At 37.0% G+C, this 144,179-nt stretch overlaps 10 protein-coding genes and 1 non-coding gene across 20 annotated transcripts; 3 read left to right on the top strand and 8 right to left on the bottom strand.

Moving 5' to 3' along the window:
* Positions 1 to 578: 578 nt before the first annotated feature.
* LOC123876211 lies at positions 579 to 4,749 on the bottom strand. 3 transcript variants are annotated; one of them, XM_045922391.1, is made up of 4 exons: positions 4,731 to 4,749; positions 4,270 to 4,332; positions 3,543 to 3,713; positions 579 to 821 (listed from the first exon to the last, which is right to left on the bottom strand). In XM_045922391.1, exons 2-4 carry the CDS (start codon positions 4,328 to 4,330, stop codon positions 601 to 603), a joined length of 453 nt encoding a protein of 150 aa, XP_045778347.1. In that variant the 5' UTR covers positions 4,331 to 4,332; positions 4,731 to 4,749; the 3' UTR covers positions 579 to 600. The 3 variants fall into 3 exon arrangements, with proteins under 3 accessions (XP_045778347.1, XP_045778345.1, XP_045778346.1); XM_045922389.1 differs by lacking the exon at positions 4,731 to 4,749 and adding an exon at positions 4,421 to 4,676; XM_045922390.1 differs by lacking the exon at positions 4,731 to 4,749 and adding an exon at positions 4,416 to 4,676 and having other exon boundaries at positions 4,270 to 4,333.
* A 3,800-nt stretch (positions 4,750 to 8,549) lies between these two features.
* Positions 8,550 to 15,534, top strand: LOC123876210 (pickpocket protein 28-like). The gene is made up of 10 exons (XM_045922387.1): positions 8,550 to 8,688; positions 10,105 to 10,347; positions 11,116 to 11,236; positions 11,609 to 11,766; positions 11,993 to 12,218; positions 12,676 to 12,943; positions 13,230 to 13,295; positions 13,991 to 14,171; positions 14,904 to 14,995; positions 15,410 to 15,534. Exons 2-10 carry the CDS (start codon positions 10,187 to 10,189, stop codon positions 15,532 to 15,534), a joined length of 1,398 nt encoding a protein of 465 aa, XP_045778343.1. The 5' UTR covers positions 8,550 to 8,688; positions 10,105 to 10,186.
* A 448-nt stretch (positions 15,535 to 15,982) lies between these two features.
* On the top strand, positions 15,983 to 22,296 carry LOC123876209. Its single transcript, XM_045922386.1, has 7 exons — positions 15,983 to 16,292; positions 17,027 to 17,234; positions 17,883 to 18,085; positions 19,056 to 19,149; positions 19,339 to 19,467; positions 20,746 to 20,969; positions 21,873 to 22,296. Exons 1-7 carry the CDS (start codon positions 16,114 to 16,116, stop codon positions 22,123 to 22,125), a joined length of 1,290 nt encoding a protein of 429 aa, XP_045778342.1. The 5' UTR covers positions 15,983 to 16,113; the 3' UTR covers positions 22,126 to 22,296.
* A 2,453-nt stretch (positions 22,297 to 24,749) lies between these two features.
* On the bottom strand, positions 24,750 to 25,663 carry LOC123876078. The gene has a single exon (XM_045922213.1). The coding sequence runs from the start codon at positions 25,515 to 25,517 to the stop codon at positions 24,771 to 24,773; it is 747 nt and encodes a 248-aa protein (XP_045778169.1). The 5' UTR covers positions 25,518 to 25,663; the 3' UTR covers positions 24,750 to 24,770.
* A 672-nt stretch (positions 25,664 to 26,335) lies between these two features.
* LOC123876076 lies at positions 26,336 to 27,461 on the bottom strand. Its single transcript, XM_045922212.1, has one exon. It carries the CDS (start codon positions 27,243 to 27,245, stop codon positions 26,481 to 26,483), a length of 765 nt encoding a protein of 254 aa, XP_045778168.1. The 5' UTR covers positions 27,246 to 27,461; the 3' UTR covers positions 26,336 to 26,480.
* A 217-nt stretch (positions 27,462 to 27,678) lies between these two features.
* Positions 27,679 to 39,319, top strand: LOC123876074 (tetratricopeptide repeat protein 5-like). 3 transcript variants are annotated; one of them, XR_006798251.1, is made up of 9 exons: positions 27,679 to 27,891; positions 28,175 to 28,307; positions 29,624 to 29,847; positions 30,906 to 31,205; positions 35,587 to 35,772; positions 36,203 to 36,378; positions 36,605 to 36,749; positions 37,205 to 39,203; positions 39,239 to 39,319. XR_006798251.1 is itself a non-coding variant. In XM_045922209.1 (8 exons), exons 1-8 carry the CDS (start codon positions 27,823 to 27,825, stop codon positions 37,322 to 37,324), a joined length of 1,353 nt encoding a protein of 450 aa, XP_045778165.1. In that variant the 5' UTR covers positions 27,679 to 27,822; the 3' UTR covers positions 37,325 to 39,319. The 3 variants fall into 3 exon arrangements, 2 of the variants coding, with proteins under 2 accessions (XP_045778165.1, XP_045778166.1); XM_045922209.1 differs by having other exon boundaries at positions 37,205 to 39,319; XM_045922210.1 differs by having other exon boundaries at positions 37,208 to 39,319.
* Positions 31,212 to 34,799, bottom strand: LOC123876079. Of its 2 annotated transcripts, none has more exons than XM_045922214.1 (4): positions 34,733 to 34,799; positions 34,427 to 34,640; positions 33,165 to 33,419; positions 31,212 to 32,665 (listed from the first exon to the last, which is right to left on the bottom strand). In XM_045922214.1, exons 2-4 carry the CDS (start codon positions 34,562 to 34,564, stop codon positions 32,486 to 32,488), a joined length of 573 nt encoding a protein of 190 aa, XP_045778170.1. In that variant the 5' UTR covers positions 34,565 to 34,640; positions 34,733 to 34,799; the 3' UTR covers positions 31,212 to 32,485. The 2 variants fall into 2 exon arrangements, with proteins under 2 accessions (XP_045778170.1, XP_045778171.1); XM_045922215.1 differs by having other exon boundaries at positions 34,724 to 34,789.
* An 813-nt stretch (positions 39,320 to 40,132) lies between the features above and the next one.
* LOC123876075 (torso-like protein) lies at positions 40,133 to 46,730 on the bottom strand. The gene is made up of 5 exons (XM_045922211.1): positions 46,444 to 46,730; positions 44,794 to 45,012; positions 43,898 to 44,192; positions 41,715 to 41,846; positions 40,133 to 41,198 (listed from the first exon to the last, which is right to left on the bottom strand). Exons 1-5 carry the CDS (start codon positions 46,551 to 46,553, stop codon positions 40,938 to 40,940), a joined length of 1,017 nt encoding a protein of 338 aa, XP_045778167.1. The 5' UTR covers positions 46,554 to 46,730; the 3' UTR covers positions 40,133 to 40,937.
* A 5,694-nt stretch (positions 46,731 to 52,424) lies between these two features.
* Positions 52,425 to 108,821, bottom strand: LOC123876072 (torso-like protein). Of its 3 annotated transcripts, none has more exons than XM_045922204.1 (7): positions 108,303 to 108,821; positions 61,177 to 61,295; positions 58,052 to 58,276; positions 57,405 to 57,527; positions 56,593 to 56,767; positions 53,747 to 53,881; positions 52,425 to 53,174 (listed from the first exon to the last, which is right to left on the bottom strand). In XM_045922204.1, the coding sequence occupies exons 2-7, from the start codon at positions 61,275 to 61,277 to the stop codon at positions 52,914 to 52,916; spliced, it is 1,020 nt and encodes a 339-aa protein (XP_045778160.1). In that variant the 5' UTR covers positions 61,278 to 61,295; positions 108,303 to 108,821; the 3' UTR covers positions 52,425 to 52,913. The 3 variants fall into 3 exon arrangements, with proteins under 3 accessions (XP_045778160.1, XP_045778157.1, XP_045778158.1); XM_045922201.1 differs by lacking the exon at positions 108,303 to 108,821 and adding an exon at positions 77,362 to 77,397; XM_045922202.1 differs by lacking the exons at positions 53,747 to 53,881; positions 108,303 to 108,821 and adding exons at positions 54,940 to 55,074; positions 77,362 to 77,397.
* Positions 61,961 to 62,032, bottom strand: Trnad-guc. The gene has a single exon. It is a non-coding gene; the product is annotated as a tRNA-Asp (tRNA).
* Positions 108,822 to 108,866: 45 nt separating the features above from the next.
* Positions 108,867 to 114,651, bottom strand: LOC123876070. 3 transcript variants are annotated; one of them, XM_045922199.1, is made up of 4 exons: positions 114,547 to 114,651; positions 113,487 to 113,530; positions 110,048 to 113,407; positions 108,867 to 109,101 (listed from the first exon to the last, which is right to left on the bottom strand). In XM_045922199.1, the coding sequence occupies exons 1-4, from the start codon at positions 114,559 to 114,561 to the stop codon at positions 109,098 to 109,100; spliced, it is 3,423 nt and encodes a 1,140-aa protein (XP_045778155.1). In that variant the 5' UTR covers positions 114,562 to 114,651; the 3' UTR covers positions 108,867 to 109,097. The 3 variants fall into 3 exon arrangements, with proteins under 3 accessions (XP_045778155.1, XP_045778156.1, XP_045778154.1); XM_045922200.1 differs by lacking the exon at positions 108,867 to 109,101 and having other exon boundaries at positions 109,944 to 112,592; positions 112,764 to 113,407; XM_045922198.1 differs by lacking the exon at positions 108,867 to 109,101 and having other exon boundaries at positions 109,944 to 113,407.
* Between the last annotated feature and the right edge of the window lie 29,528 nt (positions 114,652 to 144,179).

Genomic DNA, 144,179 nt, shown 5'->3' on the forward strand with positions numbered 1-144,179 from the left:
CCAATCAGTTTGAAAAACTAAGCTGGCATTCTATTAATAGTATTGCAAAAGAGTATTTAAGAAAAGTGATCTTTCAACAAGTGTAAATTAAAAGTTTATAACACCCCCCACAAGTGAAGGTTACAGTAACTAGAATAGAGCTGATATAACTTTCCAACGGCTGAACAGATTTTCTTGGATTATAGCTAAGAACACTCTCGATCAAGCGACCTTTCAAATAAAAAAAAACTAAATTAAAATCGGTTCATTAGTTCAGGAGCTACGATGCCACAGACAGACACACAGACAGGTACACAGATACACACGTCAAACTTATAATTGCAACCCTCTTTTTGGGTCGGGGGTTAAAAAATAAGTCAACGAAACAACTATAATTAAAAACTTAGTTCCCGATCCACTATTTTCTAACTTCTACTTATTTTTAGGGTTCAGTACATACCTCAAAAGGAAAAAGGAACCTTTATAGGATCACGTCTGTCATTGTCTGTCTGTCTGTCCGTCTGCCGTGTGTCGGTATTTCGTAAAGATCTTTCTAGCATGTCAACAAATGATAGGTTAAATAAAACAGCAGAACATGAACTATTTAAGTACTATATTCTACTATATTCCACTCCACAAATAAGTGACAGCAGCGAAGACTACGAACAGCACGGTCGCAGCAACAGGGTCCGCCGCCTGCGCGCTGTTGCAGAGGTCGTTGAAGCATTGGCAGTACGTGCCGAGGTGGTCGCTATTGTCATCCTTATAGCACTCCCTCTCGTGGGGCATCCAGCCGCAACCGCGGGTCACTCGCAACTCCGACTCCCTGGTTGGATGGAAAACTAGAAAGAGAAATTTATTTATCATCATCATGATTAATCCATCGCTGAACTACTGAGCACGGGCAGAGTAAATTAGAGTGAGGAAACTCTGAGGTTTGATCCTGAAATCGACATCTGTCAAATAAAACCTGGTCAAGTGCGAGTCGGACTCGCATACGAAGGGTTCCGTACTGTACTAGCGTAGGTACAAGATATTTTAATATTTTTATGTGCAACACAGCAAGTTAATGACAACAGCGCCATCTATATGTGATTTAGTAAATTATTTTTTTCGTGAACACATTTTTTTGTGCCCAGTGGTAAAACGAGACCTCAACAATCTTACAGAGGAGATATCTCTTGCGCTCATGGCTCTCGATGAAGAGCGTTGGGAAGACACAGTCGATCGAGCATCCGAGAATGAGACATCGCTGTATCACCTCTGTAAAAAACTAACCGGACGTGACACTCCAATATATCCATTGTTGGACCAAACGGGTAAGAGAAGATACTCCGTCAAAGACCGGGCTGAAATACTGGCAGAGTACATGGAAAAACAGTTTACCCCAAACCCACCGAACGAGACTGACACCGAAATCATCTGGCACCACACGAATGTTCAAGCTCAAGTAGAGGATTTCCTATCGAGCCAGACTCCACCACTGAAGGGAAACGAATTCATCTCCCCTTCAGAGTTACGGAAAGCGGTCTTGCATTTACCCAGACGTAAGGCACCAGGTCCCGATAGGATTCCGAACATCGCGTTGCAATATCTGCCTAGAAGGGGTTTGGTAGCGCTCACCAGACTCTTCAATGGGATTCTACGCACCGGCCACTTCCCTGAGGCATGGAAGAGAGGAAAGGTCATCGTTCTTCCCAAACCAGGCAAGGACCGCCGCCTAGCTGCTAGTTATCGGCCCATCACGTTATTATCGCACATCGCCAAGCTGTTTGAACGACTGCTGCTACGTAGACTCGAGCCTCACCTGCCCCTGCGTGAGGAGCAGTATGGATTCCGTAGCAGCCACTCAACAACGCTGCAGCTGGCAAGAGTGACCAACTACTTGGCCAACCAACTTAATAACCAGCACTGCACCGTCGGGGTCTTCCTTGATATCGAGAAGGCCTTTGACAGAGTGTGGCATGCTGGACTGTTGGCCAAGGTAATCAACTCCTCGACGCCGCCCGCGATTGTGCGAGTGCTGGCGTCATTTCTCAACGGAAGAACCTTCCATGTCTCCATAGAGGGCGTGGACTCCCAACCACGTCCTATAAGAGCTGGAGTCCCCCAAGGTAGCTGTTTGTCGCCGCGGCTATACGCGGCCTACACAGATGACATTCCCACCCTCCGTGACCATCTGCGTGAGAGTGAAGAGGACGTACTGTTGGCCCTTTATGCGGTTGATAGTGCATTCTTCGCATCGTCCTACCATCAGATCGTTGCCACCAACAAAATGCAACGCCTGCTGGACCTGCTACCGGAGTGGCTAGACAAGTGGAGGATGGCTGTCAACGTTGGGAAGACGGCCGCTCTACTGACTGGTGGCTCAAGGCCGCTACGCAAGCTGAAACTTCGAGAACAGGACATAGAGTGGAAGACCTCAGTGCGGTACTTGGGATGCCACATCGACCGAAAACTGCACATGGCCCCCACAGTTGATCACGTCGTATGCCAGGCAGCGGCGGCCCGGTCGATGCTTCACTCACTATTCAGTTCGAAGCTTACCACTAAAACCAAACTAAGAGTCTACGGAGCCTACGTCCGTTCCCGCTTGACGTACGCGGCCCCAGCCTGGTATGCCCTCTGCCCCGCATACCAGAAGAAGAGACTCCAGGTCCAGCAGAACAGATGCCTGCGCCTGATCGTAGGAGCTCCGAGGTACGTCCGTAATGACGTAATTCACAGGGACACCCGGACACCGACCGTGGAGGAGTACGTCCACCATCTCGCAACCGCTATGTTCGCTCGCGCGGATACAAGTGCATGCCAACACCTCCACGGAATAGCCCCACTACAAACAAGACCACCGGGCGGGCGTCCACTGCCCCGTGAGCTTCTACGTCCCGTATCAATGGTGCCTCCCAACGTAGGCATCGGTGGCGACGAAGACGAAGACGCATCGGACACGACACCCCAACCACCGGACACGATAACCCACCCACCGGATATGGCACTACCAGGAGAGAGAGCCGATAGGGAGAATCCAGATGCCTCAAGGCCGACGTCGAATTCAGGCGCGACCTCAGCCCTTTAGAAAGGGCTGAAATTAACAATCCAGGTAGCTAAAAGGAACCTGTGAGGATACGCCCGGGCAAGGAGGCTCGGCCTCGAGGCCCGTACCCCGATAAACGGTAGTTTGTCGAGAAGACACCATTTTTTTGTGATGTAACCACAAATTCTTTTTTCGAATTTATTCCTTTACTTGTGCTATAAGACCCACCTTCCTACCACGTGATTCTACAATAGATCAACGGGTACCCTAGGTATAGGTTTTCTTGACAGACACGACAGACGGACGGACAGACAGACAGACAACAAAGTGATCCTATAAGAGTTCCGTTTTTCCATTTTGAGGTATGGAACCCTAGGGTTGACGTGAAATACATGGATGTTGGAAGTAATAATTCTCATTACCCCGTGAAATTAAAGACACTTAGTCGTTTCATAGCCTACCTAGCGTCAAATGTAGGTAACATTTGATGCCGGCTAACTTTTATTTGGATAAATAAAAGCAACCTTACCAGTTTGCACGATCTTCCTGCAGAAGAAGTTGACGGCGACTGAGCTGGGGATGGCTCTGTCGCACTCGATGACGGGAATAATGCGCGAGCGCAGCTCTTCTTCATACATGTTGATGTCGAGACAAGCGGTGTTGTTTGCGCTGTTGCAGTAATAACATCGGATGCCTTCAGCTGAAAAATCAAGTTCAAAGACGAAAGTCAAAGCCTTACCTGTTCAAAACGCTCGTTCCCACAAGTGCAACTGATCAATCATTGAACTAGTGAGACTTTTTCTCGATAGTTCAACTGCGTCTAAAGTTTTTAAACAGTTGAATTACTGGAACTAAATAGTTGTGCGGGGAATTTAAAGAAACCGATTAAATAAATCCAAATAGGTATTAGATATATTACCATGGTACCATTGTACACTTTTTGATAGTCAATTGTATATAAGATATATAATAATTGATATACCTACTTGTAATAATCAATTACGTATACTTAGAAGAACCTACGCTGAAGCTACGAGGGTTCAAAACGCGCCCTGGTTTGAGAAGAGCCCATAACAAACTCAGTTTAAAAAATTCATGTTGACCGACTTGTTGCTCGCATGATATGCAAGACCAATATATACCATACCACCCCTGGCTTATATCCTATTGATATACCTATTTTGAGAATCATCTGACTAATTTTAGTACTTAACAGGTACAGGATACAAGATAAGATAAAAAAATACAATACTTACATTTATAAACTAATGATAATAATAGGATCGCTACAGAAAAACTAGCTCTTAACGCCAGCATATCTGAAATTAAATTATCAAGAGATAAAAAATAATACCTATTTTAATCAAAAATTTTACGAGAATGTAGAAGAAATGAAATAAAAATTACCTTGCTTGTTTATTTTAAGATTGTTAACGCTAAGGATTCGTTACGTTGTAACTTGTAATATGTTTAACTAATTACGCAAGATATTACTTAAAACTACTAAGTAATAATATTTGTTGACCAACAAATCACAACAAACTAGAATGATAATGATAACGTAAATATCCTCATTAATAAAATAGATAAGAAGATACTACAAAAATTAATTTTCTTAAGTGATACTTGAAAAATAATAGCTAAAGTACCGTGAACACAGAACAATTTGTTGTAACTGGCTGGTAAATAGATTAGTTCCGATGGTGTGGTCAGTAACTTACGTATAGTGCGATCGAAGGGTCTTGATACTTGAATTCTTTTTTCTTGATTATCAAGACAATAATAATATTGACTTACTCGGGGGGATGTGAAATGTGAATTAGTTCTCATTTCAAATCAGCAAAAAAAAATTTCAAAAGAAAAATAAAACCCACTTCAAAAACCAAAAACACTAAAAAGTAGAAAATAATTTTTGTTTAGCTACACATGTAATGTACCTAGGTATGAAGTCGAGCGAGCATATTAAAACAAAATTAGAAATCCAAGAGTGAAGCTCGCCCGACTTCATACCTAGGTACATTACATGTGTAGCTAAACAAAAATTATTTTCTACTTTTTAGTGTTTTTGGTTTTTGAAGTCGGTTTTATTTTTCTTTTGAAAATTTTTTATTTCACAATTTTTAGTGGCCCCACTGTACTATAATATGCTATGCCCAGTTAAAACCCTACTGTTTACTAAGCTATTACAGTGATCGCGAGCAATTTGCTCTTATCCATTGAGGAGTTCTGTTCTCCATCTCCGAAGATATTCATCAGATCTTCACCAAATTTATATGGGACCACCTGCACAGTATACCCTTTCAAACAAAAAAAAAAATTCCAAATCGGTCCAGGGGTCTTTGAGTAATCGGGGAACATACATAAAAAATAAAAAAAATAAAAAAATAAAAAAAAAAGATCCCGATGAATTGAGAACCTCCTCCTTTTTTGGAAGTCGGTTAAAAAGAACTTACTTTGCTGTTTAAAGTTTCATTAAACCAAGCTATTGACTTCAATAGTAGAAGCTGCCACTTATGCTTTTCTTGTCCTGCGCGCAAATAAAACATCTGACTGATGCTAGAGGTCAATGAACGTTCCGTAAATAGGTTGCTCGAAGTCCATGCCGCGTCGTAGGTGGGGCATTGACCCGAGTTTTGCACGCTATACAATACGGGTTTGAAAAATACTAAATCACTAAAACTACAAGATAAGGTAAATGGTTATTGGCATTGGATTGTGTTACGGTAGTACAATTATAATGCTTTTTAGCGTTCTGGTTACGCCCTGAAATAGCATAAAACGCCTACTGTTATCAAAATTGGTACGTAATTTACGTAAAATGATAACTATTTCATTAAACCAAAGTATCTTATATCACCATAAACATTATAGTTAGCTATATTATAGACCTTATCATTGCGCCAGTGACCCGAAAGTACACAGACAACTAATAAGAACTCGTATCTCAACAGATTACTGTATTACATTATTTTGTTGTTTGTAGTATACATAATATATTTCAATGTAGATATATAGGAAACTTCATTGCACATAAAACATGAAATAATCGAGACAAAACAAGGAAACCAAAAACTAAAAACAATTGTATGCAAAGGCGGTCTTATTGCTTAGATACGTAGTTAGATAGGCGTAGGTATCTAGAGCAAAATCAATTCATAAGATACTATATATAATATAATATAATGCTTCCTCTCATTAAAAATGTCAAAATATGTATTAAATATACAGGAATCGTCCATTTAGGTACAGTTTTATTATAAGCATAGATCAAGGGGCAGCGAGAGCTTAGCAAAAGGGACAGTTTCATGCTAATTCAATTAACATAGACATAAAGTGCATAAAATTAATCCTTTATTCCTGTAATTTGATCTTGGTCTTAAGTTATAGGGCTTCAGGACAATACGAAATCTAACGAGTTTTGATACTTAACGCTAGAAAACTTTATAATTTTGTCAGTGATGACATATGGATTCGAAACATTTTCGCTAAGTACCTATAAACCTCATAGAAAAGCTCCGAGTAAGGCCTCATTTTTTTAACGTCCGTTAAAAAAGCGATCAAATAGAACAAATGCATTCCCAAGTATCTGTTCAACGTTAACGCTTTTTTAACGCGCACTTTGTATTTTCAGCACAACGCCGGGTTTTAACGCAACGCTTTTTTAACGCTCGTGCGAATTAGGGCTAATAATAAGCTCTAATAAGCTTTTCTAACGGACGTTAAAAAAGCTCTCGTGCGAATGAGGCCTTACTCAGTGGGCGATGGAGAGAGATCAAACAAGTCACAGGGAGCCGCTGGATTGAGGCGGCGCAAGACCTCGGCGTGTGGAAGTACCTACAAGAGATCTTTGTCCAGCTGTCGACATCCATCGATTGATAATGATGTTGATGAAATTACGTTAAAAGCTTTATTACGAGTAACTGAAGACAAGTAATTATAGCACTTTAACGGTTAATCGAGTTCTTGTTAATGTGTATAAAAATCGGCCAAGCGCGACTCAGGCGCCCACCGAGGGTTCAGTAGGTATCATACTATCTTGGTAACTTTCCGGCTCTAAAGCGGAATTTACATTACGAAATTACTGGCACGAAATTAGTTTCAGGACATTAATTTATTTATCAAATTGCGCGTGTAGGTATACATCTAATTTCGTGATGTAGGTAAATTCTGCTTTATTCGTGTAAGAGATTCCCTGAAAATAATTTAATTGGATTTCTAACTAAATATTTGGTTTAGGGTTACAATTATTATCCTAATTCCAGGTCTGATACAGACGGAAAGACGGACAGACAATATATGGACAGCAGAGTGATTTAAATAGGGTTCCGATTTTTTTCTCTATAACGTTCAAAGGAGTTGAATGACCTCATTCCACCTTCATTTTTCTATAATCGCACCGCACGCCACCATAAGCAATTTCATCCTCATCACCTGGGTGTCTGGTCCACTTCGACCGCCCATCACATTTTTTTTCCAAGTAAACTCCTTCTGCCGGTGTTCCCACTAGATTTCAACATGGGGTTATTCAAGGGGTTGTTCGAGGGGGTGCTGCAAATGTTCATAAGGTTACAAAAAAAACAAGCATTCTACATTTAGGAAGGATTCCGCAAATCCTACATTTCACGCGGGCGATGCTGAGGACAAAAGCTTGTCTATCTACAATAACATTAAGTGCATTCGACATACCTATTTGTATTTGCATTTAAAGGCATTATAGAGGAATCAAGTAATATACTGCCAATTAAACCAAGTGTTCTTTAGTACTGTTCTTCTGTTAGTACTAAAGAGTTAAGTGCTAATGCTACAATTGGTAGATACGTGTAACTACATTTTTATACAAAACAAAAATATTTAAAAAAGAATTGCGTGTAGAAACTTATGAACATAAATTATTTTTCCAAAAATTATTTTTTTTAAATAATCGTGTTATGCATACTTCCCACGGTGCGTGATTCTCGGATTATCACGCACGGTCAACCACGCACCACACACAAAGCTCGGACGACGACGACGTGTCTGCGCTACAACGAACGACACTCTTCCATGGGGCTGGTCTGCGTCCGTCCGCAATGTCACGCACCGTGGGAAGCCGGTATAAAAATTGAAATAAGTTCAAATAAAAAAAGTTCCTGTAATTGTAAGAGGTTTCAGACAAGTCCCAACTAATTTTAAAAGCCTCGATAGCTCAACGGACTGAATTCCGAAAGGTCGGCGGTTCAAACCCCACCCGTTGCACTATTGTCGTACCCACTCCTGGCACAAGCTTTACGCTTAATTGGAGAGGAAAGGGGAGTATTAGTCACGATTACCTGGACTAATATTCTTTTTTTTTAAATATTATTAAAGACCTGTTAACCCGATTTTAAAAATGCATGCCCTAAAATCGAGAAAACACAATTTTATTACCTGTTGATCAAAATGCCCAAAGTGTTTACAAAAATGAAGAGGTCTAACACAAAGTTCAGAAAGGACCTTACTCGCATATCGAGCAGCCAATATGTCGGACCCTACTACATAAAGGACTTCAAATATATTAGTCCCGAAGTTCTGGTGAATAAGAAAAATGTGAACAAGTTGGCCAAGAGCGAGGGTTGCGGCTTCGTCAAATTGTGGTTACGTGAAGTGTTGAAGGGATTCAAACAATTCCTTTACGAAGGTTCTCTCCATGGAGTGAAGTAAGTTGAAGATCGGACAAACAAAACGAGTCGTTCTGTTGGTGTTTATTCGTGAAGCGCTCCAAAGGGGCGCCGCCGTGCGTATGTCGGCGGGCGCCGGCACAGACGAAGTGCATACTTATACATATAGTTTCCCTAACTTGTAAATAACTACAAACTTGACATTGGCTAATCAGTGTAAAGCCAGACGAGAGAGAGAAAAAAAAAACTTCTGTAAAACCACGTTGGTCATGTATTACCGTCGCGCTTCCTGTACGCCAAAATCTTTACATTTTACAAGTTACAGCCGTGCGTGAAAGGACGTGCCAGAGAATTTGCCATTCGGTGACATAATGTATTGTAAAGCTTGAATGAGGACGTGTGGGCAAGTTGGAAGATGTTATGTCGAATACTAGGAAATCGTACTAGCAAAGTCTGTGAACCGATGATTAACGTAACCATTGCTGTATTTTGTTAGTGCGATCAGCTGAGAATTTCAATACTTACTTGTTGGTTTACAAATGTTGGACGTGGGCGTATTATGCGTAGGAGACGGTATTTAATGATTGTATGGTTCGGTTCACCTATAGATTCTTCATTTAACAAGTGTAAATTAAAAATGTATAACACCCCCGACAAGTGAAGGTTACATTAACTAGAAAAGAGCTGATAACTTTCAAACGGCTGAATCGATTTTCTTGAATTATAGCTAAGAACACTCTCAATCAAGCCACCTTTCAAACAAAACAAAACTAAGTTAAAATCGGTTCATTAGTTTAGGAGCTACGATGCCACAGACAGATAACTACACAGATACACACGTCAAACTTATAATACCCATATTTTTGGATGGGGGTTGAAAATTAATAGGAGGAAAAGTACTTAGTAAGTCTACTAGATAGTGTTGAAGCCAAATATTCCTCGTAACTTAACTATGTCCTAACAGGAATGCATAACTTAGCTACAGGCGCTTTCATTCAATATTGAATGAAAGTATAGCTAACCTGTACAATAAATTGTAAATGAATCTATGTTTAGCTTGGTGACCTCATCACGATCAACCCATCGCCAGCTCACTACTGAGCACAGATCTCGTTCCAGAATGAGAAGGGTTTAGGTCGTAAGTCTGCCAGGCTGGCTCATCTATGAAATTTTAAATAACTTTTATTCCATTGCAACCATTTACCTACCGAGCATGTTTTGAGGTCTTCAATCGTACAATTTTAATAAGATTTTCGAATGTAAGCCCTAATTCGCACGAGCGTTAAAAAGCGTTGAATTAAAACCCGGCGTTGAGCTGAAAATACAAAGTGCGCGTTAAAAAAGCGTTGACGTGTGAACAGATACTTGGGAATGCATTTGTTCTATGAACGCTTTTTAACGGACGTTAAAAAAGCTCTCGTGCGAATGAGGCCTTACTAACGTTTTTAATTTCAGGTACATCTTCGAGCCTACCTTCAGCCATAAAGAACGTGTCACATGGATCGTCATCGTGGTCCTCAGCATCAGCATCTGTGCCATGAACATCATCCAGCTGGTCCTCAAGTGGACGTCCACGCCGTTCGTCAACGTCATCGACTCCTTGCCAACTCCAATTTGGGCTGTTCCTTTCCCGAGCGTTGTGTTATGCCCACATTTACATGTGAAAAAGTCAATTGCTAATGTATCTGAGTTGAAAGGGTGAGGTTTGAGAAATTCGCCTTCTTTGAAGCTTTAATTTTTTTTATTTAGGGTATTATTTTTAACCCCCGACCCAAAAAGAGGGGTGTTATAAGTTTGACGTGTGTATTTGTCTGTGGCATCGTAGCTCTTAAACTAATGAACCGATTTTAATTTAGTTTTTTTTTTTTTGTTTGAAAGGTGGCTTTGATCGAGAGTGTTCTTAGCTGTAATCCAAGAAAATCGGTGCAGCCGTTTGAAAGTTATCAGCTTTTTTCTAGTTAGTGTAACCTTCACTTGTCGGGGGTGTTATAAATTTTTAATTTACACTTGTAATTATATTGATTGGCATGATTGCCAATTAAGTTGATTACATAATAATTAAATTGTACATATCTAGAATTAACTAAGTACCTACATCATTACGTCATAGAGTTCATAGACCATACTTTAGTTTTATGAATGCAACAGTCTGTCTGTGCGTTGTTATCTTTTCAAAGCCCATTATTTTAATCGATTTGTTCATACGAATTACGCTGGCTATACACGATCAAGTTTAGTGGTCCAGTTTATAGCTTGGACTTGAAGCGGCGTCCAGTAAACTTGACGGTGTCTATTTTTTTAAATTCTGTTTTTTAAATACAAGTTAGCACTTGACTGTAATCTCACCTGATGGTAAGTAATGATCGATGCAGTCTAAGATGAAAGCGGGCTAAATAGAAAAAAAAACTTTGACCTTGCTTTTTGAGAGATGAGCTTTTGAAACTGATTGTCCGATTCTTGTTTCAGTATAGAGCGATTTTTCGCATCGGCATTGTGTCCTGAAATGCATGAAGAAGACCAAATACTTGAAATTAAACAAAGGCTTACTTATAAGGAAAATGAAATGCTGCAAAAGTTTATTTTGAAGGTAGCATCATCACGCTATTTTTGAATGCTTGAATTTTGCCTTTAAAGTAATCATTGTCGGTTAGATATCCTTTGGACCCAAAAGATTCAAAGAAAATTTCGCTACAATCCTCACCAATGACAAAAGAGCGTAGATTTGACTTGCAGCTCGCTCCAGCAACGCGTAGGACTTGTATTCATGACATATATAGTATTGTAAATCGATCTTTGAAAAGAGAAACCGCCGAGTTTCTTGGCTCTTCTCGTAAAGACTTTTCGAACCAGTGGTACTTGTGAAAGATTTCTTGAATAAAATAACTTCCATTCTATTCTTCTTAGTTCTTACTAAAAAAAAAGTCGGAACCTTATTTCAGTGATTTTCATTTGTTTTCAGGGTTCGCCAACTTGCTCAGACTTGGTGAAAGTATGCCATTGGCGTTCAGAATACGAGACGGAGTGGTTCAGAAAAGACTGCTGCGAAAAGTTACTGAAACCCATCTTTACTGACTACGGGCTTTGTTATACCTTCAATAGTCTACCGTTGAATGGAATGTAAGTACCTATCTAATGAAAAGTTAATATTCCACTTGCCTCTCCAACTGTGCGTAAAGCTTGTTCTAGGAGTAGGTACGACAATAATGCAACGGGTGGGTTTGAACCGCCAACCTGTCGGTATTCAGTCCGCTCCTCAACTGCTGAACTATTGAGGCTCTTTTTATTTAGAATTACCTCAATATGACATTATTAATTAGATAATAATCTGTAACATTTTCTCCAGGACAAACGAAACAATAGAATGGCAGAAATCTTTCAACCCGTTCGCAAACACCATGTCTCTTGAATGGGACCTCGACAAAGGGTATCCGAAGAAGTTTCCACCGAAACCTGGGACCCTGCCTTTTAGGGTCATGGCGTCTGGAGAAGTAAACGGATTAGGGATCGAACTGTATTTGAATACAAGCGAACATCAGTATGATTGTGATGGGAACAACGTGGGATTCAATGTAAGGGTCTTCGGAACAATAACAATAGAGAGTATTTTTTTTCGAGGGGGAAATCTTCTTAAGATACCCACTCAGGTTTTGTGGGATTTCTACCCACTAAAACCCCCTCGGTGGCCCTCCTCCGCACATATTGAGGACCCATCCGCTCAACCGATTTGTATGAAAGGTACCGAGATAGCTTGCATCCCTGTAATTGACATAGGCAACTTTTTATCCCGGAAAATCAAACAGTTCCCACGGGATCTTTAAAAACCTAAATCCACGCGGACGAAGTCTCGGGCATCCTCTAGTTTTAAATAAAACTTCAGCAAACAGTCAGCCTTTTATTCAGTAGCCACAGAGAAAGAGAGCGGTATTTTAGAGTTGCCACTGAATAGATAGGTAGGTACAATTATTTACACAATGACATATCATAAAGAATAGTGATGCGTTCATACCAAATTTTTTTTCATTTCAGATTCTTATAAGTTCTCCAACCAATCACGTCTACACCAGCACGATTCTTCGCCTCCCCATGGACAGAATGACAACAGTGGAGGTTTCGCCAATAACCTACAAAACCGACAGTTCTCTAAGAGCTCTGTCACCAGACCAGAGGCAATGCTTCTTCCAGAACGAGAGGAAACTCCAGTATTACAAGTTCTACACTGACACCAACTGTAAGCTAGATTTGAGGATTCGGGAAACGATAAAGCAATGCAAATGCTCCTTGTACAATTGGCCGAGTGAGTTTATTAGCAGTTTATGGTAATAATGGTCAAAACTTTTACAATTGCTTTTGAATCGTCAAAAGACCGATTGGTCAAATGAGTTTCCCGTTTATTTTATGGTAATAGTAGTCAAGATATTTATTCAAATAAACTTTCACAAGTTCATTTGAATCATCAAAAGACCACTGGAAAAAAACTAGCAAGAAACTCATGGGTTGCTCTTTTCAAATGTTCAATAAACAATATCCACGCTTATATTTTTATGTGAGTGTCAGCCTTATATTTTTGTTTTCTATTCCAGGAAAGCATCTTTGGAGTCCAATATGTTCAACAAAATCAGATTTTCTATGCGTTTCACAAGTCAAGGGTAAGCAACTAAGCAGTGTAAATCACTGTAATTAATTTTTTTTTTTTTGATAAGTATCATTACCTGATTACTACCGACCTATATCTAACAAGCCGTTGACTGCCAAAAATATGTATGTAGTTTTTGAATCATGGCCAAAAAGTGGAAATTTTCAAAATTTAATATTTTCTAGAAAATACCTAATGCTACTTAAGACGAAGTTTATTTAAGTTTTAATTTGGTTCTACACTTTTTAGACACTTCAGTTTTTCTGAATTCCCATTTTGCAGTTAACGCCTTTTTAGGGTTCCGTATTTCCATAGAGAAAATATTCTTTATTTGTCTGTCTGTCCGTCAAGAGTCAAGACCTATCAAGGGAATCATGAATGAATCAATCGATGAAAGGTAGGTAAGAAGTAGGTAAAGGGAAATATCTGAAAACCGTAAATTTGTGGTTACACCACAATAAAATTAACAAACGTTATTATTATAATACTTTTTATTTATACCACAAGAAGAATATATTATATCACAAGAAGAATAACAGTAAAAGAACAAAAAAACACACACAGAAGGAGGATTCAAAAGGCAACCTTATCGCTTTCTTTTTATCAGGCAGCGTTATTACTGATACCATGGTACGGAACACTTCGTGTGCGATTCCGACTCGCACTTGACCGGGTTTTTAGATATAGGACGGCAGATTATATTCCCAGCCAGAGTAGGAGAACAGCTCATCTACGCGTACTACGCCGACAGCGAAGAGCAAAGGAAACCGCATGAAGACCCAACGTCCTGTTACCCCGCGTGCAACGACGTGCTCTACTCCACCCAGGTCTACTACTCCGACCTCATCAACGATGCTGTCGACGCCAAAACTGATTGGGGACCTCAGAAGTAAGCACCTACAACCTAACCCTAGGTTTTTTTATAACGAAGTTAGCCCTTGACTGCATTTTCATCTGGTGGTAAATAATGATGCAGTCTTAGATGATGAAAGCGGGCTAACTTGGAAGAGATATCGAAGTTTCACTAAACCCGTATTCCTGACCGATTTTTACGCGGCGTTTGAGTACCGTAAACCAAAAAGCCTCTTCCAGGTTAGGCCGCTTCTATCTTAGACAGCAGCATCACCAGGTGAGATTGCAATCAAGGGCTAACTTGTATCTGAATAAAATAAACTTTTATATGCCTTACAAAAACACAACCTTAACCTTAGGTAGATACTATTAAAATTTCTAGTTTCTAACCCAAGTGTGTTCCGTTTCGTCATCACACTAATATTATAAAGGAGAAAGTTTGTATGTGTGTGTGTATGTGTATGTGTGTGTGTGTTTGTATGTTTGTTACTCCTTCACGCTAAAACTACTGGACGGATTGGGCTGAAATTTAGAATGGAGATAGATTATACCCTGGATTAGCACATAGGCTACTTTTTATCCCGGAAAATCAAAGAGTTCCCACGGGAATTTTAAAAACCTACATCCACGCGAACGAAGTCGCGGGTATAAGCTAGTAGACCATATTCATCATTGTTTCCGTGAACCAGTGCGCTAATAAGTACTTATAATATCGAGTGTGATTTTCTTAAAATTTTACTAAGTAAAGTACATTTTATTACTGTTTCAGAGGAGAGCGGACACGCATCAACGTACATTTCTACAACGACATGTTTTTGGGACAACACCGTCATGCCCAATACGATGACTATTATTTTGCAGGTTGTAACATGGCTCTCATTAAATTATTTATTTTGCCACTAGTTTTTTAACCCCCGACCCAAAAAGAGGGGTTTTATAAGTTTGACGTGTGTATCTGTGTATCTGTCTGTGGCATCGTAGCTCCTAAACTAATGAACCGATTTTAATTTAGTTTTTTTTTGTTTGAAAGGTGGCTTGATCGAGAGTGTTCTTAGCTATAATCCAAGAAAATCGGTTCAGCCGTTTGAAAGTTATTAGCTCTTTTCTAGTTACTGTAACCTTCACTTGTCGGGGTTGTTATAAATTTTTAATTTACACTCGGAAACCTCTATGTGTTAAACCTGTGTTCTTGTTCATTGATTTTGACCCTTCTAAGAGTTAACGCGAATCTTCGTTAAGATGAAATTCTACATTCTTAAGAGATTTTTTTCCCAGGTGCAATCGGCGGTCTGCTCAGCCTATTTCTGGGATTCAGCATCATCAGTGTGGCAGAATTAGTGTACTTTGTTATATTAAAACCGATACACATAGCTTTTAAAGCTAATTATAACAGGAACTAATGTTTCCTTTTATTGAATAAAGATATAAAAGAGTATGTAATCACTACGTTATAAAGATATTGCGTGTCATACTTTCTTCTAATAAAATCATTTTCTCAAATTTTTCGTTTTCCTACCAACTTCAAAACTAACCTTTTTAACCCCCGACCCAAAAAGAGGGGTCTTGTAAGTTTGACGTGTGTCTGTATATCTGTGTATCTGTCTGTGGCATCGTAGCTCCTAAACTAATGAACCGATTTTAATTTGGTTTTTTTTTGTTTGAAAGATGGCTTGATCGAGAGTGTTCTTAGCTATAATCCAAGAAAATCGGTTCAGCCGTTTGAAAGTTATCAGCTCTTTTCTAGCTACTATAACCTTCACTTGTCGGGGGTGTTATAAATTTTAAATTTACACTTCTTGAAATACATAGATACCTATTTGGTACCATTTTGGTACTTATTTTCTGGATTGACGTAACATTGACACTTATAAACTTACAACTACGATGTCACATCGGATATAACCGAAAATATTTTTATAAGAACACGTTAAAGTTCTACTTTTAAGGAATTAGTTTCAAAATATCAAAATACCCTCAATATGTTCTGCGAAGACGTTTGCCTCGGGTCCACGAATGGTTTAGAAAAACTGAGGGTTCTAAGCGATACGCTCAATGCTAAGGCAGTGGACAAAGTCAATGGGAGCCAAGAGTTGGTTATGCTTACTGATTTCGCCCGGGAATCTAACGAGTATCAGTTCCAAAAAATTATGCAGGATAGGTAATTTTTTTGGCCATTACCTAGGTACATACGATTGTGGCTGAAAAGTCCTTTTTTACGGCTTTGGATTCTTTGAACACTTAAGTTCTAATCATCATCATGATCAACCCATCAGCGACCCACTACTGATCATGGGTATCTTCTCAAAACGAGAAGGGGTTAGACCATAGTTTGCCAAACTTGACCAGTAGGTACGGATTGGCAGACTTCACACATCTTTTATGGAGAACTCTCAGGCATGCAAGTTTCCTCACGATGTTTTCCTTCACCGTTAAAGCAAGTGATATTTAATTGCTTAAAACACAGATAACTCCGAAAAGTTAGAGGTGCGTGCCCGGGATCGAACCCCAAACCTTCCGAATAGAACCTAACCACTAGGCTACTACCCCTTTTCTTGTAAATAATTAATTAAATAATAATTAATTAGGTACCTATCCTCTACTTTCCAAACATTTAATTTGCATTTATCATTTACGACCATGCTTGCATTTTCAACTGTGGAATCAACTCCCATCGGCGGTGTTCCCACTAGCTTACAATATGGGGTTATTCAAGGGGCGGACCAACAAATTCCTGAAAGGCCGACAACGCATCGGCGGTTCCTCTGCTGCTGCAAATGTTCATGGGCAGCGGTGATCACTTAACATCAGGTGACCCGCCTGCTCGTTTGCTCACTATTTCTATTTTAAAAAAACGAACAAACACTCTATAAGGACTCCTTATCACAATTTTAGAATATCAGATGTAGCATCCTGGCATTGGGTGCTAGAAGACCTATCGAAACGTCTGGATGAATCGATTAATGCATTGAAATACGAACATAATGCTCTGAGGGTAGTCGTGAAAAGAGTGCAGGAGGAAATGGACTGCCACTCCAGAGAAGGCTCTCGACCGGGAGCGTTATGTCCTTTGACTGATGTGGTTGAAGAAGCAGTTATAGAGGTGACAATTAAAATTAGGTCTCCAGAAGTTTTATTAAGGACCACAGGAACTAGGAACTCTTTGCGGAATAAAAAAATCGATAACTTAAAATTTAAAAAATCCCCGACACAAAAACCTCTATAAGAAAACTAAAAAGAGCTGATAACTTTCAAACGGCTGAACCGATTTTCTTCGATTAATAGCTAGGAACACTCTCGATCAAGCCACTTTTCAAACAAAAAAAAAATAAATTAAAATCGGTCCATTCGTTTGTAATACTACCAATGTTTCGTGTAATTACTACCAATTAATTATATAGCAACCAGATGATGCCCGCGACTCCGTGCGCGTGGATTTAGGTTTATTTAAAAATCCCGTGGGAACTCATTGCTTTTCCGGAATAAAAAGTTGCCGAAGTTAATTTCCGGGTCGTAAGCTACCTCTGTATCATATAAATCGGTTTAACGGGTAGATTCTTAAGAGTCCCGTAGGAATCTTTGATTTTCACGGATAAAAAGTAGCCTATGTCTGTCCCCGGGATGTAAGCTAACTCTGTACCCATCAAAATCGGTTCAGCGGTTGAGCCGTGAAAACGTAGCAGACAGACAGACAGACACACTTTCGCATTTATAATATTAGTAGCTATGGATAAATAAACCTGTTCTTTAGGAATTTAAGTTTCTCCGTGACCAGAAAAAGAATTTCGAGAATCTTATCGATGAACTGGATAAGCAAACAGCGATGCTTGACAAGACGAAAAAGAAAATAGAAAACGATATTTTGAACAAGCAACAGGCTTTGTCCGTAGAGGAGATGTGTGCGACCAAAGATTACACGGATGCTATAGTTGGGGAGTGGAAGAGGAGGAAAAAGTAATGTGTTTAGAGTGACGGATTAAGACTACTTGATGCCCTAAGCAATCCATGCCTGTGGGCCCCCCTATCCGTATGTCAACTAGAATCGGTCTTTAATTAAACCTTTACCGCCTAAAAACTTTAGTTTTTTGTAAAATAAGATGGTGAGATGTGACGTACTTTAGAAGTGGAGTAGGTGCGACAACAATAAAAACCAAAGCATAATTATTTAATTATTGAAATGCGCCTTGCGGCTTTCGGGGGCATTCGAATTGTCGAATGCACAAGCGGGCAGCGAGTGGGCAAGCGGGAGTGGGGTTATGATTCTAGATCGGACTCTATGTCAACTTAAAACGCGCGAATTTTCAAATTAGTCCTAGAAAAGTTTCTACTCTCACGTCACCAAAAACCACACCAAAAAAAGTTTTTTGGTGTAGTTTTTGGTGACGTGAGAGTGAGACGTGAATGCCCTAAGGACAGATTTTTTTGTGCTTCTTCTGGTGCCCCCTCAGACGTGATGCCCTAGGCAATTGCTTAATTTGATTAAGGGTTAATCCGTCACTGTGTTTAGTATTACAATGCATGGCAATTGTTCATTTATCATTATGAGTTATTGCTTATTGGCAATTATTATCAATACTATAGTAGGTGATGATGTATGGCACTGAAACGTGGACACTGACAGTTGGCCTTGTCCACAAGTACAAAGTTACTCAGCGTGCTATGCTAGGAGAACCAAAGTGACCGACATAGCTCAACGAATTAGCTGAAGTGGCAGTGGGCAGGTCATGTCTGTCGCAGCACCGATGGCCGCTGGGGTTGACGTGTTCTGGAATGGAGACCGCGTAGTATCAGCAAGCGCACACTAACGATAAAAAAATTCCAGCTAAAACTTTTTCAAACTATGCAACATACATATACATGTTTTAAGAACTTTTTAATGCGCTATTTTCTGTATTTTGTATTTTTTTTTTGTTTGTTTATCCAGAGGTTCTCCTGTGGCGCGTTGGTCCAAACGATGTGCAGCGCTGAAAAGATCTGGTCTGAAAGCCCTTTATAATGCAATCATAACTCGACAACAGGTTTGTTGCAATACAAAATTACTTATTAACCTTTAACCTATGTCAAACCTTTAATATAATAGAGACAGGGAATATTCTTATCTTAGGCTGCATCATCACCTGCTAGCAGGTCTGATTGCAGCCAAGCGCTAGTCAAGCATTAGCAACATCAGATATTTCGCAAGTGTCAATTAAAATATTGCTTTAAAGGTTCGCGGTGCCAGAAAGCGCTTGTCGATTGCTGCTCAAGCGTACGCGGCAAAAGTCGATGCTGTGTTGAGAAGACGACTTCATACTAATAAATTGAAACTTCAAGACCTTAACTGGCAAAGAGAAGAGGTATTTTTAATTCAATACATAGGTACACTAAAAAATTTAGTGATTGTCAACAAAATACTAACAGCTTTAGACGCCCATTGATCTTCGTCGCTCGTAGGCGAAGATTCACCACTTTTGGTGATAGAGTCTTGATCGCCGCCGTAAGATCATACCTAATCATATTCTTTACTAGCTGTGCCCGCGACTTCGTTCGCGTGGAATAGTGACTATTCGGGCAGCATGTACGTTAAAAATGTTCGCCGTGATTCTTTGAATTGACAACTTTTTTATTTATGAACCGATTGACATGAAATAAACACTAAATGTTAAGTGAAGCTTACTACAATATATTAGTGAAAACCGTACCTAAATCGAATAAGCCGTTTCTGATATTAGCGTGCACAAACACACAGACAAACAGACAAAAAAAAATTAATTAGAATTTCGGGTTCGGCATCGATATAATAACAACCCCTGCTACTTTTTTTTTATATATTTCCATTGTACAGACACCACTTTTCTACAATTTTATTATATGTATAGATTTGCTGAGTACAGGTACAAATGGTGGTACAAAGAGTGTACAATGAGTCCAATGTATTCAACCATTTCTGCCATGCAAATATAATAATTACTAGCTGTGCCCGCGACTTCGTTCGCGTGGAATAGTGACTTTTCGCGCTTTATATAGACACGGACGCTCAGGCGCGAGGCGCCGTGATTCTTTAAATTGACATAACTTTTTTATTTATGAACCGATTGACATGAAATAAACACTAAATCCTAAGTGAAGCTTACTACAATATATTAGTGAAAACCGTATCTAAATCGAATAAGCCGTTTCTGAGATTAGCGTGCACAAACACACAGACAAACAGACAAACAGACAAAAAAAAAATTAATTACAATTTCGGGTTCGGCATCGATATAATAACAACCCCTGCTACTTTTTTTTTATATATTTCCATTGTACAGACACCACTTTTCTACAATTTTATTATATGTATAGATTAATATCGCCGGCTGATCGGTGTTTTACCCCCTTCATTATTTTACCACCGTACCACCACCCCCACGTCGTCGACATTCTTGAATCATTTTGCATCATTATTCCCTATAGGTACGCAAGGCTAGGGTTTGAAATACTCTTCCGAGATCAGTGTTCGCTACCGATAAATCCGGGTATCTTTAAAACAAGAGTGAATATGCACATTCTAGGCAAACGCGTCCCATCTTAAACCACATTATCACTTCCCATCAGGTGTGATCGTGGAAAAACTAATTCAATTTAAATTCAAGGCCGTACGAGACTACAATTCATTGCAAGAGGAGTTGTCGGTAGCTGAGAAGACAGTTGTAGAGACTATGGACCAAGAACGGGTAGTGGCTGCCAGGCTAGCCGATCGTACCCAAAGGCCAGATAGAGAATTGACGAAAGACGACGTGAACAGGAAACTAAGGGAAGAACAAAACCAACTACGAAAATTTTCTATGGAGCTGCGGAACAATATAGAAGAAATTACGTAAATTTCGGTTGAGATTTTAGTAGTTTTAGGCGGATTACCTAATCTTTCTAAAATTAATGAAAGACTTCATTTAATGAAAATATAAGGAACTCTCATAGGAATATGTTTGTCGATCAAGACCCGTCAAGGGAATCAAAACGTATAGGGTACTTCCCGTTGACCTAGAATCATGAAATTTGGCACTTAGTAATATCATAAGGCACAAGATCAAGGCCAAAATTTGTGGTTACGTCATCAAAAAATCTAGTACGATAGTACGTCGGAACCCTTCGTGTGCTAATCCTACGCGCACTTGACCGGGTTTTTAGGGTTTCGTACCTCAAAAAGAAAAACGGAACCCTTATAGGATCACTTTGTTGTCTGTCAGTCCGTCCGTCATGTCTGTCAAGAAAACCTTTAGGGTACTTCCCGTAGACCTAGAATCATGAAATTTGACAAGTAGGTAGGTCTTTTAGCACAAGTAAAGGAATAAATCCGAAAACCGTGAATTTGTGGTTACATAATTAAAAAATAATTAAAATGTGTTTCAATTTTCAAAGTAAGATAACTATACCAAGTGGGTATCATATGAAAGTGCTTTACCTGTATATTCTAAAACAGATTTTTATTTATTTTTATGCACAATAATTAAAAATTAAAAATTACCCGAGTACGGAACCCTCGGTGCGTGAGTCTGACTCGCACTTGGTCGGTTTTTCTTTATGAATTGAGATCCTGCAGGCGGTTATTTAAACTGTTTTTATCCCTGGCTAAAGATATTTATATTTCCGGCCGTTCATACTTCATTCCATTAACTTTTCTGTTTCGTAGCCATCTTCCTTGGAAAGAAGTGGTTAATTCGTTGAAGCCATCTCCACACATTGCAAGGATTTTTTAACGGGTTATTATTTCTTTTTTCAGCACTTTACAGAAACATATAAACGCAGCGATAGGGCGTATAGACTGTTTCGCCGAAGACCTAATACAAGTGATAGGTTTAGACGAAGAAAGGCTTCGTTGTAGACTCGGGGAGACGAGTCACAGTGGCAATTCAACAGCCCATAACACCAGTTCTACAACGCCTTCTAGAACTCATTCAACCCCTTCTAGACAGCTCACGGTAATCCAAGAAGAAAATGAAGATGATGATGACGATTATCCATTCGATTTTTAAAATGATTGTTTTTGAAATAGATTATTTGAATTGATTTTTTCGACAGATAATTAAATAATTTTATACCTGTAATGTAATTTGTCGAAAAATATTTTGGGATTATTTGATAGATACCTGCAAAATCTCATGATTCTAGGTCAAGGGGAAGTACCCTATAGGTTTTCTTGATAGACACGACGGACGGACGGACGGACAGACAGACAGTCAGACAGACAGACAGACAACAAAGTGTAGGTATATGAGTTTTTTATCCGTTTTTCCTTTTGAGTTAGGGAACCCTAAAAGACCATGAAATTCTTAAGGAATAACAACGTTGATCAGTCGATCTATTTCTAATCTGTCGATAAGTTACTTTTTGATGTTATTTCTCAAACATTGTACCTCTGGTACCTAGTACCTATATTTGACAAAAAAATACTGCTGACAAAAACATACCCACACATATAAAACATTGATTAATTATTATTAATCAATCTATCAATCTGTCTGTATATTATTTATATCCATCAGTATTATTATAATCAGCTGTAAGGCGTTCTGGTATGGCTTTTTTATGAAACTGGTAACTATAATAATTATAGAATATTGATAAAAATCTTATACAGAAGGTGTTCAGATTTAAGAGTTAAGTTTATTTTACTATTAGATTTTTAAATAAAATATGCATGTAACGATAAAACTTGACGATTTTTATTTATGAAATGAAATAATTTACTTTTGCAGTAACAATTTTCGCAGATTGAATAAAATTATTGACTGAGCCTGTTAAAAATTAATATTAATTATTATAAAGAGAAAATGTACAAGGTTTCACTTAATTTTAGTTATTTACTTTACAATGTTAATAGTAACATGCCAGATAATAGATAATGATATAAGGTAATAGAGATAGCAAATTCTTAACAGGCTAAATCAGAAATAGAAAGGCTTAAAACATACTTATTTAGACACTGTTTTCTCATAGCTAGCATATAGATTTTTTACCATAGGTACTTGCCTGAACGACTAGGTAATACTGGCAAATGCAGGAGGTCTTGCTATTAACACCACACATGCTGGGTCTGTCCAGGCTTTTTTTTTTTGGTTCAACCCTATTGGTCAGTTTAGATAAGTTAAACCCAGAGATAAATCAAATCATAGTATTTTCAAAGACCAGAATCACACTAAAAACGTGTCATGATGTAGCCTGTACATAAATATGTTTCCGCCTTAATTGGAATTACATACATTGTAACACATCCTTTGCTATTCAAATAATTTGTTTTGAATTTTAAACCCATCAAAATAATTTAAAATACTAGTAATAGAATGAGTACATATTATCATCATTATCAAAAATTAGAGATTTTTAATCTGTGTAATAGGCCAATTTCTTTTTAAATTTTATTTGAATTCTTAATTTTTATAATAGTCACATATTTATTATTATTATTAAATACTTAATATTATACAGTTATATAATATTGTTACTATGTAATATTTATTTATAAATTATATATAATATTTGTCCTGTTATGTAACAAATTGTATGGGTGTTTACTTAACATTATGTTATATTAAGCATAATAATATTATAATCATCATTGTAAGTAGGACTCTTTTTAATTATCAATTTCTAGTCTAAAAGACAAGGTATTCTAATGTGAGATTGTCTTTTTATGCATTTGCAAAACAGAAAATGTAGTAATATTATAAACGATAGATACAATTCTTGAATTTATGTTTATATGGCAACACTTTGATCAAATAAATTAATGAATTTGTGAAACATGTTAGATAAAAGTTAAAAGATGAGTTAGATAAAATTTGTTAAGTAAAAAGAAAATTTATTTTATTTATTAAAAGGAATTGAACACAAAATGGTGACTGCTCTGCTGCAGAAAGAAAAAGGAATGCTAATAAACATGAATAAATTAACTTAACAAGTTACAGTTTCAAATTCTCTAAATCAATATATTTAACAGATACAAATTAATAAATTAGGTTTAATAAATTTGTCCACACTATTTTATTATAAGTGATTAGCTGTTGAGCAGAAATAGGCTTATATGAATAACTAACTTTTAGAGAGACAAAAAAATTGACTTAAGTAACATCAATTATGTTACCATACCTATTTGTTTTTACATAGTTCTTTTGATTTTTATTAATGTTGGTATATATATTATAAGATCTAATTTTCATTGTATTAATAACTAGCTGAGGCCCACAACATCATTCCCATGGATTTAAGGTTTTAAAAATCCTGTGGGAAACCATCATTTCCGGGATAAAAAGTAGCCTATATGTTACTCCAGGGTATAATCTATCTACATTCCAAATTTTAGTCATCTAGTAGTTTTTGCATGAAAGAGTAACAAATATCCATCCATACATACATACAAGCTACCACGTTTATAATATTAAGGCTACATATTACTTTGTCCAAAACAAACAAAACAAGTTTACTAATTTACTTTTAGTTGCTAGTTTCATTACATATTAAATATTGTTGTAAAATTTACCTAAAACATAATTATATAATATTTCTGTAAGCAAGATAATCGCAAATATTTTATGGCTACTGAAAATAAATAGGGAGCTTACACAACAGCCAGCATGTAAACAATTGAAAAATTTTAATAAACTATTAAGCTTATGAGTTATTAACTAAATTGGTTGAGATGCGCTTCACTATTAACATGGTCTGCTATACTCTGTGCATTGCATAGTATTTCCATCTGACATTTGTTACAGAATGCGTTTTTTTCATGCTCATTTTTAAGGAAATCTTGAATAGATACTTCCTGGCCTTCAGTTAAGTCTTCTATGTCCATAAACCATTCGACATGCAGCGTATCATCATCAATATGTTCTAAGATTCTTTGCGCAGTGTTTTCTATGTACTGGTCGCAAACTTTACACCATACCTCATCATCATTTTCGACAGGAAATATTCCATTCAGAGGCTTGAGCTTCTCAGCAACATTGCTACGATGTAAGATGTCGTTTACATGCGCCTCTATATTTTGCAAGGTGCAAGCAACTTTGGCATCGCACACCTCGCAAAACACGTCTTCATTTTCACTGGCTAAGTAAGAATCGATATTTATAAACTCACCTTCTATCAGATCGTCTATAGCGGCTATCCAATTAGCGTGTTGATCACCTTCTACATGTGAAGCAACCGATTCTTCTCCAGAAAGATAAACGTTACAAGGCTTACAGTACAACTCGTCGTTGACGTAGCTCATCCCGTTCTCCGCCATCAAATCTATATTTTCCTTATGCTTCATCCCGTTAGTGTGCTCCTCAATGCATTTGTTGGCCTTTGGAATGTAAACCCCGCAGAACACGCAGCGTACCCGTGTTTTTGAGTTCGCAACGATACCGTATAACAAGCCTGTTTTCATTATTTGCTAATTTTTATTACAATAGAATTACCTTCTTTAAATTGAATACTATCTACTTGTAATTTCGTAATTTCTTGCAAAAGATTTTGAAGAATCTTGAAACTTCAATCAAAATTCGAAAATTGAAGTCTTTAGTTGTCTATGGAAATTGGAAAATGACACATGGTCAGTGTTGCCAAGGTCTTTGTCGAAAGTTCCATTTGTTCCAAGTTTGTGCACTGCATCCGATTCGATTGCATCTGATGAAAACCGTGTCGCAGTTGAACTTGTGAAAACCGGCAACATAAAAATCGGCCAAGTGCTAGTCAGACTCGCATACTAAAGGTTCCGTACCAGTTGGTAACACTAATTTTCATGTAACCCATTATGAAATGTTTATTATTTGTTGTTATAACGGCAATAGAAATACACATTCGAGAAAATTTCAACTGTCTACCTATTACGGTTCATGAGATACATCCTGATCACAGACAGGCAGACGGACGGGCAGCAGGTTAGTAATTTGTTACAATATGTAGCCTTGGTTCAGTTGGCACCCTTCGGGTACAGAACCCTAACAAAAGTTAGATTTTCGATTGGTACAGAAATAAAATGCAGCATTGATTACCTAAACACATCTTTATCAATATTCAAAAATTCAATTACTTGATAAAAAAATTATAAAATAATAGTAGGTAACTCACATACATCAACCACTAAGATAATACATAACTTTTTATAATTTTGTCAAATTTCCTTTATAAGAATTTCATAACAGCATCCACTGTTAAAAATAATCCATTTTATATAATATCCCTATTGATTATTTAAAATAAAAGTTAGTTATTTTCGTCGCATATAATATAACCAGTAACTTGTATAAAATCACCTCTATGCATAGTATGATTTTAAGTGGATAAGAAAGTTTCAGTCCAAAAAATTAAATACCAGAAATAGATATTTGGAAAAGTTTAGTCACATTTTCTAACTCCTGTGTCTTTTCCCTTTAATATGCCTTTCAAGATTATCAACATTACATGCTACACCAGTGTTACATTTGTTACATGTAGCCCTGTCCTCTGTAGGATTAGTTAGATATGCATCAATCATAATATTCTGTCCTTCGATCAGACGTAGAATTTTTGTTAACCTTATATTATGTTCTTTATTGTCATCCACATGTTCAAATATTGTTTCAATATAATTTTCAAAGTAAACCTGGCATATTTTGCACCACAAGTCATCATCGCTGCCTTCTACTGAGAAAATGCCATTAAAAGGTTGTACAGCCATTGCACGGGCTCTCCTATGTCTAAGTCCATTTATGTGTTCTCTAACATATTCCAAAGTAAATTCCATAGAGCTATCACATATTGTACAATGCACTTCTGTTCTTTTTTGTATGTTATGTGGTAATTCTAAAAACATTCCATCTTTCTCGATTAGTTTATTTATTAAACTCATTATGTCTTTATGCTTTTTACTTTGTATGTGAGCTTCTATATCAAGTACATTTTCCTTACAAAGTCTGCAAAGGGTGTGGTTTTCACGAATAATTACATTATTTTGTACCATCATTCTATGTTTATATATTATATCTTTATGATTTTTATCATCTACGTGAAGCTCAATAATTTTATCACTAAGCGGAAATAACTCTTTACAAAGATTACACATTTGCTTAAAATCTTGTTCATAATAAGCCATTATTACTTCCGAAACTTTAAAATCCTTAATTAATCTGTTCATAATTAGGTAAGGTTTCTAAAACGTTAATTTCCCACAGATCGTAGTGGTTATATTTTCTTTGCACATGGTTTTCACTGCTTTTTTAAAGTTTTCCTTTCAAATAGAATGTTCCGTTCATGTTTAATAGTAGGTAATAATAATTTATCAAGTAAATAAATATAAATATGTAAAAAAAAAAACAGCAAACAGCTGACGCGACTTGCCGTAGACCGTAGACTCGAGACTGTCTAGCACAGATAACTATTATATTATACTAGTCTAGCACCAAAGAGTATGTAATCACTACGTTCTAGCACTGTCTACTTATCTAGTGCAATACGAAATGCTCTACGATCTATAGAGGTACCATAATTCCTATCTCTATGATCTATACCTTATTAGTATATTATCTATGTACCTACCTATCATTGAACTTTGACATTGACAATGACAATTGACATATAGTCTAACAAAATGTTTTGTTTGGGAAATGGGAATTGTATCACATTTTTACAAAAAGAATTGGTACAATAATATGAGTAATTACTGAAAGATATAAGGTTCACCATCAATAATTGTACCCAAAGTTGAACTCACCATGTCTAGTAATACAGAAGATCATGTGGAATTATTAGAAAATGCGTCGGAAATCATGGACAATTTATCGGTATGTGCGCGAACACACTTTCCTATTTTAGCTCATATTTCGCTAAATTGTTTATATTTGTGTATTATTATCATGCAAAAAAATGCTTTTAAGCTGAAATTTTCTTAAAAACTAAGCTCTGTCTGCAATTTTAGCTGGGTGTACCATTTTACTATCCATTTAACTTACAGTCTGTATGATGGATCTTTTTACATCTTAGCATATAATATTATTTTATTTACTTAACATATTTCTAATAAGTTATTATTATTGGGTATCTATAAAAAAATTATATTTTTTACAGAAAGAGTTGCAAGAGCTGTACTCATACAGGGATCTGTTTTTCGAAAATCATCCATTAGAAATGGCATCTGAAAAGAATAAGTGTGTTGAACAAAAAAAAGAAGTATTAGTTCAAAAATTTGAAAGTTTTGATGGTAAGTTTAAAATAACAATTTGAATATGATGGTTATCTTGAATTACCGAGTTGCAATGAAATGAATTTATTTATTTCATAAGTAGGGCAGCTTGTGCTACTTATGATATGTCAATACTACTACCGGTTCGGAAAGCAGATTCTACAGAGAAGGGCTGGCAAGAAACTCAGCAGTTGCTCTTTGACTTTTAGTAAAACACATATAAAATATATTGCAATTCAAATTCAAAATGTTTTTATTCAATTAAACTTTTACAAGGGCTTTTGAATCGTCAAAATAATCTACCACTGGTTCAGCATGCCGTTCCAACTGAGAAGAACCAGCAAGAAACTCGGCAGTTGCTCTTTTCAAGTACATGTTCAATTTACAATAATATGTAATACTGTATTTAAAAAAAATAAAAAAAAATAAAATCGTTTTATTGCAGGTTAGGGACCCATATAAACAGTAAAAAATACAAAATATAATATAAAAATTAAAATAGTTTAAAATGAAATAGTTAGTCATTTTACGTTAGGGATCTGGTGTACCCGTAGCCAGTGTTTATAGAACACATTGTCAGGGGACGCCTGAGCGACGACTTTAAGCATCTTATTTTTAGAATTGCGGACTGTTTCCCAGAAACCCGCAATTCTATTTCGTATAATGGCGTAGTAGTCCGGGACTCCAGCGTCGGCGAACATGCCCGACGCACTACAATACCTTGGCATTTTTAATAAAATGCGAAGGGCATCATTATACTGTACCCTGAGGATGTTAAAAGATCTTTTGGTGTAATTGATCCATAGTTGTGAAGTATAAAAACTCATACAATAAGCTTTAAACAATGTAACTTTAACATCCTCAGAGCACCGAGCAAATCGGCGAGCGAGCATGTTGCACCGTATTGCCAGTGACCTTCGCTCTCGTTCTATATCAAAATCGTCGCTCAGGGATCCCGTTAACATGTGTCCGAGATACCTGAACTGTTGCACAACCTGAACTGGTGTTCCATCTAACAAAACTGGAGGTATCCTCTCCGGGCCTTTACCAGCTCTAAAAATCAACATTTCTGATTTGCGTACATTGTATTTTAATCCATGTCTCAAGGCGTAACCTTCGCAGATCGATACTAATTTACGGAGACCGTTTATTGAGGGGCTAAGCAGCACCATGTCATCGGCGTAACTTAAGTTGTTATTTGCCACATAATATGCCACAATGTACTTATTACGCTATTTTGTGGGCTGCTGAATGCCAAGCAGCCCGTTTTCCTTTAAATTATTTATTCACTCAAGTTATCCAAATATCCTGCAAAAGAATTGTTTAATTTCTAGTGGATGTCCAAATCCCATTTGCGTTGCGAGCACAATTCCTCTACATGAAGGGCAGATGCTACAACATTAGTCAGACTTACGACTCTCGAGCGACGCAGTGTCTCAGCAAAGCTGTCAAACTGAACCCGCACTTGGTTGACGCGTGGAATGAACTTGGAGAGTGTTATCTTAAGAATATGAATGTTAAGGAAGCTAAGGCCAGCTTTGAGGGAGCTCTTAAACACGTACGTATTTGGAGTCGCTTATTCCATTTATCCACCCAAAAACAGGCCACTAAAAATCATGTTCAAATTCCTTTTAGCCATCCCAGCGTTTAGCCATCCATTTAGCCAAGCCATCCCATCTAGTGTGGATAGATCAACATGTTTCCAAGCATACAACCTAGGGTGGATAACCAGAGTTAGCCTTTAAACTTAAATTACATAAAGTAAAGGCTTATAAATCTGGTTAAAGTGGGAAGAATTGTAAAGGAGTATTTATGGGATGCTAGATAATACCCCCGATTTTGCCTGCGTGGATTTAGTTTTCAAAAATCCCATGGAGAAACTGTGATTTTCCAGGACAAAACATAGCCACTCTCCAGGTCTTTAACTTTATTATTTATGCAGCAAATATCTGATTTTTGCTTCAGGGTGATTCAAGGATAAACCACTTTTACATATTTATGTTATTAAAAGTGATGTATATAATATCTACAACTGAAAAGGAAAAAGGCAGTTTCATGTAATTTTATTTATTTTATTTAGGAACAAGGCTCATCACTCATACTGCTAAACATTTTTGCTATAAATCTATCTAGTATAGCTATGTAATAGCTTAGCATATTCTTTTTTTTTTCTCTCGTCTGGCTTTACACTGATTAGTCAATGTCAAGTTTGTAGTTATTTACAAGTTAGGAAAACTATGTGTATAAGTATGGACTTCGTCTGTGCCGGCACCCGCCGACATACACGCGGCGCCCGTCTAGAGCGCTTCTCAGGCAGTTCCTTGGTCAGTTCTAACACCAATAAACACCAGCAGAACACAAAAACCGGCCACTTCCAACAAAAAAACACTCCAAAAAATCACAACATGCGCGCCAGCAAACGCCACTACAGACGAAGTCCTAGCATATTCTTAACAGTTAACATAGAAATAAAAGTGACCTTTGAAAATTATTTCAAAGGTCACTTTTATTTCTATCTGTTATTTTAACAGAACTATAACTTGGTTGTAAGATTTTAAGGTTTTTGTACAATACACAGTCATATGCCTTGTGTCACTATAAACACAGTTTTTTTAGGAGCGAAATCGCCTATCACTCCGCTGCCTATCCATCATTCTACGACAAGAGAGTGGTGAATTAAAACGCAATGAAATTACACCAGCCATTCTGAAAAGCGTAGACCTAGCCAAAGAAGCAGTAGCACAAGACATCAAAGATGGAATATCGTGGACGGTTTTGGGAAATGCTTACTTATGCCAGTATTTCATGATAGCTCAAGACCCAGCTACGTTGAAGTTGTGTATGAGTGCATACAAGCAGGCCTGGGCAGATCCTGTTGCAAAGGGACAGCCAGATTTGTACTATAACAAAGGGGTGGTAAGTTGAAATTATTATTTCTGAAATTCTGTGTGTTGAATAGTATTGGGTTTTCTTCACAACCTTTAAGATCTTTTCTTCACATCTATGGCAGACTTAACTAGAGTGAGGGAACTTTCGGTTTGATTCTGAATCGACAATATGTCTAATATTAGGCTATGGGTGATGTGAAATCAAAGAAGAGTAGGTGATTCATAGTCTCAGGGTATGTAGTACCTGCTAGTGACGTCGTGATCTGTGTCTATGTAGTGGAATGGGGCAGAGGCGCAGCGTCATTTTTAAGGTTCCATGCAAATGGTAAAAGACTTGTGAAGAAAAAAAGACATGTCAAAAAACAATTCTTCCCCTCTGAAGTTTGCAAAGCAGAAAATTTTAAACAATAATAAGAGTTGAAAGAGGTTTATGTAAAATTTCCAGGGAAAATAAGATGCAATCTTGAATTAGCACACTTTTTCAGAAATCAGCACCCTTCCAAACTTAGTGTTCCAAATAAAAGCCTCAGTGGGCAAGTCTGCCTCGCACTTGGCCATAACTCTTCACATTCTGAGAAGAGACTCGTTCTCAGTAGTGGACCGGTGAATCATGATAATGATGTATAATTGAAATATAATTTTGAGAAGCTGCAACAATTTTTCTCTATTTTCGCAGAAAGCACACTGACATATTTGCGGTAGAGAAAAAGTCAATGTGTACTACTCATTTTATGTAATTATATTATATTTTCTAATACAAAATTTTGACCAATAACATCTCTCACTTTTGCCATCAAACCCTCCAAAGTTCTAAGTGGTACTTGTAGCAATGTTGAAATTTTTGCATTTGCATCACCCGTCCTCTTCTTCACTAATAGTGCTGCCAACCCTAAACTTCCTCTTCGTATTTCTTTTATTTGGGGTACTTGTTCAAGTAAACTATTGAACTTCTCTTTCGTTATTCCCATGCAGTACTCGAAAACTCTGTCATCTATGTCTTGCAAGTTTTCAAAGTCCAAAGTTTGATTAGGCATATTCACAAATGAGAAAACATGCTCTATCTGTTCGATGGTAAATGTTTGCATACTGTTTTCAGAGTCAAATAAGGTCTCCCATGAATTGCTTTTTAAATGATGATCGCATAGTCTAGCCTGCTTTGGTAGATAATATTTGTGATGGCTAAGAACAATGGCACGCAATTTATCTGATATAAGATGTAATGAGGTACCACTACTGCATTTTGGAAAGACACAACTTTTGGTAGTATTGGGTGCTCGTCTATAGTTTGGCAAAGCTATTTTTTTTACATCAACCAGCTGGAGTAGATCCTGAAGTACTAGGCTCTGTTAGAGTAGCAGGCTCCTGTGGTGCAGGCTCTTGTGGTGCATCTTTTATAGAAAGCAGTGATTTGGCGAGACTGTTAATTCGCAAAACTTGTCTTCGTGTCCGTAACCAGCACGCGTGACATACGCGATCAGATTCTGTTATCTGAAATAAAGATAACACAAAACTCATGAAGTCAAGAAGTAAGCCTTTGTCTTTACAAGCTTCTATAGGGTTCCATACCGAGGGGTGCCAAACGGAACCCTATTACTAAGACTCCGTCCATCCATCTGTCTGTCTGTCAGCGAGCAATCTGGTGAACCGTAATAGGTAGAGTTGAAATTTTCACAGAATGTGTATTGCTATTGCCGCTATAAAACATCAAATGAAAATTAAAATAATTAAAAAGTCTTATTTCTTGTACGATGGTACAGAACCCTTCATCTCAATCTAAATCCTCCTTTAGAACCTCGATAGCTCAACGGTTGAGGAGCGGACTGGATTCCGAAAGGTCGGCAGTTCAAACCCTACCTGTTGCACTATTGTCATACCCACTCCTGGCACAAGCTTTACGCTTAATTGGAGGGGAAAGGGGAGTAGTAGTCATGATTAACATGGCTAATACATATTCTTTATAAAACAAATCTACAAAAAAATAACATACCTGTCGTGGAGCTAGTCTGTTTTGTATGATATCGTAAATAGCTTGATGCAGTTCAGAAGGATTGTCGCTCAATATTTTGTTACTTTGTCTCCGTAAGATGGAGATGCCGCATAGAGGACACACATTAGTATGGCCTCGGGGGCTAGGACCGGCTTGTTGACAGTCATCGTCAGTGACTTCTTGCTTGATAAAAACATTAACTTTAGCCATTGCAAGATCTTTGCAAGCTTCACAAACGACGTCATCTTGTGTAATCTGAAAACACAAAGTTAGGTAATAAAGTATATGATTTTTTTAGGGTTCCATACCTCAAAAGGAAAAACGGAACCCTTATAGGATCACTTTGTTGTCTGTCTGTCCGTCCGTCCTTCGTGTCTGTCAAGAAAACCTGTAGGGTACTTCCTGTTGACCTAGAATCATGAAAATTGGCAGGTAGGTAGATCTTATAGCACAAGTAAAGGAATAATTCACGGTTTTTCTGAAAACCGTGAATTTGTGGTTACATCACAGAAAAAAAATTAAAATGTGTTTTAATTTTCAAAGTAAGATAACTATACCAAGTGGGGTATCATATGAAAGGGCTTCACCTGTACATTCTAAAACAGATTTTTATTTATTTTTTAGCATAATAGTTTTTGATTTCTCATGCAAAATGTAGAAAAAATACCCAAGTACGGAACCCTCAGTGAGCGAGTCACGACTCGCACTTGGCCGGTTTTTTTTTTGTAAATATTACAATAAAACATAAAGCGAGCCTTGTCTAATTACTATACAAATCAATCCCGCGTGGAATAGAGTGAGTGTGGAATTGATGAGTCTGTGAGTGGATCAAAACTTTTTCTTTTACAAACTAAAGTATGTAATATGTCCACAAATTTTTAGGTTATTGTATAAGTTTAATTGCTTAAGCAGTATACAATAGGAAAGCTTTCAGGCGACTAGTATTTTGCTGATGATTATCACCATAGTTTGGTCAATTTACACCAAATCTTTATAAATTATTATAAACTTGTACTTAATTACTTATAAACTTTTTTTAAAACTTAGTTATAAACTTACCTTCTCACAGAATCAGTGATATGTCTTAACCTAATCATTAGGTTCTAATGAAAATCTTTACAGTAGCTTTTGAGATTAGGTTGTACAGAACTTGGAGGAATAAATATGTAGTTCCAAAACACGTGGATTAAAAAAAATATTGGCGAGTCGAAGGTCCTTTGCTTTACAATAGGTATAAAGTGATAGATCCAAAAGTCACTTACAATTTGAGGATACACCCATTCCGAGAGTAAAGAAGTAATTTTCTTATCAAGTTCCAAGGCAGGATACCGGCGCAGTTTGTTAATGCATAAATTACAGTTGATACACATAATTCGGTTGGATTTGGCGCGGTTTACCATCTTAGAGGTTGTCTTAGGTGTTGGCTAACTGCCTTTCAAACTAACTCCACGCAATGAGGCAAAATCAGAGAGAGTTCTAAAGTGAGAAAGCACAATTAATTATCTGAGTTCTAGTACTCCGAGTTATATGAAAAACAGAAGATCGCTAAAACAAAATACCACAATAACAAATAACACGAAGCGAAGCGTTCAAAAGCGCCTGTTAAACTGTAAACATGAGTTAAACTCAAAACCAAAACTGTCAAATGTCAGTATCACTTGTCATCGTCAAGAAGATTTGATAGTTCCGCTTTAGTGTTGCCAATAAATTTACTTCATTTATTACCATTGTACTCTACAGGTTTTTGTCTATAAATGGGAGAAAATATGTACGCTTTTTCTGGATTTAAATAACTTGAGAACTGTAGATAATAAATAGAATCTAGACTTACCTTTTATATAAGTATCATTTCTAGATGCTTAAGTTTAAAGTTAAATGAAATTACTTTTAAATAGTAAGAAAGAAATTAAAGAAAGCTAAACTTAAATAACGGATACGGCATTTCTACGTTTTTGCTCGTGTTAGGGGTTTACGCGCGTCACTACGCACGTGTCACGTATATGCAATTGGTGTGAATCGGCCTTTAACAAGGAAAGCTGGGCTTCACTTGCATAGTTCAGAGAGGAGGATCATTAGTTTAGTCATGGCAGATATTATAGATGAATATATTGGTTTTTCGGCCTCCTCACGGACGGATCCGGGTTCGATTCCCTGTAGGGGTTTGAAAATTTTATAATAATATCTGGTCTGTTCTGTTAGGAGGCTTCGGTCGTGGCTAGTTAGGTACCACCCTACTGGCAAAGCCGTGCCGCCAAGCGATTCAGCGTTCCGGTGCGATGCCGTGTAGAAACCAAATACCTCTTCCAGTTTAGCCCGCTTTCATACTTAGCCGCTTAGACTGCATCATCACTTACCACCAGGTAAGATTGCAGTAAAGTACTAACTTGTATCTGAATAAAAAAATATATATTGTTGTCAACAGGCCCTTAAGTATTCGGAATGCTACAGTGAGGCAATAGAGATGTTCTACCACGCGTGCCGCTTGGACCCCGGCTGGGCGCCGCCCAAACACGAGCGCTCAGAACTGACTCACTACTTAACTGAAGCTACCCGGCTGGTGCGCACGCGCGGGAAACTGAAGGCCAAACGACTCGCTACCATGGTTCAAGTTAGTTAATTCTTCGTGTCCATTCTATGACAAACTCATTTAAAACAAGCTAATTAAGGGTACCCATAACATTTTTTTGACGTTTAGTGATTCTTACTATCAGTATCTTACTTTATCGTCGTATCCATGCTAGCTGATGCCCACGATTTCGTTCGCGTGTATATAGGTTTTCAAAAATACCGTGACAACTCATTGATTTTCCGGGATAAAAAGTAGTCTATATGCTATATGTTAGTCCAGGCTATAATCTATCTCCATTCCAAATTTCAGCCAAATCCGTCTAGTAGTTTTGCGTGAAAGAGAAACTTTCGCGTTTATATTATTAGTAGGATTCCTTATTATTGATTACTTGATCTGATTTTTGAATCCTTATCTCTAAAACCGATTTAACCTTTAATACGTACTCTTTAATTTTTCTATGCTTTTATAGACCATAGACAAGAAAATGTTAGGCGAATACGCAACGGAGTCCTACAACCTCGGGCCGCGTAAGGACGTGCTGCTGGAGCACGTGCGGATCGACGCGCTGCGGGAGGGCAGTAATGACAACAAAGTCATCCTCGGGAGGGTCGTGGGTTCCATACACAACGAGAACGCTGTCCCTTTGTAAGTATTTATCTGTAATATCTGGAATAAAGATTGGGTATTCTTCTCATAATGTGCGTAAATTCTTGAGCCACGATGTTGTTCTTCGGCCAGGTGGTCTTTTGCCGGATTTTTCCCTTGAATTATGAGCTGAAATACACATGGTAGATGCTTTTGACGATTCAAATGTTCTTGGAAAACTTCAACGGAATAAAAATAATTTATTTATATAAAACTTTTATTGCAGTACGTTCGCGATAATAGACGAGAGCCTCGAGTGCGTGTGTGTGTCCGTGTACAACTGGGCGGATGGTCGCGGCACCATCATAGGGGACGTGGTTGCCGTTCCGGAACCGCTGCTCACGTCACACGCTATGGATAGCGAGCTGGCTGTGAGTTATCTTCATCTTAATGGGGAGTGCTCTGAAGAGCTGTTTGACCTCATTTCACCCTCCTCTTTCTACAACCGCACCGCACGCCACCGCAAGCAATTTCACCCTCACCACCTGGGTGGCTGGTGCACTTAAACCGCCCGTTGTGCCTGATTCTTTTTTCCACGCACATGCAAACCGTGGAATCAACTCCCATCCGCTGTGTTCCCTCTCGATTACTAAGTGGGGTTATTCAAGGGGCGGACCAACAAATTCCTGAAATGCCGGCAACGCATCGGCGGTACCTCTGATGCTGCAAATGTTCATGGGCGGCGGTAATCACTTGATACCAGCTGCATGTTAGCTTGCTATTTTATTTTATTTTTTAAAGTATTTTTTAATAAAACTATGTTATTAGACGAGACCATTAGAAGAGATAGAGGCGAAACTAAAGATCCAAATTTTTTTTGTTTCAGCAATTCGAGTTCAAATCGATCCGCGTGAACAACCCCCTGGTTCTGTTGATCAACGGTAAGCGCGTGAGCCGCAACCAGTTCGCGAGCACGCGCGTCACGAGCACGTACGAGATACACTGACGGGGCACCGCGAGGCGCTACAGTCGGTTTTACTAGACCGCCCGTGCGTACGGGGCCGAATCGACCCCATGCTATGTTGATCCAGTTTATTATTAGTCAAAGTCAAAGTCGAAGTCAAAATCATTCATTCAAAGTAGGTACTATTGTACCTACTCTTTTGGTGGTCGGAATTGTGTACGATATAGTGGTGATAATTAATTACGAACTTAAAACGACGACGAGGGTTCCACACGCGCCCAAGTCTGAGAAGATTTTCTTTATTCATGCTTGGTCCTACTCAGGCCGATATCTTAGCGCACCTTGTTTAGAATCAAGACAGAGTTAAAACGAGACAGACAATGTCTCTGCATAAGTCTCTTTTTAAATGTGTCTCAAATCTGAGCAAAGTTAACAAACGCTTTTTAGATATCAGCCTTGGTTTTATTCATTTCATATTTTGTCGAAAGGACCATCGCTACAAATGTAAGTTTACTAGACAATCAGTGCTAGTAGATTATTATTATAGATCGAATTGACTTCCTAGTATTTATCTTGTTAGTGGTTAGTTCAAATCGATCTGCGTGAACAACCTCCTCGTTCTGTTAATAAACAAATTTGGCTGAAATGTAAATAGTTTATACCCTGACTTACAATTAGGCTACATTTTGTCCCGGAAAATCAGAGTCTCCGCGGTATTAAAGACCTACATCCACGCGGATGAAGTCGAAGGTAAAAACTAGTAATTAATTAATCTACTTGATCGCTGCGACTGGAGACTATATGTGTACTTCAATCCTCTTCCGAAAAGTAACTAAGTCGTCGATTGCTGATGCTAAAAGCATCAGTCTGCTCTGTGCCCTTACTCGTAGATTTGTAATTTTGAATGTGTGTCAATTATGTATGTTATAAAAAGTTTTTTATATCAAATGAATTTGATAACTGTAAACTATCTTTTAGAGCTAAGTACCTAATCATAGTTATTATAGAAATATATGTGTAAAACTCTGTAAATCCTAACTCAGTCTTAATGACGCTAAAATTCGCACGTTAAATTTTATTAATTAATATTTATATTGACGTAATGTTAAATTTATTTTATGCGTAGATAGATATAAATAATTATAGGTATAAAACTAATTTTTACGATAGTGTTATTTTATTAGGTTAATAAATTGACAGTTTATTTCAATGGCACTAACGGTGCTTTACATATCTGCTATTGCTCCAGTGGAAACGGTGCGTGCGCCATGTCCAAAAGTTTATTTCAGAAGCTTAGGCGCAACGCACACCGGCAGAATCGGCGTCTTCCTTGATAACGTGGCGATCCCAGACGCTACGTCTATTTGCGCTGCCTATTTACTATAGGGACTGTTAACACGTGCCAGCACACTACAGCTTTGCTCGTAAGCAATAAGGCTGCCTTACATGCTTAGTTTTTCTTTCTTTATCTTTTTGGTCTATATTTTCCATTAGTAGTCAAGAAAAATTCGACAATACAAACATACAAACATACAAAATTTTATGAAAACATCCGGTTTATTAGTTTCACAATTCACACGATAAATTGCCATCTTAAAATCTTTCTATTGTAGCAGTTGTAGATGTGTGGAGCACAGTTTGTACAAATTGTCAATACCTACGCACTTAATGAATTATATTTAGGTCTGATAAAAAATTGTTGCATAAGTAAAAGACTGATACTGTGGTAATGCGGAATTGGTGCGGTTGTATGTAATGTGTGTACCCCTTATTTTTCTGTAGGTAAAGCCCAAACATAAACATTTTTCATATTACATTATGAAAAAGATGTAAAATAATTCCGTTTTAGTCAGATTCAGTACCAATGTCAAAGTACGTTCCTCAGACAGGCTTTTCGTGGCAATAACTGTAAACGATGCATGTTTGTATAATAATAATTCACACTTTTATAATAAGATCGATATCAAAGTAACACCTCAAATGAATGTGTCAATGATAATTAATTATTCTAATAAAAATAAAAATATTTTAAGTACACTTAATTAGTTTTATTGTACAAAAATACTGGATTTTACACGAGGTGATGTTTATTTAGTCACATTTATTTAGGCTACAATGTGACTGGGGCGCCAGCCAGGTAACCTCCCAGTGTGCCTGGATGCTGCTGGTCCCTTTTGGATGCGTCCGAGGGGAAGAGCAGTGTTCGGGCCGGTGCGCCCCGGTAACATGGCTAATAATTTCTCTTCGGAGATATTGTTGGCTATGGCTAATGACCTGGCAGGGGGGGAGGTTTCTCCGCGTGTCCCTCTGACTAGCAGAGGGCACAGTGGATGAAGCGGAGGATGGGACGCGGGCGACGTGCGCGTCCCAAGGTCGGGGGACGCACTTCGTTGGTGCGTCCCGGAGGTGCGTCGATGGGGACCGAGCAGGTCCCCGGTGGAGGGTCTGCCTTAGCAGACGTCGCTGGCTGGGTCGCGGTTGTTTGCTTCGGCCGTTCCCGTGACCCAGTCGCCAGGCGACGCGCAGTAGCGCCGCTGGGGTTTAGTGGGTATTCCGGTCGCCTCTCGGCCGGCGAGTCCCACATACCCTCCCTCCGGGGGGGATGCGTAAATGCATTCCCCAGCGTCAACAAAAAAAAAAAAAAAAAAAAGGCTACAATGTGACTAATTCTGTTGTATGCAATCTCTGAACTAAACTAAATTGACAGGTCAAAATCTAGTGCTATGCTTTTCTGCAGTGTGCATTATGAAAGGGACAGCAATACTAGATCTGTCATTTTAGTTTTGAATTAGCACTATTATCGGTGTTAACTTGGTTGTAGGTACAGAATCTCTAAATTAAACTAAAAAAATTATGACAGGTCTATAATAAAAGGTTAACAGAACTTTCTGAGAGTTCATACAATCTCTATGCAATCGAATTAGGAGCATTGTAAACTGTAAAAACAAAAAAAATTATTGCACTTGCTAATATTCTGTAAAATGATTGAACTACTTAAGCCTGAAACAACACTGCGACGGAAACTGAGCCTCGATAGCTCAACGGTTGAGGAGTGGACTGAATTCCGAAAGGTCGGCGGTTCAAACCCCACCTGTTGCACTATTGTCGTACCTTTATAGTCATTCATAGTGTATATAGTATATAGTCGTCCCACAAGCTTTACGCTTAATTGGAGGGAAAAGCGGAGTATTAATCATGATTAGCATGGTTAATATTCTTTTTTAAAAAACACCTCCGTAGGAGTTAGAACTTCCAACTGAATGCGCGCCTATACGGATAGGTTTTCGGATTTTTTCCTATACTTGTGCTATACGACATTGCTACCTGCCAAATTTCATGATTCTAAATCAACGGGATGTAAGTACCCAATAAGTTTCTGAAATGATGACCACAAATTCGCGGTTTTCAGATTTATTCCTGTACTTGTGCTATAAGACCTACCTGCCTGCCAAATTTCATGATTCTAGGTCAACTGGAAGTACCCTATAGGTTTCTTGACAGACAGACAGACAACAAAGAGATCCTATAAGGATTCCGTTTTTCCTTTTGAGGTACGGAACCCTAAAAATTACATAGCAGAGCAGCTTTAGAGTTGTCGCGTCGCAGGTTATTTGACTATGGCTTTAAAATAAATAAAAACAAGTTCTTTATCCGTCTATGCATTGACTTCCCATAATTTCATGTCATTTTCAACAATTTCGGCATATTTATCTCTTCTGTACCTGTCTCTGAATAGAGGTTTCAAAATTTTAAGACCTAGGCCCAATAGAGCTCCGTTGTCTAACATGTCGTTCAGTTTGAACGCTAGCTTGGCGTTGTAGTATAATCTAAGTAGGCTGGGTCGGGAGAATAGGTATTGGCTGTCGCGGAGGTTGTCTTTCGCCCATTCTTCTATTCTTTTGTTGCCGCTGGCCATCTGCAAATAATGCATGTATTTCTGTTAAAAAAATATTAGCGCCACACACGCGCAACTCACGCGCTACACAAGCGCCACACGTGCAACATTGGTACGCGCCACACACGCGCAACTCACGCACAACACACGCAACTGACGTGCCACATACGCTCAACACACGCTTATGCGTGTGTTGAGCGTGTGTGGCACGTGCGTAACTCACGTGCCACACGTGCGTAACTCACGTGCCACACACGCTCAACACACGCTTATGCGTGTGTTGAGCGTGTGTGGCACGTGAGTTACGCACGTGGCACATGCGCAACAAAACAAATCTTGCATGCTGCATGCAGTAGTTATCGCGTGATGCGCATACAGACAGACAGGCAAAAATTACAAAAAAAAAATTGTTTTGGGGTCTATATCGATAATAATGTTTCCTACGATTAAAATTTTCAAAATATATTTGATGTAGAGAAATCGTCCAGTTACAGTTTTTTTATTATAAGTTTAGATTACTTCATAGACTATACTAACTCGTATGTCTCCAACTTGCTTGAGAAAATACGAAGAGAAGTAGAATCTCAAGTTGTCAGTGCCGGAACTGCGTCGGCCACGCTTGACGTATGCCTTCAGCAGGCGGTAGCCTGACCTTTTGTACTTGAATACCTGGAACAACATGTAGGAACTGCTGAAAATGTTTTGGTAAAGTAACTTAGTGATGATGCAGTTTATACGCATAGACCCTCTGAGAGGAGACCCGAGTTCAGTAGTGGGTCAGGTATGGTTTGAGATGATGACAATGCTTGTTGTTCGTCGTAACACTCTTGTCAGAGCGGTCGTGGTCATCACGAAGCAACGTCTTTGAGGGCAGATGTTATATGCCTCACGAGCATTCGCCACTTCTCCTTGCTGGCCGACAGCCTGGTACAGTCGTGCAAGGGACCGCCCACAGCAGACTTAATTTTGTCGGTCCATCCCATGGGCGACCTTCCTCGCCCTCTGGTGCCCTCCACCTTGCACGACACGATGACAAAGCAGTTTAAGATTAAAGCGGAAACAGTATGGCAGTTTAATGAAACCCGGTTGGGTTTAATTAAACTGCCATACTGTTTCCGCTTTAATTATAATTAAAGTGGAAGTGGAGAGCTAAATCGCTTGCGGTAACTTTGCCCAGGTGGTTGATTAGCCACGGCGGAGACGATTTTTTAAGAAATTTTAAAATTAGCAAATAGCACCTGGTAGGTCTTAAAAATAATTTCAAAACATTAGACTCGTATTAGAGTGAAATGTTCAAATGTTTGTACCTAAGCTTACCCAACTCTAAGTTCAGTTGCAGTTCAGTTCAAATGCGTGGGCACCTTAATGCCAAATAACTTTATCAGAAGGATATTTTCGGCTGGCGCTTCGGCCTTGAGGTTCACTTTTGCTGAGTACATTTCAATTAATCTGTTTATTAAAGAATAGGAGCCACGCCAATCAAGGAAATTGAAAGTAATTGGCGGCAGCCTATTCATTAATAAATATATCTTCAAACTTTCAGCGGTCTCTGAGGTGGTCGATAATTAACGAGATGAAACGATTTAGGACCATCCATTAATTACGACAATCTTCGCGAGAGGAGTTTATAGGGAGGGAAGAGTCGTTTTGTTTAGGGCAGAGATAAATGTAGCATAATTTTGCACGCGGAAATTATATTGAAGGAGATGTGGGGTTTTGCGCGGTTCATTGTAGATACTAATTAATAAATAATTAACTAATTAATAATGGATACTCATTGCACGGCCAAAGAAACTTATGCTGATACGAGTAGGAGTATGAGAGCGTTGTCAATGCATAGATTTGTTCGCGGTAGAGCATGCGACGGAATCCATCACATCTTCCAACCAACTGCCAACCAACGCGAGCCGCGTTCTCGATGCCCGGCGTAGCTTGGTAGGGGGGCCATCCCACTTGATACAATAGCAAAAAAAATTCTGGAGACACCCACTTTTTTTGATGTAACATCCGTTAGGTTAGGTTTTTCGTATAAAATGTAGCCTATGTCACCCGAACCTTTACAACGAATCAATTCACACCTCATTTATCAAAATCGGCCCAGTAGTTTAGGCGCTATTGTGGAACACACAGAATCTGTATACAAACATACATACATACATAGACTGCTAAAATCATAACCCTTCCTTTTGGCTTTGCCGCAGTCGGGTACTTAGTAGGATACGCACATATCGAATTTCTGGTAAATTTAAATACAAAGGCGATCATCAGTCTTCCAGCGTCGTATGAGTTGTAGGAAAGTCCTTATTGAGTCAAATCATTAAAAAATAAAGGCACATTTTTATTCATGTTGTCCAATTATACCTGTGGATTATAGCTTATCATTAATTTAACTCGGGTCAGCTCTTTTGCACATAAAGAGATTACGCGTGATGTTTTCGCATTCCTTTGTTATTATAAACTTATTTTTATTACCTTTTTATTTATGCACTTAAATACAAAATGAAAAAGAAAAAAAAAACTAATAAAGCAATACCACTACTTTCAAACCAATTAAGGAAATTTGATTTTCCATAACCAATTCCACTAATACTCGGCTTTGGTATGTTGGTGGTGCGATAAGATCCGAAAAGAGGCCGGCATCAAAACGAAAATCCAAAGATATGCTGCCACCTATGAACCAACAGAGGATGCATTTTAGCTGATGATGACTAGATCCTTACCTGGTAAATAAAGTTTCCAGTCACATAAGAATCGATATAATGAGTCCCATAACTCTTCATAAACCTCCTTACAGCCGCTGTATCATTGACATCCAAACGGTTTATAGCCCTTTCCATGTATTCCTTTACCCTGATCTGTTTGGTATGGTCCATTTTGACCGTCCTATGGGTCTTGGATAGCTTGACTAGTACATAGCAGCAGTTGTCACTTGATGTGTCGAACTCTATCCCAAAGGTTCTCATGATTTCGTCGTATATCCAATCGCCTAAGAACGCTTTCCATGGTTGTTCTGTACTGAAAACAGGATAATTGGTTATGTATAATTTTGATTGACTTGATAACTTAGGTATAAAAGAGAGAGACAGCGCGTGCCACACCTTCGTTATTTTATAAAAGCTGAAAGTTTCTCTGCGTATTGTCTCCAACACTGGGAGGAACAATCAGCGACTATAAAGTTTGGATCATGGTGGCTTTGGGAGATAACAGGTGATAAAGGTGTAAAAAAATCTTACGTCAATGTAGACCTATAAAGTCTAAGTTTTTATATGGACTTCGTTTGTGTTGGCATTTGCTGGCGCGTGTGCTGTGCCTTTTTGGAGCACTTTTTGGAGTGTTTTTTTTTTTGTTAAAATAGTGGCCGGTTTTTGTACCTATGTGTACAAACTTGACCACTTGAGCGATGTTATTTTGTTCGTCATCTGTCACCTATCCTACTTATTCTATATCATGAGTAAGTACAACCATAAAATATCCTCAGATTAACGAATGCCTATAGGTTTCATAATCTTAGCATATATACCTACCAATGCACTGACACATCCCTGCCACTCTGTCCAGAGGCGCCTTATTTTATGTGTCACTCTCATGACGTATGTGGAAATTGGTGATTCCTTACCCTTCTATTTTGAAGTTCCCAAAATAACCAGCCAGCAAGTCCTCGAAGGTTTCACACAGCTGTATATTCAGTGCTACCATAGGATCCCCGGGCGATTCTATGCTGGTGACATTCTCGAAGACCCGGATATTCTTTTCCCGGAATGGTTCCACTATTTCTAGGCTGTCTTCTTCATAATCAGCTGACACCACTTGTGTCACTTGTGATAGATCACCGTAGCTATAATGTTAAAATTGATTTTAGGATTCCGTACCTTAAAAGGAAGAACGGAACCCTTATAGGTTCACTTTGTTGTCTGTCTGTCTGTCCGTCTGTCCGTCGTATCTGTCAAACCTGTAGGGTACCAACTTCACGTTGACCTAGAATCATGAAAGGCAGGTAGGTAGGTCTTATAGCATAAGTAAAGTAATAAACCCGAAAACCGTGAATTTGTAGAACATTAAAAAAACTGTCAACAAAACCTATCATATTGACACCTAAGATGGAAGTGGTTTCACCTAGAAGGGATACTGCATGACTGAAGTCTAAGGAGTAGGTTAATTTAGGTAGGCTACTTAATCGGATTCTATCGGGCATCGTTCCGGAACGATAAATCGCTTGGCGATGTGGCTTTGCCGATAGAGTGGCCGAAATCCTCCACAAGACCAAACCAGACCCATTCCAAATTGATAGAGCCAGGAATCGAACCCAGGACCTCCCATTTGTAAGACCTCAACTCTGCGTCAAGGAGGTCTTCTTCAAGATACATAAAGGCGACCATTTATAATAGCAGTTTGCAGCAACACGTAATTGGGTATTTCCATTTAAGCTGTTTTCATTAGGTTTTAGTTTATCTAGGTACCTACCTAAACTATCGCAAATAAATATTAATTATAGCTACTCATAATGTATACCTACAGTCATAATTCATAATGTTGTAGGTATATTATTCAAACTTTAAGGTTCCGTACCTCAAAAGGAAAAACGGAAGCCTTATAGGATCACTTTGTCTGTCTGTCTGTCCGTCTGACGTGTCTGTCAAGAAAACCTATAGGGTACTTCCCGTTGACCTAGAATCATGAAATTTGGCAGGCAACTAGGTCTTATAGCACAAGTAAGGAAAAAACAAAAACCGTGAATTTGTGGTTAGTTAGGTACATCAAAAAAAAATGAAAATGTGTTTCAATTTCTAAAATAAGATAACTATACCAAGTGGGTTAACATATGAAAAGGTTTTAACCTGTACATTCTAAAACAGATTTTTATTTATTTTTATGCATAATGGTTTTTGATTTATCGTGCAAAATGTCGGAAAAAATACCCGATGCAAAATGTCGGAAAAAATACCCGAAAGGGTTCCCTTTCGGGTATTTCCCTAGTTATTCCCTATTCGGTGCGCGAATCTGACTCGCCCTTGGCCGGTTTTTTAATGTTCAACATAAATAAGTATACATTTTCTAGCCATCCAGTTATTCCAGATCCTAGACCAGGCGGTCAAGAAATCAAAATTCTGCGTTCCACGTCCATTCTTCTTAACTCTTCTTAAGATCTTTGCTTAACTGATTGACTTTACACATGCATCCTTACAGTTGAATGGAACCAGATGGCTTATTAATTATATCACAAGTAACGAAAATTAATATAATTAGAACGATGTTAGATAAAACTTACTTCGCAAACACATCTATAGCATTCCCAATGCTCAAACTGTAACCTAGGTCTCCTTCCCCGCTCTCACATACACCACAACAGAAGAACAGAGTCAAAAATAATATAAACATGTTTCGAAACACTAAATAATGACTAGTTTAGATAGAACATTGTGATGTGATATGCTAGCCGCGTGGAGGCGGCGTTCAAACTGAGATTTTCACACATTTCGCTAATGCTGAAGAGCAAACACAGTGTGAACTTGACCCAAGAGATTAGTTACGTATACGAGATAAAGGCAAGCGCGTGCTGGCGTTTGTTTGTCATCATCATCATCAGGACCAACCCGTCGCCGCCTCACAACCATGGGCGGATCTTTATAAGGGCTTTTTCAATTCGTTTATTTATCAGACAACAAGATCCATTTTAGTGTTAGTAACAATATAATAATCACACTAATATTATAAAGGCGAAAGTTTGTATGTGTGTGTGTGTGTGTGTGTGTGTGTGTGTGTATGTTTGTTACTCCTTCACGCAAAAACTACTGGACGGATTTGGCTGAAATTTAGAATGGAGATAGATAATATCCTGGATTAGCACATAGGCTACTTTTTATCCCAGAAAATCAACGAATTCCCACGGGATTTCAAAAACCTGATTCCACGCGGGCGAAGTCGCGGGCATCGGCTAGTAACTTTTAATTACAATGTTAGTACCTAAACACTAAGTAGTTAGTAACAATACTTAATCACTATGTTAGTACTTAATAACTAAAAGGGATTTAGTCCTCTGCACGAGTTTCTTCATCAGAGGACCATCCATCTTATCACTAATCAATATAGGATGCTGTTGCTGCTTCCACGGACTCTGGACATGCTGGAGGCTGTTTTCTTGCGCCAGACGGCATCAAAGCCGTCAAGTCAGTCAGGTCAAGTAGTTTAAGAGCTACGGTGGAACATACAGAATCTGGATACACACATACATACATGCATACATACATAGACTGCTAAAATCATAACCCTTCCTCTTGGCTTTGCCGCAATCAGGTAAAAATTGATGACGGAAGAAGCGTAGCTTTGCAGTAAGATTGGGGAATTGGGGATAGTGCTATTTAACTTTATCTTGTTTAAAGTAATAGGTAAGTTTTATCTAATTGTATCAAATTGGGATTAAAATATACCTACCTATCACAGGCCCTATGCGGTCAGGATATTTTTAAAACAATTAATTTATCATTAATAGGTAGTTAACTTAGAATTTAGATTATATTATATACCTACTAGTCTATAATATTGTTTACGTGTCTATATTATAGCCCTGCCTTGTACCTACTAATCAAATTTTTTTATCTATAAAATTAGTTTGTCAATTTGTTGCTTTGCTACCATGTTAAAGATAGCGACACTCTATCTCATCTTCTTTCTAATAAAATAAATTATAATAAAAACGAATATTTAATTAGGTAGGTAAGTAGGTACCTAAAAGATCTGCTTATTTTAATTTTTAGGGTTCGGTACCTCAAAAGAAAAAAGAAACCCTTACAGGATCACCTCGTTGTCTGTCTGTCTGTCCGTTCGCGATGTCTGTCAAGAAAACCTATATAGGGTAATTCCCGTTGACCTAGAGTCATTATGAAATTTGACAGCTAGGTAGTTAGGGCTTATAGCATATGTAGAAGACAAAATCCGAAACCCATCCCAACCCAGTTGCATTAAAAAAAAATGTGTTCATAAAAAAAAAATAGTATTTTTAAATTTCAAAGTAAGATTACTATACCAAGTGGGGTATCATATGAAAGGGCTTTACCTGTAGATTCTAAAAAGACTTTCATTTATTTTTACGCATTATAGTTTTGATTTACCGTGCAAAATGTCAAAAAAAATAAGACTGTAGTACGAAACCCTCGGTGCGCGAGTCTGACTCGCACTTGGCCGATTTTATTTATTTAATTGTTTGTTAAAAATAAGTATGACCCTCCATTATTATGAAAAATATGTCAAAGCCTCGTCTAATCACGATTGTAAGTAGTAATGTTCCATTTAAACACAAAGCCAAACTACAAAAATCAAGGTCCATGGCGGTTAGATGATGCCACGTTTTGCGATAACCCCGCGAACTTTCGCGTGAATTTATTATAATTAAGTAGGTATTGTGACTTATTTTATGAAGCGCGCATACATTTTTAGGGTTCCGTACCTCAAGGGTCCCAACGGGACCCTATTACGAGCCTCCGCTGTCCGTCCGTCCGTCCGTCTGTCAGCAGGCTGTACCTCGTAAACCGTTATAGAAATAGGAGGTGAAATTTTCACAGAATGTAGGTATAGTGCTGCTATAACAACAAATAGTCCAAAATGGTCGCCTTCTAAGAAGTATTGAATATTTCTTGAACGATGGTACGGAACCCTGCGCCGCGCCGAACCGAGTCCGACACACACTTGACCGATTTTGTACTTCGCACTAAGTTTACCTCGCATTGTTGGTCTATTCCAATTTACCAACTCAACTTGATTCCAATTAGATTTTTGTAGTTATGAGTGTGGCGATATATAACGCCGCCCCTTTCGCTGTGGTGGTAGAATACTCTGTGTGAACCCAGCGAAAGGGGACTAGCTCTGTGGTCCGAGGTGAGGACCTAGGATTTGAGAGATAAACAAAATAGATATTACAGGAGTTTGTTTTAGATATAGCAATAAGAGTTACGAGGATTTAATAAAAGCGTAACTATATAAACTCTGGTGTTTCGCTGTGGTGATCCCGTGCCTCGTCCCGTTTGTCCAGCGGACTTACATGAGAAAGAAAGAAAACTTCTTTATTTGATCACTATTTAATTAGCCTTAAAACTAAATTTACTTTATAAGTAGTAAGTAATATATATCCTTATAAGTAACACTATACTATATAAAAGGTCATGTGTGACCAAACCTAGGTCTCTCAATCAGCATCATGCCACAGCGCTGGTTTTCAGTGAAAGCCTTGAATAGTGAAGAATAGTGAAGCAAGTATGAGTAAGTAGGTATGCCTTTTGCTAAGTAGGTAACAAATATTTTGGATAAAGTTGAACGACACACTATCGGCCATTAGGGTTTGCTCGTGATAAGCAGTGATTCAGGCAATGACCTCGTTTCATCACAAGCCCTGGCTAAAGAGACGGATGTTCCAGTAATTGGGGTAAGCTAACATTAGAGTTCATCTGAGGATTACCGAGAAAATTGTCAACTAAGAGAACTTGATCGGTTAACAGCTCGTTCACACAGGCTGCGTAAGCGTAGACGTAGCACGTAGGTACCATTGCGTTGTAATGTATGGAACTGTATGAGACATGACATACCGCTTGCGTGGCGTCAACCTTCGCGTAGACGTAATGCGTGCAGTTATGTCTATGGGTTCACGCGCGTCACTTCGCACGTGTCACGTGTACGTGCTGCATACGCAATTGGTATGAATCGGCCTTAATATCTATAATTAGGTAGCTAGTTACTTACTTACTATAAAAGAAATCTGTTTAGTTTTATGTACAGCTAGCTTATGCCCTCGACTTCGTCTGCGTAAACTACACAAATTTCAAACAGGGTTGAATTTTCGAAAAAACCTTTCTTAGCGAATGTCTACGTCATAGTAGCCTATCTGCAAGCCAAACAGCCCGATCCGTCCATAAGTTTGAACTGCGCGTCGATAGATCAGTCAGTCAGTTACTTTTTGCTTTTATATATTTGGATATACTAGATTGATACCCGCGACTTTGTCCGCGTAAGTTTTGGTATTTAACAGGGCTCTCTCCGTCACTCGTTTCATACAATCGTAGTTCCAATTTCATTTGAATATTAAGCAACCTAAGTCCATGAAATTTTGCAGACATATTCTAGAAACTAATATCTGTTTCTGTGGTGTTTAAGATTTTTCTAAAAATATGTAGTTTTAAAATTACAGGGGCTCAAATATTTGTATGAAATTTTTTAAGACCGTGTAACTTTGAAACCGAATATTTTAACAGAAATCTGGAAAACCACAGACATAGGTATTAGTTTCTAGAATATGTCTGCAAAATTTCATGGACTTTGGTTGCTTAATATTCAAATGAAATTGGAACTACGATTGTATGAAACGAGTGACGGAGAGAGCCCTCTTAAAAATCTCGTGAGAACTCTTTCCAGGACATAACGCAGCCTATGTCCTTCCCCAGGATGCAAGCTATCTCTGTACCAACTAGATCATGCCCACGACTTTCTTCGGTATAGATTCAGGTTTTTGAAAATCCCGTGGGAACTCTTTGATTTTCTTGGACAAAAATTAGATATCATCTGGCGGTAAGTGATGATGTAGTTATGAAGGTAGCGTGCTATCTTGGAAAATCTCTTGGCGACACGTCTGTGCTATTGTAGGCTATGGCGGTGGCTAGTTGCTACCCCATCGCCAAAGCCGTGCGGCCAGTCGATTTAGGGATACACTACAATGTTGTGTAGAAACCATTAAGAGGTAAGAATAAGTTTTATAAAACTGCCATAATCCTTCCAAGTTAGCCCGCTTCCGTCTGCAACATCACTTACCACCAGGTGAGTTCGCAATTAAGTGTTAACTTGTGATGAAATGAAAAAAACTTCCCATTGGCTGAGGAGCAATCACATATAAGTTGTAAGTACTAGTTCTATGGATGCAAAGATCCTTTTTCTTTAGTTAAAGTCGTGAAAGAAAATAAAACGAATCCATTCAGTCACAAATCGATTTTATTTCATAACTTAATTCCCATAATATTTACATAGTTTATCGATTGTGTATAAAATTATAAATGCATTCACACGTTTGTTCCCGCATTGTTATTTGTACAGTGTAATAAAAATATAATAGAAATTAAAGTAAAATTATTGCACATAAATTAAAATTCATGACAAAATCGGTGTACATTTTTTTAAAAAGTAATATGAACTATAGTGTTTGGTAATTTAACTCTTATAATATTATATTCAAATCTCACGGCGCGGTTTCAATTAAGGACCCATATAAAAAAAATTGCAACTTTTGGATAGTTTTTTGCAAATCTATAAGGTGAAATAACTTTATGAATTGATATTGAGGGTTTGGAGAGTTTGGCGACATCGAAATTAGGGTTTCAACTCCTCAATGGTACAAATTCATGAGGATGGAGTGTTATAAAGTTTTTTTTTAATTTGCCCACTTGCTTGCATGTAAGAATCAATAAATAAGTATAAATAGATGATAAAGTCCATTTTACTATTTGGGTTTTCAGAAAGAAAAATATTTCAAGAAGTATCTAACTATTTTTTTTTCTAAAAAAAATTTATAGTTTCGTAGATCTTCGTTAAAATTATTTTAATAATCAAATTGATTCCATACTTATTAATTGAGATACCTACTTATTGAAAAAATAGTCTAAAAATATTCTTATCCATTTGTTTTTTGTAGTAAATCTATTAATGCTATAAAATATATCACATTTATTTAATAGTTAGAAAAAAATATAAATACTTTACATAAAAATCTAAAACGACTGCTTCAATTTTTTTACATAAATTCGTCTTTTCTTCTTATTTTTTAACCCCCGACCAAAAAGAGGGGTGTTATAAGTTTGACGTGTGTATCTGTGTATCTGTGTGTCTGTGTATCTGTGTATCTGTGTATCTGTGTATCTGTGTATCTGTGTATCGGTGTATCTGTGTATCTGTCTGTGGCATCGTAGCGCCTAAACGAATGAACCGATTTTAATTTAGTTTTTTTTGTTTGAAAGGTGGCTTGATCGAGAGTGTTCTTAGCTATAATCTAAAAAAATTGGTTCAGCCGTTTAAGAGTTATCAGCTCTTTTCTAGTTTTCTTGTAGAAAAGAAGGTTAGATAACCGTTAGGTTCATAATATTATGTCAATAGGCAAATGTCAAGCTGTCAAGATGGACGTTGCCTAAATACATAATTATTTATTTGAAAATGATGTTTTGGAAAACTCAAATACTTTGGATCGTCGCGGGGGTGTTATAAATTTTTAATTTACACTTGTTTTGATTAGTACCTATCAATTCCTCAAAATAATTAATTTATTGGCATTCAATCACTCAATTCCAATGTGGATCAGATGGACGCAATCGAAAATCGATTTTTTGTGCAATTTTTTGCACCATTTTTTCTTCCAATCATTGTCTTTTACAAAATTCAATATCAATTGTTTAAATTAACTAAGCCTAGCATCACTCTAGTCACTTTTATGTCAAGTTCTAGGCTAATTGGCCTATAACACAGAATTCTAAAATAAGGTTATAGAAATATTATCTATTGTTTTATATTAATATCTGGACAGTGTGTTGTCGATGTTTAGTTTCATACATTAATCTTTCAAGAATACAACGTAAATCTATAAAAATAAATACGCAAAAACGTCTCTGCTTACAGTAATGTGCACTGATCTTCTGCTACACATAGCGTGGTGACAATTTCACGTTCCATTAACACTTCTATACTTATTTTGATTTCTGTGGTCTATAACCATTATCACATATTACTCTCCCATAACTTCAAATAATTGTCTATCACTTCCTCGAACCACTTTTTTTTCTTCGCGTCTTTGAATGCAGGCGATAATGTCTTTAATTCTAATTGTAATAAAGCTTCATTTCCTAGTAAAGAGTCTAAGTTTCTTAGTAGAGTCGGTTCCCCGTGTAGTTTCAGTAAACTTGGGTACGAGAATATGTAGTAATGTACCCTTAGGCGTTTCATCGCCCAACTCTCTACTGTTTTGTTACCACTGGCCACCTGAAAAATCAAAAAAATATAGATGAGTAGCTTGTCTTGAATTTATTTAATAAAGTACACACCCATTTTAATACCTAGCAAACTATCTCGCAGTCTTTGAATTTTGTATCTTTTATGCGAAAAACAATCTTTAAATTGTAATTTTTTTTTAAGTATTTCATTTCATCTTTCTAATTTATTTCCTTCTGCTTCATCTGAGACATCAATCATGCTTTAAAGATATACAGAAGAAACTGCACGTATTTATATTAAAGAAAAAAATTTGTACAGGATGAAATGTTCAAAGATTTCATGATAAATGAATTTTAGTAATACATGAGTAATAGAAGAAATCCATGGTAATAGAAGAAGGTATTTCATGAATTCGATAGCAATGACATGCCTGCATAATATCAAAATGTAATATATGTTTCAGTGGGGAGTAAAAACTAAACGGGTACGATTTGTATTCTTGTGCATCACCCTTTTGCTTTTGGTTTTTGAAAAAAAGTCAATAAAGAATTTTCCTTTAAAAAAATTGTTGTTTTTATGAGTTTTAAACCTTAATACAAGTGGCATAGGATTGTTTTTACCTTAATTTGTCCAATATGCTTGGCCTGCCAGGGTGAGAAGTACCCTTCCAACTCCTTAGCAGTGATATCCGCCACTCCCTTGCTTTTAAGCCTTTCTTTGATCATAGAGTATGCGGTTCTAGAGAACACAAACACCTGGAGTGAGAGCATAGACAAGATTCACGATTTTATTTTTTAGATGTTTGAAAATGGGATTTGTTTATTTTTTTTATTCATATTCTGTTAGGGCGTGCACGCACATTCTTGATGGTCATCGTTGGATCGGAGGTAAAACCTCTTTTCTATTTCTTAGTACGAAACTTTGACTTTTGTAAGGTAGGGAGTACCTTAGATAATTTTTTTAATTTTTTTTTTTTTTAATAATTCTTTTTTTACTAAATTGGTGTAAGTCATTTGGAAACTTATATAATGGTACCTACAGTGAAGGTGCTTTGAAATAATTTGAATGTACAAGATGCAAAAATGTTCATGTTCAAATGAAGTGAAGTCAATGATCGTGAAAAGAAATAGTAAAGAAGATTTGATGGAAAGCTTTTAGAAAAACAATTAGAGATTTTTGAACTCAAGGCTTATTTTATAGTTTGTAAATCTGCACACTGGAGATTTAAGATAAAATAAGCCTCTACTAAAATGGCCCCAGATTATTCTAAGTAAGTATGTAAACTACCTAGAATAATCATTCTAAGTGATCTTCGTTACAAACCTATTAATAGTAAGTTTAAAATATTGATTTCTGTAAAAGCTTTCATGAAAATACTAAGTACCTACCTAAATGCCACCTGTCTAGATGGAACTTGGTTAGGTACTAGCAGACTTGGTTCTGTTTGAATGTAATTTTTCAAAAAAATAGTACAACTTAGGTGATAAGTATATTTTTCCTACATAATATACATAATACCTACATAACTTTGTCTCGTTTAACTCTAAGTAAAGTCTGAGGAAAATCAACACCGGAATTCATAGTCAAGATACTTCTTTAGAGTACCTTGTACCTTGAGTAGAGTACCTACGTTTCAGACGACAGGTTGAATATGACACATGCCGTTTGAATCGTCCTCTAAAGAGGCCCTATCTTGACTATGAATTCCAGTGTAAGATCAACGAGGACTGTGAAATTCCTTTATAGCTATGGATCATTAAAAAACTCGAAAAAGCAAACAGAACCAATCCACCGATCCAGCAACGATCCAAACCTTGACCGCGCCAATATGCTCGGTGAACAGCGGCGAGAAGTAGTTGTTCATCTCCTGCGGCGGGATGTCGGCCACGCCGCGCGCCTTGACCCGCTCCTTCACGCGCGAGTACACGCCCCGCGAGAACACGAATACCTGGGTCACACTATGTGTCATGACTCACGACTCACAAGTCATGGCTCACGCATGAGTCACGACAAATGGTCTGCAAGCCGACTGCAAAGTTGTAGTTGTGATGCAGTTTTATTGCAGTTGATGTAACTGCGTCGCAACTGCTGACTCAATGAACGGTCCGCGTGTTGTCAACACACGCGACAACAACAATATTACGCGACAGGTTTAAATGGCAATCGGGGTATGAGGCGGAGGGACGCCCCGCACATCCGCACGTCACCCGCGCTATCCCGCACCGGGCGCGGGATACACGGGTGTGCGGGGCGTCCCCACCCCGATTGCCATATCGACCTGTCGCGACCTATAGTTCATGACGTTCTTATTACTAAGGCTGGCTTTACACGGGCAGCTTGAAGCAGTCAAGACTGACTGCTTTAAGCTGCGATTGCATAGTGAACTACAGTCTTCTATTTGCATACAGTTGTAATTAAAATCGACTGCTGCAGCAGTTATAAAATATGGCAGCTTCAAGCTGTTGGCAATGACTGGTCGAGCGGTCACTTATTTTGATCACTCGCTAACTGCGCTGCGCGTGTAAGGCCGGCCTAATATGCACACGAACTATACCTACAGCCGGCTTGTAGGCTTATTAGATTAATATTGGGGTGATCCATTCATTGTGTTTGTTATTAACTTATTACCTTATTACTTAGATGACTCAAGGCATAGATATAGTATTCAGCTGGTATTTAGTAACTTCAATATCGAGTAAACGTGACAAAGTTTTGTAAACTGTCGGCCATTTTGTAAACAATGTCACATTGGTTTTCGCGTTGTATCTCATGCGGTTCTATACAGGAGTGGTTTACAATACTTGGATAAATACTTTCCTAACAGTTAATTGATTTACAATTTGAAAAAAAAAAATAGCAGTATGGGCCTAAACCCAAGCCTAGTGTATCGGTCAGGGTTAAGGAAAACCCGCCAAACCCGTTGCACTATTGTCATACCAACTCCAAGGACAAGTTTTACGCTCTTTTGGACCTTTGGAGATTAGTCATGTTTAACGTGGCTAGTTCTTTAAAAAAAATCCTTGTACCTAATCCAAACACGGTGAGTTTATTTAAGCCAACATAACGTAAATAATTTTTTGCGGGATCAAATACAGAGAAAGACAAAATTTTACTAAGTATAGGTAGTTATATACCTACTACTCATGTGGTAACATAAATGTATTCCGTTTTCACTTGATAAGTGAAATGAAGACGGAAATGTTTTGCAAACTACCCGCGTGTATTGTAAACAAGGTCACGTTGATGTTAACAACCGTTTCTCGCGTGATTTTGCACGTTTTCCTTTTTATATGGTGTAGGTTGTGGTCATCATTTTTAGAGATCCGTATCTCAAAAAGAAAAATGGAACCCTTTACGGGATCACTTTGTTGTCTGTCTGTCTGTCCGTCCATCCGTCTGTCTGTCTGTCTGTCAGACTGTCCGTCTGTCCGTCTGTCGTGAGTATAAAATCCCTAACTACCCTCACCTGGTATAACGAGTTACCCGTGATGTACGATGCTATGTAGTGCGAGCCGTATTTGCGCACGAAGTCTGCTATGGATACTGTGTCTCCTAAAGTGGTCTCGTCTATCGCTTCGTATACTACGTCTTCTACTGCTATGTTTGTGGGTAGGTCTTTTAGTTTTGCAGTTTCTCGGAACCTGGAATTGTGAAACAAAATAATTTATATCAAGTAAATAACGACCAAAAGACCAAAAGGTCATTTAGATTGAAAACGCAATATTAAACAAATTGTTGGGTCTGTTTGTGGTTTCTTAACAATAACCTTAACTTTAAGAACCCTAATATTACTATTAAATAGGTATGGATTACCTGGAAGAGATCTAAGATAGGTTTGTTTTTAAATTATATTTTGTCATTTTTATATCCTTTAGTAGGTATGTAGAAAGTTTAGTAGGTATATAGTAAGAAAGTTGATACCTACTTATTAAATAAATAAATGCTTTTAATTTTTGTTTGCTTGTCTGTCGAGCTATATCTTCGGAAGATCTGAACCTATTTTAATAGGTTTTCGGAGCAAATAGATAAGTATACCATAATTATAGCTACTTCATATCATGGGAAAGCAAGAATTACGGGATTGACAAAACACGCAGTCAGAAGCACGAGCAAAGCTAGTGATAAATAATATAGTGCAATGTGAAGTTTTTGTGTAAATAAACTTCGTTCATTAAACCACATTCAAGATACACTATTGACTACACCTTTTGCTTCAAGAATGACATGGAAATTAGATGATTGATTCATCAGCTGAAAGTATTATAATAAATAACTTACCTAGATACCCTCACGAGAACATAGCAGTGGTCTCCATTGATAAAGGAGGAGTTGATGCCGAGGTTGCGGGCCATTATATCCGTGGGCCAGCCCGCCGTGAAAGCCCGCCATGGCCGCTCTAACCTGAAAAACAGGCAACATAGACATAAATTCAACATTAATACGAGATAACAAAGTCAATATCAAGGTAACGGAGATCGAGTTGACGAACATCGATGTCGAGTAAAATACTGTTGGTATAGCGAAGGTCGATGTCGACTGTTGAGTTGACGACGTTCGATATGGACTGTTGAGGAAACAGAGTTCGATATCGAATGTCGAGTTTACGAAGATCGACGTCGGATATCGAACTAACGAGGCCGACGTCGACTGTCAAGGTAACAAAGACCGATGTCGACTGTTGAGGTAACGAAGGACAATGTCGGCTGTCAAGGTAACTAAAGGCAATGTCGAGTTCACGCAGGTCGATGTCGACCTTCGTGAACTCGAATACTGACTAGACAAAGTGTGGTAAGTACATGAATTGAACTGAATCCTCGCTTTGGATCATTTCCTAGTCTCCCAAATTGCGGTTTTGGCGATGTGTTTTCCATAACACCTTCACTATCCTTAGGTCAACGGATGGTTAGAAAGAGTAAAGTGTCTACCTTTCAAAGCTAAAATCCCTAAAGTACGCCTGCAATAGCTGCTTCAAGTTATCGCAGAACTCCATATGAAAGTCTCCGTCGAACAGCGTCTTCGCCTGTCTCGGTTTGGGCGCCACGACGAATCGCTCCACGTCTCGGAAAACGCTGACAGTTGGCTCCCGGAACACCCAGCCGTCTGTGTCGTTGCGTGGCACCACACGCATGCATATGCTGAGGTAGCCATATCTGGAAAGCATAATATAAAAAATAAATCAGTTTGAATAGATGACTTTAAACTAATGAGTAACGTGGAGTTATAGAGAGTATGTGGAATCCAGTAGTAGAATCATGAAAACCAGCTACTGATGTTCTACTACTCTAGCTGTTCTACTTCGCTACATCAAGAATCTACTACCGCTTCAAACCTTAGTAAAAAGAACCACCACGGTCGAACGGTTTATATTTTACCCATTTATAATATGTTTGCGGAATCTTCACTATACCTACTTTAATAAGTATTCAGTAAACTTTCATTTAAAATCTACCAAACTTCATACATTTATCACGATTTAATTTTTTTTCTTCACCATAAAAACCGTCTACCAACGCGGTTTAAAAAAATTCTTAGTCAGTGCGAAAATGACCGATAAAATTCCAAAATAAAATTTTTGCCATATTGGTTTTTCAATCGTTTCCTCATATATTGCGCGAAACTTTGGTTAGGTATGTAATAAAAAAATGCGTAGTCCACAAGCTCACTGAATTATGTTAAAATATTTATTAATTGCAACTTGGACACTAATGAAATACGACTTTGTTATTGCTCCTGTACCATTCCAGGCAAACTTGAAATTGCACTGTTAGATAGGGTTGCCAGTTGCCAGTTTCCACAGTCCTACATTAGTTTTAAGTGAGCGAATGTGCAGTATGTCAAAAATGCCTAAGGCTGGTTTCCGGGAGATCCGTAAGGATCGCCCGTAGTACGGAAGACCCGTACGGGTAGCGCCCGCAGAGCTCTGAAACGAGTGTATGAGTTCTATACGTTGAACGGACTCTACCCGGAGAATGTCCCGTACGGAACAATCCGCGTCGCTATGAAACAATGTTCTAGCGCCTCACGTGTGTCTCCGCTCCGGGAGCCCGTACGGAAGACCCACACGGGTCAGCTGTGAAACCAGCTTTACTCCATCCTTTCCATCCACTTATCATCTTATATCCATCATCATCAACCGATAGCCATCCACTGCTGGATATAGGTCTCTTGTAGGTACTTCCAAACACCTGAACCCAGTGGCTCCCTATGACTCGTTGATGTCATTAGTCCATCTAGTGGGAGGTCTTCCAACGCTAGGTTTCCGGTGTGAGGTCGCCATTCCAACACCTTGGGACCCCAACATCCGGATCGTATGTATATTCAAACTATCTGACCTGTCTATTATGCGCTTCAGTTTCACAACCAACTGAGCTCGGCTAACAGAGAACACCCACACGACAATAAAAAAATACAGTATTATATTGTGGTCTACTTGAAAACGATTACAGAATAACAAAAAAAAATTGGGCTGTAATAAAAAAATGCTTGTGATTTATTCCAAATTGACAAGTTGGTAACCCTATTCGCACGTTTATTCTTACAAAGTGCAGTGTTCATGCATTCAGTTGGTCCTTGGTATGTAGTATGTACTGTAATACCAAACGAACATGGTAATACCGTAATTGCTATGAAATATGAATTATATTGCATTGTTTGAATTGCATGTGTTTGAAATATTATGGCAACCTTACACGGCGTTGTGCGTGTTTTTATCTAATGGCGCTAATTTTTTATTTATGTTTCATTAATTTAATTCAATAATGACACGTGTGACCTTAAGTTCTGCCTTTATAAGTCACTGTATATGGCGCTTTCTTCATTCAAACGCAGGAGAGTGATTACTACACCATTTGATATTGTACGCTCATAACTAAGTATTGTATCGATTAGTCTCGTCATTATTTAAGTTTATTGATGTACAAAATGCTATTTTAACACTATGACAACTTTGTGCGTAAATAGATTAGGAGAATGAAAATTCTAAAAAAGATTAACTTTAGACATAAGTAGTTTATTTATTCATTAGTTGAAATAAATTTACATTGCAGACATATATTTAGTACCTAGTTCTTTCTCAAAAATACTTTTCGCAAACGACTGTTCAACCTACCTGTACCTATCTATGCCTAACTCTATTCTATTTTAGCAAGTAGTGTAAGCAGGTAAATAAGAATCTACTGGTTATTTCCCAAGACAAAGGCCTATATAAATTCTCCGGTGATTTAAGTTTTAACGGTTCACAGCAAACGACACGAAAGACTTTATAGCGGCGGTAGTAGAGAATCGTCTTACGAATTCCAATCTCGTCTTCAAGTATTCATTGTGTTGCTCACAAACAAACTCACTGTATCTTTCACGTCAAAAGGTCATCATTGTACCTGCGCAGAAAGTGAATTATCGATGCACTCGCACCACCACCCTAATACACTAGTATTTCGACCTTCGTGGTAAGCATTAAAAGTTAAACAAAAAACTAAAACCCGACTTTACCCGCGGACTGCCGATAGATATCGCTCGCTGTATTTTATCACTACTATATTTATATTTATGAACGCAGAATTTTTCCTCTATCATTAATTGATTTCCCACTCGATAAAATAGCAAAAAAAATTTTGGAGGCCCCCACTTTTTTGGATCTTACATCCGTCGTGTCGATTCACCCGGACCATAATAACGAATCGATTGACACGTCATTCATCAAAATCGGCTCAGTAGTTTAGGCGCTACAGTGGAATACACATAAATACAAACTTACACACATACATTATGTATGTATGTAAGTTTGTTGTAATGTAAGATACATTGACTGCTAAAAGCATAAATCATTTTTTATTAACTATATAGATTAGCACTTGGCTACAATCAGACTTTCTAGTAAGTGATGATGCAGCCTAAGATGGAGCGCGCTTGCCTAGAAGTTGCCTATTCACTATTGACTTGAAGGTGCCCATATTTAAAAATGGGAGGGAAAATTGATGCCGGAAGGTTTTCCTTTTGGCTTTACGTATGAATGAATTAATGGTTGCCGTAGCGTGTAATGACAATAAGCTACCTCATGAATATGTTGATGGACTTGCCGACGCCGAGCTCGGAGTCGAGTGTGGCGGCGCGGCACAGTGCTACCGCCAGCAGAAGCACTGCCGCCCGCACCATCACACCGACGAGACACCACTGCAACAAAAGATAATAGATAGATAGATAGATAGAAACACTTTATTGCACACAAAAACACATGTAAAGGATAACAACACAGTAAGAAGAAAACAGAAAAAACAATTGTGTGCAAAGGCGGCCTTATTGCTTGGAGCAATCTCTACCAGGCAACCTTTAATACAAAAATAAATAACTTGTTTAATATAATATTTCATTATCATCAGCCTGTGGAGGTCCACTGTTGGACATAGGCCTTCCCTAAACAGCGCCACCACACCCGGTCCTCACTCCTCAGCCTTTCTCATCCAGCCACTTCCCGCCAACCGCTTTATATCGTCGGTCCATCGTGCTGGAGGGCGTCCCACACTACGCTTGCTTATACGCAAGTCTTCACTCAAGGACTTTCCGGCTCCAACAGCCATCGCCTCTACGACAGGCATGGCCTGCCCACTACCACTTCAGCTTGCTAATAGTTTAGGCTATGTTAGTGACCTTGGTTCTCCTGTGGATCTCCTCATTTCGGATCTTATCCCTCAGAGAAACTCCTAACATAGCGCTTCCATAGCTCGCTGAGCAACTTTCAATTTGTGAACAAGGCTATTCAAAAATTCAAATAATATTTAAAATAATTCAAAAAATATATTATTTAAAATAAACAAAAATAATAAAATAATTTAAAAAATCTCCCCGGCGGGGAATCGAACCCCGGTCTCCCGCGTGACAGGCGGGGATACTTACCACTATACTACCGAGGATGTGTCAACAGATGTGAATTATCTGAACGTTATACTTAAGAACTAAATTAGTTATTATTAGATTTATTGAAATCAAAATACATAAATGTATTGTAAAAAAAATTATGGAAAAAATACAAAACCCATCAAAATTGTAAATTATCTCATTTAGCACTAAGAAATACTTTCAGATAACCTGTAAAAAATAGGCTGCATTATTTTTCAAGCATTTAATTTTATCTTCCACAAAACCTTCGATCCTGTGATTTGAGTTTTGAACTAAACTGTATGTATTTCATAATTTTATCGAAGTTTAGTAGCGCTGACTCAGCCAGACGCCATTGCGACAGAAATGTAAAACCAACTTTCTGTAACGTAATAACAGATGGCGTTAGTGGTATTCAACACAAATTAAATACCTAATAAGTTGAATATACCAGGGTTGTTATTGTTAAGCTGGTTACTTTTTAGGGTTCCGTACCGGGTGCCAAAGGAGCCCTAAAGCCTTCGCTGCCCGTCCGTCCGTCCGTCCACCTGTCTGTCAAGCCACCATGCAAAATTTAAAAATTCAAAAGGGTTGTCTCTTATATTATAATACGGAATTTTGATTATTGTATTATAATAGGAAACGGAGAGACAAACTGACAAACTAAATTTAATTTAAAACTAAGTACCTAACTAGGTAGCTATTTATATTAATTAATAATTATAAAATTCAAGATACTTATAGGGCAGTAAATTTTAGATAGTGAAAATATTTATTAGTAGGGAATTAATTCTGAAAAAGTTTTATAGTAAGTAAGTATAATTTTAGCATAAGTTATTAAATCTCAACCTGGTAACCTAGTAGAGATCGCAAAGCGACAAGGCCACTAATTGTTTGTGGTGGGCTCTTCTCAGACTTGGGCGCGTTTTGAACCCTCGTAGCTTTAGTTTTGAGTTAAGTAATTAATTATCACCACTACTTATATACTTAGTACAAATTTAACAATTTCGACCATCAAAAGTAGTACAATTGTACCTACTTCGAATAAATGATTTTGACTTTGATTGTTGGTACACGCCTACTTCTATTTTGTGTTTTGTGTTTTTCCTTTTTTATATTGGTGTAAAATAAGGAATATTTCATTCATTCATAATCATTCATAAGTTAGCGTATTAGGCACCTACCTAAGATGCGCAATAATTAGTTATCGCGCGATCAGATGCAACAAAGCGAATTATCACTTGAACTAGCCAACCCTTGACCCGGTTCGCTAAATTGAGCCAATTGTATTCTACAAATTGCATTTGGCCGTAATTCATGAAGACGACACGCTACGTGAACACGAATGACAGTACTAATCTATTATACTTAGGTCTATGACACCTCTACCTACCATAAAACTAAAACTAACCTAACTAACTTATCTAACTTAAGTGGCAAGCGACGGGTCTGCCCGCGAAATTCAAATTTTATTTGGTTTTTCGCAATTTGTAAACTAATACGGCAAAGTTTGATACTAGTGGCGGGGCCGGGGTGGCGCTTCCAAAATCAATGTTTGACACAGTACGGATGTGCTTCAAAAATGGTGGCTCGTTACCAGTTTATTTAAATCCATACTAATATTATAAATGCGAAAGTGTGTCTGTCTGTCTGTCTTTCTGTTAGCTTTTCACGGCTCAACAGTTAAACCGATTTTGATGAAATTTGGTGGAAGGACCAGGCAAATTTTTATCCCGGAAAATATAAAGAGTTCCCACGTGATTCTTAAAGTCCTATCCGTTCAACCGATTTACATGAAATTTGGCACAGAGGTAGCTTGCATCCCGGAAATTGACATAGATAACTTTAATCCCGGAAAATCAAAGAGTTCCCACTGGGTTCAAAAAACCTAAATTCACGCGGACGAAGTTGCGGGCATCATCTAGTAAAGATATAAATTCGATTCCTTCCGTGACCGGTCAAGCTAATTACAATGGCAATCAAAGTAATTATTGTTGGAAACACTTGGCGCAGGTATTTTGGTAACGGATGGCTTGCATCAGGTCGAGTGCGGCTTCGACACTAGAGGCTTGAGGCTTGATTACACTTGAGATATTGAGATTAATTAGTACATTCAAATTATAAATTCGTTGGAAGTCCACGATTTGATGAAGAACACCGAGAAACTCATTTGTTTTTTGTTGAAAAACGTTTTTTTGTTGAACGTTATCTTCGTAAGGAGGCAAGTACCATGTTTAATTCAGATGGCACTCTTCAGCCTAGGTTACAAAATAGGTAATTAGTCACGTTTTATTTCTGTCTACTGTTGCACTAACACAGGCAGTTCCGCAATAGCGGCCAGAATTTAGACTGTGACACTAGGTATGAAGTCTGTAACATTTTGATAAAACTATAATCATAATAAAATTCGAAAATGCCATTATTATTAGTAAGTACAACTGAAAAAATAACTTAAATTTAGATTTTTAGGTACATAATTACTAATTAGGTATAATAATAAGTAATAACTGAAAAAATGAGTTTTTCGCCAATGAATATTTTTTTCAGTTCTAAATAAACTTTTTATCATTCATTGCAAAGTTCATTTATAATATAACTAGGATACAGTATGACTATTTATTCTCATTATAATATTGCTCTCCATAACTTTTTTCATACTTTTCAAATGAAAAAATATATAAGTTGCTAAGAGGCGCGCAAAGAATTTGAATATATTTGCTAACGGTACATCAAATCGGGAATACTCCTACTCGGTGCATTAGTTGAACGTCTAATTGAACCGTTTGTAAACACCAGTCTTACACGAGTTAAAAATAATTACCCGAATTAATCTACAAAATTGGATAAATTCATATCAAGTAGAAAGATACCAACCTACTAACTTACACACACACAAACACACACACACAGACACAGTTTATGCTGCGAAATATTACTGATACTTGTTTTAGTTAAAAAATCCGTAAGATACCTATACTAAGGTTTCAGCTAACTACAAGATCCTAAGTTATAAGGAACTAGCTGATGCCCGCGACTTCGTTCGCGTGGATGTAGGTTTTTCTAAAATTCCCGTGGGAACTCTTTGATTTTCCGGGATAAAAAGTAGCCTATGTGCTAATCCAGGGTATAATCTATCTCCATTCTAATTTCAGCCCAATCCGTCCAGTAGTTTTTGCGTGAAGGAGTAACAAACATACACACACACACACACACACACACACACACATACAAACTTTCTCCTTTATAATATTAGTGTGATACCTTTTAGACAAATTGGGTTAGTGGGAATAACCAAACCCAATCTTAAAGATAAAAGGTTATCACTTCGGTGTGACTGATTGCCATTTGATCTGTGAATCAGAACAAGTAGTAATGACATACCTACCGGCACCTACTAAGTACAATCCGGCTAATGATAAAGCTAAGTGCCTAGGTACCTACGTTGTTTGCAAATTATGCATAAGTTTGCTATGGTAATCGCCAATCGGAAACTATGAAGGTATGTGTAATATTATACAGGGTGTTTGGTGTATAATGACGACACGTACCCATGATACTTTGATCTGATAAATACAATTCTGAAGTAAAACGACGAAATAAAATTATAAAAATTTCCATACAAAATTTTAATTTTTTTTAATGTCCAAGTTTTCATGGCCCTAACTTGCCCTTACTCACTGGCCTTGGCCTATCTAAAGATGGCCAACGATCTCAGTGAGTTAGGGCACGTTAGGGTCATGAAAACTTTGACATTTTTTTTTTTAATTTTGTTTGAAAATTTTTATAATTTTATTTCGTCATTATACTTCAGCATTGTATTTACTAGATCAAAGTAGCAAGGGTATGTGTCGTCTTTATATACTAATTACCAAACACCCTGTATATGAAGTGCTCGTACCTATCTTGTCTACTTATATACTTAGAATAAAACGGTAGAATTTACATACCTATACGTACTACGTCTACTTACTTACTTACTTACTTATTACTTAAAATTAGTTTTACAAATATTGCGTGACTCCAAACTTTTTCTAGTACTTGATTATTTAGGTTTTTAAAACTGCTTCTTTCTTGGTTTTTTCTTGATTTTTAAAAGCTTTTGTTTCCTTTGGATTACAAAAAACCTAATTAAGATCCGAACCTTGCATGATCACCTACCGTCCTAAGAAATTTCCATCGAAATCGGTTCAGCCCGATAGTTTTAAAACTTATTATCGAATCGTAAATCACTTTATATGGTGCTTTATTGTTTTAGTTTTATCAACTATCTACTTAGTTAATTGATCTCCATTCTCCATAAATAGATTAGGTATTATATACATATATTCCTCATAAATAAATAAACTCATAAATCATTCAGTGTTACATTATAATACTAATTAAATATTAATATTATGCTGAGACCACATAATGGTAACAATAAGAAAATATAATAACCATTCAACGGACGGACAAATATAACACCCACGCATATTAATTAAGTAAAGGTCTGGCCCCACACACCGCGATGAAACCGCATGGCACAGGACGAATACCTACTCTAGAACTGACCTAAAAGATAAACAGATCGCAAAAACCTCGGAAAACAACGCGATTTGAACGGCGCTTTTGACCTTCTGGAGTTAGGTTTTCAGTCGAATCACGATTTCATTGCCAGTTCGTGGCAACAACAAGGTCCTATGGGCGTATAATAATGGTGCGCTTCTTACGCAAATCAGTGAGAAGCTACTTGTTTATTATTTAAGTCAGTTAAGGAAAAATAGATTATAGTTAGTAAGTTAGCCTTTAGTCTTTACATACAGCAATTTTTAGTTTCCTTGTGTTTTTCTTGTTCAGTGTGCAATAAAGTACATACATCCATCCATCGTCCATTCATCAACCTGCTTGCGTCTAAGGCTGGACATAGGCTTTTTGGAAAGCTCGTTAGGTACCACACAAGGTCTTTCGCCTTCCTCGTATTACTCCTACTTCCCATCACTTTACTGGCACATGGTCTCCATTCCAAAGCGCATCTGCTCCAACGGCCATCGGTTTTGCGACATACTTGGCATGCTCACTGTCACTTATACACACATTATGCCACACAGTGATATAGCGCTGTCTCGTTTTAAGAGAGTGTAAGCAATGTCAAAGTGCGCTTAAGAGTTTGTATCGAATTTGGTGGCACGGCAAGACGGCAAGACTATTTCCGCGAAGGCGAAAGTCGCCCGTGGAGATGGCGCCTAATGGTATATCGTGTCACTTACATGGTTCTGCGTCAAGCGAAGGATATCCGAGTTGTAATCGCGCGGTCGTTCGTTATTATGTATCCGAGCCCTTAATTCCCTGGAAGGTGCCTACTTACAGTACAAGATTATGATAAGCAAGATTCGATTACACATAAAAATACCATGCTACATGAGCATGTAGATATGGCTTGCAATATTGCATATCCAAACAGGTCATTCTAATAGTTAAATAACTTATTGATATTTCTTACAATATTATGTAAATACATACTAGTTAGCTGTAAATACTAGGTAAATATTGGATTGGAATCTGAAAAGTAATTGTAAGTAAATACTTAAAAACTCTACTCTAGAAAAACCGTTGAAATATTTTGCTATAAAAAAAACCGGTCAAGTGCGAGCCAGACTCGCACACCGAGGGTCCCGTACTACAGTTTTTCGACATTTCGCACGATGATCGGGCATAATTGACCCGCTTTGCAAACATGAAACAAAGTAGTTTTAAATCAGAGATAATATTGGAACCTGTATATTATAATCAATAGGTTTTTTTCATGGTACAAAAATTATTCGATTATTTTTTTTGGGATTCCCATGACCAGTCAGTGTAAATCAAAGCCGTATTTGAATACATATCTACTGTTAATTTCGCTTATATCCACCGCCTCCGCGGGTTTGGTTTCCATATTAAAGTGCTCGTTTACCTTTATCGCATATATCCATTTATCTACACATGTGGCATGTGATCAAGTTACTAAATTATGTTTTCAGGAAAAACAGCAAAGTTTTGCGATTATTTTAAATGTTCAGTCTATTCTAGCTATGTTGATTTACAATACTTACAATAGTTAGGCTTAGAAGTTATTAAGTTAATCGACTTTGACTTGTCGACATAGGTTATTAAATAAATATAATATTTATGCAATGATAGACATACCTAGTATGCTTTGCAGTAGGTATGCGGAAAACATTGTAATTTTTATGCATAACTAGCTGATGCCCGCGACTTCGTTCGCGTGGATGTAGGTTTTTTAAATTCCCGTGGGAACTCTTTGATTTTCCGGGATAAAAAGTAGCCTATGTGCTAATCCAGGGTATAATCTATATCCATTCTAAATTTCAGCCCAATCCGTCCAGTAGTTTTTGCGTGAAGGAGTAACAAACACACACACACACACACACACACACACACACACACACATACAAACTTTCTCCTTTATAATATTAGTGTGATAGTTATTTGTGATTATTTAAATATCCGTATAATATATTATCTGAATATATAAAAGGAAAAGGTGATTGACTGAATGATCTATCGACGCACAGCTTAAATCACTGAACGGAACAAGCTAAAAGGCATTATGACGCAGACATCCGCTAAAGGATTTTGGAAATTAAAAACCCCCTAAGAGGGTAAAATATCTGTGTAGTTTATGCGGATGAAGTCGCGGGCATAAGCTATTTTAGATATAAATTAAACTTACTTATGCCTGTCCGTAGAACAAAGTCGGTGTATATTTCCAAAATGTCAGCCACATCATGAGCTAAGCCCTTGGGTGACTGGTGAGATCTTTAAATAGGGATTGTATTCGAGGCACCATTGTAATTATATTAATCATGCAGTGCATAGGCCCATGATTATATACCTTCGAGAGGAATTCAAATGTCAAGCTACTTTTTGCATACCTAAGTATAGTGAAAACAATATTGCGATTAGTAATAAGTACTTAATATGTTGTCGTAATGTCATCACCATCATTTCAACTCATCACTGGCCCACTACTGAACACGGGTATGAGAATGGTTTAGACTTTAGGCCATAATAGGCTTCTTTAACTGTATTATATTTTTACCTATATATATTTATAGTTTAGGTATTGTTAAAGAGGATGTGGCACACATCCATACCTATACACAGACAGACAGATAGACGAACTGGAAAAGATTAGGGGTTTCCTACCACGGAACCCTAAAAGTCACACAAGAACAAATGTCTGGAAGAAATATTTGCTTACAAACTAGATGATGCCCGCGACTTCATCCGCGTGGATTAAGGTTTTTTAAAAATCCTGTGGGAACTGTGCTTTTCCGGGATAAAAATTGCCTAAGTCAATTTCTGGGACGCAAACTACCTCTGTACCAAATTTCATATAAGTAAATTGAATAAACGGATGAGCCTTTGAGAATCCCGTGGGAACTCTTTAATCTTCCGGGATAAAAAGTAGCCTATGCCCGTCCCCGCGAACCTCAAAATCGTTTCAACTGTTGGGCCGTGAAAAGGTAGCAGACAGGCAGACAGACATACTTCATTTATAATATTAGTATGGAAGTATGGTGTTTTTTTTTCTTAAAAGAATATTATTAGCCATGTTAAATGACTAATATTCCCCTTTCCTCTCCAACTAAGCGTCAGGCTTGTGCTAGGAGTAGGTACGACAATAGTGCAACGGGCGGGGGTTTGAACCGTCGACCTTTCGGTTTTCAGTCCACTCCTTTACCGGTTGAGCTATTGATTCTCTAAATAATACTAATATTAGTATGGAAGTATGGATTTAGAACCGATCTTTCCCATACAGACTCTACCTACCTAGTTGTCTGTTATTGTTATGTTTACTTGAATCATAACTGTAGTTAAAGGTCAATGGCCAGCTATGATAGTCGATATCCTGTATATCGTAGCCCTAATGCGGTGAGCTAGCTCAAACTCGTTATTCTAGGATTAGATACCTACTCGGTCCCTAGCGGATCAGTATCCTGTCTAATACAATTATATAGGTACGTACTTGAATTATATTATAATATTATAATTAAGTTTTGAATTTTTAGACTACAATTAATTTTGAAAATCCAGAAAAAAATATTTTAAGCATAGCTTTTAGTTATCTTAACTGTCGGCAGCATGTCGGCAGTCAACATTGACTGCCAATATCTTTTTCAATGAAGCTTTGAAACTCCAGAACTCCGGAGTTGGAAAGCGGAGTAACGAAATTCAACTCCGGAGCTGACAAAATAGTCCGAATTTCAAGCCTTAGTCCAGACTCAAACGTTAAAACCCCATCCAAGGTCAGACTCATCTTAAATAAATTTTTTTTAATGAAGTTGTTCTTGACACAACCTTGGCCACATAGAGAATTAATTATACTTAGTTATTAACTATAAGAATATAATTTATGGTTATATTGAATCATAAATATTATATACCTATGATGTATCGATTTCCCAAGGATATGGCTTATTTTTTCAATGAAGCTTCGAAACTCTAGAACTCCGGAGTTTGAGCGCTGAAACTTAACTCCGGAGCTGAAAAATTGTCCGAATTTCAAACCCTAGTCGAGACTCAAAAGCAAGACCATCCAAGGTTCGGACTCATCTTCAACATTTTTTTAATGAACTTGTTCTTGACACAACCTTGGCCTCATAGGGAATCATTTATTATAGTAATTATAATCTGTGGTTATATTTATATGCAGTAATAATATTTTTTATAACCATTTTATGATATATCATGGCTAGTAATAGTGGCTTCTTTTTTTTCAATGGAGCTTCGAACTTCTAGAATTCCGGAGTTGGAACTCTGAGGTATCGAAACTCAACTCTAAATACTAAATAGGTCCGAATTTCAAGCCCTAAGACTCAAAAGTCAAGACCACCAAGTTCGGAGTCATCTTCAACCAATTTTTTTTTTCTTGTGAACTTGTTCTTGACACAACCTTGGCCTCATAGAGTCATTAATTATAGTTATGATCTGTGGTTATATTCAACCATTTATATGCTGTATCATTTTTCCACAGCTAATAGCTTCCAAGAGAAACCGGTTAGACTCACGTGTTCGCTATATAGAAGTATGCTTTGGGATTGTGCAACTTATCTTTAGGTATTTTATTAGACTATCGACTTGTTTGTATATTGAATGAAACTTTAGAATTTTCATTATATTATTGAACTGATTAGGCTGTCCGGCGTCAGCGTACAGGTTCAGGGGTCTATCCCAAACAAGCATTTTAAGTTATTTTCAAGGTGGTGTTTGAAGCAATTAAATGACCCTTGCTTTAAGAGGGCTCTTTCCGTCACTCGTTTCATACAATCGTAGTTCCAATTTCATTTGAATATTAAGCAACCAAAGTCTATGAAATGCAGACATATTCTAGAAACTAATATCTATGTCTGTGGTTTTCCAGATTTCTGTTAAAATATTCGGTTTCAAAGTTACGCGGTCTTAAAAATTTTCATACAATTCTTTGAGCCTCTGTAATTTTGAAACTACATATTATTAGAAAAATCTAAAACACCACAGACACAGATTAGTTTCTAGAATATGTCTGCATTTCATGGACTTTGGTTGCTTAATATTCAAATGAAATTGGAACTACGATTGTATGAAACGAGTGACGGAGAGAGCCCTGTTAACGATGAAGGTAGAAATTGTTGGAAACTTCAACGGAATATTCTCAACGGTGTATGAAGTCTAACTTGCGTCTTCGACATATCTACAGTCGTCTTCTTGGAAAAGTTCGATAGGTATAGGTAATAGGTATAAGTATTAGGTATCATAAATCACACGCTTTGATATGTGACCATAAAATATGGAGCTATGTTGAAAATAGATCGCATTTTAAATGAACAAAGCCGACCTTTGCGCACCTGACATTTTACCGGCATGCCTACATCTACTAGATAAGATTATGACCTGATATTTGGAGAATTGGGTAGGTATCTATATACATATAATAAAATTGTAGAAAAGTGGTGTCTGTACAATGGAAATATATACAAAAAAAAGTAGCAGGGGTTGTTATTATATCGATGCCGAACCCGAAATTGTAATTATTTTTTTTTTTTGGCTGTTTGTCTGTGTGTTTGTGCACGCTAATATCAGAAACGGCTTATTCGATTTAGATACGGTTTTCACTAATATATTGTAATAAGCTTCACTCAACATTTAGTGTTTATTTCATGTCAATCGGTTCATAAATAAAAAAGTTATGTCAATTTAAAGAATCACGGCGAACATTTTTAACGTACAGAGTACGTACTACACGCCTCGCGCCCCGAAAAGTCACTATTCCACGCGAACGAAGTCGCGGGAACAGCTAGTATATACATAAAAAGAGGTGATAGCCTAGTGATTAAGATGTCGGCCTCCTAGTGGGGACGTCCAGGGTTCGACTTCGTCCCAGCAGACTTCACACACCTTTGAGAACATTATGGAGAACTCTCAGGCATGCCGGTTACCTCACGATGTTATTCTTCATTAAAACTCACTAAACTCCGAAGAATTAGAGCGCGCCCCTGCCCGGGATCGAACCCCCGATCTCCCGAATAAAAAGCTGTGGCATATAGATATAGATAGATAAAGTATTAAGTGTAGATAGATTATTATTATTAGGTATTTAAATAAAACTTTCTGATAAGGGAACAAACTTACTGACGAACATCACTCTGAATGTAGGATCTAGAAGCTTGTGGTTTTGTGTATTGTACCTATAGGTTTTTTTTGTAAGGTGGGTACCTCCACGAAGAAAGGATTTTTAGAAACTGCACGCGAGCGAAAACGGGGTGGGTAAGCTAGTTCATGATAAGTTTACTGTGCTTACCTAGTTTCCGGCTATGCGCAGATAATAATAAAACCATAACAACACAAATAGGACGCAATAACACCATAAAGCTGCAATAACTCATAAACACAATAACCAACATAAAGTTATTCTATGGGGGATTGCATCGTGGTAATAAAGCTAGGTATACACTTGGTTGCCACCTGCAACTTCTTGATTTACAGGTTACAAGCATGTAACGTGAACTGGAACGTCGTCGCGTAACTTCACCGCTCTCGTTCTGACAGGTCAACCGCCTGTCAACTACTGCCTATGGCTAAGTTAACTCTCAACGCGCCAACGTAGTGTGATAGTGTCTTTGCAACGTACATTGTTTTCTAATTTTTGTGTATCGGTCTCTCTGTGTCTGTGCGCTCTTTACAAAAGTGTTTGAAAGGCGCATTTGGAACCCTAGTCCCTTTTAAGTTTACCAATCAACTTACAAGCATCCCTCAAAAGGTAAAACGGAACCCTTATAGGATCACTTTGTTGTCCGTCTGTCTGTCTGTCAAGAAACCTATAGGGTACTTCCCGTTGACATCATGAAATTTGGCAGCTATGTAGGTCTTATAGCACAAGTACAGGAATAAATCTGAAAACTGCGAATTTGTGGTTAAATCATTAAAAAATATATTAAAATGTGTTAAAATTTTCAAAGTAAGATAACTATAGCAAGTGGGGTATCATATGAAAGGTTACCTCTACACCACCTCTACACCCTAAAACAGATTTCCATTTATTTTTATGTAAGTATAATAGTTTTTGATTTATCGTGCAAAATGTTGGAAAAAATACCCGAGTACGTAAAAAACCCTCAGTGCGCGAGTCTGACTCGCACTTGGCCGGTATTTTTAAGGGAAACTACTTTTTGGGGTTTGCAGTGCTTTACAATCGGGCCCGAGTGTATACTAGATTAAAGTGCATTAGTATCAATATGCAAACATTGTCACTGTTAGGCGTTGTCGTGATGAACGTTACGGGCGGGAAATGCTAAATATAGGCTAATTGTTACAAAGCTAAGGCGAATGGTCGCTTGGTACAGTTATCAACTTAATGTATCCTAATTTAGGTACCAAGAATTTGCTATGGTGACGAAGATACAGTTAAAGCACACCGCAATGAACATTTCATCGTCACAATAAGATCGAGTATACACTAGGGATTCCAATAGTATCAAATATGCAAACATTGTCACAATGTTAGGCGTTGTTGTCGTGATGAACGTTACGGACGGGAAATGCTAAATATAGGCTATTGTTACAAAATTTAAGGCGAATGCTCACTTGCTAAATAAATAAATTACCAGAAACTTTGCTCCGTTCTGGCGAATGCTCACTGGAATGGATTATATGAATCGTAACATTAAGGCTGAGTATACACTAGAGATTGCATTAGTATCAAATATGCAAACAGTGTCGCGTTCGTCGCGTGTGCCATGAATTTTAGGCGTTGTCGCAAATGAATGACTTGGTTATAAGAAATTCTAAATATAGGCTATTGTTATAAAAGTTAAGGTGAATGCTCAATGAAATTATAGTTGTTTGCGTTATAAACAGTTATAGTAGCCGGCGGAAAATATTGTACATCGACCTTCAGAAAGGGATTCCGGCTTCGTAGAGCGTTGTCTCTGTCACTCATACCTATGTGACATTTTGTCGCTCTCAACGACAGAGACAACGCTCGCGCTCTACGAAAACGCTATCTCTTTCCAAAAGTCGATGAACAATATTTCCTACCGGGTATTGTATAGTAGATCCCGATTCCTTTCGCTAGCAAGTTTTCAGGGTGAAGAAAACACTGCTTAAGATGAATGCTCATTGAAATGGGGTTTACTGCATTGTGACACTATGGCTGGGTATACGTACACCATAGATTGTAATAGTATCAAATATGCAAACATTATCACGATTATAGTGTGTGCCATGAATGTTAGGCGTTGTCGTGAAGAACGGTTTAGTTACAAGAAATGATAAATTAGGACTATGAGTTAAATGCTATTATTATTTGTTACCTAAAGGCCAATACACTCTTGATTAGTTCTATGAAGAATATTTTTACAAAAAAATATAGGAATATCAACCGTCACTTAAAAATTAAGGCACTCAGCGGGTTATGGAGAGAGCTCGGAGTTTCTCTACATGATCAAGTCAGAAATGAGGAGATCAGCAGAATTACTGGCATTCCTATTGAGGTATATTGGTTGCAAAGCTGAAGTAGTAAGGCGCATAGATACTGGGATCCCAAGATGTTGGAATGGCAACTTAGCATCGGAAAGTGCAGCTTCGGCAGACCCTACATTAGGTGGACGGATGATATCAATCTAGATTGGATATAGTCTAATTCTAGAGTAGTAACAAGGTGAAGGTACTTATTAAAATATAAGAAAAGTTTTTATACCGATTGCTGTATGCTTGGTGCCTAATAATATTCACAGATTGTCATATCTCGTAGAATAGGTTAAGGTAGGCACTTGCTAAATTGGATATAATCTAGAGTGGTAACAAGGCATTACGATATTGCAAAATTTTGTTTATGTTTAAATGTAGAAGTGAAAGTAACTGACCGAATAATAGGGCTATTCATAACTAAATATGTCTGTATAGTTAAGGTATTGGTAAACTAGAGTATTGCTAAATAGTAAATAATATCTATATTATAGATATTATTTATAAATCACCTTATGTAGGTACTTACTTATGTTTAATCTTCTATCTCTCTCGAATTACAAGCAGGTTATTAGGTACACATTAATTCTAAGCCCTAATCGGGATTTCTAGATTTTATTGATAAGCAAGAAGATTTTAGTTTGGGATTCGTATTTATGTATTTGGTACTTAAGTACTAAATAGAATCTTTGCCACATTTACTTAAATAGGTAAAACACACACAAACACTTACATAGGTAAATATTTAATTTTGAAGATTTGACCATATTTCATGCCTGATAAAGAGTATGAGTATATAAAACGTTCATACCTCTTCCAGGTTAGCATATTAGACACGGTAGAAATGGTTAGTGACATATCTTATTGTAGGCCTATTACGTAGGCCATCATAGAATAGTCATGTTTGGGATAATATGTGTCCATCCTGTAACCATGTTCCGTGTACACCGAGCCTTAGTTTGCATCGTTACTTACTAAAGTCCCAAAGTTCCATTGCTGGAAAAATTATACATTAGAATAGTTAGGTATAAATCTATGCCTAGTACTGCCTAGTACTATAAAATTGAATAGATATACCTACATTAACTGGTATACATAAGTTGTGTACGAAATGCGGTATGAAAATTGCCATGGCATCAATTTTCGTACAAGTTACGGAGTTATGTCATAAGTGGCACGTGACAAATACACTTACAAACTCCAAGGTCGGAAGTCGGACGTGTCTTCCTCTTTTGTGTTTGTTTTGCACTTGGCAAGGTTGCAAGTTGGAGCAAATATTTGATTTGTGTATTTGAACAAATAAGTGTTGCTAATCACATCCTGGATATTAGTAGTAGAATGATCTTTTAATTATTGCAGTGATTTCAATAGCCTATCATCACCTTCGCGTGCCTTCTTCAAAACAAAGTTTGGCGATCATCATCCGAATCTCTTTCAATTTCGGGGACTAAGCCCTGTCCACCTCCTTTAAATATCGTTGATTATCGCAAATTGTTGATTTGCGTCTTTGGTGACCTTGAGCTATTTTGCCTGCAATTTTTCCTTCCAACACTAATCTTAGGAATGAGAATTGTCCTCCTCTTGTAAATGTCCAAAGAAAGCGAGCTTCCTTCGCATGATGGTAAAAGCCCAGTAGCCTAGTAAAGAGGTCGACCTCCGATTTGGGAGTCTGGGCCCTGGGGGTTCGGAAACACACTAGAGAAATAAAAAAAAATTATAAACACTAAAACACAAAATCCTATAGGTATAATTATACTTTATTCATACGAAGTGAAGATAACAAAAGCGTGTCGAAATTACGAAATTACTTATTTATCTAAAACTTTATATACAATTGGTTAAACAGGGTCCTTAGGTTGGTTGTACGTGAGGTAATTAACATTTCTGTTTACTTACGCAAGATGAATTATTTATTTATTATTGAGGTGTTTTTACCAAAATCAATCACGGAGTGCAAGCTAAACTCTTGCAATCTTAAATTTACTTAACTGCAGTATTATTATTTGGTATAGCACGTCTAGGAAACATTGAAAACAGGAGTTTCTACGAAACGAGAAGTCTAAAAGGAAAATTATATGTTTGACCTGTATGTACATACGTCCGCTCGTAACTACTCAACGGCTCAACCGATTTTAATAAATGATACGTCATCAGATTAGTCTTGATGGCGCGAGTGTCACTGGACAAAATGCTTAAAAAATCAAAATGGCAGATTGTGCGTACTGAAAAAGTTTTTTTTAGTTTTTAAATTACTTAAGTATCAACTTTTCGGACGTCATCCCCACGTTCGAAGGTAAGGTTGCCACACAATCCATTCTTTTCTTACGGCCATAAAGTCTGTACGTTATAAGTAATTCGTTCACACGTTTATTTGGACCACTAGTACAATTATGTACATAGGCCTCAGTCACTCCAATTTACTCTATCCTTTCACTGTATCGATGCAATATGTGGTTCGAGGGCATTATTTGGTGCAATGCTTGATTAAATTGCAATGTATAGGTATTTTGTCCTTCAATATACGAGTAGTAACAAGAACGCTAAAAAAAAATTGAAAAATCCTGGTTTTAAAAGTTACTATATATTGCAAATAAAACATCTGACTGACGCTAGATGTTAACGAACGTTACGTCAATAGGCCACTCAGGTTCAAAGCCACGTCGTAGGTTGACCCGAGTTTTGCACGCTATACATTGCGGGTTTGTAAAATACTAAAACTACTTAACAAGGCAAATTCTACACGGCATAATACCAACGCTAATTCGCTTCGCCGGTAGGGTGGTAACCAGTGATTTAGAAATTATAAAATTCCAAACCCCTGCCGGGCATCGAGCTCGGGACCTCCCACTAATAAGACCACAGCACTTACCACTACGCCAGGGAAGTCGTCAAAAAACGATCAGCGCATTGCCAGAGTGAACTAATTTTCAACCCCCGACCCAAAAAGTATCTGTGGCATCGTAGCTCCTAAACTAATGAACCGATTTTAATTGAGTTTTATTTGTTTGAAAGGTGGCTTGATCGAGAGTGTTCTTAGCCAAGAAAATCGTTTCAACCGTTTGAAAGTTATCAGGTCTTTTCTAGTTACTGTAACCGTCACTTGTCGGGGGTGTTATAAATTTTTAATTTACACTAAGACTTGTGGTTGCAATTGGTCAAAAATTTTGAAAATTTATTCAAATTATTGGTAGAATAAAGTCATGTGACGCGCGGCTTGCATGCCATTTCGTAATTCGTAGCGTTAGTATAGTGTGTCCAAACTTTAGGAACTTAAAAATAAAGAAAAAAAAAATCGGACTGCACATTCAAAATAATCAACCTTTGCAAAGGCAATTTTTTTTTGTAATTAAAAAGTAGTCGTGCATATTAAGTAAGTATGTTTAAAAAATAAAACAAATTAAAATGTCCTTGCGGCCACAATTTATTGGGTAACGTACTTAGTTAGTATCTAATCTACCTACAAGTGAAGGGAAGTTGAAATCGATCCCCGAGATCAGTTTGAAGCCTAGATCATAGGATCTACCGTTACAATTGACATGGAAACTGGAATGGGAAATCTACACGCTCATGCTTTTCCGGATGGAGTCGTAGGTATAGAATGTTGTTCCGTGTTCTTTAGGTGACTAACGGTCAAAGCTCTGAGGTTCATTGGTGATTAGATGATAGGTTTTACTGTCAGTTTTGTCATTAGTCTCCAGTCACTAGTCTTTTTTTTTTATTCACTATAGGCAAGCGCTTGACCACAATCACACCTGATGGAAAGTGATGATGTGGTCTAAGATGGGACGCGTTTACCTAGAAGGTGCCTATTCACTCTTGTTTTAAAGATACCCGGATTGTAATTCCATTTTGTCATTAGTCTCCAGTCATTATTGTGATTGACGGATAAGCTTCTAACGCATCTAACGGCCCTTAGCCCTAATTCGCACAAGCGTTAAAAAGCGTTGCGTTAAAACCCGGCGTTGCGCTGAAAATACAAGCACCCGTATTCACAAACGTTACTATGAGATCTCATAGTGCGCTCGAACGCACAGTGTAGGTTTCCACCAATCAGATGACTATATCACGTTAATTTACAATGATCTGATTGGTGGAATCTACACTATGTGTTCGAGCGCACTGTGAGACCTCATAGTAATGATTGTGAATACGGCCGAAAGTGCGCGTTAAAAAAGCGTTGACGTGTGAACAGATACTTGGGAATGCATTTGTTCTATTTGTACGCTTTTTTAACGGACGTTATAAAAGCTCTCGTGCGGCCTAATTATTATATTCAATCTACCTATCACTCTGTATCGAGGCAAGGCAACCCTCAGTCAGACAAACCTTAAACTTGTAAACGACGGGGTTGCCACGACTCTATATAAGGCTAGCTGATGACTATAGAGCCTACTTTGACTTTGGCAACGTCGGTATGTAGAGCCAAATTTGAAGTCATGCTCAATGGCTCTCTTTCTATTACGAGTATCAATAGATTAGAGACAGGTTTGTTTTAGTATATATGACATATTCATAGGTTACTTTTCTTTACAAGTGTAAATTAAAAATTTATAACACCCCCGACAAGTGATTAGTGAAGGTTGCAGTAACTAGAAAAGAGCTGATAACTTTCAAACGGCTGAACCGATTTTCTTGGATTATAGCTAAGAACACTCTCGATCAAGCCACCTTTCAAACAAAAAAACCTAAATTAAAATCGGTTCACTCGTTTAGGCGCTATGATGCCACAGACAGATACACAGATACACACGTCCAACTTATAACACCCCTCTTTTTGGGTCGGGGGTTAATAATACAGGTCGAGATGGCAATCAGGGTGGGGACGCCCCGCCAGCCTCACAGCCTCCGCGGTAACCCGGTGCGGGATAGCGCGGGTGACGTGCAGGGGTAATTTAAATTACTGTTTATAGAGAACAATAAAAGATATAAACAATGATAAAACAGTTAGATTAACGCATTACTTCGTTCTCATCAGCTGATAAGTTTAGCAATAGAAGCCGGGAGCGTGGGTAAATAACTCAATGCAACGAAGCACATTTACCCCACATTACTTACTGTTAAACTGTTACTCGGCATGTTGCAGTAAATAATGATAGAGATTGCTATAAGTTGAAATATCTAGATAATTGAATCATGTTGAAAATACCATTGTCTTTAGCGAATCATGAGTTTATAACCTGCACGATGATGCAATTTATATCACACGCTCATCGTACAAGTGTAAATTAAAAATTTATAACACCCCCGACAAGTGAAGGTTACAGTAACTAGAAAAAAGCTGATAACTTTCAAACGGCTGAACCGATTTTCTTGGATTATAGCTAAGAACACTCTCGATCAAGCCACCTTTCAAACAAAAGAAACTAAATTAAAAACGGTTCATTAGTTTAGGAGCTACGATGCCACAGACAGATACACAGATACACACGTCAAACTTATAACACCCCTCTTTTTGGGACGGGGGTTAAAAATGGTAATAATTATTATTCAAACTCGACGTATAGTGAAACGGTTTGAGTAAAGTTACACTGTCAATAATTTAGTGCCTCATTGATGCGACATCGAAAATGATAAAGGTAAGTAATGAAAATGATGAACCGTATAATTCCACCACTCGTACATATTAGACCGTAGAGGAGGTAGGTATATTACCCATATCTACAGGTGGGGGTAATCATTCATCCATGATATTACAGTTCGCGACAGTTAGGGAACTTATAACAAAATCTCGAGGCTTCGACGTCACTGGCAGGCGTCAAATGTTCCTATATTTGACGCTAGGTAGTCTATGAATCGCCTATTTTTCTTTCATCTCACATCACATAATAACCTATTAAAGACATATTATCGTCCATTCAGGATCAAACCGGGATTTCGTAATAATAAGTACATATTCGTTAGGAAAATATTCCTTGGTAACTAAAATTTTGATGATTATTGTCTAAATCAGTTTTCAGTTCGTCATAAAGCATCTCCTGAATTAAATACGTAGGTAGGTGTAAGTACTACAGAATTTATAATGTAAAAAAAAAAAACATTTGATATTGTCTATGAATACAATTTATAAGTTTGAACTGCAACTTGTTCGCAAATACAATGCAAAAAGAATCAGTGCAACGCAGCTAGTGAGAAAATGAGATTGCAATAATTATGTTGACATGGTAGGCAGGTACTTAACAGTAGCTAAGAATAACTGTAGTTAATAAATACAAGTGTAAATTAAAAATATATAACACCCCCGACAAGTGAAGGCTACAGTAATAACTAGAAAAGAGTTGATAACTTTCAAACGGCTGAACCGATTTTCTTGGATTATAGCTAAGAACACTCTCGATCAAGCCACCTTTCAAACAAAAAAAAACCAAATTAAAATCGGTTCATTAGTTTAGGGGCTACGGTGCCACAGACAGATACACAGATACACAGATACACAAGTCAAACTCATAACACCCCTCTTTTTGGGTCGGGGGTTAAAAAAACAATAGATATCACTGCAAAAATGCAGAGATCAAAACAGTTACTGCATTGAAGTTTAAATCCATAAATGTGAATTAACAAAATTCAGCACTTGTCTTTCCGCCCGAGTTTTCTTTATGCTAACCTTAGAGGTGATAAAAGTAAAGGAGGTAAAACAGAATCAAGATAAAATAAGGCTATACTTAGTAAGTAAGCATTATTAATAAATAAGTATTTTATTGACAAGCTTAAAATCTCGATTCACGAAGGCTTCTAGGAAAATGGCTTATTATATCGTCTCCAGGAAAATCTTTTGGTATTTGTTCATTCTTTGTCGTGTGCTTAATTTCCTTATTGGTAGCACAGTTTTACGATGTTGGTAAGATACCAATAGAACAGTACGTAAAACGTGGTAAAACTTCCTGGTACTTTAGGTACCTACTACTTTCCACTAATCTTTTCTTCTACTTTACTATGTAAATACTTAATGTAAGTACATACTCATAATGTACTTACTAACATTATCTCAATTTTTCCCACTGTAAACTTTTCTTTTCTTTTCCTTAAGAAGCAGGACTTCTTGGGGGATACAGCGACGAAGAATTGCAAGCGGCCTTAGTTTCGAAAACAAAGATTCTGTATACTTTTGGCTTCTTAGTTTGTTTCCAAGACAAAGATTCTGCATACTTTTATAAAGGGATATAGATTAGCGATGGTCAAAAGTTAATTGAAAAGACATAGTTAGGCCGTCATTATGGGACCATGTACCTATATCAACCTACGTAGAATAGATTAGACTCTAATCATTAAATCAATGAGTATCATCAAAGTTCTCGAGGCTTTCATTGGTTTAATATATAGGAGCTCACTCGGCCCACCTATAGTAGAATAATAAATAACATACTTAATTTATACGATATAACAAAAACCGCTAAAAAATAAATTGTGCAAAGAAGAAACCTTGTCCTTCTTTTACTGTATAAAGATGCATGTTTTTGCATCTCAATGTAAATCCTTTACGAATGAGGACATAGTACGTTATGTCATGCAAGACGCCTGCGCAGTTTTAGCCATAACTACTACCAATGCCACCAAAAATCTTTTGTGATCTCTCTTTACAAATCTTTAGTCCATACTAATATTATAAAAGCGAAAGTGTGTCTGTCTATTTGTCTGTCTGCTAGCTTTTCACGGCTCCACAGTTTAACCGATTTTGATGAGGTACAGAGTTAGCCTAATTCCGGGGACGGACATAGGTTACTTTTTATGTTGGAAAATCAGGCAAAAAATTAAGTCGATCCGGTGCTCAGTTGCGACGTGATTAAAGAACAAACGAACACACTTTCGCATTCATTATACGGATAGTGAAGCTTCGAGAATAATGTAGATCAGGCAAGATCTTTCCGAATCAGATCACTAGTTCCGGAGGGATTACCCCCTATTCACAAACTAACATTTACTACCTCTTTTCAATATTAGTTCAATATTTGAAGCTTAAAATGTTTCAATGAATTCTATGACGAACACAATGTATCGATATGACTTTTTTTAATATTAGGTAGGTAGGTAGAGGTACATAACTGTATCTGTTATTATCAATTCAACACACATTGCCTATTGTTGCGTGTAAAATGCTTATTAGAAATCGACAATTATCCATACAAAACAATGCGGGATTATGTAACAATCACAGACTTGCTGTGGCTTATCTGACAACTAAATATTAGTATAATACGATTCCAATATTTTAGATTTTTTGTGTGAAAAAAAAAAATACTTTCACCCCGACAGTAAGTTAAAATTAAAAAATGGTGAAACAAAATAGGTACCTACATAGTAGGTAACGTTATTTATATTATGAATTATTTGAAATTAGTCTATCTGTACCTACTGAGAAAGCTAAATATAATATTACATCAAAGTATTAGTAAACATTAAAGATATTAATTAGTAAAATTCGGGTTAATAACAAACATAAAAACACAAAAATCTGAATGAGAAGTACAAAATCCGACTAAAAGAAAAAGTCACTAAGCGAGGTTACAAATCAAATAACAATAATAGCAAAACGTGCCCACATAGTAAACACACAAACTAATAAAATAGGAAAACAAGGTGTCCCATCTTTTCCAAATAATATTATGGACTAAGAGCCAGACCTTCGTTATTTTATAAAGGCTGAAAGTTTTTCTGCGTATTGTCCCCAACACAGGGAGGAACGATGAGTGACTATGAAAATTGTATCATGGTGGCTTTGGGAGATAACACGTGACAAAGGCGCAAAAATTCTTACGTCAGTGTATAAAGTCTAATTTTTAGGGTTCCGTGCCTCAAAAGCAAAAACGGAACCCTTATAAGATCACTTTGTTGTCTGTCTGTCTGTCCGTCCATCAGTCTATCCGTCCATTTTCAAAGTAAGATAACTATACCTACTATATTATGAAAGGGCTTTACCTGTACATTCTAAAACAGATTTTTATTTATTTTTATGCATCATAGCTGTTATTGATTTATGTCGAACATAATGTCGAAAAAATACCCAATTACGGAACCCTCGGTGCTCCAGTCTGACTCGCCCTTGACCGGTTTTTTTTAATATTTTTTCGGAACAGTCGAAACTTGCTGATCGTTCCTCCCTGTAATGGGGACAATATGCGTAGAAACTTTCAGCTTTTATAAAATAACGAAGGTCTGACACTCGCTGGCTCTTTCTCTATCACGTAACAAAATCGCGTCCGAAAAGTAAGAACACGTGCATTACACAAAACAAAATGAAGCAAAACACCATGATGGCCGAACCTAGATAGTAGAGCGTTGCGAAAATGCACCAATTAAAGCAAAGCAACTGGCACTATGAGACATTGACCGAATTGCACTTACATAACCAGTACCTAACCACCTGACTTGCAAGTAGGTGTGGTAAACAATCTATGTGATACGTTTCACAACCTGTCCTGTCTATCTGATATTTACTCCTATTGTTCGGTTGATTTATCTAAATTATTTTTTCTCAGGATTTTGGAACTCCAAGGCTATAAACAATCTATACTAATAAATAAAATTGGAGTGTCTGTCTGTAATTTCGAAATAACTACCTCATATTAAGCTCATATGGTTATTTATACCAACACTGAATCACACGTTTTTAAAATTTTTGTCTGTCTGTCTGTCTGTCTGTCTGTTTGAAAAGGCTAATCTTCGGAACGGCTGGACCGATTTTGACGGGGTTTTCACAGACAAGTAGAGGATTGACCAGGGAGTAACATAGGCTACTTTTTTAACCGACTTTCAAAAAGGGAGTTGTGTTTTTCTACCTATGTACACCGAATTCTCCGAGATTTCTGAACCGATTTGCGTCATTTTTTTTTTAATCGATAGAGGAACTTTGCGACATTGTTTCAAAAAAAATTTGGAGTCCAACTCCTCAATCCTGATGCTGCAGAGGATCTGACCAATCCACGCGGGCGAAGCTGCGGGCATCAGCTAGTGAATAAATAAAACCCGTTTAATTCGTCTCGCTCTTCTGACAGCATAATATCGAAGAATTTTTTTTTGCAAGAGGTCAAACTAGTGAGCCTTGTTTCAGATAAAAAAATTGCGAGAACGATTTTGCTTAGTAACTAACAGAATTTTATGTTTGGTATGAATAGTGTTGTATCTAAGTAGATTTTGAAGGGTAATCCTTAATAATTTTATGCTTTCTATGCAGTACTTAAATGCTTATTAAGTTACTAGCCGATGCCCGCGACTTCGCCCGCGTGGATTTAGGTTTTTTAAAATCCCATGGGAACTCTTTGTTTTTCCGGGATTAAAAGTAGCCTATGTGCTAATCCAGGATATTATCTATTATATATCTCCATTCCAAATTTCAGCCAAATCCGTCCAGTAGTTTTTGCGTGAAGGAGTAACAAACATACACACACACACACACACACACACACACACATACAAACTTTCGCCTTTATAATATTAGTGTGATTAGATATATCCAGTAAAGTTTTACTGAAACTTCTGTTTAACCTGGTGCAAGCCGAAGCCTAACTTTGTTAATTTAGGAATTATGAAACAGTTGTACAGTGATCATTGTGATCAAGGCTCTCAAATCAAAGTAGAAAACTTAAATCCTACATGAAGTAAGGAGATGATACCGTGAGATGATACCACGAGATAGTATCGTGTACTAGCTGATACCCGCGACTTTGTTCGCGTGGATGTAGGTTTTTAAAATTTCCGTGGGAACTCTTTGATTTTCCGGGATAAAAAGTAGCCTATGTGCTAATCCAGGGTATAATCTATCTCCATTCTAAATTTCAGCCCAATCCGTCCAGTAGTTTTTGCGTGAAGGAGTAACAAACATACACACACACACACACACACACACACACACACTCACACACACACACACACACACACACACACACATACAAACTTTCTCCTTTATAATATTAGTGTGATTTTATCTTTATGAAAATGAGCTTTTGGTGAATAACATTGAGATAAGCCAATAAAGTATCGTATAAATGAATAAGTAATTGTAATAAATACTCAAAAATATGGCAGCTGGCGGCCTTACGTATAATATTATCATTTGCTCATCTTTCTTATTAAATAACCTTGTGAGGACGTCATAAAAAGTAAAATATTTATCGTTACAAAAACCGCTAGACTGCATCAAAAACTACATGCTTACTTATAAACAATAACTATAAAATTATATTAATAACTAGCCGATGCCCGCGACTTCGCCCGCGTGGATTTAGGTTTTTTTGAAATCCCGTGGGAACTCTTTGATTTTCCGGCATAAAAAGTAGCCTATGTGCTAATCCAGGATATTATCTATCTCCATTCTAAATTTCAGCCAAATCCATCCAGTAGATTTTGCGTGAAGGAGTAACAAACATACACATACACACACACACACACACACACACACACACACACACACACACACACATACAAACTTTCGCCTTTATAATATTAGTAGTGTGATGGTCAAGAAGGTCGTCAAGTAAGGAATTAAATTAAAGGTTCTAGCACAGATTAAGTATTGAAGCCATGACTTATTTTAGAGTCTAGTTACTTACACTTTAGTAAGAAATTGTGGTTTATCTTCAGATTCTTATAAAAGTATTCTTTGGGAAAGCAAAGATCGCGAGGAAGTAAACAGAAAGATGTGTGTCCCAATTCCAAAATCGAAGAGTCTAGGCTATTAACATATCGATAAACATACAAGGGTCTTCTAATAACTGTAGCATGCAAAGGCAGCCTTGTCGCTAAAGCGATCTCTTCCAGACAACCTTATATTTCTTTATTATATTATTTCTGTCTAATAATCATGGAAGAGGGGAAGTTTACTGAGAGCCAAGGCTTTATTTAAAAGGATTACCTGATCACAATACTTATATCAAGAACTAATTCGTAAATCGTGAATCGTGATGGAATTAGACTAAAGTAGGTACGTCAGCCGGAACCGAAAAACATTAATCTTGTATTTGGGTTAAAAAAAATCTCTAGAAGCACTTATCTTTAACCTTCATGCCTTCAAGATCATGCAATGATGTAAGATTTTTCGTGGGCAATAAGGCTACATTTTTTTTTTGCCAAAACATTGAATCATTTGGCTTGAAAATAGGTTATTTTCAATTGCGATTCCTCTGAGAATTATAAACATCAAATAAATAGCTTTTTCGATTGTAAGAAAAAGAGGTAATTAAGATACCGGCCTAGACCAGATTCCGATCACAATATCTGACAAGTATCTAAAAGTAACAAAAACAAGTTATTTTTAAGTTTTTTTTTTATTACAACAAGCAACAGAATTTATTTCTCTTAAAATAATTATTGTTAAGAAATTATTTCCTTTTTATGATCTTATTAAAGTTCCACTAGTTAATAAAGGATTCTTTGAAATTAATGATATCGAGCTTCACACTTGGATTTCTAGTTTCTTTTATTATGCTTGCTCGACTTCATACATACATTACACGTGCAGAAACAAAAATACTTTTTACTTTTTAGAGTTTATGGTTTTTGAAGTCGGTTTGAAGCCTAAATACAAAACAAATAGAGACGGCATGCTATCGGTGTCTTCAATCTGCACAAGCAGCGACATTATCTAGGTCTGTGTTACAGTGAGTAGGGCAAGGTTACTAGACAGGTGGTAGTTGATTGGTTAATAGCGCAGTTGCTTGTAACAATTTTCAAATCACCTTTAATAACACTCAGTGCATGACCTGTTAAGGTGCAAGGTTTATATAAAAATCTCTACTTGAAAGTGTTCTGTTTAAGAAATTAGTCAAAATAGTGAATTTGAGGTGAGTTACTCACAAATTAGTCGATACTCTAATTTCTTAAACTGACTACTTAGCTTTCAAGTAAAGATTTTATATAAACCTGTGGAGATGATACTGCCATTGGCGCTATTAGAATGCCATAAACCTATTTTGTCGTACGTATTAGTTTACAAATTGCGAAAAACCAATTAAATTTGAATTTCGCGGGCACGCCCGTGTAGTGCACCTTAAGGGTATGTATGTTACCCTTATTTAAGAGTCCGCCCGCGTAGTGCACCTTAAGGGTATGTATGTTACCCTTATTTAAGAGTCATAATAGACTGCATTATCGACTATTAAGCTTAGAATGTAAACAGTTAAGAAATCTAGAGAGTTTGTCAATATTATGGGAATTAGTTCATTTTCACATACACTATGATCACAATGAAATATCTAATTGGTAAGATTTTAAGCAAGTAAAATAAAGTCATGGATAAGAAACAGGCTCAGATCATAATTTTTGTATTCAGTTAGGCTAACAGAGTCCTGTCAATTTGAATTGAAGGCGTTTTTGCAACAGAGTGGATGTTTTGATCTTGATCGATACCTATACTTACAGCAAAAGATTTCAAAGTGCAGATTTTGTATGTTCTCTCTCTTTCTCTCTCTTTGTGTGTATGTGTGTTTTTGGAGTGTTTTTTTTTGTTAAAACCCGGTAAAACACAAAACCCGGCCAGGGTTTTGTGTTTTACTGGTGTTTTTGGTGGTGGAACTGACTGGGAAGCGCTCTAAAGGGGTGCTGCGCGTGTGTCGGCGAGCGCCGGCACAGATGAATTCCATACTTATGTAGTTTCCCTAACTTGAAAATAACTACAACCTTGACATTGGCTAATATTTGTAAAGCCAGACGAGAGAGAAAAATTATTTAAAAAAAAAGAATATAAGCCATTTTAACCATGACAAACATTCCCCTTTCCCCTCCAACTAAGCGTAAAGCTTGTGCTAGGAGTGGGTACGACAATAGTGCAACGGGTGGGGTTTGAACCGCCGACCTTTCGGATTTCAGTCCACTCCTGTAACCGTTGGGCTATTGAGGCTTAAAATGTTTACGATTACTATCAGAACCTGCTGATAATAATCCAGGACCGACAGCTTAACATGTAAAAGACCTTAGGAGCTCCTAAATCGATCACTGACTTGAGTCAGCGTAGCGTAATCCAGAACAATCGACTAATATGCGCTGTTATGTCGCAATTAGGCCACATGTCTAGATTTTGTAAGAAGTGTAGATAAACTTAAGTATACTGGATCATTTGAATAAAAGGTCATATGTCAGATCGTATGGTGAAGGAGATAAGACTACACTTGATATTGTAGATAGATATGTACGTAAATGGTATTATGGTAATAGGTATATTCAATTTCGAAAACTACTACTACCAAGATATACAATGACAAGAGATAAGGTTTCCATTTTGAATGAAACATGACTAAAACAACGCAAGTATACATATTGTATGAACGTTTTAAAATCAAATCCCCATCACGGAACAGAATCTAGAAACTGTGAACATTTTGTAAACATTGTTATCATGAATGGACTACAAACATGTTTAACTTGATCGCTGTTATGATAAATGAGATTAATGGCCTGACGTGCTCTGAATCCTGGACCAGTTGTTGCTACATCTAGAAAATATTGTTTACCTAAGATGATTAACCGACTTCAACAAAGGAGGAGGTTCTCAATTGGTCGGAATCTTTTTTTTTCGTTGAAAATTTAATGTTTTTTGTAATTCGAGACCAACTTGAAGACGATTTGGTTGATGAAGTAACGACCGTGTGGAAATCCAAACATTGACATGAAAACAATGCCAGTGTTTTGTTCATCAAAGAAGTATTCTTGAACAATGCCGAAAAATGTAATGAGTAATTAGATATATTCCAACAAAAAAGACACATGGGTTGAAATAATCGTCAGAATCGAACAAATAATTTGACTTGTGGTCTTGGTAATTGACGATGTCAGTAAAGTGATGATGCTGTCAAATGAAAAAGGGCTACTTAGCCCCTTCTAAGTAGCCCTTTTTCATTTGACGGCAGCGGAAACGCTTTATCACTTGGTGGTACGTCTTTGCTGGTAAAATAGCGTCTACGGCAGAACCATCCCACCAGATCAGACCAAAGAAATTTGACTGACCAAAAATTTACCAAGCAGACACGAAAGACAGACAGACGGATAGATGGACAGACAGACAGAGAGACAACAAAGTGATCCGATAAAGGTTCCGTTTTCTTTTTGAGGTACGGAATCCTTAAATCTATACATATAATAAAATTGTAGAAAAGTGGTGTCTGTACAATGGAAATATATAAAAAAAAAGTAGCAGGGGTTGTTATTATATCGATGCCGAACCCGAAATTGTAATTTATTTTTTTTGTCTGTTTGTTTGTGTGTTTGTGCACGCTAATATCAGAAACGGCTTATTCGATTTAGATACGGTTTTCACTAATATATTGTAGTACGCTTCACTTAACATTTAGTGTTTATTTCATGTCAATCGGTTCATAAATAAAAAAGTTATGTCAATTTAAAGAATAACGGCGAACATTTTTAACGTACAGAGTATATGTTGCCCGAAAAGTCATTATTCCACGCGAACGAAGTCGCGGGCACAGCTAGTTAGTACTATGTTGTTAGCCATTCTTAGGGACGGGTACAAAAATGGAGAGGCTTAATTAACGGGCAAGGGAACCGGTTTCATAGCAAGCAGTCTGAGCTACTAATAAATACTTTATGACTCAGACTGGCAAAAGGGTGCCTAGTTCAACAAACCATTTAAAAAGATACAAGTGTAAATTAAAAATTTAAACCCCCGACAAGTGAAGGTTACAGTAACTAGAAAAGAGCTAATAACTTTCAAACAGCTGAACCGATTTTCTTGGATTATAGCTAAGAACACTCTCGATCAAACCACCTTTCAAACAAAAAAAAACTAGATCAAAATCGGTTCATTAGTTTAGGAGCTACGATGCCGCAGACATACACAGATACACACCTCAAACTTATAACACCCCTCTTTTTGGGTCGGGGGTTAAAAATCAGTGAACACCTGCCAAATCTCAAACAACTAAACGAAAGATTTAACTCGAAAATCGGACAACTAGCCGAACTAACATTTGAAACCTGCCCATTGTAAGGTATAACAAGCTTTTGAAACTTCCTTCTACGGTAGACCCAGTACCGAAATTAGTTTACACGAAAATCACATCCATACTAATATTATAAATGCGAAAGTGTGTCTGTCTGTATGTCTGTCTGTCTGTCTGTCTGTCTGTCTGTCTGTCTGTCTGTCTGTCTGTCTGTCTGTCTGCTACGTTTTCACGGCCCAACCGCTGAACCGATTTTAATGAAATTTGGTATAGACTTGGAATACATTCTGGGGAAGGACATAGGCTACTTTTTATCCCGGAAAATCAAAGAGTTCCCATGGGATCTAAAAAAATCGAAATCCACACGGGCGAAGCCGCGGGCATCCTCTAGTCTATAATAAAAGTAGAGAACACTAAAATAGGATATCAAAAATCTTTAGTTACAACTTTACTCATAAAAGATGAGTATGAATATAAATACGGTGAAAAAGTTAAGGCAATACTTGATTGGTATGCAAGTGATGACTAAGTTTGGATTGAATTAAAGGAATATAAACGTAAAGGAATGGTTATAAGACCTGTTATGGAAAAACATCTCTATGAAGCCATGCCGCAGGACTGACAGGTTACTTGTTCCGAAACCCTAAAGTAACCTTAAGTCAAGGTAGTTCAATATTCTTTACGGGGAACTGAATGCTTCGTTTCAATTTAATTGGATTCGAAAATAAAAGAATTTTCACATCTTTGGTATGGGTTTTTTTTTCAGAACTTGCATGGCCGGATGGATAGAGCAAGGATTTGGCCTTATAAGATGCATCCTTGATTTATTTATAGACCAACAGCTGCTTTATTAAACAAAAAATAGTTCTATGGCATTTGTTGTTAGGGGCTTGATTATTGTTCAAGCCTAGTTCAAATGAATTTTCGTTATGAAGGCCATCAGAATAACTCAAAATTTAAAAAACCTCCGACACAAAAACCTCTATAAGAAAACTAGAAAAGAGCTGAGAACTTTCAAACGGCTGAACCTATTTTCTTGGATTATAGCTAAGAACACTCTCGATCAAGCCACCTTTCAAACAAAAAAAACTAAATTAAAATCGGTTCATTCGTTCAGGAGCTACGGTGACACAGACAGATACACAGATACACAGACACACAGATGCACAGATACACACGTCAAACTCATAACACCCCTCTTTCGTCGGGGGTTAAAAATATACTACCTTTATATTATATTCCAAATATCTGTTAACTTTAAGTTTATTTTCTCTAACCTTCCAGGTTGTGCGAAAAATCAAGAGCTTTTATTAATATTTCTTATACCTCATTCTATATTATTGTTTTTTTTTTTATTTAACCGTATCTTGACCAAGTTTTGGTCATTTTAATATGGTTTACGCTCTACTTCATTTCAATGTAAGAAATTTTTATTTGGGTTTACGAAATTATATAAACTTAAGCGTTGCTTAAACGGTCCTTTGCATTTTTACACCTGAAGGATGCATTTCGCATCTATAATAATATGCTGATGATCGTCTTTAACTAGTAAATGTATCTTATAAAATTAAATAGTAATCTGCGTTTTTCTGTGCATAAATTATAAAATTGAAAACTTCTTTATGGATTTCACCAGTCTGTAAATTCATTACCATTATAATAATCAAAACAGTTAACTATAGTTAAATTCTTAACTGAAATCCTAAAATCACACTAATATTATAAAGGCGAAAGTTTGTATGTGTGTGTGTGTGTATATTTGTTACTCCTTCACGAAAAAACTACTGGACGGATTTGGCTGAAATTTGGTATGGAGATAGATAATATCCAGGATTAGCACATAGGTTACTTTTTATCCCGGAAAATCAAAGAATTCCCACGGGATTTTAAAAAACCTAAATCCACGCTGACGAAGTCGCGGGCATCATCTAGTAAACTATAAACTACAAATTAAAACTCGCTCACTCGATATCACACATGTAGGTAGGTAGGTACCTATCTAATTTGCTATTGTTTAAATTATTTGCAATTTTAGCCTAACGTCATGACCCTAAAACAGCCATGGCCGCCAGAGGTCATATTTTAGAGTTAAGTAATGAAGTGCAATTTATGACTGTAATGCCTGACTCGAAGATGATCAGCATTTCGACACTGCTGACCTTTTGGAGCAGATACAATATGGCGCCAAACCAACCGATTATAATACCCATCTTATGTTTAAGTTAATCTTAATATATTAATTTTAAAATATATACTGATTATGAATGTCACTAATTAACTTTTAACTTATTAAAAGTGAATAAAATTAATATTAAGTAGCTGTACATTTTATATAATGTGTAATTTAAAAGTCATGTTTAGGGTTATTTCGTAAGAATTTATTTGATTGTATGATATTGGTCATGTAACCTCCATATTAATTTTGGAAGTTCCATTTTCTATGTGAGTTTAAGGTATTACTTTGAATTATTCGTGTAGTTTTTAATGCTACTTTATAAAGGTTTAAAAATTTTAAGATAAGTTTTTAAAGTTTGGTCGTAATAAAGCCATTGCTTTAGCAAACCTAGCAAAAATCGCTTGGTTATATATAAATGGTAAGTATAAACACCCAAGTTTCTAATCAGGCCGGTAAGCGTAGACGCAAATATGCGGTCAAGTTCACCATCTTTAATGGTCAGCTAACGCAATGCAAAAATGCAACTGTATAATTTTTTCAAAGATTTTCTATGCCAGTAGTAATAAACTTGATCAAGAAAAACCCAAATTAACTTTAAGAAGTAATCATCAAAGCCAGACTGTGTCTAAATGTCAAAATTGACCTCAAAGATCAATATATCTACCAAACTTTTTATATGGGCTACGATTTTCTCAGGCTCAAATTTTGAAGCTTAATACGCCTTTACTTCATCCTAGTAGTTAGTACTATCCTCTTTAAATCTAGAGTGTTTAATTCATAGTTTATCAACAATACTAAGATCAGAAAGAAGATCGTAGTCTTAATTTTCGTGGAGAGAAATATCCGTCTTCTTGGTTTGTCGTTATCAGTCGAAAACAACTAACAAGATCACTTTAGTAATCAATCAATAATAGACTTGTTCAAGGAAAACCCAAATTAACTGTATGAAGTAATCATCAAGCGTCAAAATCGATCTCAACGAGCAGCGCGACGTCCAATTGACCCCGAAGCCTGTTCGGTCTTGTGTTTCGTAAATTGCTCCTTCCTGCCAGTGTGTCTGTGAGCACAAGCTATCGGCAGTTGATCCTTTAACCCACATATATTGTTCGGCAACAATAGCATGATTACATTGTGTAAGAGACGGTGCAATTGACATGATTTTGTGTTGGTAGATATTTAGATGAAGATCTGTAGACGAACCAAAGTAATCGACGCTGCTGAACGAATTGCATGGCAAAGAGAAAATATAACACCAATTATTATAACTCCTCAATCTCTGCAAAAAAAATTGGTTGTCTGTAAAGTCGGTTTACTGACAATAGTTGAACGTGACAACAAAGGCCGATTGTGCTTCTTTGTCGCTCGTTCCGCGCTCTCGCTTGCACTTCAAGCCTTACATGGAACGCCTCAGAGCGATGTAACGCCGCATGAGTCATGTTTTTTCGTGCGTGCAGCCGGCTCTATCGAATTATAAGACGTTGTCACGTCAAAAATAGATTGAACAAAATAGTAATGACAAAAGGAACAAATGGACCCTTGAACGGCCGATGGAGGTGAGGAATTGTGGAACCCTAAATTGCTGGAGTGGTGACCTACACCGGAAAGTGTGATACTGGTACACCCACTAAGACAAGTGGACAAACGAAATCATATTTTGCAGCAAGCCGCTGGATACAATCAGCACAAAGACCGTAGACTGTACAAATCCATCATCATCATTATCATTGTCAACAGATAGACAGCTGGACATAGACCTCTTGTAGGGACCTCTTGTAGGGACTTCCACACGCCACGGTCTTGCGCCGCCTGAATCCAGCGGTTCCCTGCGACTCATTTGATGTCGCCTGTCTACCTAGTGAGATAACTATACCAAGTGAGGTATCACATGAAAGAACTTTACGTATAAATTCTATTTTGTTTCAATTTTCAAAGAAAGATAACTATACCAAGTGGGGTATCATATGAAACGGCTTTATCTGTACATTCTAAAACAGATTTTTATTTATTTTTATGTATAATAGTTTTTGATTTATCGTGCAAAATATCGGAAAAAATACCCGAGGACGGAACCCTCAGTGCGCGAGTCTGAATCGCACTTGGCCGTTTTTTTTTAGATTCTCTTGTAGGCAACATGACTAGGTAATAGGTATCTAGTGGCAAAGCATCGTATGCGTTATTTAATTCAAGGTTGCATAGCTTTTGCAACTTAGGTATTATTAACTATCGTGCGCTAAACCGGTAAAATAAACCGGTTTTTTATAAATGTTATGTTTTTCGAGGAGTTAGATGGCGGATTTAAATGTTAATTGCAAACTTAGATCAAACTTTGATTTCGTTATTTTCTGCAGTAGGTACTTAGCACAAAATTGTGGCACAAAAGAGTCAATTTACAAAATCAAACCAATTTTACCCAAATTGTAGATTATATTAAAACTGGTCAAGTGCGAGTCGGACTCGCGCACTGAGGGTTCCCTACTCGGGTAATTTTCCGACATTTTGCACGATAAATCAAAAACTATTATGCATAAAAATAAATAAAAATCTGTTTAAGAATGTACAGGTAAAGCCGTTTCATATGATACCCCACTTGGTATAGTTATCTTTCTTTGAAAATTTAAACACATTTTAATTAAGTTTTTTTAATGACATAACCACAGATTTACGGTTTTCGGATTTATTCCTTTACTTGTGATATAAGACCTACCTATCTGCCTTTCATGATTCTAGGTCAACGGGAAGTACCCTTAGGTTTTCTTGACAGACACGACGGACGGACGGACGGACAGACAGACAACAGTGATCCTATAAAGGTTCCGTTTTTCCTTTTGAGGTACGGAACCCTAAAACACCCTAGATTATTATGGATAGTTTACATAGGCGATTGGTATCACCTGTAACTCAGCAAATGTTGGCAAAAATAGCTTTAATCTCCTTAAATTGGCCTCGAAATGTCTGATCATTCGTAAGTCGCTTCTTCCTGTCTGTCCGTTTGCGAGCACGAGCTATTGGCAGTTAATCCTTTTACCAACTTATATTGTTCAGCGGCAATAAGATGATTGCGTTGTCCACTTTAGCGAACAGGGGAAGATTAGACAATGTATCTATGTTTTTTGTTTTTTTTTAATCTTGGAGTGTTTTATTTTAATGAATATGTGCTCTTGAAATTTCGATAGCTTATATTACACTAGCTGACGCCCGCGACTTCGTCCGCGTGGATTTAGGTTTTTCGAAATCCAGTGGGAACTCTTTGATTTTCCGGGATAAAAAGTAGCCTATGTGGCTAATCCAGGATATTATCTACTAGCTGATGCCCGCGACTTCGTTCGCGTGGATGTAGGTTTTTTAAAATTCCCGTGGGAACTCTTTGATTTTCCGGGATAAAAAGTAGCCTATGTGCTAATCCAGGGTATAATCTGTCTCCATTTTAAATTTCAGCCCAATCCGTCCAGTAGTTTTTGCGTGAAGGAGTAACAAACATACACACACACACACACATGTACACACATACACACAAACTTTCGCCTTTATAATATTAGTGTGATGATATTTTTTTAAATCGAATTTCTTGCTTTGGTTGTAATTCAACAATTTGAATCCGGATTTCCCGCGTTTGTTTCATAAATCCTATTAGATAAGTATTTCTTTACCCTTCTTCTTCTTCCAGCCCTTATCCCATGCTACGTGGGGTCGACACAACATCTCTTCCTCTTCCACTCTCCGTCATCCATCAACGTATCATCTACACCTTTTATACGCATATCCTCTTTCACGCAATCCATCCACCTTTTCTTTGGTCGTCCTCTTCTCTTTTTCCTTCCACATGCATATTTAACATTCTTCTAATGATGACTCTTCTAGTGATATGAAAGTCCCATCTTTACGTATCCAGCAAAAAAAAATGTTTATTCGTATACTATACTCCCAGAAGCCCAGAGCCTGACGCACATAATAAAAAAACACGTTTTCTTGATTCATACTAGGTATAGTAATAGTTTACGATGCAATCGCTTGTGAAATTTAACCTTAGTTCTTGATTCTCCGATTATAGCCTTGAGGTCCGATTTGGCATTTTTAATTTTAAGTGACTGTGAATTGATTCAGTTAGCGTTGCATTTATTTTAGAGAATAACCATTTATCTACTTAAATGGTTTTATAAAGGAGCCCATTTTTGATTTTTTTTTAAATTATTTTGTCATAAATATCGGTAGTCCCGGTTAATAGCGATTTTTTCCTAGAAATATTCCATACTAGCTGATACCAGCGACTTCGTTCGCGTGGATATAGGTTTTAATTTTCCGGGGTAAAAAGTAGCCTATGTGTTAATCCAAGGTATAATTTATCTTCATTCTAAACAGCCAAAGCCAAATAGTTTTTGCGTGAAAGAGTAACAAACATACACACATACGCACATACACACAAACTTTCGCCTTTATAATATTAGTGTGATTAAGTGCGTTTATTATGTTTTTATTTGATGACATATCCCTTGACTGCAATCTTAACAGGGCTCTCTCCGTCACTCGTTTCAAACAATCGTAGTTCCAATTTCATTTGAATATTAAGCAACCAAAGTCTATGAAATTTTGCAGGCATTTTCTAGAAACTAATATCTGTGTCTGTGGTGTTTTAGATTTTTCTAAAAATATGTAGTTTTAAAATTACAGGGGCTCAAAGATTTGTATGTAAATTTTTACGACCGCGTAACTTTGAAACCGAATATTTTAACAGAAATCTGAAAAACCACAGACATAGACATTAGTTTCTAGAATATGTCTGCAAAATTACATGGACTTTGGTTGCTTAATATTCAAATGAAATTATACTATACGATTACTATATTAAACTATACGATTGTATGAAACGAGTGACGGAGAGAGCCCTCTTAACTGCGGTGGTAGGTAATAAGAAGTAATAAGTGTGTTGTCAGTCTGAAGTCAGTCTGTTGGAAGCGAGCTAACTTGAAGGGATGTATGCCAATTTCGTGACATCGAACGGAGCGATAAATTGCTTTGCGGTACATCTTTGCATTGCACCCTTGATTGCACCTTAGACTGTCATTTGTTACATTTAAATTACACTAGACCCAGATCATCTCTTCTTACAGTAGGCTACCATTAGGGCTATTTGCACCTAGGATGCTGCTGTGTGGGTAACGACCGCCTATTCTTTCCGTACTTTTGCATTGGCGTAAATCCTTGAACCACGATTTTCTTCTTTGGCCAGATGGTCTTCCGCTAGCTACTTTCCCCTGATTTATGCGTTGAATGAAGTTGTATTTGCTGTTTTACGTATAACAAATACGTTATGGTTTCTATCTACTGTCATAGATATGGGAAGGTTCATCCAAATTCATCACCTAGTCCATTAAAATATCAATCGTAGTCAAAGTCATCGTGTTATTTCGAATTCGTCATTGAAAGTAGATCGTATTCACGATCGCAAGGCTTTGTTGTATCACGTTTTAAAGCATCCAACATTCCAACTTGAAGGTTGGCACCCGACTTGGATACAAATCTTGATTGCATAGATTTGATAACTACATGCAACTTAGCACTTAAACTTAAAATTACTGATTATATGGAAAGTGTTGACAGGTGCTTTTCTGTGTGTATCTGTGGCATCGTACCACTAAAACGAATGGATCAATTAGATTGTGGTTTCATATATTCGAAAGCCTGTTTAATCGAGGTATGGTTCTGTGCTATGTGTGATGAAAATCTGTTCCATTTGAGGATTATTAGCTGTTTTTTCAGCCGGAGTAGGGATTTTAGTCATCCAGTAGATATTTATTACTTGTAATTGTCTTATTAATGTATTCTCCGCTTTTTTGCCATTCTATGCTGTTGTTTGGCAAGTCAACTCAATTCAGCATTTTTTACATTTCTATATCCAACTCAGCACAACTTATTAAATGACTAAATAGATGGAAAGTGTTGACAGCTGCCTTTATGCCTTTTTCTCACGCTTGCTTGGTCTACATGGTCACAAGGTGTTTGTCTCGATTCAGCTTTATTAATTGGCTTGGAACGCGTCGATTGCTTGTTTGCAAATAAGTATGTATGTAATATAATTCTAGTTTCTACCACAGAAGAACAAAAGCGACCGACAACTCAAAAAATTAGCAAGCTGAAGCGGCCGATTGGGCAGTTGTGTTTTTGAATAGAGGCTTTGCACTGGCTAGCTAGGTGGATGCATACAGGCTAACGGAATTTAATATTTATGTAAAAACTATAAAATAATAATAATTGTATACTTATCGACCTTTCAATACATCGTTGTGATATGCACAAATAATCACACTAATATTATAAAGGCGAAAGTTTGTATGTGTGTGTGTGTGTGTGTGTGTGTGTGTGTTTGTTACTCCTTCACGCAAAAACTACTGGACGGATTTGGCTGAAATTCGGAATGGAGATAGATAATATCCTGGATTAGCACATAGGCTACTTTTTATTCCGGAAAACCAAAGAGTTCCCACGGGATTTCGAAAAACCTAAATCCACGCGGGCGAAGTCGCGGGCATCGGCTAGTTGTGACGATAAAATATAGATTTGCCTTTGTTATTTGAGTATTGGGTTTGAGACTTTAGAGGCCATGTGAAACATTTATGGCCTTACCTATGAATATAAACCTACCTACTAGTGCTAGAATTGATCACCCTCTATCAAATATACAGAAAAAGTGACGGGGGTTGAAGTATCATCCACACAGCAGTAATTTAGTAATTTTTCTTCAATCATAAATTGATACAGAGCTGCACATTTTATTAAAGAAGCCATAGGCACTTCAGGCTAATGCTGATGAATCTATACTAATAAATAAAATTGAAGTGTCTGTCTGTAATTTCGAAATAACTACCTCATATTAAGCTCATATGGTTATTTGAACGATACCATAACTGAATCACCCGGTTTTAAAATTTTTGTCTGTCTGTCTGTCTGTTTGAAAAGGCTAATCTTCGGAACGGCTGAACCGATTTTGACGGGATTTTCACAGGCAAATAGAGGATTGACCAGGGCGTAACATAGGCTACTTTTTTAACCAACTTTCAAAAAGGGAGTTGTGTTTTTCTACCTACGTACACCGAAATCTCCGAGATTTCTGAACCGACTTGCGTAATTTTTTTTTAATCGATAGAAAAACTTTGCAACATTGTCCTGAGAAATCAAAAGTTCCCACGGGATTTTTAGAAACCTAAATCCACGCGGGCGAAGCTGCGGGCATCAGCTAGTTTTTCTATATACTGATAAATAAAATTGTGTGACTGTCTGTTTGAACGGGCTAATTTTCGGAATGGCTGTGCTAATTTTGACGGGACTTTCACAGACAAGTAGAGGATTACAGCATACCATGGTTACGTGTCATCAGTGCTCCGTTATGGCCTGATTATATGGGGAAATTCAACCGATTTTAATAAGGCGTTTATAGTTCAGAAAAAATGTCTACGAGCTATTCTAAATATGCCGCCTTTTCAATCATGTAAGCCTGTCTTTCAAAAACATTTGATATTGCCGCTTCCATGTATGTACATTTTGGAAGTTGCAAAGTTTGTTAAAACAAACCATCACCTTTTCAAAACTCTGCATGATAATGTTGGAAAAAGAGGATTGAGAAACCAAAATAAATTAGTGTTTGATAAGATTTCAAAAACAACACTGTATCAGAAAAATTGTTACTCTATGTGCATAAAAATTTTTAACAAATTGCCATTGGAGATCAAAATGCTTCCATTTAAACAATTCAGCTATAAATTAAAAAAATGGTTGCAAGAAAAAAATTTTTATGCAGTTGATGATCTCCTAAAAAATATTAAGATTTGATTTTAAAACTTTATTTATTAAGATTTGTGCATTATATTCGTAGTTGTTTAAACATAGTCAAGTCTTTCTATTGTTATTACTTAACTAACTATTTTGTCATAAAATTATAATTTTAAAATATCTTAGTTATCTGACATTATATTTATTGATTTGACTTGATGTGATTCTACTTGTCCGGAATTAGGTATCTCTTATATTATCACCTGAAGAAATACATTTATATTTCTATATTTAAATTTTTTGACTTGTAACATTGTGATATATATTTTTATTTTATAATTGTGACTCCAGGAGTACCTACCTATTAATGTTTAATTTTCTTTGAATATGACTGTAACTTCTTTTGCTAATTTATATATTGAATTGTTAAATTTTCTATTGATTAAGAATGATATTTTATGTACTTATTGAAAATGTATGTAAAGATAGTAAATTTTGCACGCCATGTCATGGCAGATTGTGATACGTACCTACTTAAAATTTATGTAACATCTTTTTTACTTACAATCTTGCAATAAATGAAATACTAAATACTAAATACTAAATTAACCAAGGAGTAACAAAGGCTACTTTTTTAACCGACTTAAAAAATAGAGGAGTTGTATTTTTCTACCTATGCACTTGATATCTCCGAGATTTCTGAACCGATTTGAGTAACATTTTTTAATCGATGGAGGAACTTTGGGACATTATTCCATAAAAAATTTGGATTCCAACTCCTCAATCCTGATGCTGCAGGGGATCTGACCAATCCACGTGGGCGAAGCTGCGGGCATCATCTAGTTTTACAATCAGAAATCATGGAGGCTCTATATCTATAAAGCTTTGGAAAAAAATGATTTGAATTGCAGGAACAGCAGAATCCACATTATTTCAACAAGAACATGAATTTATTACAAAAATGACATCGTGATGAAATATAATTTTCGAAATGATGATCTGATTTCGCGACATCGTACCAAATCGATTTCCTAACAAGACAATTTCAAGGTGAAAATTACACACCAAGGTAAATAATAAAATAAGAATTCGATTTGCATCGATGGTTCCGGCGTATATTTGTAAGAGTTCTAAAATATGGGCCTTGCTCTTATTCGCTGTAACATTTAAACATAATGAGCATAATTTGTGACGTCGAGTTTGATGGTACTGGTGTCTAACATGGAGCTACGATGCATTTAATCGTAAGCCCAGCACTAATTTTGGCAGCTACAAATTACAATGTGATAATTGCAATCATTTCAATTGATTGAACTCTCACACTATTGGCTAAAATGCACTATTGCAGCAAAACTACTTAAATTCAGTCAATAACAACAGCGATGTTTGTCGCAATGTTATAATCACAAATTACGTTTTACCACTAAATGGTGATGAAGATAATTCCAAATTCGGTGCTAGGGAATTGTTAGTAACGATATAAATGTCATGGATACTAAGATGAAGGGGTTCTTAGCGGTCTATATAGGAAAGTTATCATTATTGTGGTTACCCATGTAGAACGTTAAATGTACCTCTAATCATACCATAAAATGATCTCTAATGGACCATGTAATGAATAAACTGTATGATAGCATGATGGGCGTATACCTACCTACCAACATATTACACCGCACTCATCGATGATCGCACTTGATTGTAAATGGACGATGATCTACAGTTTTTAACCCCGGACCCAAAAAGAGGGGTGTTTTAAGTTTGACGTGTGTATCTGTGTATCTGTCTGTGGCATCTCATAAACTAATGAACCGATTTTAATTTAGTTTTTTTTGTTTGAAAGGTGGCTAGATCGAGAGTGTTCTTAGCTATAATCCAAGAAAATCGGTTCAGCCGTTTGCAAGTTATCAGCTCTTTTCTAGTTACTGTAACCTTCACTTGTCGGGGGTGTTATAAATAATATAATAAATTGTAGTTTATTATTTTCTTCAAAAACGATTGCGTTTTCTTAGGAACTTGATACTCTTGGGATCTGACATTGCGTGATCTACATAAAAAAAGGTTTTTTAAATAGTCGAACCCATCCAACCCATCAAATACGGAACCTTAAGAAATGCATTATCTAAACAAGATGAAAACTAAAAGACGACAACAACAAAAAATAATTTGTCAACAGATGCAGAGTTGAGAAAAACAACTTTTTGTTAAGTAAAAAAAACCTCTCGAATACTTAAGGAACGGATGTCTTTGATTTAGGATTCAAAGCATAATGTCCACTCATGACAAATATGGCGCCACAGGGTCGATAAAAACTTACCAAATTTGCTTATACGGGCTGGTGGGTTTACCTTTTTTAATGTTAAGTAGGTAATCAAAACAAAAAAGGGTTAAAAAATTATTTTGAATACAAATCAAAGTACCTTCAAAATTATAAAAAAATTATTCAACTCTTTATCAATAAAATTAAATAATATCAAACATTTTAAGGAACAAGAAATATATATAACTCAAAATTTTAAAAACCCCCGACACAAAAACCTCTATAAGAAAACTAGAAAAGAGCTGACTTTCAAACGGTAGAACCGATTTTCTTCGATTATAGCTAAGAACACTCTCGATCAAGCCACCTTTCAAACAAAAAAAAAACTAAATTAAAATCGGTTCATTAATTTAGGAGCTACGATGCCACAGACAGATACACAGATACACACGTGAAACTTATAATACCCCTCTTTTTGGGTCGGGGGTTCAAAAAATGAGGACATCAGGTTAGGCCGCCTGAATTTGAAAAGAACATTCGCTGTGCTGTGCATTCTTGCTGGTTCTTCTCAATAGGAAGGGTATTCTCAACCAGTGGTGGATTCATTTGACGATTCAAAAGCACTTGTAAAAAATTTATTGATTTACCTAAAAATCTTTCTTTTTCTATGTCAACATGGCCAAAATTTTAAAATTCATACAGCATATTCAATATATGTGTAATGTGGATGCAAGAAAACGTTAAGCACAAGAAGTAGGTACAATGAAATGAAGTAATTTATCCAAAGTAATTTCGTTATTTAATACTTTTGACAGTTTTTTACGAGTCCTCCTTGCCTGTCAAAGCCACGGCCAAAGTGCTCATCACGAACGTTTAGAATTCTCCTTGACCGGTCAAAATATCGATCAACAAAGTATAAAATTCGATTGCGTCATCATATGCTCCAAACTTGCTCCATAGTCCACATCCTATAGCATACCGAAAAGATAATAAAAAACCTGCTTTATTTCCGTGACTAAAGGTGCGGCTCCACTGTGGTTGAGAAAAAGATTGGAGCTGTAATATTTCACATCAAGTGGGCGTCTCTAAAGAAGAGCGAAGCAGTGACGAAGCAGTTTTATTGCTTCGCCTATCACGTAATAAATTGATGGCTTTGACCATGATAGGTCTTCAAGTGTATTCAAATTCAAATTCAAAATACTTTTATTCAATTAGACTTTTACAAGTTCTTTTGAATCGTCAAAAGCATATACCACTGGTTCGGAATGCCTTTCCTACCGAGAAGAACCAGCAAGAAACTCGGCGGTTGCTCTTTTTAAAGATTTGATATACAATATTATGTATAAAAGCTATTGAAGCCCTGCGCATTGCTGGAGCGAATTGCAGGTCAAATCCACACTTTTTTATCATTTACATAATCTTCGATACTATAATATGCTTTTGAAGTTATGAAGCTAGTATGAAGTTTGGCTATCCCCTAGTTTCTGCTCCACGCTTTTCTATGTCGCTTAGAGTATCTGCCACTACCTACCTATTTCGTGTGCGATATAAATGACTATTCTTCTTCCTGTTTTTAAAGAATAGCGAAGTGGAACAAACATAAGATGCCAACTCCACTTAAATCCGAATTTTTTTTTCTATATTTTTTCTACTTAATATTTTTTTTTAAAATATAATCTAAATGTCTTGTAGAATTTAGAGATGTGGGCTATGGAAAGACCTATAGGTACTCGGAATTTCTCTACGTAAATGTGATGTTGGATTCTCACGGTGCAAGTTGCTGGCATGGCGACCTCGCATTGAAAAGCACAGCGTTGCCAGAAACCCTAAAACGTGTATTAAACAATCCCAGGATCCAGGATCAAGACTGCGGAACCTAGGATCAAGACTATGGAAGATGGAAGACCCTGCAAAAGACCTATGCCCAGCCGTAAACGTCTATTGGTAGACGACAATGACGACGAGCTTTTTCTAGCTTTCATGCTCTTGTCTTCTTTAGGCTCGCTTCGCTTTAGTGTAAACACACCCTTATCAGGTGGTCATCTCGAGAGAAGCCGTCAGCCTTGAGCTAAAATGTCATATGCATAGTTTAGTTATATGCACATAAATTATAAATACATTACTGTATCCACGTTGCTAGCTGATGGAGTAGCTTTATCCTCACTAGTAAACATCATTGTAGATACATAGTCAATAGTCATTCATCATATCTAGACAGGACATTACTGGTAAGGCATAGGAGCGTTGCAGGAACTTCATGCATGGTCTTTATTATTTTCAACTTCTTCAAAACAAAAAGTATAGACGGATCTTGAGTAACGTAGAAAAATCGTTTGTTTTGTATCTACAATCTCTAAACTAAAATGACTGGTCTAAATAGAATCCTATCCTTATCCCCACGGAGTAATTTGAAAGGGATAACAATACTTTTTAGACATGTCATTTTAGTTTAGCGATTTACTACAGCTACACTATTATTGCATATATAAATCTGATTAAGTTACTGTAACTCACTCTTGTCGTCACACCGTCTTTTTTCTGGGTGATTAGTGCAATGTCTGGATTATTTCACTTGACTCTTTTGATTAAGCCCTAGCTCCCTTACTTAGCAGACAGCACTGGTATATTTTAAACAACTACTCGTAAGTAGATATTTAGTGATCCCGAAAGGTCTATAAAACAGTTTGTCATCAAGAAGCATTGTGTAATTATTGCTTCATCAAAGTATCGTAATATAGGTACATACTTACAGTCTTATTCATAAAAATTTGTAGAAGCTTTATTAGCTTGTTATAAGCAAAGTTCTCAAAAACATGATTCATAAACGTTCAATAGTGCTAAAAGTGTTCAATAACGGCTCCATAACTTATAACAGGCAGAACCCTACTATAAACCCTTATTAAAGAACAAGATGACCGCCGTCTTGTCTTAACAGCTGATAATTTGTTTGGAAGTGAGGATATTTTGTTTTGGTTGATTCTAGTGTCATTGCATTGTAATTATTATTTGTACGTTATTTATTCTGGATTCGAGAGGCTGTGGTAATTAACTAGAGTTGCAAGTTTTAACTGCCATAAGATGCTAGGGACGGACGTCGTGAAGTAGGTACCTAAAAGTTTCTACCTAATTTCGAAGTTTCTTTTCATGTAATCATTCTTTTACATAGGTATGTGATTTCTTCTAACGTAAGAAATATGGCGGTGATGCAGCTCAGTACCTAACTACATAAACCGAGAAGGATTTGGGTAAAAAAAAGGGCTGGCTCATTTTTTGCGCAACGGATCAGCCTGGCTGTCAAGCGTGGAAATGCAGCCAGTATTATTGGCACCATTCCACATGGGCATGATTTGTATAGTAATTAGATAAGGCTAGCTTTAAGTTTTATTGTAATATTTTCAATTTAAAAAAAAAAGGATTTTATTCCATGAATGTCCATCTAAATTCTAATACATACTTTTACCTAATACATCTTTTTTTTAAAATAGTATAATAAAATCTAACGCTAATTTCTACATTCCTTCCATTTTTATAATTAAACTAGCTGATACCCGCGACTTCGTTCGCGTGGATGAAGGTTTTTAAAAATCCCGTGGGAACTCTTTGATTTTCCGGGATAAAAAGTAGCCTATGTGCTAATCCAGGGTATAATCTATCTCCATTCTAAATTTCAGCCATATCCGTCCAGTAGTTTTTGCGTGAAGGAGTAACAAACATACACACACACACACACACACACACACACACATACAAACTTTCGCCTTTATAATATTAGTGTGATAAATCGGAACAAAACACCGAACGATAATACCTAACTATCCTCCAGAACTCAGACAATTGACCGAAATTCGAAAACAAATGTCACACCTGCGTCACTTTTCTGTGTAGAGCCCAGTTTTTTCGCAATTTTGTCTATGAATTCATCAGAACGACAACATAACAAAGCGAAACTAGCCTATAGCGAGAATTTAGTTGTGAGAGGTTTATTGAACCTTTATGAATAAAGAAAGTTATGAAACGTTTAATAGGCCTAATGAGCATTTTAGCTAATGAACGTTTTAAACCTATATTAAGGGATTTTTATGAATAAGACTGTTTAGTTTATTAATGAGTAATATGAACCAAATAATTTCAGGAAAGCGTCATTAATATCGTTAGTGTAAACTATTAATTAGGTTGGACCTAATAATGTACCCTGTGCGACGCTCATTAAAATAGTTGAATAACGTGAATTTCTTATTTTTTTAGAAACCAACCAGATACGACGACGGTCGCTGGAGATAGTAAGAGACCCTGAAAAATGAAGAACAAGGCGATCGAACACACACCATATACGAGTACTAAATCGACGCAACCTTAGGCATTCGGCTTCAAGAAGAAAGGAAGATGATCGAGTGAAGAGCAAATTTGGGTCTTCTAGCAGGGAAGACCGTAGCTACCATAGTAGGTATGATGTTCATATTAAGAGATCTCGGAGCGTCCCATTATGCGCTGAGGGTGCCACTGGTCATCGAGCGGGTTTAAGAAGGTAGAAATCCTACCTTACCCGATGTCTTGCCCTGGACATCGGGTATTGTCTTTTGAGTAATCCGACGATCTTCCTGATGCACCGATGAGCGATAATAGCTTTTTAGTTCGAGATTCCGGGTTCTATTCCCGACTTGATCAATTTAAGACTTGATTATTTCTTAATTGGATTAGATTGTTCTGATGACCTAGGATTTAGGGTTCTAGAGCAGGCACTTGGAGCTGCAAAAGTTTAATCGCAATATCAGGTTTGCGTGACGCACTCATAAATAAAAAACTCACACAAATCAGACAAAGAAACTTCGGAGCAAAATTAAATTAGGTAGGCAGGTAAAATACCCATAACTTCAAATTCCTATAAGGAACAAATCCTCGTTTGAAATAACTTACTAACAAAGTCTCGTATAGAATAACTTACTATTGTATCCATGACAGGAATCGAACTTAGGACCTCGTTCCATTCAAATAGATAGGTATAGGTATACCTACCATTATTGGAGTAATTTGTAGATTTTACCCATGTTTTACTATTTAAAGTTCTCTTTCAGTTTTATTTATTTCTCGGTGCAAATCAATTAAATCTTGATTTTTAAAATATTATTGAACTTACAATAAATAGTACCACCTTGCCAAGTTTTACTGCACTAGCGGCCCGGATCATCTCCTTATAAAGCAGACTCAAGTAATTTTTAGTTGTTTTTAAGTAATTCAAAGCTTACCAGTAGTGCAATCCCATCCAATTTCAAAACACCTCCAACGATATTTGTTCAATAAACGTTAATAACATCCTTTCATTACAAACACAGTTTTATTCTACACAACACGGAACCCGCGAGAATACCGCGAATCACAAATAAATCTTATTTATCAAAATACAGACAAAACATAATTCGAAAATAGAAGCGCAGGTCTAATCACAGACGCAGCTTGCTTTTTGTTTTAACTTTGTTTCATGCTTGTCACAGAAATCCAAGTTGGATGCTTGTTTTTTAAAGCCGGCTGTTTCGATAATAGTATTTTTAGCGCAAGGTAGCGACTCTCCACCCGCGATTTGTTTCGGTCACTGACTAGTGACTGTACTGTACGCTGACTGTGGGTCTGCCAGTGCCAGTGTTATTGCAACTGACTGAACTCGACCACCGACCTGCTTGACTTGATTTTTTTTTATAGCATTGCAGCGCACAGTAAAATCTCTAAATGAGAACCAAACTTATTATATTACTCTACTTTTTAGTAAAATTAATGATATTTTAAAGGAAGATAGAGCTGAAAATATTTAAAAATAAAAAAACACATTTTATTTTAAACATGGTACACTGCCATCTATCGTATCGATTAGGAAGCTCGATAAAAAAAGTCTGTGGCGACATCTTGTGGATTACGTCATTATTACGTCAAACCGCGTACTCCGTAGTCCCTCTAGCGTTGAGTGCGTCTTTCCATTTGGAAAATTCTTGCTCCAGATTTTCGTGATAATTAACACTAATACACATAGAGGGCGCGATACATGAATTTTACCTAAAATAATGAATAATGAATTCCTAATTAACAAATAACTACAGTACAATAATATAATATAATACCTACTTACCTAAAATAAATACAATTAATTAAAGAAAAGTAAAAAAAAAAACCGGCCAAGTGCGTTTCAGACTCGCGCACTGAGAGTTCCGTATTCGGGTATTTTTTCCAATATTTTGCACGATAAATCAAAAAACTATTATGCATAAAATAAATAAAAATCTGTTTTAGAATGTGCAGGAAAAACCCTTTCATATGATACCCCACTTGGTATAGTTATCTTACTTTGAAAATTGAAGCACATTTTAATTTTTTTTAATGATATAACCACAAATTCGCGGTTTTCAGATTTATTCCTGTATTTGTGCTATAATACCTACCTACCTGCCTTTCATGATTCTAGAATAACGGAAAGTACCCTATAGGTTTCTTGACAGACACGACGGACAGACAGACAACAAAGTGACCCTATAAGGGTTCCATTTTTCCTTTTGAGGGACGGAACCCTAAAAAACCCACAAGGCACTTACGCCTTTATTCATAGGATACGACGATATATGTTTATATGTGTTCGTAAAACACACAATATAACCTACTATGTCCAACTGGAATAATGTACCTTTCAAATGGTGAAAGAATTTTTCAAATAAGTGCAGAGGTGCCAAGATTTTTTTTAAATAATTAGTCATGCTAATTATGACTAATATTCCCCTTTCCCCTCCAACCAAGCGTAAAGCTTGTGCTAAGAGTAGGTACGACAATAGTGGGTCCGTTCCTCAACCGTTGAGCTATCGAGGCTCTAAACACCCACCGATTACCCTCCACATACACACAAGGTAACAAAATTTTCTTTATAATTTTTTTACTTTTTTGTTAGTACTTAGTATAGACACTAGACTATTATAGATTTTATTAAAATACCAACTAAAAATCAAGTCCTGACCTGCCCCTACTGCTAACTGGTGTTCCACTGCTGGTTGCCGGGTTTCCACCAATAATTTTTATGTGCAACATGTCTTCATAATCCTCTTCATCGAATTTTGCAGGAGTTTCCTGTGAATCATCAAAATCCTCTATTGCTTTCCTTCCCTTTATATTACCATCTTCGTCTAAATAAATGATTTCTCTAGCAGGTATTGGCCGGGTCCGTAATAATTTCGGTTTTCTACCATATATTTTTCGATTATTTGGTACTCTTGTTTGAAGTAAGCTATTTCGAGTATCATATTTTGATGCCATGTTATTCATATATATTGGCTCATACTTTCCGATTGTTCCATCAAATTCTTCAGCTGTGAGTGCTTCTTCATTATTTTCTCCATTAGCTTTGTTTACATTAAAGGCTCTTTTTAGGCTTGTTTCCTCTTGTTTGTTTGTTTTCTTATTCTTAGAAGCTTTAGGAGTGAAATTGTTTACGTACATAAACTTTTTACCTGGCATTCTTCGGCCATTTGGTATTGTAAGCTGAAAGCTATATTGATCGTCATACTTTGGTTTTGGGCTTAAACGTACAGGTGGATCATTAATGGCACCCACATATGGATAAGCGTCTTTAGATTCTTTATTATTTGGATATATTGGATCCCTGTGTTCTAATGTTTTTTCGGCTGTATATAAATCTACATCATCTTTACGTATATTATCATTTGTGTCTAAAGCATTCTCTTCGTTCACGGAAAAATCTGAGTGGGAGCTCTTATTTGAGTCACACCCTGATTGCCCACACATTTTTGAAGTACCTGGTACTGTATCAATAAAAACATTTTTTAGGTCCAAAGGTATTATCGCCAAAATTCTTGGTGGGTAAATCAAAGTTAGGAGAATGGCTTCTAGAAAAGGTAAATCATACGGTATTATACATTTTTTAGTGGCTATTAACTTCTCGAATTCGATAGGATCACCCAATAAAATAGGACGTAGTTTTAAGTTTGCCATTTTCAAAATATTTCCATTAGAGTCATACAGGTCTCCATTTTTGGTAGGGTGAATTCCGTTTTCATACAAAGCTTTTATTAAAAGTGGTTTAAGCTTAAGTGCTTGCAAATTTATTGCATCTGAAATAGAAGGTCTTTGTGAGCGTATGTTTAACACCTGCTTATTAAACCAGTTATTAAATATTGGAGTTTTATATTCACTTGGTACATATCCTACTTCGTCGACTAGGTTATTAGATACATGAGACTTCTCTCCCATCAACTGATTTTGTTGTCCCGAAGGTGGATTTAATTCTAGATATTTAATTTTGTTGGGTATTTGAATATATTGCTCAGGTGAGTTCATTATTATTGTATTCCCTGCTGATTCAAGTTTTCCAGGTAGGCGATTTGCAAATAAACCATCGACTGTAACAGGTGCTTGCTGATTTTGAATTTCTGAAGGTTTAAGGTTTTGATTAAGTTGTACTGTAACAGTAGTACCTTTTAATGGCTTCTGTTTGTTTCCTAGAGATAAGCTTAGATTCGGATTTATATTAACACTGGTAGTTATTTTACTATCATTGTCAGGCGAAACTGTAGGTACTGTTAATTTTTCTGAATTTTGTTGGCTTAAAGGTGGATTTAATTCTTGATTTTCAATTTTGTTGGGTATTTGACTGTGATATTCAGGTGAGTTTATTATTGTTATTTCATCTGCTGCTCCAGGTTTCGCGGGTATAAGATTTGCAGTTAAGCTATCGGGTATAAGAAGTGTCTGTTGATTTTGAATTACTTGTGGCGTTAGAATTTGATTAGGTTCATTTGTTATTATTGTTTGCCCTTCTGTTCCAAGTTTTTCAGGTAAAACATGTGAAAATAAACCATTGACTATATCAGGCATCTGCTGATTTTGAAGTTCTAAAAGCGTAAAGTTTCTCTCAGGTATAGTAAAAGTATCATTTGATAGTGGCGTTAGCATTTGATTAGGTTCATTTGTTATTATTGTTTGCCCTTCTGTTCCAAGTTTTTCAGGTAAAACATGTGAAAATAAACCATTGACTATATCAGGCATCTGCTGATTTTGAAGTTCTAAAAGTGTATAGTTTCTCTCAGGTATAGTAAAAGTATCATTGAATAGTGGCGTTAACATTTGATTAGGTTCATTTGTTATTATTGTTTGCCCTTCTGTTCCAAGTTTTTCAGGTAAAACATGTGAAAATAAACCATTGACTATATCAGGCATCTGCTGATTTTGAAGTTCTAAAAGTGTATAGTTTCTCTCAGGTATAGTAAAAGTATCATTGAATAGTGGCGTTAACATTTGATTAGGTTCATTTGTTATTATTGTTTGCCCTTCTGTTCCAAGTTTTTCAGGTAAAACATGTGAAAATAAACCATTGACTATATCAGGCATCTGCTGATTTTGAAGTTCTGAAAGTGTATAGTTTCTCTCAGGTATAGTAAAAGTATCATTTAATAGTGGTGTTAGCATTTGATTAGGTTCATTTGTTATTATTGTTTGCCCTTCTGTTACAAGTTTTCCAGGTAAATCATGTGAAAATAAACCATTGACTATATCAGGCATCTGCTGATTTTGAAGTTCTGAAAGTGTATAGTTTCTCTCAGGTATAGTAAAAGTATCATTGAATAGTGGCGTTAACATTTGATTAGGTTCATTTGTTATTATTGTTTGCCCTTCTGTTCCAAGTTTTTCAGGTAAATCATGTGAAAATAAACCATTGCCTATATCAGGCGCCTCCTGATTTTGAAGTTCTAAAAGCGTAAAGTTTCTCTCAGGTATAGTAAAAGTATCATTTAATGGCAACTGTTTGTTTCCTAGTAGTAAGTTTTGATCCGGATTCATAGTAACACCAGTAGTTATTTTATCATCACTGTTAGATGAAACTGTAGGTACTGTTAATTCTTCTGAAGGAATTTCCTCTTCAGTAATTAAATTTAAGCCTTGAGACGAAGCGTCATTATCATTCTTATGTTGATTATCAGATGTAGGAACACTCGGTATTTCTAATTGCACATTTGCCACTGTCGTCTCTTCTAATCCTTCTGGTTTTGCAATGTCAAATAGACTGATGACTCCATCAGCTGCAATGGTTTGCAGCGTATCACCAATATCAAATGTCAAGTCCGGGAAAACGCTTTGTTTCTTCCAATTTGGTATGTAAGACGTCAACTCGTCAGTTTTTTTATTCTTGTATAAGTAAACAACTAGCCTTTCCTGTTCATCATTAGATGGCAAAAATTCCGAGACATATGTTCCTTTAACTGATATAGGAAAACAATAGCAATCTGTTATCCAGTCTCCTATGTTTTTTTTAGAGATGCTGTGTCCTGATTCATCATCATTAAGGCTTCTTGATTGCGATCCTCTGTAAAACATGGAAAGATTTTACTAACCGCGTGAACATTGGATTGTCGAATCAGCCAATATGATTTGACAATAAATACCTGATATGAAACGATAATACCGCAACACACACAATATTAAGAATCTGCAAACATGAAATACAATTTATTAACCGACTTCCAAAAAAGGAGGAGGTTCTCGGTTCGTCGGAATCTTTTTTTTTTATGTATGTTCTCCGATTACTCGAAGACCCCTGGACCGATTTGAAAATTTTTTTTTGTTTGAAAGGGTATACTGTGCAGGTGGTCCCATATAAATTTGGTGAAGATTTGATGAATATCTTCGGAGATGGAGAACAGAACTCCTCAATGGACAAGAGCAAATTGCTCGCGTCAAGTGTAATAGCTTAGTAAACAGTAGGGTTTTAACTGGGCATAGCGTATTATAGTACCTACAGTGGGGCCACTAAAAATTGTGAAATAATTTTTTTTCAAAAAGCTTCACTCTTGGATTTCTAATTTTGTTTTAATGTGCTCGCTCGACTTCATACCTAGGTACATTACACATTTTTTAATTTTTAGTGTTTGTGGTTTTTGAAGTCGGTTTTTTATTATTTCCTTTAACGGAATAAAAATAAGGTGCGTGGTACTCAACACAATTACACCGATCTAGGACAGACCTTCCCTATACTTGATAAACAAATTTTTTCTGTATATTTACTTAAGTACATATAACTTTCCAATTCAGACTATTACATTACATGATTTCAGTGCTGTTTTTTTTCGTCGTATACTTATTAAGTACCTACGTACAAAATACTTCACGTAGAAGGTTTATTTTGCTACGAAATATATTTACAAGCAAGTCACCTAGTTTTTAACATTCATATTAATCAACCATATAATCTGTATGAATAAAAATCAATTGCCGTATGTATCAAAATATCATCACTTGAACAGCTCTATTGGCTAATTTTTTTTATTGTATTCATAATTATTGTCAGGACAAGATTTGCATGAAAGAAAATATAACTTATTTGGAAAATGGGCCAGCAATATGTAATAGAATTTTACTTTAGAAGTTTGTTATTAGATCTTAGAGTAGAATAGATTTTACAAGTGCTTTAGAATCGTCGAAAGAATTCGAAGAGGGTTTACCTACCTTATAATTTCCCATCTCCTAACTAATAAAAGTATAACATTACACCAAGTGAAACGTGTTTCACTCTAACCTATATTTATAACGAAGAATAGTGTGTCAAAAGAAATACGTAAATGTTAATAATACAATTAACTGAGACAAATCTAATTATTGCTTTGAAGTAAAACAATTAAATTTTAACGCTAACTCGTGAATTTCTTGGTTAATTATTTTATTTACGAGCATTTTGCATGTTTTCTTTAACCCAATTTTGCACTCTGCTTAGCATTAATTTCTTCATAACAATGCAATATCTATATTGAATATTCAGTTTATTTAATACTCTATCCACGAAAAGTAGTATAGGGCTCTCTCTTTTACAAAATTTCATACAAATGACAAATACTCAGTGGACGTTAACCATTTTGAGTCACCAACCAGTCACAAACGAAGTAATGTTTTCGAATTGAATTTCGAATGTGTTTTGAAAACACGTTTGTGATTGGTTGGTGACTCAAAATGGTGAAAGAACATTGAGTTTTTTGGCTCTTTCATTTATTTGGGATTAAGTAGCATAATAGCCCTTTAGTATAATAACTTCTTAGTGACTAGAGTAGGTATAGTATTAGGTATGTCGGTCTAGAACTCCATTAGTAGTAGTCAATATAAGTTGTCTTGCGCTATTACTGTTGTTTCTACTATATTTTTAACCCCCGACACAAAAAAAGGGTAGTTATAAGTTTGACGTGTGTATCTGTGTGTCTGTGTATCTGTGTATCTGTCTGTGGCATCGTAGCTCCTAAACTAATGAATCGATTTTAATTTGGTTTTTTTTGTTTGAAAGGTGGCTTGATCGAGAGTGTTCTTAGCTATAATCCAAGAAAATCGGTTCAGCCGTTTGATAGATATCAGCTGTTTTCTAGTTACTGTAACCTTCACTTGTCGGGGGTGTTATAAATTTTTAATTTACACTTGTTAATCAACTTCTTCTTATGGATTTAGGTATTTTAAAATCCCGTGGAAACTCGTTGATTTTCCGGTATAAAAAGTAAAAAAAAACTCTTTGGTTTTCAGTTAGAGTGACGTCTGACATTAGAAGTCAGAAGTCAAAACGAAAAATCTAATTCAATCAAAATAAATAAATAAAAAATGCTCTTCCGAACTTTTCGTTATAGATCCAATTGTATCGTCAACAAGACCTTTCTGATTTCAGGTTTGGATAAATTTACGAAATCACAATGGATGCAACTTGTCCCAAGGACTCTGGTTACTCACTTTAGTCCTACTGGAGCTCCTGGGTCAGGAGCAGGCAAGGGAGGTGGTGGTGGCGGTTCCGTCAGGGAATCTGGTGGAGGATTAGGCCAGTACGGAGCTGCACAGGAAGAGCAGTACTTTTATAATAAACAAAGGGAGCAGTTGGAGAAAATAAAGAGGAAACTGAAGGAAGTTCCAACTACCAAGCCAGGAGATCTGCCGCGTAAGGAAGAAAAGTAATTTACGAGTGTGATAGTCGAGTTGTATGTTTGTTTAAAAATGTTATTATGTTAGTAAATGTTCGTTTCAATTTCTGATTTACCTGAATCCATCCGTAATTCCATAATCACATTTCACATCATACTATCACACAATACACTAATATTATAAAGGAGAAAGTTTGTATGTATGTGTGTGTGTGTGTGTGTATGTTTGTTACTCCTTCACGCAAAAACTACTGGACGGATTGGGCTGAAATTTAGAATGGAGATAGATTATACCCTGGATTAGCACATAGGCTACTTTTTATCCTGTAAAATCAAAGAGTTCCCACGGGAATTTTAAAAACCTACATCCACGCGAACAAAGTCGCGGGTATCAGCTAGTAATATTATAAATGCGAAAGTGTGTCTGTCTGTCAGTCTGCTACTTTTTCACGAACCATCAGTTAAACCGATATGGTACAGCGTTAGCTTACATCCCGGGGAAGGACATAATCTACATTTTATCCCGGAAAATCAAAGAGTCCTCACGGGATTCTTAAAGGCCCATCCGTTTAACCGATTTATAGATACAGAGATAGCTTGCGTCCCGGAAATTGGCATAGGTAACTTTTTATCAGGGAAAGTCGCGGGCATCATTTAGTACTATAATTATGCTGCCTGAATTGTTTACCTACTATACTACCCTACTACTAACGCCCCCTCCCGCAGTAAACAAACGGAATTTGGGAAGGTTACTATTTTCACCAGGATTTTGTGGCTTCAGGAAAAAGGAAGACCCAACGCTTATTGATGAATAAACTAAGTCCAACAAACAAATACATTTTTGTATTTAAATAATATTTTATGCGTAATGATTTATTTTTAACCCCCGACCAAAAAAGAGGGGTTTTAAGTTTGACGTGTATATCTGTGTATCTGTCTGTGGCATCGTAGCTCCTAAACTAATGAACCGATTTTAATTTAGTTTTTTTTTTGTTTGAAAGGTGGCTTAATCGAGAGTGTTCTTAGCTATAATCCAAGAAAATCGGTTCAGCTGTTTGAAAGTTATCAGCTCTTTTCTAGTTACTGTAACCTTCACTTGTCGGGGGTGTTCTAAATTTTTAATTTACACTTGTTATTTTGTTAAGCTGTAGGTAGGTATACCTTGTTTTTTGTTCCGCGTTCTACGCAAAAATAAAACAAGAGTCGGTTATCTTAATTATAATCTCATACATAGTAGCTAGGTGCAATGAAAAGACCCAGCGATCAAGTAGCGGGGAGGTGATTGTGGGAAGACAGAGAGATGATCTACGGATTGGCCCCACGCTGCGCGGCGTACGCGGCTCCTGGGCACTTGCGTGTGCGCAGGCACCGTCAGCACAGAAATAAATTGTTGATTAATTTATAAAATTATACAAAATGCCGATTCAACCAAGCACGTACACGTGACAAGTGCGTAGTGACGCGCGTAAACCCCTCAAACCGGGCTACGCATACGTGTCACGCGTTACGCAAGCGGTGTGCCATGTTTCATACAGTTCCATACATTACAACGCAATGGCACGCGCTACATCTGTGTGAACGAGCTATTAATGATGATTCCCGCGACTCCGTCCGCGTGGATTTAGGTTTTAAAAATCCCGTGGAAACTCTTTGCTTTTCAGGGATAAAATGTTGCCTTTGTCAATTTCCGAGACGCAAGCTACCTCTGTACAAAATTTCATATAAATCGGTTAAACGGATGGGCCTTTAACAATCCCCAAAGAAACTCTTTGATTTTCCGAGATAAAAAGTAGCCCGTCCCCGGGATGTAAGCTAACTCTGTACCTTTAATCAAAATCGGCTTAACAGGGCTCTCTCCGTCACTCGTTTCATACAATCGTAGTTCCAATTTCATTTGAATATCAAGCAACCAAAGTCCATGAAATGCAGACATATTCTAGAAACTAATATCTGTGTCTGTGGTGTTTTAGATTTTTCTAAAAATATGTAGTTTTAAAATTACAGGGGCTCAAAGATTTGTATGAAAATTTCAAAGACCGCGTAACTTTGAAACCGAATATTTTAACAGAAATCTGGAAAACCACAGACATAGATATGTATTAGTTTCTAGAATATGTCTGCTAAATTTCATGGACTTTGGTTGCTTAGTATTCAAATGAAATTGGAACTACGAATGTATGATACGAGTGACGGAGAGAGCCCTCTTAACTGTTCGGTGACACACTTTCGCATTTATAATATTAGTATGGATGAACATTACCGGCAAAACCTTGTATGGTGGGTGACATAAGGCCAAGGTGCCTTATTCTGGTGTCATTATGTGGCTAATTGCGGTGAAATTAGAGCAACATTATGAACAAGTGTGTTGAAAAAGAGATTTATTATTAACTAGATGATGCCCGCGACTTCGTCCGCGTGTATTTAAGTTTTTTGAAATCCCGTGGGAACTCTTTGATTTTCCGGGATAAAAAATAGCCTTTGTGCTAATCCAGGGTCTAATATATCTCCATTCTAAATTTCAGCCCAATCCGTCCAGTAGTTTTTGCGTGAAGGAGTAACAAACATACATACACACACACACACATACAAACTTTCACCTTTATAATATTAGTGTGATTTAATGTATGTATAAACATTTTTATGCTGTCTGTACAAAGTCCGTAGAGTGAGGTCCCGACGTGAGGCCTCAGCCGCCGCTGTCACGTCTGTCCGATCTGACACCGCCGACTCCCAGCAAGCCTGATGAAGAATGTGGAATTATTCCTCAAACCCTAATTCATCAACAAAATATTATTAGAGGTTCATTATTCAGATAGGCTTTTCGAGGATGGTGGTTTGCGTGTGTGGTGGTGTCTAGAAATGAAATGAAATGAATGAATGAATCGAAAAAAAATTTCATGTAGAGTACAAGATGTGCCACTTATGTCATGTCCAGACAAGGTCAAGACATGGTCAAGACATGGTCAAAGACCATCGATTTTAAAAGCGCCCCACCCCAAGACTACCGCCCAGTTTGCAAGTTACGAGTAGATGAAGTAAAGTAAATATTACTTTACTGTAATGTAATTTTTACCTGACTGCGGCAAAGCCAAAAGGAAGGGTTATGATTTTAGCAGTCTATGGATGTATGTATGTAAGTATGTATGTTTGTATCCAGATTCTGTGTGTTCTATACCGTAGTGCCTAAACTACTGGGCCGATTTTGATGAATGTGGTGCCAATTGATTCGTTGTAAAGGTCCGAGTGACATAGTCTATATTTTATACAAAAAAATTGATCTAACGGATGTTATATCAAAAAAGTGGAGGTCTCCAAAAAATATTTTTTTGCTATTGTATCGAGTGGGATATCAAATGAAACGGAGAAAAATTTGAGGTCATGTATTTAAATGTACAATAACATTAAAATACACCAAGCGACAGAAAAACAATTTTACTATAATATTTCAGCTATGATCGCAGTGGGGTTTTACTCGTAGTTTTCAACTTTTTTAATGTAGAGGAAAAGGGCGCCCTCTGCCTGAATGAAATCAAAATTACCCAGCGATTCGATATTCAAACAAGCTGCGTCCGTTACCGAGGTATCAAACGCGCCGCCGCTTTGTGGCGCCGCCGCTACCACGTACACTGTTCATCACGAGATCTTCAATTGATAATTAGGCTCACATTACCACCACGATACTTTCTACTCAAAGAAATTCTTTATAATAAAATCAGTCGCTTTTGTTGTTTGGACGCTTTCTGTGTTGATTTTCCTTTGAAAGCCCGCTGGAAGCTGTTATTGTAAAAGTTGTTTTTGGTACGGAGCTAATGTGAACTTCGAGTAATAGGTACCGTTATGTTACCGAGATATACCTATCTAGAGAAAAAAATCCTCAGTCATAAACATTAAACAAGTAGGTACGCTAGATAAGGTGTGCCATACGAAATGACAGCTATTTTAAATTGTATCGATTCAAAGCGCCCACCGAACTTACCGGAGTAGTACAAATTAGATACGAATACATACATAGTTTGATGGAAAATTCTTCTTTTTCTTCATTTTTTGGCAATATTAATTTCTAGTCTGAAAAATGGTTAATAGGATAAGAGGTAACAAGGTATGAGAGGCAGGTAACATTCAAAAGGTATGTTCTAGGCAAGCGCCCTCTAGCTTAGACCTTATCATTGCTTTCTTCCATCTTTTTTCATGTGTAACTTTTTAACTTCAAGCACAAGTGTAAACTACACTACCCATATTTGTAATATACTTACCTATGCGAAAGTGTGTTTATTTGTACGTTGATTTGTTGGTTTGTCCTTTAATCACGCCGCAACGGGGCAACGGATCGGCGGCGTGATTTTTTCGCATGGATAATGAATACGGTTGAAGACCTGGAGAGTGACATAGGCTACTTTTTATCCCGGAAAATTAAAGAGTTCGCACGGAAAACTTTCAATCCTGCGAAGTCGCGGGCATCAGCTAGTTTACATAGCGATAAAATAGGTGAGGTAAGATAGGTAAGTTCTATACAGAATACCGACATCTAAAAAACTAAAAGCATTCCTGTATACTTTCAAACTAGGTGTCCGAAATTCGGCAATCGCGCATCGGTGCCGACTCAAAGGGGATGATGTGCGGATTATCCCTCAAAGCGGCACAACCTCCCAAGACGAGTGGCGAATACACAGACACCATTGTTGTAGAGCGCTATGGTAGATGCCGATACATTAATAGAACAATTTTCATGGCCCGCTAATTTTTCAGAAACCTATCTGAAAAATTAACGGGTCAGTCTCTACTACTACTACCTAGTACCTACTACGTGTACTATACAATAGGGTGGCACCATTTTAGCATGTGGACTCATGCTACCTTTCAAGCAAAAATAAACTAAATTAAAATCGGTTCATTAGTTTAGGAGCTACGATGCCACAGGCAGATACACACGTCAAACTTATAACACCCCTCTTTTTGGGTCGGGGGTTAAAAATAAACTTTGACAAGTTCTTCGACTGCGCTAATTACCAAGAAGACCCAGCATAGGTAATAAGAATACGGTCTACTAAAATTACAGTTCACTTTTTAGATAATAATTATCGTTTGATCTGTTATTGTCATTGAAGAAGTGGGATTCGTAATACCTAGTAACTTCTTATGTGTATTGTTTCAGTTGTTGTTTTTTGAAACGAATATTTAACGCACATACGAGGCCTCAGATTAGATTCAGAGTTCTGTTTAGTCTTTATAGAGGTTTTGGCTGATATTATGATGTGTACCATTGACTAAACTGCAGCTAAGTAACAGTAGCCATCATTGATGCTTGATTACCAATTCGACCAAGTAAGCCTGGAGCAGGTTTCGAGTACCAAAAAAAGTGTATCGTATTTGAGCGTCTCGTCGCTTTTCTGACAACAAATTCAAGTATAGGCTGTGCCATATATTATGCACATGAATTCTTCATTGTGACCACAAGAAATCGATTCTAAATTCGTATCGATTCAAATCCATCGAACGATACTAAATCTTGGACCGGCTACGGATTAAAAAAAATTGATCTTTTCACACAAAGTTTTGCACTCTATGGAGTAGGGAGTAGGTTATTCCAAATTTAAATCTTCGCGGCGAAACAGTAATTTACAAATCGGCGCCGATGTTTTTTTTTTCTTTCACCGAGGCAAAGGCATCGGCTTCAACAGCCGCCGATTCCAAAGAGATTTAAGCTGGACATAGATATTGTTGCGTGTAATGGATATGCACTAGAGCATAAATGGCTTGTTTGTTTGTGAGCCGCCGAAATGTTTATTGTTGTTAATATATTGCTTTGCGATGACCACCGACCGCCTGTTTATTCTGTTGTATTAGTTGCACTTGTTGTTTTTTTTAATTCGGACTACTGGCTTGAGTGTCAAACACTTTGCCGCTTTAAAGATTCTCTTGTTAAGGCTTCAGCAAGGCTTATTGAAAATTTATATAGTCATGTGTGATCTGATCATGTACTCCCATACCAGCTCTTCATAACTGTTTTGGTACTTTTATTACTATTGGAAAAGGCAAAAATTCGACACCGGTCGATGTTTTCTTTTCTATCTTAGTTGGGCGTCATGTTATGAGATATGACTACATGTGTATTGTGTAGGTATACCTATACCTCAAAATTCTTTGGTTGGAAGGATGAGAATTTCTTTAAGGCTTATGTCAATATTAAAAAAAAGGCAAAGGTCCCATCAATAAGCATAGTAGATAACTCTATTTATAGCCCTATTAGTAATTCATTGCCTTTTCTTTACTAAACCTTGAGTGCAGTCTGCAATATTGCAGAGATTCTGAAGAATTTTATTAACGTGTAGATAAAAACTTATAAAAAATTATAAATTGCAATATTCTGGATCCATGGAAATCATGAGTTCAAGTTTCTTAATATTCAGAAGTTTAAAAGATTATAAACGTGATAAAGTAACAAGATTTTCCTGCAGGGCGTTGAACTAAATTAAAAAAAAAATCTTTCTCACGTGTTATAGCCACTGTTTGATGGCTACTGTTTGATTTAGCATTTTGATAAATGGATGCTCCTGTCGACTGCTAATCGAAAATAAATTGATTATTCTAATACATATACGTATTGATTATATTAGATGATGCCTGCAACTTCGTCCGCGTATATTTACCTAGGTTTTTTAAAAATCCCGTGGGATTTTTTGGGATAAAAAGCTGGCTATGTCAATTTCCGGGGTGCAAGCGACCTCTGTAGTCTGTACCTTTCATATAAATCGGTTAAATGGATAAGGCTTTAAGAATCTCGTGGGAACTCTTTGGTTTTCCGGAATAGAAAATAGCCTGTGTCCGTTCCCGGGATGTAAGCTAACCCTGTACCTTTCATGAAAATCTGTTAAACTCTTGGGTCGTGAAAAGCTAGCGGGCAAACAGACAGACACGCTTTTGCATAGTATGAAGTATGGATTATTCTTAAAATTTAAAAATCGAAACTCCGCATATGTTCATGATGACAACGCCAGTTTTACAGACGAACTTCCGAAATCTTGCGAAACTCTGGAGTTACACCCAAAGCTGAAATATCAAAAAAACATTTGGTCTAGTTCCGATACCTAGCTAAGTTTATTATGTTTTATAAAGATTATGCTATGAACTTTTATTTATTTTACGAGTAGGTATATAAAGTAGGTAGACATTTTTATGGTCAGCAATGAGTTTCACGAAAGGCAAAAGGTTGTTGGGTTCATTCGCTGACCCAAGGATTATAACTTAATAATTGTGAGCGCATAATAAACTATGCTTATCATCAATCACCGATCGTGGGCCGAGTACAACGAGTGGTACAACGATGCGGTATTTAACATGGAGAAGGTAAAACACCGTGTTGTACGAGTATGTTACCTAAGTACCTACTGCTTACGAGCAATGCAAGCAAAGTATTTATTAACACAGGTTGAGATCTATAATCATCATCATCATCATTATCAACCCATTGCCAGCCCACTACTGACCACGGATCTCTTCTCAGAATGAGAAGGGTTTTAGACGTCCAATCCGATCCGGATTGGCAGACTTCACACACCTTTGAGTACATGGAGAACTCTCAGGCATGCAGGTTTCCTCACCATGTTTTCCTTTACCGATAAAGCAGTGATATTTAATTGCTTAAATGTACGTAATTACGTAACGTTCGTTGACTTCTAGCGTCAGTCAGATGTTTCATTTGCAATATATTGTGAACTTTTAAAAAATACAGGATTTTTAATAATTTTCGCGTTTTTTTTTGTGGTACCTTATCAGTAATTGTCAGTACTTCACCTGTCGTCGTTTTTGTTAGCATTCTGGTACACCTTGTATTTTTAAGCACCATATCAAAAGTTTCGTAGCTCTCAGCTACAGAGTAAGAAAAGCAAATAGTATGTCTACAAGTGGAGGATTAATTAAATTACAATTTGACCTCTGCTACCGGTCCGCGGGGGGGACCAACATGCCTATTGAGATTGAGATTACATGGCTGACAGTGCCATTATCTACTTCATATTATCGATAATAAGACAATGCCTTTACGAAAAGCAGGCCAAAAACTAATTTTCTAGTTTGTTACATTAAAAGTATAAGTACTCATAGGTTACACATAGGTGTAAATTATTATGAACTAGCTGACCCGACCAACCGTTGTCCATAGTGCATTGTCATCGGCTAGATTAAGCAAGGAGTAACATAGGCTAATTTTTAATCGACTTTCAAAAAGGAGGAGTTGTGTTTTTCTACCTAATGTACACCGAACCGATGTTTCTGTTTTGAGCCGATTTGCGTAATTTTTTTTAATTGATAGAGAAACTTTGCGACATTGTCCCATAAAAGAATTGGATTCCAACTCCTCCTTCCAATCCTGATGCTGCAGGAGACCTGACCACCAAAAGTGATAGGATTTAGAAACTGTCGGCTATAAATTGATATTGGAGGTCCCTACCAAGTAAAGACTTTATCGTTGAACTCGAGGACCCAACTCCTCAACCCTGATGCTGTAAAGAATTGCATTCCTCTATCGTGGTGATCCCATGGGATTTTTACAGAATCATCCGTTTAAATGGTACAATGGTTGCATCCAGGGGATGGGCTACTTTTTGTCCTGGAAAATCAAAGGTTCCCACGGGATTTTTGAAAACCTAAATCCACGCGGATGAAGCCGCGGACATCGGCTAGTTAATAAATAAATTGATAGTTATTATACTCGGCAGTTTGAAGTAGGTTTGTTTTATGTTTTCATTATATTGATTGATGATTGCAAATGTCAGGTGTCGATTGATTCGATTCTCGACTGGAGGCTTTAAATAAAACGGGCATTGACCGCTTTTGTGGTATAGATGTACCTATACCTATCTTCTCGCTTATGTCCACGACTACACAAATTCCAACCCCCTATAAGGGTTGAATTACACACGTACCCCTGTAAGGGTTGATTTTCAAAAATCCTTTCTTAGCGGATGTCTACGTCACAATCAAATAGCATGCCAAATTCCAGCTCGATCCGTTCAGTAGTGTGAGCGGTGTGTTGATAGACCAGTCAGTCAGTCATTTCAGATCGTCGGGAACTCAAGGTCTATCGGCACCAGAAAACCCAGCCTTGGAAGAACCACGACTAGATGGACCAGTCTGATGATATCAAACGGAAATTTTTATGGAACGCCCTTCCGGCGTCAGTTTTCCCTTCCACCTATAATATGGGTACCTTCAAGTCAAGAGTGAATAGGCAACTTCTAGGCAAGCGCGCTCCATCTTAGGCTGCATCATCACTTGCTAGCAGGTCTGATTGCAGCCAAGCGCTAGTCTATATAATTTAAATTAAAAAAAAAAAAACGAGTCGTAGGGAGCCGCTGCCCAAGCGGCGCAAGACCGAATCCTGTGGAAGTTCCTATTCGAGATTTATGTCCAGCAGTGGACATCTATCGGTTGATAACGACGATGATGATGATATGCCTTGTTTACACCAGAAATAAACGTGAAATCCATACTTAATATTATAAATGCGAAAGTGTGTGTCTGTCTGTCTGCCTGCTACGTTTTCACGGCCCAACTGCTGAACCGATTTTGATGAAATTTGGTACAGACATGGACTACATCTCGGGGAAGGACATAGGCTACTTTTTATCCCGGAAAATCAAAGAGTTCCTGCGGGATTTAAAAAACCGAAATCCAGGCGGGCGAAGCCGCAGGCATCCTCTAGTAAATGTATAATGTTCCCTTGTTGGCTGGCACACGGCTGGCTTGGCTGGCTACATCAATCAGAGCGAGTGAGGTCAGACTAATTATTCGGAATAATCGTCGTGTATCGGTCTATCGATAATTAGCCGCGACGATGTCGCGCGACCGCCCGCGAGCTTGAGCGTTCCCAAAGTTTACCTCATAATATAAAATATAGAAAAAAAAATATTTTACATATTTTTTTTGTAGATCCTGTCCTAAGAGTGAAAATATTATAAGATGCTAGTGATGCCTATCACATCGTGGATTTAAATTTTTAAGAACCACTTGAAAACTCTACGATTTTCTTGGATACAAAAGCATGTGATACAAAGTACCTTATGTCACTCTACAGGTCAAGTTATCTAATATCCATGCTACAAACAAACACACTTTCGCATACTTTTTCTGCCGAAAAATCCAATAAGTTTTCATGGGATTTCTATAAAACTTAAATCCGCAAACGCTATAAGCTAGTTAGTTGTTAGGATTTTTTCCTTAAAATAATAATCAGCCTAAGAAATCTTCAATACAAGTGTAAATTAAAAATTTATAACACGCCCGACAAGTGAAGGTAACAGTAACTAGAAAGAGCCAGCTTTCAAACAAAAAAAGAATTAAATTAAAATCGGTCCATTAGTTTAGGAGCTACGATGCCACAGATAGATATACAGGTACACACGTCAAACTTATAACACCTCTCTTTTTGGGTCAGGGGTTAAAAATGACGATTCATCTTTTGCAGGAAATATTTTTAAACATAACGAAACTTTGAGCGCCACTATTCGATTATGATGGATCGGGGTCCGCTCGATGAGGTGTCGGACCGGGACGCGGACGTTCCTATAATCGAATATAATAATCGTTATCGCATAATCGATTCACTCGGACCGAATCGGAACTTTGAATTTAATAATTTATTGGAACATGATTCCAGGGTCGTGTCAGTTTGTTCTACTCATTAGTGTATCTTTATTATTTTTGATACGAGCTTTTAATTGAGTTAAAATTAAAATATCATAACTACCTACTTACCTATTAACAAATATTTACTAATTTAGTTATTTAATTTACCTACGCTAATGGACCATAGGTAGATATTTTCATTATAGAATATATATATTTTTTTTAAATAAAGAATATTAGCCATGCTAATCATGACTAATACTCCCCTTTCCCCTCCAATTAAGCGTCAAGCTTGTGCCAGAAGTGAGTACGACAATTATAGTGCAACGGGTGGGGTTTGAACCGCCGACCTTTCGGAAGTTAGTCCGATTCTCAACCGTTGAGCTATCGAGGCTCTAATTATCTAACTATATTAGATGATGCCTGCGACTTCATCCGCGTGGAATTAGGCTTTTGGAACTCTTTGATTTTCCGGGATAAAAAATTGCCTATGTCCGTGCCCGGCATATAAGCTAACTCTGTACTAAACATCATAATCGGTAAATTGTTGGACCGTGAAAAGCTAGCAGACAGACAGACAGACACACTTTCGCATTTATGATATGGAAGTATGGATAGACGCACCACCCAAGGAGACCCACGCAGGTTTGAATCCTGCTGGTTTCTCATACTTACCTGTATTTTGTACTAGCTGATGCCCGCGACTTCGTCCGCGTGGATTTAGGTTTTTCAAAATCCCGTGGGAACTCTTTGATTTTCCGGGATTAAAAGTAGCCTATGTGCTAATCCAAGATATTATCTATCTCCATTTCAAATTTCAGCCAAATCTGTTCAGTAGTTTTTGAGTAACAAACATACACACGTTAGTGACTAGTGATAGTGTGATCAGTGTGAAGTGGAATAACAAAAGTAAAACAAACCAGGTTTTTTGAAGTGCATTACGAATGAATTCCTCTTAGAAAATCCTAACCTGAAACTGAAGGTTTGAAATGCTTTTCATGCCAATTCTACTATCAGTTTTAGTTGTTCTGTCAAAACTTGTAGATACTTTGTATCAGAGTTTGAAAGAAGTCAGCTAGGGAAGAAATAAAATGATGAGAGAATGATGTTAGACTCTTATCTATTTAATCAGTTACCACCTTGAACACAGTTCCTAAAGTAGGTACAGCGAGGGAATATTATGAACTTCGTCTCAGTTGAGTGATAATAACATTAATTTATTGTAATGGCTTAAGCTTTCGGAACCGTAAAAGATAACAACATACTCGTAGCTAAGTCAGTGGAAAGTTTTGTGAGGCGTGGTAAACTGTTTACTTGACAATGACAGTAAGTAGGTAAATAAGTATTCAAAAAAATTATAACCCCCCCGACACAAAAACCTCTATAAGAAAACTAGAAAAGAGGTGATAACTTTCAAACGGCTGAACCGATTTTCTTCGATTATAGCTAAGAACACTCTCGATCAAACCACCTTTCAAACAAAAAAACTAAATTAAAATCGGTTCATTCGTTTGGGAGCTAAGATGCCACAGACAGATACACAGATAAACACGTCAAAGTTAAAAACAAAGCGCGTAAGCTAAGTATATATAGCAGGTATTAGTGTATTATCTATATGTATACCTATGTCACTGTAAAAGCTCGAGCTATCGTTAACGCTAGGATTTTCCAGTACCTAAGATTTACTAGGTATTAATGATAAAAGTCTGAAACTAATGATTATATTACAGAAACCGAGTAGTAGGTAATTAAATCAGTTCGCTCAAGTATGGAGTATCAGGGGTATGGTAATCTGACATCTCTCAATAACAGAATTCAATGGTACCTAGTAACCAATTTTTAATTTGGCTCACTTGGTTTCTTACACTTTTGGAAGCACAGCGGATAAAGACGTGGTCAAATCGTCGGGAAGCGTCGCCCGAGCGTGGCAAGGCGGCAACCTACTTGCCCACTAATCACGATCTATGACTGAATTGTTCGTAGGCTAATATTTTAATACAAACTTTGATAATGCTTATTGACATACCGTATTAAAGTGGTTAAGGAAACTTATATTGTAGGTTTTAGGTACAAGAAAAGGATGTTTTAGTAAGTTCAGACCAGGTTACTCACACTTTTGGAAGCACAGTGGATAAAGACGTGGTCAAATCGTCAGGAAGCGTCGCCCGAGCGTGGCAAGCCGGCAACCTACTTGCTCACTGATCGCGATCTATGACTGAATTGTTCGTAGGCTAACTTAATGGAAACTTTGATAATGCTTATTGACATTCCGTATTAAAGTGGTTAAGGAAACTTATATTGTAGGTACAAGAAATGGATGTTTTAGTAAGTTCAGACCAGGTTACTCACACTTTTGGAAGCACAGTGGATAAAGACGTGGTCAAATCGTCAGGAAGCGTCGCCCGAGCGTGGCAAGCCGGCAACCTACTTGCTCACTGATCGCGATCTATGACTGAATTGTTCGTAGGCTAACTTAATGGAAACTTTGATAATGCTTATTGACATACCGTATTAAATTGGTTAAGGAAACTTATTGTATAGCTTTTAGGAACAAGAAAAGGATTTTTAGTAAGTTTAGACTAGGTTTCTCACACTTTTGGAAGCGCAGTGGATAAAGACGTGGTCAAGTCGTCGGAAAGCGTCGCCCGAGCGTGGCAAGCCGGCAACCTACTTGCTCACTGATCGCGATCTATGACTGAATTGTTCGCAACACTCTGCGAGAACCGTTTAACGCTTAGGCTAATTTAATAGAACCTTTGATAATACCTACTTATTGAAATACCGTATTAAAGTAGTTAAGTATACCTAAGCTTTTAGGTAGAAGAAAAGTTTTCCCTTTTTGTTTGTTTAAGGCAGGTGAGAAAGATTAGAGATGAGATATATCTATAAAAGTTACATATAAATGGAAAATTCATGGCATATTCATACTAAAATCCGAAATACTAAAATCTAGTCTAATTGAAGGGCGTCTACTTAATTTCCCAAGACGTACCTACCTATATAGATTATTCTTATTTACCTGATAGAACACCATGAACTACTTACATGATCAACGATGGTCTAATATCATATTTCCCAAGCGATCTTTGGCTTTCTGTTTGGCTTTTTTTTTTTTGGAATCTCAACTAGGTAAGCACATCTAAATTGTATTGTATAATAATAATGTTTGAAACAAAAAATATAGTTCATGATTTTATTATCGAGTTTTCAACAATCAGTCAACAAGTTCAAGGTTGAAATATTGTCATAACTATTTTTTGCCCTGGACCGCCCGGTAGCTTTGCCCGCACGGCGTATTAACTCGCTTTTGTCAAAACTTATTGGCCAAGAGTTAATTTTTAAACTCACTCACTTCTGTAAAACCTTCCCTTTTCGACGGTCACAATTTTTTCTATTAGACCCTGCGACAAGAGGTGGGTTGTATGCACCTCGAAGAATAAAATCATCAAGAGCGTCCATAAGGTTCTGTAGGTATATTATTTAGAAGATGCCCGCGATTTCGTCTACGTGGATTAAGATTTTTAAAAATCCAGTGGGAACTCTTTGATTTTTCGGGATAAAAATTACATATGTATCAATTTTCGGGACGCAAGCTAGGTCTGTACCTTTCATATCAATCGGTTCAGCGATGGGCCTTTAATGATCCCGTGGAAATATTTTGATTTTCCGGGATAAAAAATTGCCTATGTCCGTCCTCGAGATGTAAGCTTACCCTATATGTACCTTTATTCGAAATCGGTTAAACTGTTTGGCCGTGATAAGCTAGCAGACGAACAGACAGATAGACAGACACACTTTCACATTTAGGTCTAATATTAGTATGGATTTTTGTAATAAAATAAAATTGGGCGCTTTAGAGATCGTTGGATGGACAAAGCGTACAAAGGCTTTGTAAAATCTGCGGGCCTATCGGCCAAAGTTTGACAGTTACAATGAGAACTGACGATCAAATTCACACACACACACACACAATCGCTTCTGATTGACCAACTCCTGCGCTAACACTCTCTCACTTAGCTAAAATGAGGTTACGTACAGCAAAAATACCAATCAATCACAATAATTGCCATATTAATAATGATTGGTGCAGCTTTTAGTATTTAAATTAAACGGTCTCAGAGTCCTTACTAATACTAAGGAACCCTGATGTAAAACTATTGCAGGCTTACGTGGCAGACCATTGTTATGAATTAGTTAACAAAGAAATGTCATTATTATAATCCCAAAGATTCATATAAGTCGGTTGTTTATGTTTGCTTAAAAAGTTTTCTACGAACTGTAACCATTGTGGTGTTATTTTGACGATATTCCTAAAATACTTGAGTTTAATAAGTTTTTAAATTTTTGGCAAACTAAAGCACCTGAGTACATGTTGGGTTTAAATAACTAACTGTTTAAAGCATAATATTAACAGGGCTCTCTCCGTCACTCGTTTCATACAATCGTAGTTCCAATTTCATTTGAATATTAAGCAACCAAAGTCCATAAAATTTTGCAGACATATTCTAGAAACTAATAGACACAGATGTGTCTGTGGTGTTTTAGATTTTTCTAAAAAAATGTAGTTTTAAAATTACAGGGGCTCAAAGATTTGTATGAAAATTCTTAAGACCGCGTAACTTTGAAACCGAATATTTTAACAGAAATCTGGAAAACCACAGACACAGATATTAGTTTCTAGAATATGTCTGCAAAATTTCATGGACTTTGGTTGCTTAATATTCAAATGAAATTGGAACTACGATTGTATGAAACGAGTGACGGAGAGAGCCCTCTTAAGGTTTTGTGTTAAAAAAAGCTTACTTCTACTTAAGTAAGTAATGCTCACAAAATAAAGTCTCCTTCTTCAGCCAAGTTAAGAACCTAATTATGTTTTTATATTTTGTTGTTTTATTAAACAAACAAGTGACTTTTCAATAATAGAGACTGATTTATTGTTAAAATTGTTTAACAATTGTTTTTTATAGATTCTATTGTCAATTGGCTAAAATGCACAGCATGTGCAATAGAGACATTGGTGATAACTGATACTATCGAAACCTTTTCGCAAGTTTCAACAACTGCTGTACAAAGTTGACAGTAGAACAAAAGACTGCTGTATGAAATATGTTTTCACATTTTTGTGAAATGTAAAGCCAAAATTGTAAAATTCAATTTTATACTTATAGAGCCTTATCTCAGCATCTCGGACTTTTTGTCGTTACTCATCTTCAAAATATTATTTGCCACATTACAAACTCACTCACAATAGTTCCTATCTTATGGTAATAAAGTCGTTTTTGGCTTGTTTAAAGTGCAAATGCTATATTCAGCTAAAGATCTTTGACCAGCATACAAATTCATTCGCAATGACTTTTAATAACAGTGAAGTAAGGATGATTTTGGGTTGTTTGAAGTGTGTTAGCTAGTTTTGTAAGGTCGTCGTGATAGGTCGACATTTTGACAATTTGTTCCTTCGGAAAGTGTCAGTGGGGACGAGGATGGAGACCACCGGGTGACGTCCCGCCAAAAAGATAAACCCGATAAAGATAGTTTAAATTACAATTAGTGAGAAAAAGCCATTAAGTAGGTATATAGTCTTCTAATTCCACGCGGACGAAATCACAGGCATCAGCTAGTTTCACTAATATTATAAAGGCGAAAGTTTGTGTGTATGTTTGTTACTCCTTCACGCTAAACCTACAAGACGGATGCGGCTGATAGATAATAGCCTGGATTAGCACAAAGGCTAATTTTTACGCCGGATAATCAAAGAGTTCTCACGGGATTTCAAAAGCAAAGAAATTATAGTGAGAAAAAGCTGTTATAGTCTAGTGGTTAAAACGTCCGTCTTCTATTCGGGATGTCGGGGGTTCGACCCCAAGCCTGCACCTCTAACTTTTCAGAGTTACGTCTCTTTTAAGCAATTCATTAATATTAGTTGCTTTAACGGTGAAGGAAAACACCATGTATGGGCTTCCGGGCGATAGATACGGGGAATCAAAATGGTCCTCAAGCTAGGAAGTGTAGGTAGGACCTTTCTGTTCCTGGTGCGCCTAATACGGTATCAAGGTGACAGTGTCTAAGGTCAATTGGTCCCTGAGGAGGGTTTATAGGTCACGAATGAATTTGGTCTCATTGCCCAGCCACTATAGGAACTCCGTGGGGTTTAAGTCGGCAAGAGTCCGACATAATGACCGTACCTCCCTGTACAAGTGGTACCTAGGTATATCCATGAGGATTTCCCTCGAAAAAAAAAGATGATCAATATCTTCATCAAACTAAATCTAAAGCTATGATGGTTTCAACCGTGTGCTGCGGGGTGATTCGCTAACTTAGTGTCTAACGCATGATGATAGCCACCGAGCTAATTTTTTAATCCATTGAAGGTTTTCTATGAAAAATATTTTGATGTCATCCAGTGAAACAGCAATGTAGACCAACCAACCGCGGTAGAGTTTGATATTGTTATCATTCAGTGTTAGACACTGAGCGAATCGCCTAGCTGGTCTGTGAGAGTCCCAAAGAAACTCAACCATATAAAAAAACTTCTAGGGTGATAGATCTTATTAAGTAAGTATGTTATTATTTCCCACGAAAAAAAAACATCAGCACTATAACAATAAAATATAACTATAAAACTTCGATAACCCAAACTATTGATATCTTTCAGCAGACACCGACAATCCCTAAGCGCGTATTAGAAAACACACGAAAGACCCGCCGACGGACCATAAAGGCAAAGGGCTAAGGAGCGATAAGAAAAAAAAATTAATCCTTTCTGAGTATCAAATAATAAACTTGGTAGCAAGTGAATTTTAGGGATCGGGTTGCGCAGGCCGAATAAATAAAAAAATAAGTTTTTTTTAAAAAGCGTCTTGTGTTTAAATTTTAAAATTCGAACGCGACGGCTAACGTCAGCGGGATCCAAGATGTCGGTTTCACTTTCTTTGATTTGACTGGTATGGTTAAGTGTGATCGGTTAACCTCCGGTAGAAACTGCGTGAAGCTCTACTTTGAAAAGTAAGTACATAATATAATGTCATAGTAATTTACCGTTGAGTGAGAATTAAGGTAGGTACTCCGTCCTCCATCTCTGAAGATCGTCATCATACCATCATCAAAGCCTAACTTCATAAAGACTAACCTGACGATATCTATCCCGAATGTCTGTTTTTAATCCCCGACCCAAAAAGAGGGGTGTAATAAGTTTGACGCGTGTGTCTGTGTATCTGTCTGTGGCATCGTAACTCCTAAACTAATGAACCGATTTTAATTTAGTTTTTTTGTTTGAAAGGTGGCTTGATCGAGAGTGTTCTTAGCTATATTCCAAGAAAATCGGTGCAGCCGTTCTAGTTACTATAACCTTCACTTGTCGTGGGTGTTATAAATTTTTTATTTACACTTGTAAATATCGTCTTCATACCGATCTACCTAAAGATACATCCTTTAAAACATTGGCAACAAAAAATGTGTCGAATTGGTAACTTCTTCCTTTTGGTATTAAAATTAAGGACTTACATGAACAATTTTAATAATTTAGAGCAAGGGTAGGTATACTTACGCGACTAGGTATGAGGAGATGGTGAGTAAGTAATTACAACGTGCGTCATTTTTAATGGAGGACGAAACAGTGAAACAGAAAATGTGGAGTAACAGACGTACTCATACAATAGGTAGGTATGTGGTATCTTGTCATGAATTGTGAGGAATGCAAAATTTAACCGTGATGTAAAGTTTTGTGGCGTAATGCGTGATGCGCCCTTCTCAGATTAACGAAATTATAAAAAAGGCTTCCACTTAATTATGCATTCATCGCGTCCGATGCACGAAACGAAACGAAATCCCCCACAACAGGTTATCCAGATACCGGCCGATTAAAAATTATAACATTTATAACCCATATGTTAAATACATTAATCGATAATCAACCTTTTGTACTTTGGATTTAGGTGTGAGTTTCGAAATGCCAGAATCCAGATCCGAAATGGAGATAAGGAAATAAAAAATAAAAAGCGGGCCGTTTGAATAAAGAACGCGTCACGTCAAGTGAAACGTCAAATAGTGACAGTTTACGCGCGGGCGCGCGGGTCGGCGGTCGCCGTATGGGTGCGTGCAATGCTCCCATCTTCTTGGAAGTATCATCTGTCTTGAGACGTAATTGAATGTTGTTTTGCAATTAATTCGGCTTATTAAAAACAATTTGCTGCATTTAAAATTGGTCTTATTAAGATATATCCCAATTCCTTATTAAGATTTTAACCACTGTATTCATTTTGTTAATTTATTATCTTCAGCGATGTAAAATGTTCTACGACGAATTTGCTTATCTTTAATTTATTTTACATAATCTTGTAAGGATTGGTATATATTGATTTTTTTCATTTCCTTTTATATTTTATGATATTATGCTTTCACTTACTAGTTATGTACTTCACTTACACGGTACACCTTCACCTCACACTATATTATTAAGGAGCATAGTAGAACATAACCAATAAGGCGAATCTTGTTCTTGCATCAATTCATTTTGATAAGGTTGGAGATGCTTTGCCTGTGTGACGTTCGTGACAATATCATGGTAGTTTATCTAACTATACAACTCTCCGTTAAAGATCTTTTTCTTCAGCCTTTCCAGTACCACTATCTTCCTTGCATTTTTCAGACTAGTTAAATGACTAGGACCTACCTACTTGAAACTAAATTGCTACTTGCTAAACGCATTTTTTCATTATCTGGTACACCTATATGTTTACTCTTTATTATTCCTTATCTATTCTTTTAGTTGAATCCATTGAGTCATGATTTTAATGACGTGTTCAGATTAAGTTCATGATAACAGATTTCAACGTCCTTGCCGTTTGGGCAGGCCTTTCATGAAAATTTCAAAATTCCCGAAAATCCTTTTAGATTTAAGTAGATAAATATGGGTACCAAAGTTGTTGGCATCCGATGTCGATTATTATCGATTATTCGCTCGATCGCTCGAATAGACAAACGAGGCTATGGGACAGACGTTTTCCAGCTATTGTAAAATGATAAAATGACAACAAATGGACGGAAAGAACGTATTATATTTTCAAAAATAATTATTCATGGGTAATTGGTCGATGATGGCAACGATTATATTACATTATTGTATGATCAGATGTGGGAATTTAAAGATGACATCGTGAATTAAAACTAAAAACTAATAAAAATAATTGAATTAAATTAAAAACTAAAATCTAATTTATAAATATATATAATTAGATTATATTTATATAATAACTAAAATAATTATTAAAAGAAGACCCTTTAGGCAAGGTTCCGAAGATACTGGCAGCATTCCCCCTTTGGATGGCTAGACTAATTCTTTGTCCGAGGCCCGCGAGGTAGCTGCCAGCTCTTCGGTCTCCTGTGATGTCGCTTATAACATCATGAATTATAGTTGCGTAGGTATGTAGGCAGGATTTTTATTGCATATCGTTCTTCCCTGTGTAAGGGACTTAGGCAAAGAAACTTTGAGCTTTTAGGTATAAAATAACGAAGGTCTAGCCCTCACGGGCCCTTAGTCCATTACCATAGTCTGCCACTCTAAGTCTAAGAGATTGGCAGCTTTCACACGTCCTTTGAGAAAATTATAGAGAACTCTCAGGTATGCAGGTTTTGTCACTAATCGCGATGTTTTCCTTTACCGTTAAAGCAAGTTATATTTAATTTCAACTCGAACTCGAAGCATTTATTCGAAATGGGTAAATATAAGTAGGTAAATACTAAGATACCATTGTACTCTTTCTGATTGTCAAATTGTTGAATTTCTAAGATAATGATGTAATTTGGGATAATATAATACAAGTGTACTTAAATTAATAAGTATAACACCACCCCCGACAAGTGAAGGTTACAATAACTAGAAAAGAGCTGATAACTTTCAAACGGCTGAACCTCTTTTCTTGGATTATACCTACTAAGCTAAGAACACTTTCGATCAAGCCATCTTTCAAACAAAAAAAAAACTAAATTAAAATCGGTTCATTAGTTGAGGAGCAACGATGCCACAGACAGATACACAGATACACACGTCAAACTTATAACACCCCTCTTTTGGGGTCGGGGGTTAAAAACTGAAAACCAAAGCTCAAAATAACTCCGAAAAGTAATAGTAGAGTTACGTGTCCGGGAAGCGGGTTCAAATCGTATTTAAGTATCATGATTATCGAAGCATTCACATTAACAACAATAGTAAAACAAATAAAGCCGAAATCCCTAACTCTATTATAGCTGGAAAACAAATCTCCTTCCCACACCGCGCCGTCTGCACGAATTGAAAATATGAAATAACTTTGTAAACATCTTTACGTTAGAGACAAATTCGAGCAATCTTGATAGTTGAGAAATTGGAATACCAAAAAACTTAAGCATATAAGTAAGAACTAAGAAGTATTCGAAGTCGGAACTGGCAAATTAAAATTTATATAGTAAATACATACCTACTTACTATCGGGTGACTGTTTAGCAATTTCTTCGATCTTTAAAACATTTGTATCTAATTTATTATATCATCTTCAATCTATAGACGTCTACCTGATGGACATATTTCTTGAAGAGATTTCCAAACGCTTTCAGACATAGTTGCTAGGTATAGGCCTTATAAGGAAGCTCAGTCATTCAACAGACCGTGAAGAGAGCTATACTTGGAGTTAACCTACGTGATCAAATCAGATATGAGGAGATCCGTAATAGAACCAGAGTAATCGACTTTGCTGGATGGGTTACCAAGCTGAAGTGCAAGGGGCAGGGTACTTACAAAACTTGGAAAAACCGATAAACATTGGGATCACAAGATGTTGGAATGGCGGCATTGGAAGAAACCCCCAAGGTAAACAGATAACATCAAATGAGTCACAGAGAGCCGCTGGATTAAGGCAGCGCACGGGCGTACAATAGTCGAATTCCAGCAGTCTATCACACTATCACACTAATATTATAAAGGAGAAAGTTTGTATGTGTGTGTGTGTGTGTGTGTGTGTGTGTGTGTGTGTGTGTGTGTGTGTGTGTGTGTGTGTGTGTGTGTGTGTGTGTGTGTGTGTGTATGTTTGTTACTCCTTCACGCAAAAACTACTGGACGGATTGGGCTGAAATTTAGAATGGAGATAGATTTATACCCTGGATTAGCACATAGGCTACTTTTTATCCCGGAAAATCAAAGAGTTCCCACGAGAATTTTAAAAAACCTACATCCACGCGAACGAAGTCGCGGGTATCAGCTAGTTGATTAATAATGATGATAATGATAAAGCAATAATAATAACGAGTACGAGCTGTTGTCATCAAGTTACTACTTGATGACAAGTGACAACACCTCTACTTGAAGACGTACCTACTAGTAGCTGTATGTATTTTCAAGTATCAAGAACCCAAATCCAAATTTTAAAACGGGAGCCCAATGCAGCGATGCGTGCTAACCAAATTACGACGGTGGGTGAAGTGAACTATGAAAATAGGATTTCTTTGTACCCCCCTTCTCTCCCCGTCTTAATAATACCTCAGGCGACGGGGTAGAATTATAGTGTTACCTGCGCAAGACAGATGGTTAATTACTTACTTTTATATTTTGGGAACACGTATTAAAACGTTGATATAAGAATTAAGTTTGACAAGCTAAGTAAGTACATATTTCAAGCGGTGAAAAAATAAAAATTTTAACAGGGCTCTCTCCGTCACTCGCTTCATACAATCGTAGTTCCAATTTCATTTGAATATTAAGCAACCAAAGTCCATGAAATTTTGCAGACATATTCTAGAAACTAATATCTGTGTCTGTGGTGTTTTAGATTTTTCTAAAAATATGTAGTTTTAAAATTACAGGGGCTCAAAGATTTGTATGTAAATTTTTAAGACCGCGTAACTTTGAAACCGAATATTTTAACAGAAATCTGGAAAACCACAGACATAGATATTAGTTTCTAGAATATGTCTGCAAAATTTCATGGACTTTGGTTGCTTAATATTCAAATGAAATTGGAACTACGTTTGTATGAAGCGAGTGACGGAGAGACCCCTCTTAACGATAAATCTAGAGATGAATCGCGGATTTCCGATTGTGGAAATTATCTTCAAGCATTTCTTTACGACACGTTATGGACACGTAATACTTATTCCAGCTGAAATCTGCGCGCATCTTGTTCCCGATTTCCACAAGATTTGTTTAGAGTCGGTTTGTATAGGTGCATACAGCATGCCTACATAGTTGGCATTTTTTGTCATTTTTACGAAACATTCTTGTTTGTATTTTTTCTAGTTATCACACTAATATTATAAAGGCGAAAGTCTGTATGTGTGTATGTGTGTGTGTGTGTGTGTGTGTGTATGTGTGTGTGTGTGTGTGTGTGTGTATGTTTGTTACTCCTTCACGCAAAAACTACTGGACGGATTTGGCTGAAATTCGGAATGGAGATAGATAATACCCTGGATTAGCACATAGGCTACTTTTTATCCCGGAAAACCAAAGAGTTCCCACGGGATTTCAAAAACCTTAATCCACGCGAACGAAGTCGCGGGCATCAGCTAGTCATTGCTATTGTAAGGATAGCAAGGAAAGTAGTTCCATTTTCGTAGTGTATGGGTCTGCTCTAATGCTGTGTGCAGTCAACCGGGACATCCATCCATATGCATACTGATAATACAAGTGCGAAAAGAACGAGCTCCTACTACAAGCAAGAGCAAACCGAAACCGCCGAATTCGGTCGTGGTAGACACACATTGTCATCACGTCCGTCTCTGTCCAAAATAATTTCGTTTCTCGTTGACGTCCCATTGACGGCGGTAGTGGACAAACGTTTTAACTACCGAACCAGGATAACTAACTTACTGACCGGGACACCGGGACACATCACACAACTCTTCAGACCGGGACTTGTCCTGGTGTAGCGATACGTATGGCAGCCCTAAGCTACGGGCATAAGCCTAGGGCTGATTTTAGTCTCACGCCGACCGCACGAGCACCGTCGGCGCTGATGGCCGAGATATATAAACTTATAGGAAGCGTTTTTGAAAGACGCGTAGCTATCAGCGCGCACGGTGGTCAGCGCTGATAGCTACGCGGCGCAGACGCGCGACGCGTGCGGCCGCGTAGCTATCAGCGCTGACCATTGTACGAGCGCCTCTGCCTTCTATGAGCGTTCTAGTGTCGAGCGGAGCGGATGTAGTCAGCGTGTACAGTCATGGCGAATCGCCGGTTTCTATTCCTTTGGGATAGGTAGTACAAAGCAGCAATAATTAATACACTCTGCATTTTTGTCGTCGTCTGTACAGTAAGGTGTTCAGTACGATACTGAAACGAGCCACGCTGAGCCTCAGCGCTGACGAACTACGCGCTGAGCTATGAGCGCTGACGGTGAGCGTGAAACTAAAATCAGCCTTACTGAGATCAATCCCCCTGACACTGTACACTGAGCAGTCATACGCCTCATGTTCTGGACTAGTTGTTTGGCGATCACTGTACCTATTGCATATTATCAAAACTTTTTTACACTATGGCACATAAAAATCTATAACATGGGAAATATTTCCAATTATCTGTTTACACACAAAACACTTGTTCTATATACAATACTAAGATTAACATCTAAGCTTAGTTGCGCAAGCGCATACGCGGTGTACCAAACGCACCGACATAGACATCACTCAAAGGCTGCCGACAATGAAAAGTTGCGTTTGTTATAACAAAAAACATGTTTGTGGTAAATCCTTCTACTTCTGTAATGCTTTAATGTTGTGTTGTATAAAAAGGCGTATGTTTCAGATTTGGATGTGGTACAATGGGGTTATTGCACACAAAGAAGACCGACCATGCGTGGTTGGTTCTCCAAAATAACAACCGAGTGCGATAAAAAGTAAAACAACCTTATACCACAGTACAAATAAATAAATATTTATTAACTTTACAAACAGTGTTAACAAACTTTAGTGTGAGGCCCCGCCTCCTGAGGAAGTGAAAACTGTTTCAGGAGGCAGTGTCTTCCAATAGTGTACTTACTGTAACAGCATAAGGATAAAGTAAGGAGTACAGTACTTAGATGCGTTTGATTTTGTGGTAAATGACGACAACAACAAATCTGCCATGACTCTACTATAATATAATAGGTAAGTAATAGATCCCGGAATTACTGGGGCTCTCTTGGGTCGCTAACTTGCCGCACGATTGCTCTGTCTAGATAGCTCCATCGAACCTCTGGTAGGTAAGAATATACTATCCTTACTCTGTTACTATACTATAATACCTATACTGTCTCTTAGGATCAGGATAAGTCTCGAGGAAGCGTCAGATTGTTATCTAATGAAGTGCGACTTACATATGGTACTGAAACATGGACATTGATCAATGGCCTCGTCTACAAATTCAGTCACTCAGTGAGCTATGGAGAAGGCTATGTTTTTCTGAAGGACTAGGTAAATCCGGAACGAGGAGAGCCGCAGGAGAACCAAGGTCACTGAGACACTGACATAGCCTAAAGACAACTTCTCAAAGTTTCCATAACGAAAAGGTTGTTACGGCATCTAGTATTGAATAGATAGCTGTTATCTTGAACTTGTATAAGGTAGGTATACTAAGCATTACTTAGTCCACACACGGTGTAAACATAACGTACCTAGGTACCAACCTACTTACATGAAAAACCAAAACACGTGTTTTATAATTTTCGAAAACGGAAAACTGCAAGGCGATACAATTGAAAATTAAACGTAGGTACCTACCTACCTAACTATGAAGAAAAAAAATGCTTACATAAAAATATTACAGAAAAAATAAAATATATAATTACAGCGACATCTTTCGGAGGGTAGTAAAATTTAGCCATCGTTGTCTGAAACCTCACTACTAGATAGGTATCTAGAACCCTCCCTCTTGGTTCCTCCCGTATCCTCTTGAGTATTGTAGAATAGTCCTTTTATTGCAAATAGATGTCGTTAATAGTTTTGTTTTATAGCGAATCGCCATCCGTAGTATGAAGGTCGGTAAGTGGGTTGAAGGTACGACGAAGCAAGTCTTCTAGTAGGTACAGCAGAAAACTTACCTGCATCCTTTAACTTTCAAATTATACCTGTTTAGTATTTACTTACTTACATCCTTAGACATAATCAAAAATTCATCAGGCAAAAGTCGATGGCATTGGATCACGCCATTAAATGAGGTTGTACAACAAACTCAACTAAGTATGCCTATGCATTCGAGTATAATATATTTTAATTATAAAAGTGCACACCACACATAAAAAGATTTTTCTTTTTAACTTTAACCAGCTAAATTACCGTATTATTTTCTAGATTAAGAGGGGTCTCTCCGTCACTTGCTCCATACAAACGTAGTAGTTCCAATTTCATTTGAATATTAAGCAACCAAAGTCCATGAAATTTTGCAGACATATTTTAAAAACTAATATCTATGCCTGTGGTTTTCCTGATTTCTGTTAAAATATTCGGTTTCAAAGTTACGCGGTCTTAAAAATTCACATACAAATCTTTGAGCCCCTGTAATTTTAAAACTACATATTTTTAGAAAAATCTAAAACATCACAGGCACAGATATTAGTTTCTAGTATATGTGTTCTAATATGTCTGCAAAATTTCATGGACTTTGGTTGCTTAATATTCAAATGAAATTGGGACTACGATTGTATGGAGTAAGTGACGGAGAGAGCCCTGTTAAGTACTTACTAAAGACATATTGATAGCCTACCAAATATGGGTTTACTTGCATAGAAGTAAATGTCACAGACACTGATATTCACATGAAACTTATAGGTACCTACCAAAGCACTTTCTATTTATGAGGGGCTAAAGAGACATCAGTTTCAGTAGGTGAGCCCAAACTAACAGGCTGATCATTAAGCACCAAATAGCAATTATAACAATGGCGAAACAAATAAAAAATAAAACGAATACAACAATAAATAACCGCCCCATCTCGCCCTTGGCTTACCGCGGTAGGACCCTTTTATAGAAATAGTGATGTTCCTACACGCAGTTTTATTGGTATCGATAGAATTTGAGGCATGGAGTTTTGAGCTTTATTGTAAAAAAATAGTTTGATTTGCGACGTTGTCAGGATGGAAGGTGTACCAGAGAGTTATGCTTATAATTTCAGAGCAGCTATTTTTCAATATGACTTTTTAGATACAAGTTCACCTGCAGTAAATGGGCGTTTTATCACTGTTTTTATCAGCTGGTGCTACATTTAATATGCCAATATAAAAAAAGTGAAAGTAACAAAAGCAAGGGTGAAAATGTGAATGTAATGAATTCTAAGCTTCTTTTTAATATGTATAGATTGGTGGATTACGGAAAAGATTTGGAAATGATTGGTTTTTGGCGGCTTGTGGATGAGTTCTACTGCTCCATGGCCTCCGTAAATGGTTGTCTATGTCTACATTATATTAATTGTATTATACTCCGCTGTAGGTATATAATAATTGCGAGTTTTGGATTGTTAGACACTATAATTAACTTTGGATCTATTTTTAAACTACCTCATAATGCTTAACTGAGGAATTTTCATGTTTTGGCAGTATTTCTATTGAAAATCTGTCAAAGGCGATTGAAACATCAGACCTTAGATACTTAATTTAAATTATGATAATATTATTCCGCAATTTTTTTAAGTCAATCCTGTTTTTTTTATTCTTTGGCATAGTATTTAAGCTATAATGATTTTTAAATATGTAAATTACTTAGTATGTAAATAATAGTTAATAAAAAATAACTACTTTTAGTTCAAAATATTATTACATATTTGTTTATTTGTGCATAATGTACACTGTCCTTACAGGGAGTCCTTATGTAACAGTGTAATGTAAAGCTATTGAACTAATTACGATTAAAATAATTCCGAGGAGTATTGGGCCACATTAACAGTCTTCAGGATAAAAGGAAAAGAGATGTAAAATAAGATGAGATGATTGTTCAGAATAACACAAATAGGTTATAAAATCAATACTTAAATACTTAATATTGTGATGATTTTTTTGTCTAAGTATTTTAAACAGTTAGTTTATTAGATATATTAACAGTAACATAAACATTCATATTGTTGTAAATTGAATACAATCTTAGATGTTTGTAATTTAGTTACCACTAAGGGTCAATATCGCTTGCACGATTTTGGCCCCATAATCGACACCACCCCATCACTAGCACACGCGGGTCGATTCTGATCCTCGATACAATTACACCCTGTGTGTAGACTCGCTGCACCATCTTCTCAACACTAGTAACAATAGAACAAAAATATCCCCTAAATCTTAACTGTTAAAGTCGATAATACAATAACAGGACTACCCTCAAACTTTCACCTCTTTCAATAGGAGTTTAAACCTAAATACCTTGCGTAGGAAAGCTTTCACTTTTCAGGAATTATTTTAGGTGACATTCTCAAGGCAAAATAGACTTTATCATGATTGATTTTGAGTGAATTTTCCATTGTGTTCTGGTAGTTTTTCCGAAGGCGGTAGGCTTAAAACTCCCAAAACCAATTCTCGAGGGTTCCGAAGGTTTAAACCCTCCAAACAATGGATGGAACAATTCGATATTTAGCCGATTATAAATGTTCGC

Source organism: Maniola jurtina, chromosome 21 (assembly GCF_905333055.1).
Source record: "Maniola jurtina chromosome 21, ilManJurt1.1, whole genome shotgun sequence".
NCBI classification, from domain to species: Eukaryota; Metazoa; Arthropoda; class Insecta; order Lepidoptera; family Nymphalidae; genus Maniola; species Maniola jurtina.

Excerpts from the sequence above, each read along its gene's own strand:
- LOC123876211 (XM_045922391.1), bottom strand. The coding sequence starts at position 4,330 with ATGCTGGCGTTAAGAGCTAGTTTTTCTGTAGCGATCCTATTATTATCA. Across the intron at positions 3,714-4,269 it reads ATTATCATTAGTTTATAAAT|CTGAAGGCATCCGATGTTAT; the intron begins GTAAGTATTGTA and ends TTGATTTTTCAG. Across the intron at positions 822-3,542 it reads CAGGAAGATCGTGCAAACTG|TTTTCCATCCAACCAGGGAG; the intron begins GTAAGGTTGCTT and ends TTCTCTTTCTAG.
- LOC123876210 (XM_045922387.1), top strand. The coding sequence starts at position 10,187 with ATGAACATCATCCAGCTGGTCCTCAAGTGGACGTCCACGCCGTTCGTC. Across the intron at positions 11,767-11,992 it reads AGTCTACCGTTGAATGGAAT|GACAAACGAAACAATAGAAT; the intron begins GTAAGTACCTAT and ends CATTTTCTCCAG. Across the intron at positions 12,219-12,675 it reads GGAACAACGTGGGATTCAAT|ATTCTTATAAGTTCTCCAAC; the intron begins GTAAGGGTCTTC and ends TTTTCATTTCAG.
- LOC123876209 (XM_045922386.1), top strand. The coding sequence starts at position 16,114 with ATGTTCTGCGAAGACGTTTGCCTCGGGTCCACGAATGGTTTAGAAAAA. Across the intron at positions 18,086-19,055 it reads GAGTGGAAGAGGAGGAAAAA|AGGTTCTCCTGTGGCGCGTT; the intron begins GTAATGTGTTTA and ends TTGTTTATCCAG. Across the intron at positions 19,150-19,338 it reads CAATCATAACTCGACAACAG|GTTCGCGGTGCCAGAAAGCG; the intron begins GTTTGTTGCAAT and ends ATTGCTTTAAAG.
- LOC123876078 (XM_045922213.1), bottom strand. The coding sequence starts at position 25,517 with ATGAAAACAGGCTTGTTATACGGTATCGTTGCGAACTCAAAAACACGG.
- LOC123876076 (XM_045922212.1), bottom strand. The coding sequence starts at position 27,245 with ATGAACAGATTAATTAAGGATTTTAAAGTTTCGGAAGTAATAATGGCT.
- LOC123876074 (XM_045922209.1), top strand. The coding sequence starts at position 27,823 with ATGTCTAGTAATACAGAAGATCATGTGGAATTATTAGAAAATGCGTCG. Across the intron at positions 29,848-30,905 it reads TTGAGGGAGCTCTTAAACAC|GAGCGAAATCGCCTATCACT; the intron begins GTACGTATTTGG and ends CAGTTTTTTTAG. Across the intron at positions 31,206-35,586 it reads TGTACTATAACAAAGGGGTG|GCCCTTAAGTATTCGGAATG; the intron begins GTAAGTTGAAAT and ends TGTTGTCAACAG.
- LOC123876079 (XM_045922214.1), bottom strand. The coding sequence starts at position 34,564 with ATGGTAAACCGCGCCAAATCCAACCGAATTATGTGTATCAACTGTAAT. Across the intron at positions 33,420-34,426 it reads AATGGGTGTATCCTCAAATT|ATTACACAAGATGACGTCGT; the intron begins GTAAGTGACTTT and ends TTGTGTTTTCAG. Across the intron at positions 32,666-33,164 it reads ACAGACTAGCTCCACGACAG|ATAACAGAATCTGATCGCGT; the intron begins GTATGTTATTTT and ends TCTTTATTTCAG.
- LOC123876075 (XM_045922211.1), bottom strand. The coding sequence starts at position 46,553 with ATGTTTATATTATTTTTGACTCTGTTCTTCTGTTGTGGTGTATGTGAG. Across the intron at positions 45,013-46,443 it reads GCTATAGATGTGTTTGCGAA|CTACGGTGATCTATCACAAG; the intron begins GTAAGTTTTATC and ends TTAACATTATAG. Across the intron at positions 41,847-43,897 it reads CTGGAAACTTTATTTACCAG|GTATTCAAGTACAAAAGGTC; the intron begins GTAAGGATCTAG and ends ATGTTGTTCCAG.
- LOC123876072 (XM_045922201.1), bottom strand. The coding sequence starts at position 77,382 with ATGTACATAATTGTACTAGTG. Across the intron at positions 61,296-77,361 it reads TGTACATAATTGTACTAGTG|TGGTGTCTCGTCGGTGTGAT; the intron begins GTCCAAATAAAC and ends CTTTTGTTGCAG. Across the intron at positions 57,528-58,051 it reads AGGGATTTTAGCTTTGAAAG|GTTAGAGCGGCCATGGCGGG; the intron begins GTAGACACTTTA and ends CCTGTTTTTCAG.
- LOC123876070 (XM_045922198.1), bottom strand. Across the intron at positions 113,408-113,486 it reads GTATTATCGTTTCATATCAG|AGGATCGCAATCAAGAAGCC; the intron begins GTATTTATTGTC and ends CATGTTTTACAG.